Source organism: Phacochoerus africanus, chromosome 1 (assembly GCF_016906955.1).
Source record: "Phacochoerus africanus isolate WHEZ1 chromosome 1, ROS_Pafr_v1, whole genome shotgun sequence".
NCBI lineage: Eukaryota > Metazoa > Chordata > Mammalia > Artiodactyla > Suidae > Phacochoerus > Phacochoerus africanus.
In genome coordinates, this window is record NC_062544.1 from 14347700 (window position 1) to 14483636 (window position 135937).

At 39.1% G+C, this 135937-nt stretch overlaps 1 protein-coding gene and 1 non-coding gene across 4 annotated transcripts; one reads left to right on the top strand and one right to left on the bottom strand.

The window, feature by feature from the left end:
* Nucleotides 1-2139: 2139 nt before the first annotated feature.
* On the bottom strand, nt 2140-59370 carry CLINT1 (clathrin interactor 1). Of its 3 annotated transcripts, none has more exons than XM_047778322.1 (12): nt 59133-59369; nt 29683-29787; nt 29031-29127; nt 27004-27112; nt 25910-26074; nt 22511-22688; nt 18875-19121; nt 16524-16593; nt 10064-10138; nt 6347-6639; nt 5087-5291; nt 2140-3861 (listed from the first exon to the last, which is right to left on the bottom strand). In XM_047778322.1, the coding sequence occupies exons 1-12, from the start codon at nt 59171-59173 to the stop codon at nt 3515-3517; spliced, it is 1932 nt and encodes a 643-aa protein (XP_047634278.1). In that variant the 5' UTR covers nt 59174-59369; the 3' UTR covers nt 2140-3514. The 3 variants fall into 3 exon arrangements, with proteins under 3 accessions (XP_047634278.1, XP_047634357.1, XP_047634434.1); XM_047778401.1 differs by having other exon boundaries at nt 5087-5237; nt 59133-59368; XM_047778478.1 differs by lacking the exon at nt 10064-10138 and having other exon boundaries at nt 59133-59370.
* Nucleotides 21997-22098, top strand: LOC125114157 (U6 spliceosomal RNA). The gene has a single exon (XR_007131714.1). It is a non-coding gene; the product is annotated as a U6 spliceosomal RNA (small nuclear RNA).
* Nucleotides 59371-135937: the final 76567 nt, after the last annotated feature.

The following is a 135937-nucleotide window of genomic DNA, read 5'->3' on the forward strand; positions in this document are numbered from 1 at the left end:
GGAAATTCTGGGCTATTATCTCTTCACGTATTTTCTCAGGCCCTTTCTTCTCCTTCTGGAACTCCAATAATGTAATAATGGCACAGAAGTCCAATTTCTTTCCATTCTTTTTCTTGCTTCTGTTCTGTGGCAGTGGTTGCCACCAGTCTGTCTTCCAGCTCGTTTGTCTATTCTTTTGCCTCATTTATTCTGCTGTTGATTCCTTCCAGTGTATTTTTTCATTTAAGTTATTGTATTCTTCATCTCCTTGTTCTTTAAATCTTCTAGCGCTTTGTTAAACATTTATTCTCTTCTCCATCTCTGCCTCCATTCTTCTTCTGAGACCTTGGATCATCTTTACTATCATTATTGTGAATTCTTTTTCTGGCAGACTGCCTATCTCCACGTCACTTACTTGTTCTTCTGGGGTTTTATCTTGTTCTTTTGTCCGGAACATACTTCTCTGATGTCTCTTTTTGTTTAACTTTGTGTTCTTAGTCTGTTCCACAGGCTGAAGGATTACAGTCCCCCTTGTTCTGGTGTTTGCCCCCTGGTTGGTCCCAGGGGCTTGTGCAGGCTTCCTGGTGGGAGGAACTGATGTCTGCCCACTGGTGGATAGAGCTGGGTCTTGTCCCTCTGGTGGGCAGGACTTGTCAAGTCTAAGTTTAGAGGCTGCTGTGGGCTCAAGACAACTTTAGGCAACTTGTCTGCTGATGGGTGGGACCAGGTCTGAGTGCCAAAATGGCAACCTCCAGGAGTGCTCATGCCAAGTATTCTGAGACCTGCGCCACCAGTGTTGCTGGCCCCACAGTGACCTAAAGCTGACCTCTGCCTCCCAAGGATACCCTCCAAGACCTGCAGGTAGGTCTGGCCCAGGCTCCTGTGAAGTCACTGCTTTGCCCTGGGTCCCAGTACACATAAACCTTGTAAGTCCCCTGCAAGAATGAAGTCTCTGTTTCCCCCAGTCCTGTGGAGCTCCTGCACTAAGCCCCACTGGTCTTCAAAGCCAAATGCTCTGAGGGCTCCTGGTGATGCCAAACTCCCAGTGTGGGGAGCCTGACTTGGGGTCAGAACTTTCACTCCAATGGGAAAACCTCTGTGATGTAATTATTTTCTAGTTTGTGGGTGTCCACTTGGCATGTATGGGATTTGACTATATAGGTGGAGGTGCTCCTTCTATCATCTTGTGTGGCTGCTGCTTTGGGTGTAGAGTATGTTTTTTGGTAGGTTCCAGTCTTTTCTGTCAATGGTTGTTCAGCATATTTGTGATTCAGATGTTTTCATGAGAGGAGGTTGAGGAGGTGAGCTTAAGTCTTTCTACTCCACCATCTGGTCTCCTCTCCCTTCCCACCTACTCCAAATTATTCTGGAGTAGTCAGACCTTTCTTTAAGTATCACTTAGTAACTAACCCCTTCAGGGACAAATCAGTAAACTGAATGGACCCCAGATCAGGCAATCCTTGTCTTCCTCTTTCATAGGCTCTGAAACAAAGAATACTGGAAGATAGCAAATTGTATGTTGAGGTGCAGTCATAACTGAGGCAGGGGCTCCCTTCTGTCCTCAGAGATACAACACTGGAAGAAGGTATAATACAAAACATGCTTTAGCGTTTTATTAGAAACAAAATATTTATTTCCTTTTGAGAACCATGTATGTCTGAGAAGATGCTGCTTTACCTCTCAATGTAAAGAGAAAGTTCATTTAAGACTACTTTTAAGCACCAGTGAAGATATTCTCCACGCTGCCACTAGAGCCTGGCTTGATTGCTCTGAAGTAACAACACTTGAAAGCTCCTATTCTTTGAAACTAATTTAAACACATTGAATTGTTGAAAGATTAAAAACCACAGTCAGCTAATTACACACACTCTCATCTCTTATTCAGCAAATGAATCACTTTTCATTACCGCTTAGCTGAAGTACATGAATTTCTGCCTAATTAGAAATGTTGTAGATGGAACATTAGCAAGAATGGAGTGGGTCAGGGTATCTTTGCTGCTTCATTTTTTAATTCCTAACAGTAGAGTTTGATAGGAAAGAATAGAGAAGTCGTTAACTAATTTTAAATTATTTATAAAACTTACTTTGCCCAAATTATAATTATTTTTTCTCCAAATGGTCTCAAATGTCTAACATAATGAAAGAAAAAGCAGTTCAACATTGATTTTAATGAACATTTTAATGTTATGTATAACAGAACTTTATGAATACAATGGAAACAAAGTTTTATCAATTTAATAAAAAAAATCAACACAAAGTAGGGGAGGTAATAATTTGATACCTATATTATAGTATTTATCTTAAAAAATATTCCCAGCTTGAGGTTGAAACAATTAATTTTGCATTCCAAACTCTAGAATCATGATTTTCATGTGAGCTTAATGCAGAATTACAGCAGGAAAACAAAAATATTTTAATTAATTTCCTTTATTTTCCATTAAATCAATAAAATCTTTGACTGCCACAGGTCTCCTTTAATAATATATATTTAACCCCTCTCTATTGGAACCATATTGCTAATGCCATATTATATACACTCAAAACCAAAACAAAAACTGTATAAAATCTAAAAGCCAACATCGTTGAGTTCTAACATTTATATTTAACTTAAGGTTCTGATGGATGTTTACCTTTTCAATTTTTTTTAAAAGACACCAAACAAAAGAAAAATAAATATTTTTCACTTTTGAATGTTCCTGTTACATGGTGGCTACAGGAATAAACACGGAAGGAAGCCTTGCCAAGTTAATCAGTGCAAAGTGTAAATGATGACTGCTAAAAACAAAAATACTGGAGGTTTTTTCTTTTAAAGGAAACCATACAGCAGTCTTGAAAAAAAAAATCTTTCCTAGTTCTGCAAAGAATAATTATAGCAGAAGATATGGGAAAAGTCCCATAGCTGTCACCAATTGCTTAAAGAGGTTCTGTTACAATAAAAATTTGGATAGTATAATAGCAGTGTTGCTGGAACATTAGCAAAAGTATATACATTCCAGTTACCTTTGATTTAGCCATAATCACATATGTATGCCTTTTTTTGGACAAAAATATATATTTTTATAAAAAACTGATCATCCAACTTTAATGATTTCATATATGGACTCAAAAGTGGTAGTAAAAGGAACAGACCCAATTGTGACAAGGCGATTCAGGGACAGAAAAATCAAGTTCCTCAGGAAAAGAAAAACGTATAAAATTAGAGATTCCAACACATTTATTCAGCCCTCTTCTAGTCTTTCCACAAATTATGATATTAAAATGGGCTCTTCAATTAATAAAGGCTTTCAATGGTCTTACTACCCCATTTGTGATCTAGTCTCACTGGGAAAAATGATTCTGACTGCCTCATCTGAAGTGCCCTTGCCTGGCCATCTGAAATACTAGATACTTTGCTTTTATAAAACCGCCTTTTTGGTTCTTAATACAGGCTTATTTTAATTGACAAAAGAAAGGGGAGTTGATTAGCATTTTCCATCCCAACATCACCTATCCACACCACTAAAATCCTTCATTCAATCTGCTCCTTTACAATCTCTCATTTGCTAAAGTTGGCGAAATTTGCAAAGGCATCTTGTTTGGGTTGTGCAGTTCCAGAAGTCATGGCTAAGTTGGGCATGCCCATTCCCACTGTGCCTGTCAGGCCCATCCCAGCAGCTGACATCCCTATGTTCATGTTCATGCCCATCATGCTCTGGTTCATCATCGGACTATTTCCAAGAGGGGCCATTCCCATGGTGCCAGTCATTACAGTGGGCATGCTCATAGGCATGGGTCCCCCCATCAAAGGGTTAGTTTGGGGCCGGACAGGAAGCATGTTTGATGGAGAATTGAGGTTTACAGCTCCAAAACTTTGGGTCATCACATTCATAGGCTGTTGCATATCTACCAGAAGAAAAGAGGAGACAAAAGAACTTTACCACACTGAATTCTTAGATCCATAGAGCAGGAAATAATATAATCCTCCTAATCATCAATACGTGTAAATGCCAACAGAATTACTTTATAGTGAGTTTATAAAAGAAGGCAATTAACTTGTATTGTTTATGCTTGAGAAATATTCAGTGGCTGTTAGCTCTGGTTTCCTAAAGATGTGGGAACAGTAGACCAGGGGAAAACATCAGGCACTTTAAAAATCATTCTTATAGAATCTATTATTGAATCTGACCTACCAAACTGTCAAGAGCTACTATGTATCAAAAACCTTAAAAAGTTTATATCCTTTGACTTACTCTATTTTTAGAACATTGTATTAAGGAAGAAAATCACATGTATAAAGATTTATACAAAGCCATGAAGTTATTTATAATAGCAAAAGGCTGGAAACAATTGAAATAACCAACAAGAGAGGAACTGTACACTGATATGATGGATAATTATAAAGATCTCAAAATTGCATTTTCTTAAAGAATATTTTACACAGGGAAAACAATGCTGAATGAGAACTGCAAGAAACAATATATACTGAATGAGCTCAGGTATTAAAAATGTGTTTAAGAAGACAAAAAAAATGAATGGAGATTACCCCTGGATTATAGAATTCAGATGAATTTTTTGTTTCTGGGACATATTTACCTGTATTAAAAAATTTTTCTACAACAAAACTTTTTGTCTTTTTAAGGCCACACCTGTGGCATATGAAAGTTCCCAGGCTAGGGGTCAAATTGGAGCTGCAGCTGCTGGCCTACGCCACAGCCACAGCCACAGCGGATCTGGGCCATGTTTGCGATCCACACCACAGTTCACAACGCTGGATCCTTAACCCACTGAGCAGGGCCAGGGATCGAACCCGTGCCCTCATGGTTAATAGTTGGGTTTTTACCATTGAGCCACAGAGAACTCCTACCATAAATTTTTTTATTTGAGTCATCAGGCTCCCCAAACTTAGCACAGTACAATAAATATCATGCCAAGAGTAACATACAAAGCAATTCATTGCAAGCAAGGATATCAGGTATTATGTAAAAAAAAAAAATCTTAAGTGAACACCCCATCACCTTCAATGCAGTTTGTGCTATGTATTTTATTTCATAGCTTGAAGCAGACCTGCATAAGAGTAAAGGATTACAAGTACACACACAAAAAAATGGGGTATCTTATGGTAACTTACTCTGTTGCTGAATCATTGTATTGAGTGATGGCTGCTGGGGTTTGGAAGGCTGCATACCAGGTAGTAAGTTGTCTAGGCTGATGTTTACACTGGGATCAGACCAAGTAGAGGGCAGGGTTTTGCTGACTGATTTCTGGACCATATCTGTATTCTGATTATAGAGAGGATTAGGCTTCTGCAGCACTGTGCTAACATTTTGCAAAGGCTGGAAAATAGAAAAATGCTCTAAAAGTTAAAGCACCTGCTCTATTAAGATTATCAGATGGCACTTTAGTCACACAATAACTCCAAAACATATACCAGACTTGGTAATAAACTCCTGAAACCAAAAAGAACTGTAAATGTTCTATGCTAAGATCTTCATTATCGTTATGGACAGAGCCACCGTGTGTGACAAGGACAAAAAAAGGGAAAGAAACAGAAGAAAGAGGAATAATAAAAAATGTACCAATGTGAAGAATCACAACACAGTTGCATAAAGAATAAACAGGCTTGGGCTTGTTTAGTTCAATTTAATGGTATTTGTGTGGTTTTCATGTCCTTTTTCTTAACGTTAGGTCTAATATCTGTTACACAGATCAGTCACCTTTCTGATTCTTTCTTCCTTTATCCTAATACCCAAAAGAGGAGAATCTATACATTAAAATGAATAATTAGTACCATAAACAAATATCCTGAGTAGCCTGAGTCAAAAACAAAAGTAACTGGCACAACTCAGGCACATATATTCTAACCCTGCACTAATTTGAAATCCTAAACTAGTATTAGGTAATTTTAGATTTAATTATAAAAAGGGTGACACAGAAAGTTCCTATTAAGTTGTTTATGAAAATGTGAGTTGAAAGATAAGCCTATATAAACATTATATAAGGTAGAGCAGACCCAGAATAGTGAAAAACATTTCATTATTTTAAAGAATAATTTTCTGTATTAGCAATGTATCTCTGTTCCTTCTTAAAAACAATTTTAAACTATTAAATACCAATTTACTTATTAATTCAATAAATTTTTAGCATATACCTTGTCTGTGCAAGGCATCACACTTAACTTTTGCAAAGACTGCAAGATGGGTGAGAACGCCTTGCCCTGGAGAACCCAAATGACTAAACCAGGGCAAAGGGCATAAGGTAAATGCAATGTGCAAAAGTAATCTATGCATCACTTGTTCATTTTTCTGTTTTATGCTAATCTGCCACTATATTAGTTAGAGCACTTCAAAGATTATGAATCACAATTTCCAAAGGAGGCAGGCCAACTTACCTGTGATCTTGACATGGGCAAACCCAGCCCTACAGTATTAGTGCTCATCATAGAGAAATTCATACTCTGGGAAGATGTCATGGTTGCCTGGGATGAGCCCATAAGATCAAATAGTTCTGAAGAATTTGAGGAACCTGGAGGTGGGCCTAGAGCTGGTTGTGAGCCACTGACAAGTTCTACAACTGGCTGTGAGGCACTGCCAAAGAGCTCGCCACTGGCAGCAACAGGGCCTGATGGGGCTTGGTTGAAGGCACTCCAGTCACCAAAGTCTCCGTTCCCACTTGTTGGTGTTACTAAGAAAAACAATTTTAAGTGTAAGAAAGTTTCTGAAATGCACAAAACAAATACGACAATCTACCAACTGAAACAAATTAGAGCTGATCTGTGTCCATCCAGATTAACATCTGCAGGTACCGTCTCCATCTGGACGTTATTCTTTTATGAATATTCCACAAATGCTAACAAGGTGGCAAAAGAAAAAAAACTTCCACATGTAAAGTAAAATTCATCTTTTGGCATTGGTTCATCATCGGACTATTGAGCCACAGAGAACTCCTACCATAAATTTTTTTATTTGAGTCATCAGGCTCCCCAAACTTAGCACAGTCTGAGGTAACACATTAAAAATTACAATTAAAACTTCCCTTCAACCTAATTTTGCATATCAAATATGTTTCTACCTAACAAATATGAACTAGCCTGAGACCCCTCCCCCCAAACACAAGAAGAAAACCCTAAACTGGTTAAACTTTTTGCTGGGAGATCCAGAACCCTCATGCAAAAAATAACTCAGTAAAATCAGAGAATTCAATCCTTTCTTTTCATTCGTTATTTGGAAAACTTCAAAGAGGAATCAAACTACGATTTATACTAACGCAAGTAAATAAAACCCCAAATTCATTTAAAAAAAAAAAACTCAATAAAATTAAGAATAATAGGATTAGTAAATTTCTGTAAGAAGTTCTCACCCATTTAGCCACACTTCCATTGACAACACAAGGGCTGCAGACAGCCATGATATGTAACCTTAGTATATTGCTTGCTTCAAATGAGACTGTTCAATCTAAGTAAAAAGTCTTAAGAGGGGAACGCATGCTAATATTTTAAGAAAGAAACAAAATATTTTATAATTACTTCAGTGTAATTATAACAAGTTTGAGATTTAATACATTCAATAATATAAAAATTGATAAAGGTTAATAGACTGAAGTATTTAAGAAAATGGATATTGTATCTTAATGGCTGTGTGTAACCCTTAACCTTTACTGTGACTTACTTTAAAAAGCTAAGTTGTGAAGATTAAATAACTTAATATACTGTAAGTGCCATTTAAGGTTTGTTATTTATTGTTCCTCTGGATTAACTGTGAAAAGACAGGGGAGAGCCAAACCATCACATTTTCTTTCCTTTAAGTATGCATATAAAAGTGTAAGTCAAGCTTCTTAAATTCTGCATAAATAATAACTATTTGGAATAAAATAAATAGGAAGGCTAGTGACATTAAATTTTTTTTAAAACTAGGCTATACTAAGTAAATAAACCTTTTTAAAGGACAAATAGATAAATATGAATTAATAGAAGTTGAGAAAAAGCAAAGAGGAAGAAAGAACTACATATAAAGTGTCATCTGAAAGCGAACAGTATGTATTTCTAAATTAACACCATTTCTTTGCACTCCATGTTCTCTTACAACTTGGAAATGCATTTGGTCTAGCCTAAAAGGTAAACCACTGTAAAATTCATTATGCTAAATATCAAAAGAGAATAATATTAGGTCTTTAAAATTATATTCTTCTATTAACCATATCATAATGTAAGCACCCTCAAAAGAGAAAATAATTCACTTAGAAACCCCAAGCTCTACCAATAACTTAATGTAAGAACTGGGCTAATATTTGTTACCTCAGTATTTTGCTAAAACATATCTTTGATCTTTACAAAAAAGAGTGAATTAACGAGTTCAATTAGTTCTCTATATTAAACAATTTAAACTAATTTAAGGAAGACTGCTGGATAAAGGTAAACTTCATGCTGGTTTTCTATTTGCTTGATCTATAAAAGAGACTAAGAATGAAAACTGGGGCAAAATGTGTTGCCCCATCTGCAAACTTTATCTAAGATGATTAATCACGTGGGGAAGAGATTTCTAGTGAGGCATATATTGTTCAGAAATGATTAATCATTGTTGCAACAGTTTCAGCCCCATGCGTAATGGTGATAGGTTATATTAATCACATGCATATAGATGAAGCGATGTATCACTTAGCAACATTAACATATTTGAATTATTTGCATATAGGCAACTTTATACACATAAAAACTTTGAGAATTACACAGGCTGTAAAATTAGGGCAATGTTTATTTTCTACTTTGATTTGCCTGAAGTAAGGTATTAACCCTTAGAAGGCATAACCATATTGCTAAAATGAAGTAGTTCATCACTACACAATTCTGGTTTCTAGGAGATACTTTGAATTTACACAAGTTGTCCAAGTTACCCAAATTACATTAAAACCTATGCATCTCCCTTCCTAAAAACTCACAAACCTAGATAGTACTAAATGTAAATTTTAATCCAATTAATATAATGGGGATAGATAATTCTACTTGAAATAAGACTAATTCATTTCAATTATATCTTTCCTCCTTCCCTTACCTCATGTTTATGATCTTCATAGTTAAACTTTTTTATATTTTATCTCAAACTTCAGAATGACCACACTTTATATTAAAAGACACTACAACTTAAAAGACACTTAATAATGAATTTAGACCCTACTCTACATACTTCTGTAGGCATTACTTTATCCATATGAAGAACTATGACTACTCTATATGAAGAACAAGTAGCATTATTCCCAATTTTAGAAAGGTGGAGGCTCAGAGGCTTTCAGAAAGTTAAATGGCAACCATAGTATATGGCAATGGGGTTAAGATAAAAATATTAATAAAGAAAGGGAAAGATACAGCCCTTCACACCAGTCCTTTATGTTTAAGCCTATATTCTACTTAGATGGAAGCTTTTCCCCCTTTTTAATTTTTTTAAAAAAAACTAAGGGTATAATTGACATATGACATTATATTAGTTTCAGGCAGACAACATAATGAGTCAATTTTCACAAATTTTACAAATATTGTGATCACAACAAATCTAGGGTATTTTTAAATTTCTAATTTAACATGGAATGAGGAAGTTTGTTTTTTTTTTTTGCCTGAGTTTCAACTGCTCACTATTTAAGCTATGTCAAAATGAAGTTCAGTTTTTCATAGAAATTCTCTTAAGATATCCAAGTTACAAAGACATGGATTTTAGTAAGATAATCTCCCCAGTTCCAATGTCCTTGAATTTCATTCATGAAAATCATATCATAAACTAAACATAACCCATAATATTCTAGATGCCCAAGTGAGATTTATACTTCTTCACAATCCCTACCCATTTACTCACCCCTCCCTCTCAAAAACTAAACAAGAGTTACCTGTGAGTGAGAGCAGTTTTATTTAGGTATACTGAGTAGTTTACAACCAACTAATTCATTTGGAAAATTTAAAGATACTGGCCAAATAAAGTACTTTTGTGAATAAATTCTCTGGGAATTAGGAATTATAAATACTCCAAGTAGAAAAATGACAAAAAGAAGCTGATTGAGCAGGGGGTGGGGGGAAAAGAGTTGTTATTTTCACTGCCCCTAGATTTCTGGCCAAATTGTATCATACCTTGGGAAGGGAAATTGCCTGATGCAGCAGCTGAACCAAAGTCAGCAAATCCTCCAAATAAATCAGCTGATCCTCCTAGAAATTAAGTTTGAGGAAAAAGTTAAACTGTTAGAACCATGCAGAAATTCCTGCCAAAATTTTTAATCTGAATCCAACCACGAGGAATGTAATCGAACAAATACAAATTGAGGGACATTCTCAAGACTCTTCAGAAAAAGTCATCATAAAACACAAAAGACTAGGACTACTTCAGATTAAAGAAGACTAAAGAAAAATGAGAAGTAAATGAAAAGTGTTATCTCTGACTGGACTCTGGATATTTAAAAAAGTGTTATCCTGAAATAACATAATTGAGACACAAGGGAAATGTGAATATGGTCTGTATATTATACAATACTGTCTTTATGTTAAATTTCCTAAGTATGATAATGATATTGTGATTATAAGGGAGAATGTTCTTGTTGTAAGGAGATACACACTGAAGTATTTTAGGGGCAAAATGTCATGAAGTTTGCAATTCTCTCTCAAATGTACAAAATAAATCAATGAAGAACTAGAGAAAAAAGGTGGCAAATTTTCTGGAGTTTGAAATTTATTAAAAAAACAACAAAAAAAAACCTTGAGGTTGTTCTGCATAAAAAGCAGTTTTAATAGCTACAGGAAGAATGCAATGATTCAGTTGGACTTTTCTCCCCTATTGTTTACATGCAAATACTTGCTTTTTTAATACTTAAAAAAAATAGGAGCTTTTTGCTACTTCCAGACTGGTATTTTTAAAGGGGTGAGATTCAAATTATAAGGCTGCAGATTAATCTGTGTGCATTAATATCACATTTCTCATACAAATTTTCATTTGTAAACACTACATGAATATCTGCTTTTATCTACAATTTGAACAGTCACATTATGTTAAATTTTATATTCCACTTCTGCCCAATTCAGTTATCAGTGAAACAGCAATAGCCAAAGGATCTAAAACCTTAAATAGTTGTCTTTATTTTTGTTTGTCCTTAAAGATTTCACCTCTTGAGAGTCACAACCTTAGAAATTTAGAACGGCAGTTCAATTATAGTGCTTTTAGTGTTATGTGAACATTATATAGGTTACATCACAGCTGCTTAGCCTGCAGTGCTTAGAAACTAGCCAGGTGGGACTGGAACATCTGGGCTGCACTCAAACACCACCAGGGACAGCTTCCAACATCTGGTGCCATTTCTGAATTGTCTTATCGCTGCAAGACATTCTGCCCCATCTGCTACACTCAACTGGGTTAATTAAACTAGAACCATCTCCCCTTCTTAATAAATGGCCAGCAGTAATAAAAGGAACAAATCAGTTTCAGATACATGTATACTTGGTATTTCTTTTTAAGGCATATTTACTGTAGACTATCAGGCATAACGAATTCCTCATTCCTTCCCCTTACTACAGATGCACATATTCACATATCGCCTCACTTACCATGAACTAACTTCCACCAAGGCCAAGGTTCTCTACTCCTACCAACAACTACAGCTCATAGGTCTACTCTCGCTTCATCCAAAGGAAAATATCACAGTGATTTGTTTCTCTCTTTTTTAAAGATACATACATCATGATAAATGTGACAAGGCATATAAAACATCAATGAGCTACATTTTTAAACTATATAAAAAAAGCACATGTATTAATAAAACCTAGTGTAGTTCCTGCTTAATATTCCTAAGTTTGTCTTCTGCAATATTCCTTCATGTTAAAAATACTGATTGAAGTATTCTGTTAGGTAAGGGAATGATAGTTAATATTTTATTATAACATTCAGGGATTTGAAAATTGGGGATTATTTTCATTTTATTCATCCAAGGAGTGCATAAATATAATCATGTAGTTTATTATGCCAAACAAGTTACAGATTTTCAAATCTTATATACAGTCTGGGCTACAAAGAAAATACATGCTGTGGAGAAAAGCGCTGAATACTGTGAAACACATCTTCAAAGTGAGTGACGTATTTTTATCATATCCCAAATATGATATTTCAAATAATTATCTATTCTAGTTATCCTATTGCTCTACCTTCTAACACCTAAATTCAAATTATACTATGTCCATAACTTGTCTATAGCAAATACTCTTCTCTCCATCTGTGCTGCAGGGAGTTTAATTTCAAACATAACTAGTTTAGAAGTACTGGAAGTGGAGTTTCCCTGTGGTTCAGTGGGTTGAGGAGCCACCAATGTCACTGTAGCAGCTTGAGTCGCTGCTATGGCGATGGGTTCAATCCTTGACCCAGGAACATGCCACAAATGCAGCCAAGGCAGGCGGGGGCGGGGGGGGGGTGTTAATGCATGTCTAAAAAGATTTGCACACAAATGTTCTTAGCAGCTTTATTCTTAGTGGTCCAACTTGGAAACACCTTAGTTATCCATAAACTATGATACAATGGTTTACTACTCGGCAGTAAAAAGGAACACATTTCTGATATACACAACAACATGAATGAATCTCAAAAAAAAAAAAATACTGGAAGTCAAAGAGTGGAAACATACACATAAGTACTGTACAAAAAGAAGCCACCTTTCATTAAAAAGGATTTATCCATCTTTTGGTGTGCCATAGATTATGCTTCTACTTATGTTTTATATGGTGTGATCTTCAACCTTGGAAGCCAGCTCAGAAATTAAAAATCTCTTTATTTCATTTAGGCAAAGTTTCTTCCTCTTAGGAGGGACTAGCCACACCTATATACATGATGTTATTCATATCAGTGTCTTAAATTTAACAAATTTTCTACACTTAAGCATTTTTCCATATAACTTCTGAGGGAATTTAATTAAAGAGTCTACCAAAAAACTGCTGCATGTGGAAGACTGCTAAATTTCACAACAAGAGTTATCCTTCAAGATTCCCACATGAGAGCTGTCATTATAAATGAACTATTTCCATCTGCCTTTTCAGGGCAGCAAGGAGGTTATTTACAATCACCAGCTGGGAACATGTATTATCCACGGCAATACTGTGAACAGGGAAAATACAGCTGAACTACACAGTACTTTAACAAACGGAAATTCTCTTCAACAAAGAATTTAATCTAGATTACATTATGAAAAACTGTTGCATGAAGAATTCTAAAAAAAAAAAAATTTAAATGACAAAATGCAAAAAAACCTGTAAATAGATGACAAAGAAGTAATATAAATGTTTTTTAAAAATCAGCAAGGCTGAACAGCCCCTCCCTGCACTACCCCCCCAAAAGGACAAAGGACATGAACAGACAAGTTACAACTGGCATATAAAAAAAAAGCATGAAAAGTATTCACACTCAGTCACCAAGCATGTGCAAAATAAAATGAAATACTATTTTCTCTTTACCAAAATGGAAGGTTTTGAAAGTTGCTATTCACTACTATTGTTAGAGAGAAGTTTAGGAACAAAACTTGATGTCCAAAACATAAGAGGCCGACTAGTCAAGTAAATTACAGCATATTTACACAATGGTTAAGATTATAAAGCAATTAAAAGGTGTGAAAAATACCAACTATCATAAGGAAATGGCAATGAAATTTTTAGGTGAAAAAGAGTTTACAAAAAAATATAATAATTATAAAATCCTTATCTAAAAGTCTGAAAAAGATGTGCAACATAATAAATACTTAAGTAAGTATACTGACTGATTATAAAGAACATGTAAAAAAAGATGCTTCACCAACTTTATTAACACTTAACTTTATGCATCTAAGTTACGGTGCATCACTTTTTCCCATAAAATTAGTAAATTTGGCTTAAACTAGAGACAAATCCCATTAAAATTCTGATCTATAAGTTGGTTTGTAATAACCAATAACTCAAGGTGGTTCATAATACACATAAATATCTCAACTACCTTTAGTGGTTACTGGGTACAGGACAACAAGTTCAAATATAAGTGTAATGAACATTCTGGATTTGATATGCTTTAATTAAAAAAAAAATTCTGAAGTTAAAAAAATTCAAAACACACTGCAAGTCTTTATGATTTTGTATTTTCTCCTCAACCTCTTTCTTTGTAGTAGTATCTTAATCAAGATCTAAACTCCTTAATTACAAAAGGGACAAAGGAGACAAGGGGTAAACTTTTAAGATATACTAAAAATGAAATAGAATGGGTTTTGGCATTGAAATTTTAACTGCCTCATTTTCTAAATACTTCAAATTATTATTTATTTTTAAAAATGTTTACTTAGAAACACACTATATGTAAAAGTCACCAAAATATCACCTGTATACAGATTTTAAAAGAATATCACTAGAGTGGGACATTTATCAAGACAGTCTCAAGTAAATCTTGATGACTGTGTTTCACCTGTTTTTTTTTAAACTTAGTTGACACTCTACAATGATTTTACCACATATACTTCTGAATATGCTAATAAGAAGGATGTAACAACATATAAAAAAAGAAAATAAGAGCATTTTCTCCAAGGAGACATTTATCTGCTGAGTGATACAAAAGTCCTATCTGCTTAGGTTTACAGTTCATGCCCACATTACTTGCCTGATGGCGCTATTATAAACATAGGCACATCTGGTAAACGACACCCAGATGGCATACCAAATAGCAAAGTTAATATGGTAGATTCATAGACTATCTCACACGTAGGTGTACTAAAGATTTAATATCGAATTTTTTTCCCACTTCTGAATTCAATTTAAAATATATTGCTAAAATATTTAAATAGAGATTCAGGGTAAAGAAATGTTACTGATTAGAGGGGGGTTCTACACAAACTGGTTAAATGAACTGTTTCAAATAGGAAAGGACTTTAAAAAATAATTATGATGTCAACCCACATTTGGTTGGTTTTTAGAAAATATTAAGATAAAAAAATTAAGGCAAGAAATCTTCCAGATTTCATTCAGACTTTGTCTCAATTACTGTATTAATATTAATTGCTACTTCTATTTAATTAGTCAATCTACTGTTTGTACTAGAGAAGAAAACCACTCAAAGGTTTCTTGCCAAGCAAAGGAAGCAAGTTGGTATTTAATAATTCTCTCTGTTCAAAGCAATCTTAGCAACACCAAGGAAAAAAGTTAGATTCACTCATCTACCCTTCCTAGTTAATTCTTCTCTGATTGCTCCATTAAAACTTTCCACAGATGCATGAAAGGGGCTCTTTAATATTTCATGCCACGAAGTCCAAAATAGTTGATACTCTGTGACACTAAGACTGTATTATATGACTACATGCTAACTACCAGTTAATACTACAGTTAAAATCCTCAACATACAAAAAGACAGCACATAAATTTTTAAACAACTAATGTAGTTGCTTGTAACCTTGGGCATGACAGTTCAATAGTTTAAAGAATAATTTTAGGAACAGTTACAGTTACAGAGAAAAGGGAGTGGGAATTGAAGATCTCAGAAACTGAGTTGAACCATATGCCCTACTAATTTCACACCCAGTGAAATTAATTTTATGATAGGCAGGAAAAAGGAGAAAATAATAGAAGACTTTAATTACATGTATTAAACTATCAATAAGTAATTTCATCATAAACATCAACTTAAACACTAATGTAAATTTTAAAACAATTTAGTTTTGAAAAATCATTATCCACAACTAGAAACAATAGATTTACTCTGACACTATTTAAACGCCAATCTCGCCATTTACATTTTAAGGTGAAATAAACTTTAAACAAAGTTTGGGAAAGACTGTCTTTAGATTCAAGTTGTATTTCTTAAGCTGTTTTGACTCACAGTACAGTTTATTAGGACTCCATAATCACCAAATGCAATCTAAGATTATCAATTTTCTTAAAAACAATTTATAGGGAATTAATAAAATCTAGTACACATTAGAAATCAAGCAAAGAAATCACTAATTCTCTCTGTGAGAAAATCTTGGTGAAATCTTTTGCTGCAGCCGTCTTAAAATACATCAGGTATGCAGTTACACTTTGACAGAATGCCTCTCTCCTCTGAAGCACCCCGCATGTTGTAACTATTTGCCACTCTTTGATTAATGATTACTTCCTCCACTTGACCTTCCCATGAGGGCAAGAACAGTTTTACTAAATAAACCATCATATCTCAAGCACCTAGGCCAGTGTCTGGTTCAACAAATGTTTACTGAATAAATGAATGAAAAGTTTAAGTGAACTCTAGGTTTGGCTAACTTGAGAGCCAGAATTAAGATTTATGGAAAGACAGTGAAATGAGCAGAGCAGTAAGTAACCTAAATACCCAGTGCTAAAGAAATTTAGAGGGTGGGGATTACTGAATTATCAAATCCTAAGCACTCGCCTTACTTACTTTAGGATATTAAATGCTTCTTCCCAAATAATGCTCAAGGCTCATTAATTTCACATTAAAAATAAATTTAACACAAAAAATTTAAAAAAAATTTTTTGCATTCCATCTTTTATTTGCCATTTTAAAAAATTACTCTGAAACTAAGGTTACTAAAACAAAAAAGCCAATGTGGAAGCTTACCTGTTGACTGGCTAGTACCATCAAACAGATCGACAAGGTCACCAGATGACTTGCTGCTAGGCACTGAAGTCTGAAAACACACACAGAACTAACAGGCTTAGAAAACAAATTTCTACTGTTTTTTGTTGTTGTTGTTGTTTAAATTTACTCATCTCTAATTTCTAACTTAGTCACAAATACCTATAATTATCTTAATAAAGGAAGACTGCCTTTTCTGAAAAAAGAGAAGTGACCTTGAATCCTTATAGAAAGACAGTATTTTTAAGTAATTGTATTCCCAGAACTGTAAAAGTCCCTAACATACACACTCCTCTTTTCCCGAAGTCATTTCTTTTCCAAAATCAGATGAAATTAAGCATGTCCATTCTTCCTGGGTTACCCTCTCATCTCTCTTTTCTTACTGAATTTCACTATGAAAAAACATACCTTCCAGATCCCAGTCAAATCTTAACACAGAATCACTTCAGAAGTATTAAAATAAGTATTAAAATACATATATATGCCCATCTCCATCACCCACATACTGAATCATCACTGACCAGGGTGGGATTTTGGCCTGTACCAACTTACAAAGCTCCCTTGATAATTGCAATGTATAAGGCAAAGTCTGAGATCTACTGGATTGGAGGCCAAGATCTTATTCAGCTCTAAAACTCTATGATTCTGTGAACTTTAGCAACACTTACTGTTTGTATACCACATGTGTCAGAATAATTCTACATTGTTTGATATGCCTTGACATCAGCTGCCAAACTAATTTGTGGGGCTGGAGTTATAATATGATTTTCTTCTTCTCCACAGTCCTAAGCACCCTGGTGCACAGGTCCTACATATGTTCAATACATACACACTAAGTTAGAACAGAAGTGCTGGGCAATAGGGAAACCCTGTAAACTCCAAGGCATATTAATTTGAGTTCTGAAGACTAAAAATAGTGTATATTTTGGTTCAAAAAGGCTTGGAGACTGAAAGAGATCTGAAGCAGCTTAGTAACTTTTTAAGAACTTCAGTTTGAGAATTTTTTGGTAACAAAAACAAAATCAAAAAGCTTAAAATACCAATATAAAATATTTATGTCAGTGACATATGTTCAGGCTGTACTACAAACTGATATTTAAAATCCTTTAAGATAAAATCCTTTAAGATGCTCAGTTTAGGAGTTCTCTTGTGGTACATTGGGTTAAGGATCCAGCGTTATCACTGCAGCAGATCCTGTGACACGGGTTTGATCCCTGGCCTGGGAACTTCCACATGCCAACCCATGCCCCCACCCCACCCCAAAGAAACAAGAAACAACTCAGTTTGTTTTAAAAAATTATGCAGTTTGGATGACTTTCCTCATGCAACCTTAAATGAATTCTCCATCTAACAGCCATTATATATGTGGATTTTAATTATGACTACCAGATCATACAGTTATCAGTAAGCTTACTGCATCCATGGCAGGGGAAAGCTAAGACTACAAGGAAATAACAGAGTCATTTCCCCTCCTTAACCTTAACTAAAGTTGAGTTATTTTAAGGTTTTCATCAAAACTAAAAAGAGCACAATATGGGTGAAATTATACCCCAGAAGATATTTGGCAAAAGTTGACACAGTTCTTACCACTAAGTAGGACTAGCTTTATTTTTAGAGTCACCTACAATTTACAGGATACACTAGAAAAATATTTTCCCTAGCTTCCAACTATATTTGATGGGAAAATAAAGTTGGGTGAACACTAGTGAGGGAAAAGCGATAAAGCAACTGTTCAGCCTTTCAGGGCAAATCTCCCTCTTTGGCAGATTTCTGTCCAAAAGACTAGCTTGCAGCTAGGTATTTATTAGATTTCAGTGTTGTGGTGAATAAGAACATGAATGAAGAAGGCACAAAAAGCAGTGCTGCTACGATCAATAGTGACCAAGGGACAAATGAGCCTCCTTTCATAGGCACCATCTCTATATTAAACAAGACCATTTTCCCTAAATATCTGGAGGAAGTATCTCTTTTCTCCTCTTCCATCGCTTCTTGAAACTTCCAAACACTCCCATGTTTTTTCCTTTATGAATCTTGCGCTTGGTACCAGTGGTGATGTCTAGAGAAAACCAGATGCACCACATTCTGACTCACGACCTTTCCCAAATGAACCAAGAGTGTCATTCCTATTTTCAAACAAAGTACACAGACAATCACTTAGCAATTGGACAGGTTTCCTCCTCCAAAGAGAGTTCTTATTATTAATGACTAACACATGCCACATGATCTATAATTAATATGATAACCTAGAAATGCCCAAGCCTACTAATGCAGTAATTCTAAAAGTAATTTATAAAAATACAACTGTATAATGTGTAAACTCATGTCATTCCCACCTTCACTGAAGACTGAGGTGTATGAGTTGGAACATTCTGATCTGGACTTGCTTTGTCCCCCGTGTAATGCGCTGCTGCTCCAAGATCAATGGTTTTGGAAGGATTTGCTGTGCGCTTGTGTCTTGTGGTGGTGGTCTCTGTGGCCTGTGTGATATGGATATGCTTTGTCGTCACAGTCTCCTCTTCATCTTTGAATTCACCTTTGGGAGATCTGCCTCTTCTTGCTTTCTTTTCCTCATCGCTGTCGCTAAAAGACATTAAAAATGAGGCAAAACAATAAGACTAGGGATTATTTTTAAATGGAACCCTCAGTGATTTGAGCTGAAGAATTTCAAATGCAGTAACACCAAAATTTCATAATTTGACTATCTGACAGGGATCAACAGAGTGCTACCTAAGCTATCCGAATAATGATAAGTTTGGATTGGGGAGGGGAAGTGGGCACACACCAAATTCCCCAGTTAAGTCAAAAACACCGCCTCAAAAAAGTGTTTACATAATGTGTACAAATAAAAAAGTTTAAAATTATTCAAGTGCTTATTTATTATAGATTTAAAGTTTAACAAATAAAACAGCAGGATTATCATATCAGAATCAAATGATGAGACCCTAGCAGCTCAAACGTGTGCATTTGATAACCATTTCCTGAAATGGATTGTGCACAACTGATTACAGTTCCATTTATATAACATAATTCTGACACTGACTCTCATATACCAATGCAAATATGTAATAAAAATACTGTAATTTCAATGATTATCTTTTAAGTACTATCCTATCTGAAGTCAAATGATTAAACTTTCATTGTAAACGCAGAAAAATTAATTAATGCACTTTACAACGATGCTCTATTTTACTATGTACAATCAGCAGATCAAACTTTCACATCACTAGGAAAACTGCTTCACAAAAAAATTTAAACATATTTAAAATATTTTGAAATAATTCCTTTCCAGGCACATTCAAAAACCTTTCTTAATGGTGCAAAAGAAAAAAAAATACACGATGAGTAAAAAAACCCCATATTTTTCATATGCCACGAATTAAAAATGACAGCACTAGTGTGTTCTCCAGTAATGAAGCATTGAGTTTTTCCCTGGTGCAAGTAGGACAGAGAGAGAAATTTCCTGAAATATGTTCTATTATCTATATTACTTAATTTTAGACTAGGTGGTTTAATTTATAAATATTCTGAAATAAAACACTTAAAATTCTTAAAACTATGACTATTACCACTGATGCAATTTAACTCAGACTAATCCAAAGCAATTTCTACCTAAATATAAATCAATTTGGAACCTGTATAAATTAAGAATCAAGAAGAATGGCTTCAAACACTGAGAAAAGGGGTTACATGTATTTTTTAATCTATAACCATTTTAGGGAATCTACAAGTTGTGACTAAATGTTCAAAAGACCTTGTCACATATTAATTTCTCAGCAACAAATGACCTAAAGATTCCCATTACCAGTCCTATAAATAAAACTGAAATTTCTTACCTTTCTAATGTCCAATGTGATAATTTCTTTTCGAGGTGAGAATATAAACCTGACTAGCACATAATGAAATGGATGCTTCATATCTGATCAATGTTTAAGAATTCCTGAATCTTATAATGAACTAGCAAGTCTGAAATTCTGGTGAATGTGCCAGAGAGGTCCCATACAACTTTGTCTAAGAAAACTCTTCACTCAGGTATAGTCCAAGATATAAAGTCTCTGATGTGCTCTTTAGTTACTTAAACAAATAATAATACTGTATTTTCACTCTTTTAAATCTGAATACTCTCTCTCTCTCTCTTTCTCTCTCTCTCTCTCTATATATAAAAGATTTAGGAACTTCAGCAGACATGTCTTAGAAGAATTGTAAAAAAAAAAAATTTAAGGGAAAAACAAATTAAGAAGACAAAGAAAGAAGAGAAAAACTAAGGGTAGAATGCAAAGAAGAGAAAGTAGCAAAATAAGAATGAACAGAGTTAATTATATCTCTAACCAGCCTACCTTCTTGATTTCCATACTTCTTCAGGAAATAACAACATAATATATGGTCCCTATGTGTTCTCAATCAACCAAAAATGAAATAGAAAGGCCACGAGAACATTAATGAGGGGAAAATAGCACAGAGTATTTGAGGCAAGGTATCATTTTCCAAAGTTAAGTTATTTATTATTACCATATGCATAAAGTAGAAGATATACTCAAAGCACTAAAAAAAAAATCTTTAAAGATTATATTCCAGAATAGAGAGGAATTCCACAGATATAATAAATACGGAAACATATTGAAAAGACACTAAACAAATATTTCATAACCCAGAGAGTTTCGGAATTATATTTTTATTTCTTTTTAATGACCCTTGAGTCTAAACTGTTAAGGTATTTTTATAGGAGAAAAAGAGATGGTAGTTATATGAACTCACTTAAAGGCTTGGCCGCAACTCTGTTACTTGAGGCAAGTTCCACAGAGCCTGACTGGGCCTCAGGTTTTACTTTCAAAACATAAGGGTAAATTTCTTGCTCTAGTTTTTTTAATAGAGATACAATGAAGCATAAATGACAAAGATCTTATTAAACTTGTTTTTGCATATTAAGTGCTAAATCTATTGCCCTTTTAACTGTCAGAAAAACAAGTTAATAGCCATACTGGTAGGTAAGAACAAAAAGTGAATGCTGAAAAGTTCCAAGTACTATTCTGTGTAAAACTAAATACAACTGCCCCACCATCAGAAAATGTAAACTGTGAAAATACAGGTCTACACCTGAAAACATTTTAGTCCAAAAATCCATCTGGATATTTTTTTCTGGTATGCAATGGCATAGAATCTTAGTGAAATACCCACAGGAGGAACTTTTGTTTAAATTTAATATAATAATAAACTTCACCATCGTTCAGCAGTACCTTAGATCCCTGGATCATCAGATACCCAAGTGCAAAATAAACTATCAAAGTTCTTACTAGGAAAAAAAAAAAAAGTCAATAAATGGACTAAATAAAAACATATAGGAAATTTTAGAAATAAATGCACATAGACAAGGAAAGTGTGTCAGTATTAAAAGCAAACAGCTGTATTATGTATGTGATATGTACATGTATGTATGTACACACACATACCCTATATACGTATACATCAGCAGCAAATACACTAAAGCTGGAATAATACAGAGGAAATCAGCATGGCCTTGTGCAAGGATGACATGCAAATTTATGAACTGTTCCATATTTCTGGACAGGGCAGGGGAGTGAAACTACTCTGCATGGTTCTGTAATGGTGGATATAATACACCTGTCAATTCAACAACACAGTGAGCCCTACTGCAAACAAAAGAGTGTAGTTAATAATACTGGTTATCAATTAATATATGTGCCACAGTAAAGCAAGATGTTGCTAACAGGAGAAACTGTATGTGTGTGCATGCTTGTGCTAGGAAGGGAGGGGTTATGTGGTAACTCCCTGTACTTTATGCACAATTTTTCTGTGAACCTAAAGTTGCTCTAAAAAAGAAAATCTATTAAACAAACAAAACAAGCTGAACTTTGATAATGCCAATATCCAAAATAAACAAACAAAAAAACCTCCAAGACCTAGCAGCATAAATTTAGTATTTTCAAGAGACCCAGGAGACAAAGTGTTAATACCTGCATCTTTCTGGAGAGTCTTCTCTATCTTTCCTCCGAAACTTGCTGATGGTGTCATCAATTGTGCTTCCAATTTTATCACTCAGTTCACCTAATTTATCACTGAATGGAAAAGCACTCTTGTTTTTATCCCACTCCTCATCCCATTTTGATCTGGGCTCAGGATCATATCTTTCACCTATATAAAGCATTAAAAAGAGAAGCAACTCTAAGGATATTAAATTCAAAAGGTGTCTATAGTCCTTATTTTTGAAGCTTTTCCTCATAGTAAAATAGTTTTCAAAGGAAAACAGAAAGCTCCCACAGTGCTGAATCAACACAATTACAGCAAGGCACAGCATGTAGTGTCAGTCATTAAATGGCAGGAATGCAGATTCAAAAGCTTTTGTTTATGAAAACTTACACAACCTTAATGTACAGCACAGCATATCAGGAAGTTCTTAAGGGCTGTTGAAAGGAGTAAAGGAAAGCACAAAAACCAACACAGGCTATATAAGCAAAAGAGAAATGGAAATCTTTTTGTTTTTACAAAAGTCACTTAATGCATTATATTTCATTCCTATCTCTTAATGGTTTTTTGATTATTAGAAAAGCCCTGGACAGCAACAATCTCTTAAAAAAAAACACAAACTAGCAAACACCATTCTAAATGCTACATAGCCCAGTATGCTGTAAAGATTCATAACTATCATTCTTTCCTATCAAACTAGAAAAATAACTCAGTGTATTTCGTGGCATGGGAAAGTACCTTTCAATTACTGTAAAAAGAAAAGAATAATCTAACTACCAAAAACCACACAGACTAGAATCATGCAACATGCTCAAGAAGTTCAGAACAGTGATAATCTAATCAAAGTCCAAACATACACTGGGCCTGGCAAAACCTAGGGAGTCTCTCATGTGAATTTGAGAATGGAGACAGTAGATTATTGGCAATGAAAAAAAGCTCCCAAATGTAAAGATCTGTTTTAGTCCTTGACCCTGAGGGCCTAAAGGAGTTAGGAATTATAATCCCTACGTGGAAACTCTTCCACTTTCATTTCCAGGTCCAAACTCAACTTAAGAGGTAAGAGGAGAAGGTATGGAGAAATCACATGAGGTTAAAAAGAAGAAAAGACTGAAAATAAAGACAGGGTGCAGAGAAAAAGGAAAGGGCAATGAGAAAGAGCAAAATAATCAAAAGGAGGGTAACTAAACTTTTGTTCTCAACTTTGGTTAAGAAGTTCTAATGGCACACCTGTCCTTTGGAGACTGAACAAAACCATCATGCTGAATTGCTCACTAAAACCACAAAGCCAAAAATTTCTAAGACTTTGAGGATTTAAAAATATGTCCACTCAAATACCATATATCACATATATGAAATCTAAAATATGGCACAAATGAACCTATCTATTTACAAAACAGCGATAGACTCACAGACATAAAGAACAGACTTGTAGTTGCCAAAGGGGAGGGAGAAGGAGTAGGACGCACTGGGAATTTGGGGTTAGTAGATGCAAACCATTACATTTAGAATGGATAAGCAATGAGGTCCTATTATACAGCACAAGGAGCTCTATCCAGTCTCTTGGGATAGACCATGATGGAAGATAATATAATAAAGGGAATGTGTGTGTTTAACTGGGTTACTTCACTGTACAGCAGAGTGGCACAACACTTTAAATCAACTATACTTTAATAAAAAATTAGCTCTTAAAAGTATGCCTACTAAATCTGAAAGTGACTACCAACTTAGAAGATGACAAAAATGTTTTCAAGAAAAAATTTAAGCCAGGATGGTTTTATAAAAATGAGTGGCTTTCCAACAAAGTATATGTACACTTCAGTAACACTGTGATGATCTAGACTTTGAAAAGAAACAAATTTATAGGAAAAATAAAAATAGATGAAAAATAAGCCAATTAGCATGGTGGACATCACACAAAATGAGTGCCAAGGATCCTGGATATTGTAAGACATTTCCTGATATCAAAATGAAAAGCATGTAAAATAAGGTTGAATACTTGTCTCTGAATAATATATATAGCATTAAAAATAATTTATAAAAGAACACGATGCAGATATGCAGATACATAGGATGATTAACTGTGTCTCTAATGCAGATGTTGTAATTCACTACAAGTCTGAAAACGTATCCAGTTGTCTAAATTTATCTAATCATATATTGTGCAGAAAAAATAAAAAAGGGTTACTAGTAAATAGAACAAGGAAATGAGTTGCAAATACCAATTTCTACCCTAAAACACATTCAATTGCAAACGCTACTCTGAAAAAAATCAAAGAATAAAATATCTACTTGGGCAAATAATAAAAAACTTACTTCTCTAAACAAATAAAACCTCCAAAACATATTTATGTGATTTATTTAAGAGAAACATTTTCACACCAATTCCAGAATTGACTTTTATGTAATCTTAGACATAGAAGAAAGGAATTTTCCTGCTGTTCAAAACCTTAGCCAATTAAGTGCAGTATTTTTTTAAGAGAAAAAAAATGGAGAAGTAAAGGAGTGAAGCTATTTTATAGATACAAGATAGGAAATAGATTTTTACACAGCTATAATGAAGGAGTTACGAGATCTCAGTATAATTCAAACACAAACTCAGACGTGGTTAGGGAGCAGTCCAACACGCAGCTGCTAAGTACACGCAGCACTGGCTTGTCTGTGTATATGCAAAACGACCAGGGACTGTCAGTGCCCACAGAAGGCAGAACAAGTACAAAGGAATATGTTGTTGAAGAGAGTCCTCATTTTCTGTACCTCTTCGTCTAGTGAGCTATTTTAGAAAAACTGTATTATTACATTAAAAATACACATGAGAGATTAATGTTCTAGCTGTTCTTAAATGTGTTAGGAACAATAAAGCAAAAGGCCTAGATGAAAAGCTGCTGGCACTGTCAGTTACCTTTCTCTACGTCAAATTAACATGGTGCTTAATTAGGGAAAATGACTGAGAATAAACTAACTTCTAAGAAGCTCATCTATTTTTGGCCAAAACAGAACTAAATTGGTTTCAAATTAGGAGGATGAATCTCTTGATCCAATTTTGTATTTTTAACCCTCTAAGTGGTAAGTGGGAGAAATCCTCTTTTCTTTTTAGAATGGGAATCCCAAGAGCAAAGGGCAAATATCTGTCTTCTTCTCTGTATATCAACTTAAAGTTTAGTCATTCAATAATGATTAATGTTTAAAATCACATTCTTGAACCCACTTAAGTAAAAAATAGAAAGATTTCTAAGATCCACAGGAGCCAAAATGAGTATTACATATATCTTAGTATTCTATGTATTCCTAAAAAAAAAAATCCATTTTTGTCCTCTGTTTTTCAATGATTTTTAACATACAGCCAAGAAGCTAAATGAATGCTTAGGTGCCAATGTGTCTCTGATACTCACTGTATCTGAATCCTCCAACACTGTCTGAGGAAACCCCAACATATTTGTCTTTGTTCTTCTTTGCTTTCTTACGCTCTTCACGAAGCCTGTCATCATCTTGGGCAAATTCAACCAATTCTTTCACCTTCTGGCGAATATTTATACCTTGATCCTTGCCATGCTCATCTGTGAGGATGATAAGGGAGAAATAGAACCTTAAGAGTTCAGTTAATATATATCAAATTCTTTAATACACATACACAAAAAGACATGAGAATTTCAACATAGGAAACCAACTTCAATATTTTAAAATTTAAAGAAGGGGCAAATTGTGCTACTGAATTTTGTCATTTCCTCATCAAATCATATTGAGAGTCTTAAGATGTAATTTTGGCTTCTAAGAGTGTATAAAGATGAACTAAAAAGGACCACAGACAACCATGCTAGGCAAAATCAATTTAAAATCCACTAAAAACAGTAAATGTTATTTTCTTCTCCTATAGTATTTTAGCAAAACAAAGCAAAACTTACTTTAACATTTTTAATGATTGAAAAGGACCCAAAGGCTTTAGTCTCCCTAATACAAGTTTGGAAATACTAATTATCAAGAGTTAGTACAGCTCAAAAACTGAATTTTTAAAGTGCTTTTAACTGGGATATGTTACAAAATGAAACGTGTTTCGTTTGGTATCCTCTTTCACATTCAAAACACACTCTGGCCTTGCTGCTTTTGCACAGTAAATATTATTTGGTGGGAGGAAAAAAAAAACCCAGCTTCAAACAGATGTGTGTGTTTTGGAGCTCTAACCTTTTCTTCCCATATGATTAAAGCTATTCCTTTATGGACACCACAGGGGACCAGTCTCCAGTGCATATTTTAATATAAACCCGAACACTCATGTTGCGTTGGTTCTGTTGTTATTAGCCAGTCTTTTCTGCAAGTTCTTGTCTTCACTAATTAATACTCTAGGGCCCCACGTCTTGGATTCTGCACTCGTCACACAACCAGCAACAGTCACATTCTAATTAGAGCAGAGAAGCTTCTAAGCTGGTTCAGGTGACTGACAACTCCAACTACTGTTTTAATTTGCTTATAAGGTTTTTCTATTGCTCACCTACAAAGTGGTAATTTTCCAGGGATCGCAAATCATAAATGTGTTCTCTGGCACTTGTAACAACACGCTCTGATCCATTCCTTATGAGGTAAGCTAGGAGTAGCAATGACTGTAAAAATAAAAAGCATCAAATGATTTACGAAATAAAATCTTGTAGAGTTCTGGTAAAAAATAATTCTAACATTAGCAAATAAATAATCTGTGTGTATGTATGTGTATGTTTCTTTACATTAAACTTTAAATACATTAAAAAAATCCATATTATCAATTTAAAGTTCCTCATACACCAAACATTGTAAATAATTATCAAGTGTCCACTAGATACCATATGTCAAAAGATTTTTTAAAAATTTGGATGTTAAGAAATATCTGAATATATGCTATAAACGAACACTTAGCTGGTTCAGTTTCATTGTTAGAAATACCAGCTTAAAGAAAATAATGGTAATTACATGATCCCACAGCATTTTCCTCAGATAAAATTTAATTTGGGGGGGGTAATGATATGGCTTTTGTTTAAAAAAACTTGTTGCCAATAAACAGAAGAAAAAAACAATTATAGGATTTCTTTTTGAGGTAATAAAAATGTTCTGGTTTAGATAGTAGTAACTACTATACAACTTTGTGAATGCACTAAAAACCAGTGGATTCTATATTTTGAACTCAACATCGATGATCACATCTATGGAAATCTAGCTAGGTTAGAGAAACTGAGGGGCAAAAAACTTTTATCTTACCCAAGATTTATTCTTTAAAAACATAGTTTACCCAAGAAGAATTAAAACAAACAAAAACTTCTAATTTAAAAAAATTTATAGAAATTTCAATTATTTCATCACTAATACTATACAAGCTAAAGGAATGAGTCAATGTTTTCAGAAGCAATCACCAACAAAGACTAAATAAAGCAATGAATTTCAGTACTAAAAGCCAGAAATCTTGCTTCCAAAGTTTCAAATATGAATATTATGTCATTTTGGAAAGCACAGAAAAACATTCCAAGCAGCAAGAAAATACAGTGGGGATAGAAGAACAAATTACTATCTTGTTTTATTTATTTATTTATTTATTTATTTATTGCTTTTTGTCTTTTTAGTGCTGCACCCACAACATATGGAGGTTCCCAGGCTAGGGGTCGAATTAGAGCTATAGCTGCTGGCCTACGCCACAGCCACATCAACACAGGATCTGAGCCGCGTCTGCAACCTACACCACAGTTCATGCAAAGCCGGATCCTTAACCCACTGAGCAAGGCCAGGGATCCAACCCAATGTCCTCATGGATACTAGTCAGGTTGGTTAACCAGTAAGCCACGACGGGAATTCTGACTATCTTATTTTAGAATTCTACATTATATGATGAGATTAGAACTAAAATGAAAGGAATCTGATGACGAGTACGTATTTGTAAATTTTAAAATGTCAGAAGTTTAATATTTCAGAATTTCTTATTACATTTAAAATTTGTGGTGCACAATACTGTAATAATACTGGGAAATTTTTATGTAAGGATAAACCATATTAGAGGGTGGTTTTCATCTTAACTGCTCATACACTAAACATACTTACTATTACAGTTACTTCTGATATACACAAATATATGAAGAATTGTTTATGGTGACTAGAAAACAGAACACGAATAACAAATATACTTCTTTTACATGTTTTAAAATATTCTCTTTTTTTGGTCTTTTTTTTTTAGAGCTGCACCCTCAACATATGGAGGTCCCCAGGCTAGGGGTTGAATCAGAGCTGTAGGGGTTGGCCTGCGCCACAGCCACACCAGATCCAAGTCGCATCTGTGACCTACACCACAGCTCATGGCAACACCGGATCCTTAACCCACTAAGCAAAGCCCCATAAATGCTACTCAGATTCATTTCCACTGAGCCACAACAAGAACTCCTGTTTTAGAATATCCTATTCTAGGATTCAATGACCTCATAATCAGTAAGGTATGTACACCCTTAAAATTTCAAGCATTTTTCTTCAACATGTCAAACAGTAAATAGAGACTAATACCCATACCTTATAAACTCTTCTCCAATTTTTTTTGTTGTCTTTTAACATTCGTGACCAAAGCATGTTCATAAGTTCTGGAAATTGTTCATACATAAATGTAGCCCTGAAAAAAGAATCATTTTCCTCAAGAGTTTGCAATATGTTAATTTTGACAGTAGATGGCAGGCTTGTTCTAAGTTTTCCATGTTTTTCTAAAGAACTTTAAAAAATTAATAACTTTAATTCAAAGTTATTTAAACTATATGTTTCTTTAAAAATGTCTTTCTTGTATTTTATATCTGGTACATTCATAAGTCCCACTAATCAATATCATATTTTACAAGCCCTTTATTCACTGGCATAGCTGTCCAGACGTTCATCGGAAAAAATTTTTCCTAGCTTTATTTCAAGTTACTTTATATGTATTTGTCAAAATTTTATATAGTAAACTTCAGTAAGTCTCTAAGCCTCACTGAAAAAGAAAATTTTTGTTTCATTTTTTTTAGCAAATATTTAAGGAGAATGAATCCTGTGTAAAACTCCTTCCGTTAATATATGAGTGATTATATGCAAAATTTATATCTGGCAGCTAAACAGTTTAAAACTGAAAGAAAATTTCACATTTCTGTGTAAAGATAGTTGGATTCTTTCTGCACTGCTGAGTCAAATTATCACTTACTTGGCAATCTCTCCCATGAGTTGCCCAGAAGGTCCCCAAGGATCGTCATTCGTTGCTTCTCGAACCTTAGACTCGATCTCTGAATAATTCATAACCACATTGGTGCTGCAGAGAAAAAAAATGCACGCACATACGCACAAAGATTAGCATCAAAACTGAGAAACACATGAAAACTTAATAATGACACTACTGGGTGTCCTAATGAGATACCTCTACAGGGTGGGAAAGAAAACATCTTTTGTGCACAAGCTACTCCAAGGACACTATATAACACATTTAAGTTATCTTTAAGAAGATTTTACTATTCCATTAGCCTTTTAAGAATACAGATGAGAGATTACATTAGAGCTGGCATAAATCCAGTAGAAAATGGCTTTAGGTCAAATTAAAAAGGAAATTGAACATGATAGAGTCTATTATAAACCTAAGTTGTCAGTGTGCTGACCAGACTTGGTTTACATGCAGTCTTAGCCTTCTTGCTTATAGAAATTCTGTAAATTAATGTGCAAAATTATATAAAAACTGAACATTATTTATATTATATTTTTAAAAAGCAATAAAAAAATTAAAGATAACATTCTAAAGATGTTTAGAACCACTATGAACATTTTACTGCAATCCTTGTTTTTCACTTATGGTATCATTCAAATTTTCAATGTCACTATAGAGTCACTGTAACCCTCATTTTTAATGGCTACATAACAGCCCAGCAGACCTTCCATTTAAGACTTTAGCAGTGGTCAAGAACATGGCTTCTAGGTATCAGAAAGACGTGACTTCTATTACTTCGTGATCTTTGGCAAAACTGTTTTAATTCTCTCAATCTCAATTTCCTCAAACATAAAATGGGAATAAGGAAGAATACTACTACCTCAAGGGTAACCTTATCAAATAAATGGTACACAAAGGTACAGTGGACATAGGAGGTGCTCAATAAATGTTAACTATTATTACTAGAGATGGTATCACCTATTAGAGTCTAGAAATATTAAATAATATTTTTATAAGAAAGAGCTGACTTTGAAAAGAACACCTTGCATTTAAGATGTGAGATGGCAAAATAGTTATTAAAAATGAAATTCTCATGCTTACATGGATTTAAGAATTCAAAGACGTTCTGAGGAATAAATACTGTGAAAATGTAAAACTGTAGTAGTATTAACTTAACATCTAAAGCTCCGATTACTGAGGAATTGTTATATCAGATGCCTGTGAATATGGTAATTCAAATCACTGACTTTAAGCTTTAGAAAAAGTGAAAAAATAAAAATTTGGTAACTTAAGTTACACGTACCTCACTTTTACTGTACGGTTTTTCAGTCATCACAAAGTTCAATTTTTTAAATGAGGAAAGCTTGGTTATAATTGGCACTCAAATTTCTCAAATATAATTTTCACATTTATTTCAAATACTTCAATTAATAAACAGTATTCAAATTTTAAAGGAACCATTATGCATATAAATGACATGCTAAATCACAGAATAAATGTGGCTTCTAGATTTACATTCAGAACACTGTTCTACTAAAATAGAAAAGCAAAATCCTATTACTTTCTTTCAAATCTCAGAGAAAAGCTGTCTCCTAACTGGTTTGATAACAAAAATACAAATTATTTCTATGGCCTCCTTCAAAATTTAAGACTATTAATGGATTTTTATATAAAACCCAGTTATAATTCTATCACAAAATTTTTTATGTATAAATGTAAAGAAATAATGTTTTTTTTTTCTAATTTTGCCAACAATGGAACCAAAATAAAATAAAGGCAGCCAATGACCTATGTGCAACTTAAGATGCCACAAAATAATGGATTTCAAAATTATCCTACTGGCTGAAGAATGCGTGACTTGGGCAGTTAAAAGTGTCAAAATGCAGCTGTGGGAATGAACAATAGCAATTAGGACTAAAATTCATCCAAGCATTGCATGGCCAAGAATGCACTTGAAATCTGTTTTCATTGTTTAATTTGTTGGAGAACAAGATGAAAAGAGTTAATCTCTAGTCCACGTACATGAAATATTTTTACTAGAGCCTTCATAAATGCTGTAGCGTTTAGAACACTACTTTCCTTGTTCAAGCTACAAAAGCCCATGGGTCAAATGAGAAAGGTCCTGTTTCCCTAACCCTTCACAAGATTCTTAACTGAAGGCCTGTGTGTTTGAGTGCTGTGTGTTTAAGAGGGAGAGGTGGCAGAGAGCCAATAATTTAAGAATTTCCTTATTTCCTTGGTTGAAAAACAATGGGAACGATGTAAAATGACACCTTGCCATTAGCACACCATCATAATATAAAGTATATCCATGGTAAAATATGGCAACAAAATAACAAAAAGTAACAAAGTTAGAACACTTCCATGAAGAGTATCAGGCTCTATTTTACATGAAATGGTTGCTTTCCAGAAACTGCAGTGTTCTTAAGATGAGGTCTGATGGCATAAAGAATTCCAAAACAAAGTATTTTTAAAGCTGCACTTAATTCAGAAGCAAATGTAAACTAAAACAAAACAACACTGTATAGTTTGGCCTTATTCCAGATCATTTAAAAATAACTATTTCTAAAAAGGTAGAAATGGCATTTTTGACCTTTCCTTTCCCATGTTTTCTGTCGCCCTCAATCCACACCCTACCCATAATTCCAGTGACCTTTTTAAAAAAGGAAAATAACTCCCTCCTTCTCCCCAAAAAAAGAAAGTTAAGAAAAAAATTATGTCCAGATGTGAAAGGAAAAAAAAAATCTAGTTTAATTCCTAAAACTTCCTACGATTGTTTTAAGAATGGATAATTCAGACACTAGAGGGGGATCTCTCACCAGTTTTTTTAAAACACACACAAAATTCAGACAAATGTCAAGGATCTATTCTACCAACAAAATTATAGGAAATTACCAGGGAATGACCGGAGTAAAGTATGTAAGAAGCTGCTCACATTCTGAAGGTTTTCACCTTAAAGCAATATTAAACCACTGCCTTTATAAGGATAAAATCCACAACTACAATCAATCCACAGTGCTTTTATATATACACTTTTACACTTGTCCTCAAAACACTCCAGCAATAGTAAGTAGGGCAGGACTAAGAGTCCCCAAAGAGAATACTTAACTCTGAACAAGCCAGCACTACTCACTACTACTACAAGTTACCATCCTCAAGTCCTGTACACATGCTTCTATGGCTATATGAACACAGCCGATATTCAGTTAAGTCAAGGATTGATTATTCAATTTGTAAATAATTACTGTTCATTTTGGTCTTCCACTTTATTCCCCATTTTCTGCTTATTTTGCTGCTCACTGCTGATAAAATATCAAGTTAATTTATTTGATAATGGTTTGGATCCATGTTGTAGAGGCAAACTTGGTTGAAGGTAAAAGCTAAAATAAAGCTTTTACTCACAAGATGGTCAATGCGCTTCTAATCTGCATTAATAATCAGTAAAATGAATAAGAAAAAACTTTACTAGTCCTTATGCTATTTTTTCTTGCTAGAAGTTCAAGAATATGCTTTGCTAAAATAAACACCCCCCAAAAAGACAAAGGATACATATAATCCAGTCCTAACTGTGAATAAAAGAATATGAAAAATGAAACATTTATTAGCAAAAAGTCTTTTTCCTAGCCTTAAAATTTTACTTCTTAAAAAAAAAGTCAAATAGGTCTGTATTTTTAATATGGTTTCTACTTTTTGTTTAAAGTTATTATAAAGACTTCATTTTGAGATCAGGAAAAAATACTTAGCACTATTTTTAGACGGTTAAACTTATGTGTTTAGGTTAAAGTTGTGTTTTGCTGTGTGAATATCCACACTTTAAGACACAAGAGAGTCAGAAAAACAGAGGCAGCAAGAGACAGAGACAAATACAATATTCAGAGTAATGGTTTTAAATAATGGGCTATTTTATTGTCTATTTTCTTTTTCCTGTATTTTGCAAATTCTTCCCCATGAACATTATGTTGTAACCAAGGGAAAAGTAATAAATGCCATTAAGAATTCTAAAGTACTATATCATCATTAGCAACATTTTAACTATTTATAGGCAAATAAGAATCATGGTAGATATAGACCACATATTATTTGTACTTCCAAGGTCTTGTTACCAGGCTAACAAGTAAGTGCAGCAAACCAGTACCTAACATATATGTATACATAATAAAATATATATACCAAAAGCTATGTGTATAAAACCACAGGGAACAATTTAAGTACCTAATACTGAAACATGATTAAAAAAAAAAAAAAACGAAACACAAAGCTGTATTAGGGAAGAATGATTCCCAACATTAAAACCTGTATTTACATGACCTCTTAATCTTAATGCTACTAAGATTTCAGAAGATACTTTTATGATAGAGGTAAAAATATATTATGCTCCCTGTAAAATAGCAGTATTTAAAAAAACCTTTTAAAAACAATAAAACATTCCTAAATGAACAGTGACAAAGACAGTTTTCTCAGGTAACAAGTTACCCAGGCCAGGAAAATTTGCTCCTTTAAAAAATGATTCTGGAGTTCCTGTTGTGGCGCAGTGGTTAACGAATCCGACTAGGAACCATGAGGTTGCGGGTTCGGTCCCTGCCCTTGCTCAGTGGGCTAACGATCCGGCGTTGCCATGAGCTGTGGTGTAGGTTGCAGACGCGGCTCAGATCCCGCGCTGCTGTGGCTCTGGCGTAGGCCGGTGGCTACAGCTCCGATTGGACCCCTAGCCTGGGAACCTCCATATGCCGAGGGTGTGGCCCAAGAAATAGCAACAACAACAACAACAACAACAAAAGACAAAAAAAAAAAAAAAAAGATTCTAACCAACAGAGCAAAGGAAGAATACTTGCTCCAAAAGCTACATAATGGACCACGTGACATTCGTTTTTCATCAGGGGATCATGGTCTTTACCACATTACCCTTATCCACAAGCTAAACATTTAGAGGTTTAATACTCGTGTTTTAAAACCAAGTTACCTGTTACTAGAGTCCTGTGAATACTAAGAAATTTAAGGTCAATAACCTAGTACTCCTAAATTCAACAAATATATAACTTTCATTATTAGCAGAAAATCTGAGTGTATAGAAATGGGGTGTAGAGGTGGAAAGACATTTATCCACTTAGCTGGATATCTGCTATCCATCAAAACAAAACAAAAAAAAAACAAAGCCTATTCTTGATCTGAAAATGAAACACAAAGCAATGAGTAATGTCTTTTTTTTTTTTTCTTTTTGCCATTTCTTGGGCCGCTCCCACGGCATATGGAGGTTCTCAGGCTGGGGTCCAATCGGAGCTGTAGCCACGGGCCTATGCCAGAGCCACAGCAACGTGAGAGCCGAGCAGCATCTGCGACCTACACCACAGCTCACAGCAACGCCAGATCATTAACCCACTGAGCAAGGCCAGGGATTGAACCTATATCCTCATGGTTCTTAGTCTGATTCGTTAATCACTGAGCCACAAGGGGAACTCCTACAATGAGTAATGTCTTAACAATGAAAAGTTAATTGGGGAATTAATGTTGCTAAAGCAGATGTTACCATATTTGATTATATAGTATCTTAGTTACAAAATAGTTACAGTGCTAAACCATGGGGAAAAACTACAGCACTCCCTCTATCTTAAGAAGAAAACTAATGAAATAAATATTGAAAACTGCAGAAGAAACAACAAATTCAATGCTTGCTACCTTCTCCCTAGTGCTATGGCATTAGCAAAAGCTCTCCTACCAAAACATAAATGAATAAACTGAATAAATAGAAAATTTGAGTGAGAAAGGGAAAAATATTTAATAGCATCTACTTAGGAGAGAAATTCAAATAAACTACTCCCAGGATCACATGACTAGTAAAAAGCAATTAAATGTCCAAATTTCATTACGTTTTCTAATTCTAATTAAATGTGGCCCATTTTCTATTATTTACATAATACCCTAAAACCAGAGAATTAGTAATATCATCTGAGCTAAATGAAAAGCCTACTAGTTTATATAAGATAAAACAAACTGAGGTACTAAATGCTGAATTAATGTTAAAAGATACATTGAGTCGTGGAAATTACATTTTCTTTGATTTTATTAAAATTAAATACAAACTACCAGTTGAAAAGAAACCAGTGTACCTTCTATTAAACACACATAATCTTAAAAACAAAATATCAGTTCAAATGGGAAAAAACTAAAATTGAAGACATCTAGAATCTGAGGTTCTCTTGCCCATTCTTCTTCAAAAATAGCTTTCAGAAAAGAGTAACCTGGTTACTTAAAAATACAAATATACCCTACTTCAATTCACTTGTTCATGTGCATATTATTCATGACTTCACCTCTTTACACAGCAGATTATGCTAGATTACGTATCTTGTTTTCCTCTTCACTTTTCAAGAGGGAATATTAAAGTGCTAAATGCTAAAATATTAAACCTGCTGCTTTAAAAAATAACAAGAATTTATACTTAAAAAATGAAGCTAAATAAATATTAGAGAGCAATTTACTGCCAGGTTTTATTGAGAGGGGAAGGGAGTCCCATAGCCCATTTGAAAGCTTCTAACTTTAGAATAATTTGGGATACTTAAAGATCAAGTTATATATTATAACTAGATACCTAGTACATTTTTAGAAACATGGTACAGACAGAAAAACTAAGTCCAAACTCAAGCTGCTTGCCTATATGTCATTAAAATCACAGAAAATATATTAATAAAAACACTACTTTTAATTGTTCCCTCCCCATAGACAACAGAAAGGCACCTCTAACTGATAAATAAGCATTTTTGAAATTCTAATTGTTTTAACTTGTAAGGAAATTAAGGACTATACTCCCCCCCACCCTTTTTTGGTCTTTTTGTTTTCTTAGGGCTGCATCGGTGGCATAGGAGGTTCCCAGGCTAGGATCTAACTGGAGCTATAGCTGCTGGCCTACGCCAGAGCCACAGCAACACCAGATCCACAGCAATGCCAGATCCGAACTGTGTCTGTGACCTACACCACAGCTGACGGCAACACCAGATCCTTAACCCACTGAGTGAGGGCAGGGATCGAACCCACAACCTCAAGGTTCCTAGTGGGATTTGTTTCCGCTGTGCCATGACGGGAACTCCCAAGGACTATACACTCCTTTCTTAAATCAAAAGCTAATTCTCACATCAATTCTACTATCAAATACTTTGATCCATTCTGACTGATGCTGGCCTTCAATTTCAACAATACTTCAGGCAGGTATTATCATGGGTGTGGAGAAGAGAACTACAGAATTTTAATCTTTGATGTTTTCCTATTACTGAACACTGTTGATTGATACAGCACAGTATTCTTATAATCTTAAGAATTTACACTCCATTTGTACTACTTACAGATAAAGTGTAAAGATAAATTCTATAAAACTATTTTTGGTGAAAGTATTTTTTACTTGGGGGGAGGGGTGAACAGGGAGCAAACTAAAACACTGAACACTACTCTGCAGGTAAAACTCTAAGAATAAATCCCTAACATACATTACTGAAAGATGACCTGAAAATCTTTGCTTATCTTCAAAATTATGTTTATAGAGACTCCTGACAAACTCCCAGATTCAATCAATAATTAAAGTATCATGTGCATATTATACTTCGTCAACACAAGGTAACCAATATTTAAATTCACCCAACTTTATTTCTTAGGTAAGAAACTTTTGCATGGTGGAACACTTTCCATAAATTTCTTTTAATGATTCCATATATAGATGTGACTATGTCATCAATGCAAGGCCATCATCAAACCCGACATGTTCCTCTCTAAATGTATGTAAAATTTCTATTTTCTGTCTATGAATCGCCATTTTCTGAAGCACTCTCACACTCACCACCAGTACTGGAGGCTGGCTTTCTTTCAGTCTTTTTTTTTTGGTCTTTTTGTCTTTTCTAGGGCCACACCCACGGCATATGCAGGTTACCAGCATAGGGTCCGAATGAGAGCTGTAGCCGCCGGCCTACGCCACAGGCACAGCAATGCCAGATCTGAGCCGTGTCTATGACCTACACCACAGCTCATGGCAACAACGCCGGATCCTTAATCCACTGAACGAGGTCAGGAATCGAACCAGCAACCTCACGGTTCCTAGTTGGGTTCGTTAACTACTGAGCCACGACGGGAACTCCTCTTTGAGTCATTTTTTACAAAAAAGTTAAGTTGGTTACCACAGCCCCAGAATTGGAGCACAACAAAGCCAAACTGCAAGGTAGATGCCAGGGACTGGCTTAGCAAAGTGGCTAGTTCCCACACATGCAAGTCAGATTTGGATCCTAACAAAATTATACACATTTCCTGTTAACAAATCTAGATCTGTTTTAAAAAGTTAAAACTCTTAACAGAAAAAATCTATCATGAATTTACTGCATTTTAGAAAGGACAATGGTTACACAGTAGGAAATGTAATGCAAAAAAAGAAAAAAGTAATCTAAGAACTTTTATCAGTAACTGACATTAACCAATTCATAATGTACTTTCTCTTTTAATCTCTAAAAATACCCATTACAGATTATCGGTATTCTGAATGATATCTTTATCTAAAGATTTCAAGCTTAAAAACCAGCATTCCAAGTCCATACAACTTCACGACGTTCATCAAAAAAATACTTGGCTCTTGCATATATATGAGTTTAATAATATTCCAGGGAAATTTCCAGTACTGATTCAATACTAGTTTGCATAAGCTCAAAGTAACCACACCCACATCTAAACTTTCTGAGATTCCTAACAACTGATTTATCTTTTAAAGTATATATAAAGTTGTCTTAAGATGTAACTAGCCGAAATAATAAATCTTAAGAATTTTTGCCAAAAAAACAGAAAATCATTATTTTATGGTTTATGTAGAATTCAAGGTCAGGAAAGACTACACAAAATGAATAGTCATTAAAGAAGTCAGCACTCCAAATTTAGTTTCAAATGGCAAACTATGTACCAGACTATTAAAGTATATATAAATTGATCACTAGAAAGAAAAAATTTATAGACACAGCAACTAAAATACCTCATTTTATAAGAAAGATCATTAAATATTTATAGTCCACATAGTCTTTTGGGACACACACTAGAAATCATGTATGATTATTCAATGCTTCAAAAAATATAGGAATTGGTCCAAAAACAAAAAACACTTCGACCAGGATGAATGGCAACTGGATTTCTGCCCCTCAAAGCCTGTCATTTAACTCTTTTTTCCAAAAGGTACCAACCCCTTGATCACTATTAAGTGTGACTTAAACTGGCAACGTTTCAAGGAAATAGTTTAGTAATTTATGTAACAGATGTGCAAAGGAAAACTACATGGATGAGATAAGCCAAGAAAAACATCCTGATGTCCACATCTAAATTATGACCTGTGGGAGGAACAAACTATAAAACTATTTCCCTTTCCTTACAACTTCAGTGGTTAGCAATACCAAATTAAATAATCCACTTGACAGCAGCCCATATTCAGACATTAAAATGGGTCTTAACTCCAGGAATTGTTCCAAAACACAAAGCCGCACTAAAGTAAAATATTGCACATCTATGTACTTTCATAATCTGCCTCATCATTTATGGCTATTTTGTGGAAAAGCAAAATAATACATATATTAATTGTTCAGTAATTTATTAGAAAGGAACAGGGTCAGTATCTTGTCTCTGATCCCTGAACAAATCAAGAATGCATGCGGTTTCCTCATCTGAAAGGTAGTTCCTAAGCATTACAAGAGTAAATGAAATGATGTGTATTTCTGCCAGTATTTACTATTTTTAGTTTGAAGATACTCATTGACATTAATACTTCCTACTTACCATCTCATTCATTGTTGTGGAACATTACTGGCAGCCTACCTGACCCACAGTGTGGACAATGAAATGAAGATTTAGAGGCTATAACTATACAACAAGGTAGAAATGACTATTATTTTTAAAATGGCCAAAGATCTGGAGATGGGACATGACAAGTATCAATATAAACACTAGCAGAGAACTGCCATTGTACACTTCAATAGAGTCTGCATTTTGAAGTTCAACCTTCTTAATTATCTTGGTACACTACCTACCAACCATGAGCTGGGGTTTTATTTTACATTAAGCAGCAATTTCTCCTGTAGTGGTAATCTGACATCATCTGATAAAGTCGCTAACATTTCTTGGACTCACTTAATTCATTCACATCAACTAGTGCAATCACACATCCCAAAGCAAGTTGTGTGAAAATCAAAGACTTTTAAGTTAGTTAAGAAACTTACCTAGCATGAAGTTCATATCTACAATTTAGAGATATGAAAATTCTGAGCTTTCAAAATGCCAAAAGTAAGGTCCACAGAACTCAATCCATGAGCTGTCTAGCTGAACAAAGAATGTTAGAAAAGCCATGACACCCAATTTCTTTTCTTCCTTTTTTTTTTCTTTTTTCTTTTTGCCATTTCTTGGGCTGATCCCGCAGCATATGGGGGTTCCCAGGCTAGGGGTCGAATCAGAGCTGTAGCCACCGGCCCACGCCAGAGCCACAGCAACGCAGGATCCGAGCCACGTCTGCAACCTACACCACAGCTCATGGCAACACTGGATCATTAACCCACTGAGCAAGGCCAGGAATCGAACCCGCAACCTCATGGTTCTTAGTTGGATTCATTAACCACTGCGCCACAACGGGAACTCCAACACCCAATTTCTTGATCATGTTTCTTCTGCAACAGCACAAAACATTACATTAGGAAATGTTTGGATGTCCATGGGTGTTGACGGTTTATATAGAAGCCCTTCTACCATCTCTCTAGCACAGATGCTGCTATCATGACCTGGACAGCTGACATACTGACAAAAAAAGTTATCCCAACATAGGCTAGTCCTACAATGCTAAGGAGTTATTACTTTCCTGAGAGGTACTCTGGCAGCAAGCAATAAGATTTGGGGAGGCAGGCAAAAGGAAAGACTTTTGATTTCATGAAAGCAGGATGAAAAGTTGCTTCTAAAATGTGGCAGCAATGGTGCTTGGAATAAGATAGCAATAGAACAGGCAGAGAGACCCAACTAGAAAACTCTTCCTTTCATGAATTATTAGGGAAATGCAAATCAAAACTACAAAGAGGTACCACCTCACAGAAGTGAGAATGGCCATCATTAATAAGTCTACAAATAATAAACGATGGAGAGGGTGTGGCAAAAAGTATATTCCTATACTGTTGGTAGGAATATAAGTTGGTACAACCACTCTGGAAAACAGTATGGAGGTTCCTCAGAAAACTAAATATAGAATGATCATGTGATCCAGCACTCCAACTCCTGGGCATATATCTGGACAAAACTATAATTCAAAAAGATACATGCACCCCTATGTTCACTGCAGCACTATTCACAATAGTCAAGACATGGAAGCAACCTAAACGTCCATTGACAGAGAAACGGATTAAGAAGATGTGGTAACATATTTGATGGAATACTACTAGGCCATAAAAGAACAAAATAATGCTATTTGCAGCAACGTGGATGCAACTAGAGATTCTCACATCTAGTGAAGTTAGAAAGAGAAAGACAAATACCATATAATAAATATCATTTATGTGTGGAATCTAAAATATGGCACAAATGAACCTATCTATAAAACAAAAACAGACAGACATTAAGAACAGACTTGCAGTTGCCAGTGGGGAAGGAGGAGGGAGTGGGATGGACTAGGAATATGAGGTTTGTAGTAGATGCAAACTATTACATTTAGAATGGATAAGCAATGAGGTCCTACTGGACAGCAAAGAGAACTATATCCAGTCTCCTGGGATAGACCATGATGGGAGATAATATAAGGGAATGTGTAACTATATATGACTGGGTCACTTTGATATATAGCATAAATCTGCACAACACTGTATATCAACTATAATTTTAAAAATGTACAGCACTATACAATTTAAAGAATCATTCAATAAAAAACATGAAAAAGAGGAAAAGTTCTTTCATAGGAAAAACACAACATAAAATTATATGAACACTAACCATTATCAACTATAAAAACACATGTACATGTGGACAAAGTCTAAAGGAAAAAAATGCTGGGATGAGGACACATTTAAAATTTAGACAATGAAAAAAACATTTTTTTTTTAAGAAAAGAAATGTTGCACTTTATGAAACTCCTCTTCACTTGCTAGGTTAGTGTCCACCAATTGGGCTGATTTAATCCTCCCAGGATCAGCTTCCACTGCCCTGGCTCAGGAGCCTATGTGCTACATCCATGCCCCATCCGCACAGATAAAAGCTTTCTGAAAAGACAGCTATGGACAGAAGGCCAGAAGGTAAGAGTGTCAGGTTGCTCTCTGCCCCTCAGCTAGCTGCAGAAGAACACTGCTGTCTCAACAGGAGATCATTCTCAAGGATTAAATGCCAGCCCCAACTCAAAACAATTTCTGTTTTCAGCTGCCTTTTTCATCACGTATCTCTGTAACTATTAAGATTTTCATTTTTTCTTTTGTTCTGAAACAGTACTCCAGTGTTTTGTGAAAAATACTCTGGGACACATTAATAGGTGTTACGTGAGAAATGTGTTCCATGGTGAGGTTTAGGAAATGTTATGTAAAACAAAGGCAACTTTATTACTGCAACACTTCTCCGAGACTTTACTATTCTCATGTGCACCGTGAGTCTCCAAGAATGGGACTATATTAAACGCTTCTAAAGCTTTGGGGACAACACACCTTTTCCCTGGAGCATTTTATAAATGCCCCAAGAAACCCACTTTAGTATATTTTCTTAAAAAGCCCTTTTCCCTAAACTTCCAAAAATACTGTCACCATTGTTTTTATTATCTGCTATTTCTTATTTTTAACCCAATGAATGACTTTTCCTTTAACCTTTTATGCTTTTAAACTCTTATCTGTTAGCTGGCTTTCCGCCTTTTACCTTACTCTACTTCTTATTTTATCATATTTTAAAAAATTCTTGATTGAACTTTACTGTTGATCTTAGTTTTCAATATTATTTTAAGTCTCATTTGTTTTATTCCTTTTGTACCATTTTTTCCCCAATGGATGTTTAAAAACTTTTCAACTTTACACTAATCCCTTCAAAGTTCTCAATATTTTAGCTTTGTTTTAATTTCCTAATCCTCATTTAATTACCTTATGTTAAACACCTTTCTTTTTTCTGTATATTTTACTTACATTTTATAATGCACAGATGAACAAAAATCAGCAGAGAGCTCAGGAAAAAGAGATGGGGTAGCCTTTCTCCACAGCCTCTTACTCTCACACTAGTAGCTGCTATTCTAGGCCCCCTCATACAGAGCTAACATTTTTCACAAGGATCAATTAAATACATATACGAGATACCCCAAAAGAAATTAGCTTTATCAAATCCCAAGAGTGGAAAAAAACAACTTAGACTACTTTTACAAATTAGAGCTGCTTTTTGACAATAAAATGTTAGCTTCTATGGATTTTAGAGGGAGCAACATGAAGGCAACTTCATTACTCTTTACCCTGAAATATGATTTCAGGGCACATCATAAAGCCAGGCAGGCTGGGGGCAGTTGGTGGGATGTTTGGAGTCATCTTTGGGAGTCTTTTCTTTCAGTGCCCCCTTTCCATTAATTTATAAGACCTGGTCACCCTGCATTAAAAATACAGGCAGTCACCTCTACCCTAGATGCCTACAAAAGCACTTAACAATCTCTCCACTTCAGGTGTATTCTCCTTTTATTCATCCTCCACCACCAGATTCATCTTCCTAATATTTAGTGTTGGCCATGTTAGTCTACCACAAATTCATTACTATCTTCCTCCTCCTGTATCAGTGGACAATACTATTTAGGGTTATGGCTTGACCGTCACTATTGATTACTTCTTCCTCCTCTTCCTAGCCAGCATCCAATTCATTCCCAGGCCCTTTCAACTCCTTTTTCTAAGGATCTCTCAAATGTGTCAATCTTCTTTTTCCTTCTCACGATGCCACTACCTTAGTCCAGGGTGACCACCATTTCTTATCCAGATTATTGTCAACAATCTTGTAACTAGTGTCTCCGCTTCTCCTCTATCTCCCAACAGGCTATAGTCAATGTGAACTCTTGCTGAAATACAAATTCTATCTGTCTGAGCCCTTATTTTAAATCCAGCAAAGGCTTCCTTATTACCTTTAAGATGAAGTCCACATTCCTTCATGTGAGATATCCATTCACCTCTTCACTCCCAGCACTGTCATTCTCTCCAGGTCTTTACACATGCTGTTCCCTCAGTTTCTTTCTTTCTTTTTTTTTCAATGGTGGCACCCAGGGCATATGCAAGTTCTCGGGACAGGGAGTGAATCTAAGCCACAGCTGCAGCAAGGCCATATCCTTTAACCCACTGTGCAGGTTTAGGGATCAAACCTGTGCCTTTGCAGCAATCTGAGCCATTGCAGTTGGATTCTTAACCCACTGTGCCATGGCAGAAACTCCATGTTCCCTCTGTTTCTAAATCATCTGCCCACCCATTCCATCCTCTTAAGTCTACCTCATCATCCGATTTTAGCTTAAATGCTACTTTCTCCAAGAAATCATCTTTTAACTCTGGGGTTCTGCCTACATGTTCTACATTGTAAAGCATAAAGTTCCTTTATTTTGAATTAAAACTAAAACCAGTACACTTTATAATGGGTATGTTGTTTACTTGTCTGTCTCCCCTCTGAACTAAAAACATCAGAGGATACACACTGTCTTACTTACTTAAAGATCTCCAGTACCTGCATCTTGGTGACAGGTACATCTTGCATGGTGACAGCAAATATTTGAGAAATATTTATCATGTAATTGAACAAAAGGATTAAAATTCTTAAATAGCTTCTTTCTTCTGACTAATCAAGTCCTAAGTGATCATTCAGGGGATCAGGACCCGCATGATCTAGCCTCAACCTATCTGTCTACCCCTTTCTTCCACTACTACTGCTGCATTTACTTCATGGGATAATTGTACTGTATTATTAGCTGAAATTTAAGCATGCCCTTTATTTTCTTACCTGAGTAACTGTTCACTCCTGGAATCCCCCCAACATCTTCTTTCAGTTAAAATCAAGCGTAGTTTTTAACAAAGATGCAAAACTGAAGCCTACCTGACTCTTTACAACCCATAATCTCCCTTTCCTATGATGGAATAAATATTACATTTATAACTTTTATGAATTATATTCTGCCCTGTACAATGGCCATGCATGAATTTATCTTTATCCCCTTAATAAATTTTAAGTTTTTAAAAAGAAAGCAGAGTTGATTATTTAGGGACTCTGTATTTATTAGTTCATTTTCTCACTGAAATGTATTTTTAACTCCAAATCAATATTCACAGTGGTTTTCATGGTCATTTGTGAACAGGTGCAGCAAAACACTTGAGTCATCTTTTGAGGTAAAAAAAGGTGATGTTCTGTCTTCTTGTTTCAGTTCTTAGACTATAAATAAGTGTCCTTTCAGTAGTTTCAGTGACATGTTTTTTCACATCTTTATTTTTCTGGATTTCATCGTTTAATATGATCCCTAAGATGACTGCTAAAATGCTGCCTAATGTTTCTAAGAGTAAGAAGGTTACTATGTGCCTTACAGAGAAAATACCTATTAGATTAGCTTTGTTAAGGTATGAGGTGTAGTTGGCCTCGAGTTCAATGTTAATGAATCAACAATATATGTATTAAAGAAGCGTCTTTAAAGAAAACATACATAAAATATATGTTACACACTAATTGGTTAATGAAAATATTGTGACCAAAGGCTCACAGGAACCTAACTCTGTATTCCCCCAGGAACAAAGGTTCAGTGTTTGCAGTGACTTCTTAAAACATAACTATCTCAAACAGAACCAAATGCACTATATATTATATATTTGTGTTGCCCTCTCAGTGCCTAACTGAATGCCTCACATAAAATGGGTATTTAATAACTGATTAGTGAATACATAAATGAAATCTATGGTCTCTTGGTAACAGAGATTGGGGATGGAAGAGAAGGAAGCTAAGATTAAGATACAAACAGACTGAACAAAAATAAACAGCCCCTGACCAACGAACACACAAAGAGGAAGACATGAGAAATATCATTCTCACAAAATTTCTCTCTTTAAAAAGCTGTCATGGAATGTTTCAAACCCATGTCCTTTGGACCTGGGCCAGAAAGATTTGTTATAATTTACTACATCCCCTAAAATTATCTTACTGACACCTAGCAAAGTTAAAAAGTTAAGATACCTTTGCATAAGACTTCTGTGTCCCACAGAAACATGTGAAGAACTAAGTATGAACCCAAAAGGACCAACCAACAAACAGAAAACCCCAAAATTTCAAATGCTAAATTTCCTACACATGCTCAGTGGATTTGAGAGCATCATGGATTTCACTTCTCTAGATGCTGTATTCTAATACACAAGCGGCCCTTGCTTTACATGGCACCTTGCTTTACATGGCATACTGGATTAGGCCCTCACTTTGCACAATCTATTACCACAGGAGAGCTGAGCAAAGCAGACTGTGTAACAGTAATTCCTGTGCATTCCTTCTAATAAAGTAACACAAGTGGCAGAGGCAAAGAGCAAATTTTATCATCCACTTCACCTTCTATTCCATAAGATGGTCATATTTATTTGTTTACAGATTTTTAAACATTTATTTAACCCTATGGGCCAATGTATTATTATCCCCATTTTACAGATGAGGAAACTGAGGAACAAGGAGGCTAAGTAGCTCACTTAAGGGTGAACAGCACCAGTGAGCTCAGGATTTGAACCCAGGTGGTCTGACTCCAGAGATAAAGGTCCAGAGCTTATGTTCCTAACTGTTATGCTATAATCATGATTTTAACCAGTGCCTTCTACTCTTGTCCTCATCCCCAACTCCAATCCAATATTCAACTCAGCACCAAGAGTAAGGTACATATGTGGGATCATTTCACTCCTTTGCTTATCAAAATTCCTCACTGGCTTAATTCACTTAAAATTAATCTGAATTCCATGTAACAGCCTACAAATCCTGAGCCTACCCTTCTTTTTCCACATGCTTTTGCCATACTGTTCTCTGACTTTCCTACCAGCTCCTTCCCCACTCTGGGTCTTTGCTCACTCCATAAGGTCCTCTCTATGGAACACTCTTTCCTTTACTCCAAATGCTCTACTTTAAATTCTTCAAGTCTCTCTCTTTTTTTAGGGCCGTACCCATGGCATATGGAGGTTCCCAGGTTAGGGGTCAAATTGGAGCTGCAGCAGCCAGCCTATGCCACAGCTCACAGCAACAGCAGATCCTTAGCCCACTAAGTGAGGCCAGGCATCGGACCTGCGTCCTCATGGATACTAGTCAGATCCGTTTCCACTGAACCATAATTGGCACTCCTAAATTCTTTAAGTCTTAATGTAGACACCATACCCTCAGAAAGGCATCTTCTGACCACCCTAATTAAAACAGCTCCATTCATCATTCTCAACTTCAGCCCCTTTTTTTCATAACACTAAAAAAAAATGTATAATTATTTTGCTTACTTGTTCTTTTCATCTATCCCCACCAAAACTTGCTTATAACTATACTTCAAGTACTTAACAAAGTTCCAGATGATAAGTAAATATTTGTTAAGTGAATAAGCTAGGTTATCTGTAGTTTCCTGCAATCCTTAGTACCAAACCTCATTCTCTGTCGTATGGTTATCTGACATGAGAGGTAAACCTATAATTTGAATTTTCTTTATGAGAGATTACACAAGCATTAAGAATATACTTTAATTCATTCATTAAAAGATGATTATCACCATTTATTCTAAACTCATCTCTTAAAAATGTTAATTATGTATAATTATTAAGTTATTTATTAATCAACATGGGCAATGGAATATTACCTATGTTCAATTCAAACATCAGTTTTATACCTCCAGCAAATTTCTCAAGCTAACTCGTAATGTTCAAGTTACTTGTATTTGTTTTAATTATTTAAATTGGCATAATTTTGCTGTTTTTTGATATTTAAAGATTTTTTAAAAATTGTTTGGAAAATGTGACTCAGCATATGACCAGTTTTTTCCCAATTTAAGTAAAAAGGATATGAATAATCTATTTGGTCTGGGGGGTAAAGTAAGCTTAAATCTACACTAAGATATATATCCTAAGTTTATCTACAGAAAATTAATCAATACTTATTTCTAAGAATGTCACAAATATTAAGTATTTTACATTAGCTTGCTAGGTGAAGTGCCAACATCCAGCATTCTAATTAGAATAATGCTGACATAATTGAGACTTAATCAGTAATCAGTTGTTAGTATAAACAACTTAAAAGCCAAATAGGGGTTATAATAAGAAGTAAGTGAATTACAGGCAGATGGTTTTAACATGGAATACCATTACAGAAAGTACATTCTAGGAGAGCATAGTATTCACATAATCAGATTATCTACAATATATCTACTTGTATTAACAAATGTTTTGATTTTTGTTTCTTCACAGTTACCTGATTTATGGAAAACAAATTACATTGCTGGAGGTGGGAAAAGCAGAATAGAACAGCAATGTGGCATCCTTCACAAATCTTATCCTCTTAAGGTTTAAAAATATATGAAAACAAAACATTAAACTTTAATTATCCAAAAAAAAAAAAAAACCCTAAAAAACCAACAACCACCACCAGGCTTTCAAAGAGATCTTTGTCCCAAATGCCAACTCTGAGTACTGTAGGTGTTCCTACATAATGAAAATATAGAATAAATTTGAAACATCTTGTGCTAGAAAGTGAAAAAGCACTCAAAAAAGGGGAGGGGTTCATGACAGAACACAGGCCAGGCTACCTTCACAGGGCGCTCACTGGCTAAATGAATGACAATTTGAGTACTGAATTAATAAGAACAGTAGTGTATTACAACTCACTGAATAAAGTGAAAATCCAAGAGCAGGAGGAAAGAAAAGAAAGAGCTCTTACCTAAAGGAAACTGCTAACTATGAAGAGACGGGGAGGGGTGAGAATCACCATCTGTAGCCATTATAGTAAAGACTGGCTCAAGCAAGCATCAGTAGATGCTAAATACTTGGGGGGCAGGGGGGACAGGACTCCGATGAGGAGGCGGTCTCAGGGTATCTCTCCATAGACTGCTTATCAGTTGCAATGAGACAAATAGCAACTATATGTTGGAGGACCCAGATAACTTGAGTCAGTTGACTGAATGATCAAAATTAACATCACTAGATCCTATTGTGGCGCAATGGAAACAAATCCAACTAGTTAGTATCCATGAGAATGCAGGTTCAATCCCTGGCCTTGCTCAGTAGGTCGGGGATAGGCCCTGCTGTGAGCTGTGGTGTCAGTTGCAGACAAGGCTCAGATTCCACGTTGCTGTGGCTGTGGTCAGCAGCTGTAGCTCTGATTTGACCCCTAGCCTGGGAACTTCCATATGCTGCAGGTGCAGCCCTAAAAAGCAAAAAAAAAAAAAAAAAAAATCACTAATGGGAACATACAGAAATTGTTTTCCTCCTGAAAAGGACACAACATCGACCTAACCTAATGTTACAGCTCAGAATACATAATCTGAGGAAGTATCAGCTAAACTTGAGGAATATTCTATAAAATAACTGGCCTACAATCTTTAAAACTGTCATTTTTGTTAGCAAAGAAAGGTTAATGAACTCCTCATTAAAGGAGAGTAAAGAGATATGGCAATTAAAGACATGATCTTCAACAGAATCCTATACTGGAGTGGGATAACTAGCAAAAGTGGAATACAGAATACAGAGAGAAAATTGTTTTCAATGTTAAATATTCTGAATCTGATAACTATATCATAGCCATATAAGAGAATAATCCTTGCTCTTAAAAAAGGCACATTTAAATAGAGGCAAAGGGGGCATGTAATCCACTTTCAAATGGATCAAAAGTGTGTGGTGTGTGTGTGTGTGTGTGTGTGTGTAGAAAGAGTGAAGAGGAGGAAAATGACAAGCAATTATGGCAAAATCTTAAAAATTGTGAATATGGATAAAGGGTATACAGGTGTTCTCTTTACTATTCTTAAAATTTCAATTTCAAAATAAAAAGTTATTTAAAAATCTGCCTCTCTGTACAACTCTGTGACTGTGCTAAATGCCATTTGATTCAACACAGGAAAAATGGTTAACTTCATGTTACATGAATCTTACTTCAATAAAAAATTTTTTTTTCTAAAACTACCCCTTTAAGTAACACATATAACTTGGAACAAAGTCAAACTTCATGCAAAGATTAGTTGGTTTACTTCTTTCCCATTTCAAGCTGTCATTTTCTCAACTCAATAATTTGAAAAACATTTTATTTCAGTGTAAAATTAGGCAATGACTAGCCTTCTCAAGTGCAATCATTCCTCCATTAAAACACTGAAGTTTTCATAGAGTGAACATTACAATGATGTTTTTAGATAGAGTGCATAAATTTTATTGTAAAGGAAGTTTATTACAGTTAAAACATTATGAAATTTAGGTTCACCTGGTTTTTATAATGTCATTTTATTTTATAAGTTATAGTAAAAGGAACAATTAGAAATACAAGTTATGCAAATTTTATTCTTTTGGTATACCAACTACCACACCCCTTTCCCTAAACCATGTTAGCATGCCAAGCAATTTAAAGTACTTCTATAAATCTTGCAGGTTAAACATTTTGTTCAACTAATAAAGAGGCCAATTACACCTCAATGATTCTCTTAGGATATTCTAGTGACATAAAGTTTTCATGTAACATGGTACCTATTACCATATTTAATGACAAAGTTAATAAAATCTAGCAAAATGTTTTATTTAGATACAATACTAATAGAATATAACTCTAAATAACTAGGACACCCATTCCCACTTGCTAGAAAAACTTTCAGTCAAATATTTAGCATAAAATAATTGACAACTGTTTTGGAATTACAAATTCAACGATATATCTAATAACACATCACCAATTCAAGCACAAGTCCCTCAAATGAAATCTCTAATAAATTTTGAAAGTCTAAGCACCTAAAGTCCACATTTTTTTTAAGTATGGGAATATTATTCCTATTCAACAAGCTGAAACATTCCTATTCTGTACTTAAAGCAGCCCAGACTTACACCGTTTTGTAAGTTTAATTGTGAAACAATCTTTCCTATTGCTGACAATTACTTAAGGCCGCTTGCACAGGATATTTAGTAAATCAACTTTGCTTTTTTTCCAAAAAAAGAAAGGACAGTGTGATGTTTTTCTTATCAAGAGATATATGTTAAGCTGATTTCAGAAGCAAATCAAATATTCCAAGTATTAAAACATGACTATAGTCTATAAGAATTATTTGCATTATAGATCCTAATCCTCGTTTTTCTAGGTATGATAAAAACTGTAGCCACTGAAATAATTTTACTAGAAAAAAATTTACTGTTAAAAGAGTTTATTTTAAAATTTTGCAACTTTTAAATTTCTACTAATTAGAACTAATCAAAGGAAGGAGTCTTTTTCCACCTATATCTTTTCATTTTAGGTTAGAGCTTTTTAAAGCTATCTCACAATGACAAAACTTAATAAACAAAACAAAAGCAGAAACCATGAATTTACTGAGAACACAAGGGTAAACATTTTCACAACCTGCTGAACACCTACTCTCACACTGAGCTAAGAGCAATACAGCAGTAAACACAGTAATACAGTCTCTGCCCTCAAGGAGCTTACATCCCGGAGGCAGCAGAAGGATCCACAAAGAAAGTAGAGAGGAAAGAGTGACCTGTCTGAATGCAGGTATTTTATATAGAAACAGAACACTGAGAGAATGAGGGAGAGTGGTGGTAGATGAGGTCAGAGGGAGCAACAGAGCCAGACCACGTAGAGCCTGCGAAGCAGCAAAATGAGAAATAGCTGGAGAGTTCTGAGCAGATTTTAAGAATCACACTATTGCTATGCACAGAACAGTTTACAGGGTTAAAATTTTTATTTGGCTTCATGAGAAGTGAACCACACATCAGCAGCTCATTCAGTACAAACTTATAACTATAACCAAACATATCAAATTAAGTATAGTATTTTAACCATGATGATTTAACTACAAATAAAAAGTTGTAATCATACAATCTTATGTCACTTCTAAATATTAAAAGTAATGAATGAATATGCACTGTTCTTTAATGATTTGGTAAAACTCCATGAAAACAAATGGCAAGGAAAACAAGAAATGGTATTTTCAATGCATGTGTTTTTTGCTACAATAAAAATAAAGGCTATCTGCACAAGAATTTCTTTAAAGATTTCAAAAGCACACGTACACTTTTACCACATAATGGTGAGTTTGTGTAGAAGTTACAAAAATCATTTATATTAGAATTAAGTAGAAGTTAACTTTCCTAAGAATTTCTAAACCCAACAAAATTTGTATGTCAAAAGAAGGCACTGTAAAATAATTGGCTAACTAGACTCATTTTTTTTCTTTTCTTTTCTTTTTTTTTTTTTTTAGGGCTGTACCTATGGCATATGGAAGTTCCCAGGCTAGGGGTCAAATGGGAGCTGCACCTGCTGGCCTATTCCACAGCCACAAGTAAAGTGGGATCAAAGCCTCATCTGTATGCCAGATCTTTAATCCACTGAGCAGGGCCAGGAACTGAACCCATGTCCTCCTGGATACTAGTTGAGTTTGTTACCTCTGAGCCACAAGAGGAATGTCAAACTAGACTTTTCTTAAAGACAAACATGTCTGGCTATTGCTTCACATTCACAAAATCACTTATGCTTAATAATTCATTAGCTAAACCGATCCACAGTATAAGGAGCTATCAACTGGTTCCAATGTGGGAATACATTATGTTCTTTTACCTGTATTTAATTTTTACACTAAAGGGCTCTGATAAGCCAAGAGAGAGAATTCCTTGCCAATTTGGGAGAGTATGTTGAAAAACTAGAAAGCCCTTTCTACAATATGCTTTCCTTATATATACTGGTCATCTATTATCAGAGATTATGAATTGGATTTATTTTAGAGGGTTCTTTCTCTTTTATTCAGTCTCCTTAAGGATAAACTGCTAACTTCAATTTGTCTTCATAAAATAAATCTTTTTATATTTTAGCAGAAATATTTCACATTAGTAGTATCTCTAAAATCTTGAGAAAGTACAGGAGTTCCCGTTGTGGCTCAGAGGTTAACGAATCCGACTAGAAACCATGAGGTTGTGGGTTCGATCCCTGGCCTCGCTCAGTGGGTTAAGGATCCGGTGTTGCTGTGAGCTGTGGTGCAGGCTGCAGACACAGCTCAGATCCCACGTTGCTGTGGCTCTGGTATAGGCCGGTGGCTACGGCTCCGATTCGACCCCTAGCCTGGGAACCTCCATATGCTGCGGGAGCAGCCCAAGAAATGGCAAAAAGACAAAAAAAAAAAAAAAATCTTGAGAAAGTACAAAGCAAGTTGAATAAAAATTAGAAGATGGAAATTGCAGTATATCTTTCCAAAGACACTATTCCTCAACACGTCTTTCAAAAGGGTTGTTTCTGTAATATGCTTTACAGTATTAAAGTAAAAGCATTTATAGTTTGGTAAACACAAGGCAGAACAGAGATATTTTTAAGAGTTTTCCTATATGTAGGTCAAGACGTCTACTCAGGGGAACAGTTCTAGGAGTAAATGCTCAATGAAAATAATGATTCATGAATTAAAACAGTTCTTAAGTACTTGTAAATAGTCTAGTCTGACATTTTCTTTATTCTTTCAAACACTATATCCCTTTGATTTTTCTAAATGTTTTTCTAAATTATTTTGTGCATTACACAGTAATAGCGTTTCAAGAGTTTATGTCAAGAGTTATGCTAAGTGTTCCACATAAATTTAATCCTCACAAGAACCCTGTAAAATAAATGTCTATTTTACACATGGGAAAGTTTGGAGATATTGTTCTAATTCCCAAGATCACTATTTCTCAGTGATGGACCTAGGACTGCAATTCAGTTCTGATCTCTGAACCACAAACTTCTTGCCAAATACACTATATTCCACATGGAAGTGCCTATGTATGGGAGCATGTATTCAACTAGCAAATTAATGTAAAAATACATAGACAAATACATATAATTAGACTAACCAATAAATGCTCATATGATGTGAAACCTTAAGAAAAACTAAAATAGTTAGATACATTGTCCCAGAATGTTAATAAATGTTAGCTGAGACTAAAAAGAGTTAAATCTTTATACATAAGACCCATTACAAGTATTAAAAAAGGACTTTAAATCTATGAAGTAGTCTTGCTGCCCCCCCCCCCCCGCCAAATTGGAACTTGAATTTATCAAGTGAGCAGATACAATTACCACATTGCAGGAAATATAGAGGTCAGAGAAACAGTTAACCCTCTGGGATCCAATTAGCAAAATCCAAAACGAAGGAAATGCAAAAAAAAAAAAGCAGTTTCTTCAACATATAAACTAAAAGAGGGGAAAAAAAACACGTATACATTAAGAGAATCAAGAGATGTATCCACCAATCAGAAACATCAAGGAGGAATTATGAAGCAAATGAGAAATAAATGCTGGCTGGACACTTGATATTAAATAATCATCTTTTTTAAAAGATGTGATAATGGTATTGTGGTTATGATGGGGAAAAAGATGACTCTTTACCTTTTGAAGATTGATATACTTATAGATGAAATGATACAGTGTCTGGGATTTGCTTCAAAATAACATGGAGTGGGAGAGGTAGGTAGAGGCACCGATGAAGCAGGACTAGTCAAACTGTTGAAGTTAAGTCGTGTACATAGAGGTTTATTACAACAGTCCCTCTATTTGGATATATTTGAAAATTTCCATAATAAAAGCCAAAAAAATAAATTCCAACTAGACAGATTGAAACATGGAAAATAAAATAATAAAATTTCTTCACAAAAAGTTATTTAAGCTGCCTATACTTCTCCTCTTCTGTTAAAGGAAATATTAAATAAACATTGGAAATAAGTAAGAAAACAATACAAGAGCAGAGAAAGAAGGTTCAACTGTGAAGTCACACTGTAAAACCTGGGAGTACTAGTAAGTGGTACTTAAAAAATGCCAAATACTTTTAGTGCATGTATCAGTCAACAGAGGAAAAACTACTTGTAAACACTAAGGGTACAGGAAAATATAAGAGGCAGCTAAGTGGTTTTTATAAGCGCCTTGCAGCAGCACTAAACAGACTAATTTAAACTACAGAAAATCACCCCTAAGAAATGCTGGCAAAAGGTTATTAAGATTTCACCTTTCTTTGGAATTCAATTCTTAGTATCTGCTTGTGTCCAGTTACTAGAAGAGAGGAAGGATAATGAATTTATTGTTACTGCAATAATGGTTACCTACAATTGGTTCAAAGAAAAGTTGATAGGGGGAGACCAGAAGGCTGACAATCACCTTTGTTTTTAAGAAGCAAACTGAATATAGAGATTTACTGGTAAGATAGGGGGAAAAGGGGGAAAACTATCTCAGGACTGAAATAAAGGGTAAACCAATGATCAGTTCAAGTTGAAGCATATTTGTAAAGGCAGGTTTCTTGAAGGCAGGCATTGTATTTTTCGAGTTCAGAAAATACAGTACTACTCTGATAACTAATAAATACATTATCTGTTGAAGTAACTGGATTAAATATTTTCTATAAAAGCAAAAGTTTCTTCCTCTGGGATTAGCTAGACTAGAAGAGTAGTTTCCATACTAATGCTAACATTTAAACACTAAAAATATGCAAAGAGGAGTTCCCTGCTGGCAGAGCAGGTTAAGGATCCAGCATTGCCACCACTGTGGCTTGGGTCAGTGCTGTAGCACTGGTTCAATCTTTGGCTCCAGAACTTCTGCATGCTGCCGGATGTGGCAAAAACAAACAAACAAACAAACAAAATAAAACAAACCCAACAAACAAAAAACCATGCAAATAATGCTAACAAAAATCAACTTATGGGGGTAAAATACAAAGTATTCTAAGAGAATAACTTAAAATGGTCCATCTATAGCAGCTGCCTTAGGACCTTGGCCAGCACAATTTCAATCACTATCATAAAAATAGTAAGGGCCACTGATGGAATAGATTTGCCATTAATATTATTCCCTGCATGAAAGAGAAGGATTGGCTGGGTTTAAACAGTAAGAAGCAGTTTGATTTACCACTATCAGGTTACCTTCACTAGATTTCCGAAATCTGAAAAAAAAAAAAAAAGAACTATACAGAAACTTGCAATCTATACCATACATGTGAAAACAAAATTTAAAAGTACACAATTATGTCACAGTCTCAAATAAAGGGAGGCAGGTCATAGGATGACAATGGTCAAGCTAGTCCCAGTTGGTGGGAGTAGTGCCACTTATCCTTTCCTGCCACAACTGTGTTTTATGCAACTTGAATACAAGTGGGAGGAAATTGGCACTCCATGCTCTGGCTGGCCTATGGCTTTATCTGCTTTTCCTCAGTTTCATAATGTTCTGCAAAACAGAGCCATTTAATACCACCAGCAGGTGCAATAGTTTTGCAAAATATCTTCCCAACCTCCATAAAAGTCTTCAAAGTCTCAAAAGCCAATATTGGAAATACAGTATTATACTTAAGAACTGCCACCATACTGGATCTAATAGCAGCTCCAGAGGACACATTTTCAAAGAGGCTATTTTTCTTTCTGAAGTAAACATCACTGGATAGAGCTATATGCTAAATAAAAGTCCTTATTTCCCTGAGTCATGGATTGCACTTACTTACTGCATAAAGCATTTAAATATAACATTTATTGATTGCCACATTAAAAAAAAATCTTTTTTTTTCCAGCTGAAACTGTCTCTGGAAGATAATGACTTTCTAAAATTTATCTGTTGTTATGAAATACTTGTTCCATTTTTTTCTTTCCCTCGATAGAAATGCATGTCTCCAAAATGCCAGCGAAGCTGGAAAAACTGTTACTCTAGCCCAATCCCATCATTTTGAAGGGAATCCAAAGTCTGCAGAGTCATGTGTTTCTGCCTCAAAATATACATATGGCTAATTTAAAAGGCAGTATCAGAATCTGAACCTAGGTCTCCCAAACTTTTAACCAGTGTTCTTCATCCAAACCCTCATTTCTATTCAACCAAGCTCTCAGAGCAGTCCTTAATCACTTCTCTGTTTCCTCATTTCCTAGCTTCCTCATCACCTTATTCCTTTGATAATCAGAAGAGCCATTCTATGGATCTGCTTCCACCTCCATTACGGTAATTTAAGGTGAACTGTCTAACTGGACATAGTGCTACAGTTACTGGTTCTGTAAAAGTCTTACATTTGGGAAGAAGAATTTGTTTTCTCTTGCCAGGGAAAGATGAAAATTAAATTTTGAGTATGTCTCAGTAAAATAACCTCATGTTCTAATCCTAATATCATGTGTCAGACACCCACGAAAGCTTTAAAAAGTCCTTGGTGGCAACATTCTTACATGTTCTTGAACAACTTGGTTCAAGTCTCCATTCTAAATTGGGTAGTAAAATGGAAGACAAGTTATTTTTCACAACGGGCTCTCCCCTTAGATGACTTGGTGACTACTTACATGACAAATTTAACTTGAAGATTAGTAACAAAGGTGATACAGACACTATGAAATGAACAAGAGCAAGAATATTGCCTTGACTTGTCTCTTGAAAATGTAGTCTCTTCAAATTTTTAAGTACCAGAAATTTAGTCTCCTAAGATAACAAGGTTTTTTTAAACTGTTTTTCTGCTTCTGTCCTTGGGCTAAGATATAAAGAGGTAGTTCTGCAGAGACTTTTGCACTTCTAAAGATTATTTTAGCCGGTATCCCAGTCTTTCTACCGTATATTAAAAAACAACCAACGAACTTGCATCTGGAAAAGAACTATGATTTTATTTTATCTTTGGAAAGCAAAAGGTATATAAATAACAAAACATCCAAAATAAAGGATTGAGAGCTTAATGATCAAATGAACAGTTTATAAAGGAAAATCAGCAAATCACTTTTCAAACGTGGAGTTTCTTAATGAAGTTTAGTCTTACTCTTGATGCAGAACACTGACTATAATTATCAAAAGCATACAGATCTAAACATATTGTATTAAGGGCTTTATATGCTGTTTAAGCCCTTAGCCCTGAATTCTCATTAACATTCTAAGGTAAGTGTCTATCATTATTTTCATAATGTACCTGAGAAAACTGGGGCACTTCAAGATTAATTAATTTGTCAAGGTTACAGAGCTTGAATCCAGCTCTGCAGGTTCAAAAACCTGTACTCCTTAGGCACTCTACTACCTTCTTGGTAGCATAGAAAATCTGAAAATATAGTCAAATTCTAAATCCTATCTGATGCACTATCCAAACCACTGTGAATTTTTTTTTAAAGTTGCAGTATAGTTGATTTAAAATATTACTTTTAGGTGTACAACACAATCATTTGACATTTTTCTATTATACTCCTTTGAAAGTTATTATAAAATACTGACTACATTCCCTATGCTGTACATTACATTCCTGGATCTAACTTATTTTATACCTAGTTATACCTCTTAATGAATTACTTTCTTCTGGTGTCACGAAAGCCTCAAGAATTTGCCATCTACACTTTCTGATTTTAGGTTGGGTGAGCAGCACAAATGAACTGTTTTTGTCACCACACTTATTGCATCATCACTAAAACCCAAAAGGAAGGGGACTGGTTAAATTCCTAAACTTTATTTCCTGCTGGCCTAGAAGATCTTACTTAACCCCTGTTACATCACTGTGATATACTCAATTTAAGTGTTAAGGTTTCCCTAGTGGTAGTAAGACACTAAAGTTATCACTTAAGTTTTAAAGAAAAAAATCAACTATGTATTAGTCATTTTACCTGTCAGGGGAGTTAAAAGTGGATCAACAGGATATAAACCTGGGTTGCTTTCTTCTTGAGGGGAAATGAAGTGTAGGGGAAAAGGATCAGAAAGAAAGAATCACAGTAAGTTATGTGGTGATCTACTCTCACTCGTATTAGACAAGCAAAGGATGAGTCTCCTCTTGAGTAACTTCAGTCTGACCACAACGGCCACTTGTTACACCTACCACCCACTCCAACACACCAGGTTCAGTAAGGATTAAAAGAAACCCAGCAAGGTAAAGGACACATCGTGACCAAACCTAAGGTCTCCGCACCACAACGAGGGGCGCAGAGAACCCGTGAACCAGGTCCCCTAACCCCAAGCGTTCGCTGCTGCCCAAGAAGCAAAGCCCAAAGCCCGCAGCCAAGAGAGCTCTCCGGCCAGGGCAGCGACCCAGCTCAAGACAACCCTGCTCACCCCCCTGACTAAAGCGTTTATAGCTGGAAGGGTGAGGGTAGGGACAGGGTGAGGAACGCCTGGGCAGGAGAGAATGCGGCTAAGAGGATGTTTCCAAAGAGGAAGGGTCCCTTCCCAGACTCGCGGACTGGGACGCGGCCCGGGGCCGGGGAGACAACCGGTCGCCGCCATGATGGGGCCAACCAGCCGGGGGGCGTGACGCTGGCGGCCCCGCGCGCAGGGCTGGCTCCTTCCCACCCACCCCCCTTCTCCCGCGTGGGCCTGGGCCACAACTGCCCCCCGATACTCACGCTTTGTCCACCAGCTCCCGCACTTTCCACATGTTCAACATCGTGCCCCGAGCGGGCCGGGCCGCTACCCCCTCTCCTGCTCCCCACGGACCCCGGAACACTTCCGCGTCGGGGCTGATCCAGGCCTGGGTCGCTGCTGCCGCCCGCCGCCTCAAACTCCCCCAGTCAGCTCCTTCTCTTGCCACAGCCGCGGCGCCGCCAGTGACACGTCGAGACGCGGGGGCAGAGGCGCTGCGTGGAGAGGAAGTGCCTGCCTTTCCGCCGGCTGCGCGCAGGGCACGCTGGGACTTGTAGTTCTCTCTGCGCGCCAAGCGGGACAGTTAAACAGGGAGAGTTGGAGAGGTAAGGTTAGTGTGCTTCCTCTTAAGCTGTCGGGGTTCTCCGTGCCCCTCCCGAGCCCCCTGAGCCACAGAATCTCAAACTCTGGGGGTGGGGCTTGGCACTCTGTACTCTAACAAATCCTCCATGCTCACGTTTCAGAACCAGGGGTGTAGAATCTTGCCACACTCAAATTGCTTTTCAAATATAAGGTATTATTATGTTAATAATGATTATAAGGAAGTGTGATTGGCCTATGTATTACTCATTTGCAGAAGCTACTCTGTATTTGGTTCCAAATGTCTAAATATACTTCCTTCTCTGGGCTTTAATTTCCATCCTTGTAAATTGAATAGGTTGTGTTTCAAAACTTTTTCCACTCTTTGACACAGTGCTTTGATATTTAGGCAACTACCTGCTATCCTTGTTACTTTATTATAAAGCTCGGAAACTCAGTTCACACTCCATGGGAAATTGTAGAAAAACAGCAGCACAATACTTATGACAGGCCCAAGAACTTGTCAGGTGAATATTCTTACCACATTCAGTGTTTTATTGCAATAGTTGTTGTCACTTCATTTTTCTCTTGACTCATTTTTGAGTTGGTCAACTTTGAAGTTCATGTGGTCCAACTAATTAAACTTTACAGTTCTTTTCATTGTACATCTTTTTCTTTTTACGGCCAAAACTGTGGCATGTGAAAGTTCCCAGGCTAAGGGTCCCATCGTAGCTGCAGCTGCTGGCCTGCGCCACAGGCACGTTATCAGCGGGTCTGAGTCTCATCTGCGACCTAAGCTGCAGCTTGTGGCAACACTGGATTCTTAACCCACTGAGGGAGGCCAGGGGTCTAACTCACATCCTTGTGGGCATTGTGTTGGGTTCTTAACCCGCTGAGCCACAGGGAGAACTCCTCATTGTACAAATTTTTATTGAGCATTTTCTATGTGTGGGGAGTGAGGAATACAGTTGGGAAGAAGACAGGCAAGGCCTCAGCTTTCTTGGATCTTAAAGGTTTTTGGAGGAAACATAGTAATCAAGGAAACATTTAAGATAATTGCTGATAGAAAGTGCTTGAAGAAAACGGGAGATAATGTTGTGGAGAGTGATGTTTGAGGAAAATAACATTGTGGAATATTTAGAGTCTCTTTGAGGACATTTTATTTAAGCTGAAACTTCAGTGATTAAAAAGCTGACCAAAAGAAGAAAATTCTGCAAGAAAAGAATTCCTGGTGTAGGGTGGGGAACCGATGAAAACTCTAATTCACAAAGGAGACGTGAAATTGATAGCTGCTAGTAATGAAGCTAGGTAACAATGATCCCAAATCAAGAATCTAGAACCTCTGACCCCTGGTTAGTCTTCAGGTCAAATCACCTCTTCGTATTGCATCTATTTAATAACTAGAAGCAGCTTCGAAAAGGATTTCAACAAGACTTTGAGATTAAGGCCCAAGACAAGCAAAACTGATTGAAAGAATTGCCAGGCAGAAAAGTACAAAAAAGCAGAAAAGGTGCAAAAGCAAAGCTGAGAGAAGACAGATGTGCTCTGGCAGACAGATAGAAAGTGAGTTGGAGAGGTGACGAGGTGAGTGGGGAGGGTAGGTAAACATGAGCAGAGGTAGGTAGAGAAATCTGGCTCTCAGATGTTTCCTGTTGAAAGGACTGTCCAGCCCAAGCAAGATTCAAAGGGTGGAATGTGGCCAGGGGAGATGAAAAGGAGAAACTGCTTTGCATAAATAAAAGCTGAGCGAGTTAACTTTCAAACAAGTGGGTTCAGGGTACACCCGCAGAATAGGCCTAGCATAAAAATAACCACATTCCCCACCCTAGACCTGTTTGCGCCTTTATGGCAATTCAAGCAGCTTCACCAGAGTTACCCAGAGAGTACAATCTTATCTGCTGCTACAATACCAAGTGTGAAAGTGTCTTGACTTATTCCAGAGTTGCCACCCTGTGGCAGTTTCACAGTTGACTGATGCCATCTAGAATGCGCCAAAAACCTGCCTGTCTACCTTTGATTCAAGAGAATTTTAATGGACTCAGAAGAACTTGACAAGGAGAGGTTGTTAAAAAGTGGTTCTCATCTCCAAAGACTAATCATGTGCATTTTAACAAAGCGTTCCATTTTTACCCTTTATCTTGCAAGTTTGGGAAAGGTTTCCATAGTAACTTCTTTGTGGCAATTTAAATATGTCCACAGGAGAAAAATAAACAAGAAAATGTCCCACCTACCTCTCTTCAGGAAAACATTATTTTTCACTAAATGGGCTTTTAGTAAGGCCAAACCAACAAGGTTTGAAAGCAATTGTACCTAGCTGTGTTATTTGTGTGAGAGGAGCAGTTGTAGACATTGCTTATCTCATATGGCTGGCTCCTTGGTGTTTCCTTTGGAGAAGTTTAATTCATAGAACCAGGGTGTGGCAGCCATGGAAAGGCATCGCCCAGATTTTTCTTCTAGAAAATCAGTTGAGAGGAGTGTGGATGGCCAGTGCTTCCAAAGCCACTTCTTGGGGTTCAGCCACAGCATTTATGCCAAGGCCGTACTATCACTGGGCTCTCCCCAGGCAGTGACTGAGCACGGTGTTGTGGAGCCAGGCCATTTCTGCCCAGTGCAGGACTCCTCTGCTGGGCCAGCATTGCCTTAGTCTCCCCATCCACCTGGTTCAGACATCCTCAGAGCATTGCTGCTGTCGGACGGATCCTCTTCCTACCCAATCTTCCTTCTTTCCCTTTTCTCCCTTGGCAGAACTTCCTTGTGGTCTGAGACTCTTCCCAGCTACTCTTGTCCCTTCTTCCCTTGTTCCTTCAAAGGCATTTCCTCCAGTTAATCTCTTACACATCTCATTCCATTTTGGCTTCTGCTTCTTGCAGTTTCCAAACTGACATAAGAGGCAAACAGCTGTACCTTGGTTTCAATATTTAGTCCAGTGCATGTTGTTTTTGATTCTACCTAAATGCTCCTTTCTAGAAGTAAGGATACCTGGTTTTTAGTGATACTACGAGGGTTGCCACAAGAGATAGGCAGATTATATATTGTGCAACCCCAGGCACCATTTATGTGGACTGCCATGAGCTGTCAGATAACTGACCACAGAGAGGTAGTATAAAGTAGCAATTAAATAGTGCAGATTCTAGACTCAGGCAAACCTAGGCCCAAATTCTGTATCTTTATTCAGTAGCTTGGTCATTCTGGATAATTTAAGGAAACCAGGATAGCATAGCAGTAAACTGGAACTCTGGAGCCAGATTGCCTGGGTTTCAATCTTAGTTTTGGTACTTACCAACCATATGATCTTGGTGAAATGATTTGACATTTATGTGATTCGGTTTTCTTATCTAATAGGGGATGACAGCCACCTAGTTTAAAGGCTTTTCAGAAAAGTAAGATAATTTTTAAAAAGAACTTAGAACAGTAACTAATAGAAAATAAACACTCAGTCAATGTTAATGATATTGCCGCTGCTGCTACTACTACTTCTGTTGGTAATTGTGTTCATCTTTAACATTTGTTCAATATGACAAGTATTTGGTAAGTGCCTACTATGTTCCAGTCTCTGAGCTAGGTGGTAAGGTGGTAGGCCTATAATTGGAGATAAAACGGACTTAGTTAACAAGCAAATAGATATGGTAAGCCTAGTAAACTCAAAGTGATGTGCAGAGGCACAAATGAAGTAATATCTATAACACATTTCATATTGGGTCCTGCATATAGTAAGTGCTCACTAAATTCTACCTCTTTGTTATTGTTAAGTCCCTTCTGTGGGTTTCAGCTTTTTTCCTTATAAACTGAGGGCTTGGTGTCAGAGTATCCTACACCTAGTCCTACATTGGAAATCCCTACACATCTTTCAAATCTGTGGGTTCTCTTTCCCAGCCTTTGAGTTCCTGAGTCAGTAGGTGTATTCTTCCCTATACTTGAGGCCACAAATGACAGAAACTTTCAAAACTAGTTTAAGCAGAACAAGGGAATTTATTGACCCAGGAGACTGAGGTGTTCAGAGATAGAACTCAGACTTGCCTTGGGAACTTAGCAAATATTGTCAGAACTCTCTCTGATTTTCATCTTCCTTTACTGAAGATAAATTTCTTTTAGTTGGCAGGTAATAGGGCTATTACCTTGTGGGGAATGGGTTCCATTTTTTCAATTAGGCAACCAATCAAAGAACCTTTAGTCTTTTATCCACTGAGGTTAATGGAACAGGGAATGACACTGATTGGCCCACTTTGGATCATGTGCCTATCCTAGGGCCATGCACTTTGGAATTGTTAGCTCGAGGAGAACCTCGTAGAGTGGGGAAAGAAAAGTTCTCAGAAGAAACTGTGAAGAAAGCCATGCCTCAACAGACAAAAGCAAGAATTGTTTACTACTGCAGGTCTAAGGCAGGGTTTAGGAATCAGTGTTTTAAAAAAACCTCTTAAGGGATTTTGCCAGGGTTTGGAATGCCCTGGGTTAAATGACACAAGGTCCTTACTAGCAATGAAACCTTTTTTTTTTTTTTTTGGTCCATGTTACACAAAAGTTGGATATGGAGAGAAAAAGAGACAAGAATGCCGCGGGGGATGATAGAAATGAAAAAGAAGCAATGAAGAAGGGCAGAATTAAAGGGTGCTGCAGCATCGTGCACCAGGTAAGCCAATAGCAGGGCATGCCCTCATAACTCTGTTGTGCTGACAGGTGGGATTTTCTTGGCTGAGATGCAATCTCTTTTCAGTGTTGTCCACAGGGCTCAGGTGGGCCTATTCAGAAATCCTGGTAGGTGCACTAAAGGGCTAACACAGGTGAAATCCTTCTGCAAGAATGCTCAGGGCCTTGAGCAGGTGAGATGGAGGCAGAAATGCTCTTGGAATCATTTTCCTGCCTCCCGGGATGCTCTTTCTCCTTCTGTCCCCTGACCACAGGCCGGTCCAGAGTAGATGTGCTGCTCCTAGTGGCTGGGCCTCTGAAAGTCTGTTCACCAGAAGCCACCAGAGTGTCCTCAGTGAAGCACCGAGGCAGCTTGCGATGGTGGGAACTGATCCTGTGTTGTCAAGTCAGACTCAGTAGTGCATGGGTGTGGATGTCAGAAAGGATGGATTTTGAGGCAACATCTTTCCGGATAAGGTCAAGTGTCCTGGGAAAGCCAGATGTCCAGAGTCCACATGGAGGCTCTCTGCTGGTCCTTGGCCTTGATCAATTCATGGAAAGAATTGTGCTGTGGAGGAAGAGCTCACTGCAATGGACATCAAAAGATTCTGATTGACAGACCTGTGCTATTTAATAAACAAAATGAATGTGGCTAATAAATACTTGAGGGGGAGTTCCCGTTGTGGCACAGTGGGTTAAGAACCTTGAGTAGTGTCTGTGAGGACACGGGTTCCATCCCTGGCCTCGCTCAGTGGATTAAAGATCTGGTGTTGCCTCAACCTGTGATGGCAGATGTGGCTCAGATCCTGAGTTGCTGTGGCCATGATGTAGGCTGGCAGCTGCAGCTCCAATTCAGTCCCTAGGCTGGGAACTTCCATAGGTGTGGCCCTAAAAAAAAAAAAAAAAAAGGCTTGGGAGAGTCGGTCAGCACAAGGCATGCTTTTCTGTAGGAAAGATTCAACGTTCCATCTTTATTGGGCATCTGCAATGTGCAATGGTTAAATAGCTGTCTAAAACCTGTTGTTACTCAAGGAGCTTATAGTCTAATATGGAAGATAGGCTTGTAAACAAATAAGCAAAAACCACAGGGAGATATTTAATGAGGTAATGTCATGGTGGTGGCTGGGTGGGGTAGGGGGATTGGGGGTGGGGATGGTCAGGCACCAGCTGTGGTATTAGTAGGATTTGGTTCATGCCACATAGCTGTGTGACCTTGGCTAAATTCCTTGACCTCTCATGCTTGGCGTGCTCATTGGGAGAATGGGACTGAAAAGAGTCCCTGACTCATAAGCTGGTTATGACGGGAGAGTGAGATGACATACATTAAATTCCTAGCACACTGATTGGCATGTAACAAGGACAGATTAAAGAAGATCTCTTGTCATTACTGAACTGTTCATATCCAGAGACCATGGGTGATGTGGAGAGGGTGTTAGAACAGGATCATTAAGGTGTTTAATAAGTATATATTGGGGGCATTTACCCCATTGCCAAGAATTGTGCTGTGAAAACAGACACAGTTCCTGTTCCCATGAAGTTTAGTCTGAGGGAGAAAATGGTTGTTAAACAAATAATGCCTCGATAAATCTATCATTGCACATGATGAAGGATGCTCTAGAAGAAAAAAACAGGGTGCTCTGAGAGGATATAAGAGTGGTGTTTCCTTCAGATGGGACAGGGACAGGACCAGGAAAGGCCTCTCTGGGAAAGTGACATTTAAAGTGAAGGTGGAAAGCTAATTTTGAGTTTAATGAGGTAGAGAGGGGAAACGTGTTCCAGATAGAAAGAACAGCCTGTGCCCAGGCCCAAGGTAGAACACAGTTTGACAAGTTCCCGGATGTGCAAGAAGGCCCAGTGAGGTTGGGGAGTGGTGGGGGAGGCGTGGTCGTAGATGAACTGGGGAGGTGAGGAAGGGTGTGCTGGTGAATTGCCTGCTTAATCCATTTTCCATGGATTTCTCCTGACCCCTGTGGAGGCCATCACCTGCATTCGCATGGCTTCTGGCTTCCAGCTGGGTTCAGCTAAACATTGTGAGAGTGGATGAGAAAATGGGGGAGATGGGAGTTCCCACTGTGGCTCACTGGTAATAAGGATGCGGGTTCCATCCCTGGCCTTACTCAGTGGGTTAAGGATCCGGCGTTGCCATGAGCTGTGGTGCAGGTCGCCAATGCGGCTTGGATCTCACGTTGCTGTGGCTGTGGCTCTGATTTGACCCCTGGCCTGCAAGCTTCCATATGCTTCAGGTGCAGCCCTAAAAAACAGAAAAAGGAAAAGGAAGAGGCATTTCTTTATCCTTCCTACTTGCTTTAGCAACATGGTTCTTGTGGTAGCTAAGTCCCTCTGTGGCCACCCTTCCACGGCTCCAGCTCTAAGTTTCTTTACCCTTTTCTCTTCAGGCTTTGGGTGCACCTGGCTCCTGGGTGCTTCCCCAGTTGTTGTGAGTTTCCTCACCCTACCTGCGCTGCTGTGAATTGTCCCTTTTGTGCTGGCTTCAGCTAAACTGTAAGATTGCCACTGTCTGCTGCTGAGACCCTGGTCGATATAAAGAGTCACAAATGGAGGGACTTGTATGCCTTTTAGATTTCTATCTATAGGGCAACAGGAAGCTACAAACATGCTTTTCACTTCCTTGCCACTTTTCTTCCTGCTACAGCCCTGTTCTCTGCTTCTCTTACACAAAGAGGCTCCTTCTCAAGCTACAGTTAATCACTTATTCCTTCACAAAACTCCCTCTCCCTTAGCTTTCGTGACCCCACAGTCTCCTAGGTCTAGAGGTCTACGTGTCAGATGCCTTCAGAAACCCTTTGTTCCTCTCCCTGGCTTGTAGATGCTGAAGGGCTTTCTAGGGCTTCTCTCCTTCACCGTCCACATCAAACCATGATCATCTCTCGTCTGAACTACTACACACGCTTCCTGATTTATTCTTCCAAGATCTTTTCAAGTCACAAATCAGACTGTGTTCAGCTTGCACAAAATGCTTCACTGGCTTCCCATGGGACTTAGAATCCTAACTTGAACTGGTCCAAATAGCTGTATCTTAGAGGAAATACTGATACTGTGATCTTCCTGTGGGTTAAAACTCAAGGCCAGTTCTGAGAAAGAAGGATGGTGCTGGGTCATGGGCCTAGCACCCCTAAAATCCTTCATTGACAGTGTGACCATGACTTTTTTTTCCGGCCTCACCCACAGCACATGGAGTATGGAAGTTCCCGCGCCAGGGATCGATCTGAGCTGCAACTGTGACATATGCCTCTGCTGAGGCAACACAGGGATCATTAACCTGCTGCACCATAGTGGGAACTCCCTGGGAATACCTTTTTTTTTTTTTTTTTTTTAAACACTTAAAAAATATATGTTTATTCTAGCCAATCCTTCCTAGGATAGGTCTTCATGGTATTGGTTGGATTTTTGTAGCATCTTGGACTTTCAGTTTAGGTTTGGAAAGTTACCAAGGTTTGGTTCACAACTTGTTTATAAACCTTTCCTTGTTGTGGGGTTAACTTCTGCTGCTCTTTTTTTCCTGATGTGTTAATTTGGCTAGTTTTTTCTTCTTTTTAATGCTAGGTATCTATTCTGGTGACACCTTGTTATTATAGAAAAGGAGTGTCATGAGTTTTGTTTTGTTTGCAAGAAGTTTCCGACTGTGGAAGCTGCTTTTCCTGTGTTAGCAGTTTTCTTGAATTATCACTTGAATCTTAAGACTTCTAGTGGGTGGTATCTAAGTCTAGTTCTGGTTGGGCAGGTATAACATTAGAATTTCCCCATCTTTGATGATTCACCCTGAAAAGGGGCAGGTCACTGATGTGGGAAGCCAAAGATGTGATAGACTCAAGCACCTATCAGGAGGGGAGAATGTGGAGAAAGATGAGGCAAGGATTATTATCTTTTTGAAATACAGATTCATTATCTTTCTTTGAAATTTTTCATTCGAAATGTTGTTACTAGTTTTCATATTTCCAAAAGTAAAATATGTTCATATGTCCTCATATATCTACCCTTTGACCCAACAGTTCAACTCCTGGGTTTTTATCCAAGAGAAATGGAGATCCAAGTCCAAATTCTTATGCAAGCCTGCTTTATTCACAGCAGCTTTTTCACAATAGCCAAAATCTAGAAACAACCCAAATGTCCATCAGCAGAATACGGACAAAGTGTGATACACCATTTGAATGGAAGGCAACTTAGCAATGGAAAGGAATGCCCTACTGGGAGTTCCCTTGTGGTCTAATGGTTAGGAGTTGGTGCTTTCACTGCTATAGCCCAGGGTTCAATCCCCGGTCTGGGAAATGATGCCATCATCAGACTGCTGCATACCTTGGCCAAAAAAAAAAAAAAAAAAAAGCACTACCAATGCATGCAGCTTCCTGAATGAATCTCACAGACACGATCATGAAGAAAGGAAGCCAGATGCAAAGAAGGTTGAGGGGCACTACTCTAGAGCTTTTGCTCTTGAACACCAGTTACCAACGCCTCTCAGTTCTCATGTGTGTTTTCTTTTCTCAGAAAACACACTGAAGAGGTAGCAAATTTCATTAATAATGTGGATTCAGGAGTTCCCGTCATGGCGCAGTGGTTAACGAATCCGACTAGGAACCATGAGGTTGCGGGTTCGGTCCCTGCCCTTGCTCAGTGGGTTAACGATCCGGCGTTGCCGTGAGCTGTGGTGTAGGTTGCAGACGCGGCTCGGATCCCGCGTTGCTGTGGCTCTGGCGTAGGCCGGTGGCTACAGCTCCGATTCAACCCCTAGCCTGGGAATCTCCATATGCCGCTCCCCAAGAAATAGCAACAACAACAACAGACAAAAGACAAAAAAAAAAAATGTGGATTCACAATCTTCTAAAATGTACCAGCTCTGAAATAGCTAGCTTAGGTATCCCCAATTAATCAAGTATGCATTTATCAAATAAAGCTTAATTTACTGTTAAAAAATCATAATAAAAGAGGAGTTGCCATTGTGGCTAGCAGGTTAAGAACCCAACATACTAGCCATGAGGATGTGAGTTTGATCCCTTGTCTTGCTCAGTGGGTTAAGGATCCAGTGTTGCCACAAGCTGTGGTGTAGGTCACAGATGTGGCTCGGATACCACATGGCTGTGGCTGGGATACCACATGGCTGTGGCTGTGGCTGTGGCTGGCAGCTACAGCTCCGATGCAACCCCTAGCCTGGGAACTTCCATACGCTGCAGATGCAGCTGTAACAAGAAAAAAAAGGAAATTAGACACAAAAAAATTATGAATTCCATTCGTATAAAATTCTAGAACAGGTAAAATTAATTTTTTAAGTGAAATAAATTACAACTATGGTTGTCTGAGGTGGAAAGAAGTGTGGAAACAGGAAAATTAAAAATGAAAGTGATACATACTCATTTCAACAAATGAAACAATCCAAAAATACATAATGAAAAGTTAATCCTTTTCCATTTATTTTTACCCAACAATGGTAATCAGGTTAAAAGCATATATATTTTTTCCCACACTGTCTCCATGTTCATACAAGTACAAACAAATATATGGGCACATGTATATGTTTTGCTTTATGATCATACTGTACATGATGCTTGCTTTTTACAAAACCTGCTTAAAAATATATTATGGCTATCCCTTCAGTTCAATATATATAGATCTAACTCATTCTTCTTAATACTGATGTGATTCCTTGATGTGAATATACAATAGTTTATTAAACCATTTTCTTATTGATGAATAATCAAATTGTTTCTCCTTTTTATTTCTGCTGCTATAAACAATGTTGCAACAAAATAGATCTTTGTACAACTATCTTCACCACCGTTTAGAATAGACTCTCAAAAGTAGGACCAGGGAAAGATACATTGTATGTTTTTTTATTCAAGAATGTTGCCAAAGAGATTATAGCAGTTCTTATTCTCACCAAGGAACACATTGAAAAGCTCATTTTGTCACATACTCAACAGCAAACATATTCTTTTATATCCTATATAGAAGTCCCTTTTAACACTTCTCCCATTTTTCAGTCTTATTTCTTCTTGGGTAGTATGGTCACACCCCTCAAAATTGTACTTTCAGGTAAATTGGGGGATGGGAGGCAAGCATGGCAGGGAAGGAGCTATTCTCACTCTTTTTGTTTGTTTTTCTTCTACTTGAGATTCTCAGACTATGGGAAGAATGAAATGAGTGACATACCCAGAGATGGGAAAGCAGTTGCAAGCTGTAGCTCTGTAGCCCAGGGTGGAGACACCAGAAAAACAGTGACTTGAACCTAAAGTGGGTTCCTCAGCTCAGTTTGCCACCACTTTGCTTCCATGAGCATTGCATTTCCTTCAGCCTCTTTGCTGCAGATGTTAATTAGAAAGGCTAAGCAGAGTTAGTCAGAAAGGCCTTCTCTAACCATCCTGCCCGATACTGATTCTGTCATTCCCCATCACAGCAGCCCGCTGATTTTCATTCTGGTACCAACAGGAATCTGTGATTTTCTTATTTATCTGTTTACTTGTGTTGGACAGGGTCTCAGAACTCAGAACATAAAACGGAATTTGAGAGAGTTTAACTGAAGAGAATGAAAGAAGTAGACCATTCATGGAGCTAAGATCAGGGTTAAGGGGATTAATAAAGGTGTGGAGGCATTGGGGACTAGCAGCAGTTTCAGTTATCTATTGCTCTGGAACAAACTGTCTACAACTTAGTGACTTTACAACCACCATTTATTTGCTCGCAGTTATTCAGTTAGAGCAGGACTTGGTAGAAACAGCTCATCTCCACTCTGTACTTGGTAGAGTTGGCTGGGGAAATTGAACTGGAGTTGAATGAGGATCCAGGATGGGTTCATTCAGACATCTGGTGCCTCTGTGCTGGGCTGGCTGGGCTGGCAAGTGGTGCTTGTCTCTTTCTCTCCATGTAATCTCTCATTATTTAATAATTTAGCCTGAGCACTTACTAGGTAGCTGAGTCCCTGGAAAATTAAAGTGGAAGGTGCTGGGCCTCTCAAGGACTTGTCCCAGAATCAGCAGAACATCACATTTGCCACATTCACCTGGCCAAAGCAAGTCACAAGGCAGATTCAAGGGGAAGTGGAATAGATACTACCTTTCAAGGGGATGATCAGTGTGAGCATATGGGGTTGAAATGAATCATTGCCGGCTGTCTTTTCAGACAACTGCCACACATGCTTCAGTATGAAAAGACGGAGGGAGAAAATAGAATTTTCAGGGAGTTCTGGTGCTATGGAGGATGTCTATCCTACAGGAGATGCGGTAGTTGAAATCTACTGCCAGAACTGTGGTGCTGAGGCAGGAAGAAGAAATACCCTGATGTCTCTCTTCCTGCTGCCTGATTTCCTGCCAGTAAAATGGAGCCTGGTTTATACAGTGCATAGAAGTGTGTCCCACCTCTCTAGAAGGGCGTCAGAAAAGGCTATTGAATAGATTGAGGATGGGAGGGCCATTGAAGAGAATCAGCATACTATTCATTATGTGTTTTTCATATTAGAATGTTTCATCAAGGAAGGGGAGCATCCATCCTGATCACAGCTAATTCCCTGGGTCTAGCATGTGTCTGGCCATTCTCAGGTACTCAATAAAATGTGTTGCATTGAGCTCAGTTATCTGGGAAAGACTCATAAACTTGACTGTCCTTCTTTCTGATACTACAGAGAAGACACCTGAAAGTTGGCAAGATGGAGGTTAATGAGAAATGGGACCAGCATGGTCCTAAGGCCGTATTTTCACTTTGGGGCGAGTCAAGGTATAAAGCATGAATGCAAATTCCCTAGAGACAGAAATGGAGTGCTACTACAATACTTTCAGAGTCATAAGGACCAACCTGACCTCCCTGGTAATTTTCTGAGCGTCATTCTTTTCTCACTTGGCTCCCTGATGATGGGCTTTGATGCCCTCAATTAAGTGATATATTTGTTTTCCTTAATGTAGCATCTGAAAGAATGTGCCAGTTATTTTTTTTAAATTGAGGTATAATTCACATATCATATTATTCAGTCTTTTAAAGTGTGAATTGAGTGGTTTTTAGCGTATTTACGTCCTACTTCCTAATTCCTGAATGTTATCATTATCCTCCCTGCCTCCCCAAACCCATACTCATTAATGGTCACTTACTTTCTCCCACTCCTCCTAGCCCCTGGCAACCACTGATGTACTGTCTGGCTCTGTGGATTTGCCTCTTGTGGACATTTTATATACATGAAATCATGTACTACATGGCCTTTTGTGTCTGACTTCTTATACTAAGAATGATGTTTTCAAGGTTCATTCATTTGTGGTATATATCAGTGCTTTGTTTCTCTTTTATGGCTGAATATTATTCTGTTGTATGGATGTGCCTTATTTTCTTTATCCATGCATCACTTGATGTACATTCTTTCTACTTTGAAAAATGACTCTGTGAAAATACATGTACAAACGTTTGTGTGGACATATGTTAATTTTCTTGAGTATAAACCTAGGAGCAGAATTGCTGGGTCATATAATAATTGTATGTTTACCTTTTTGAGAAGCTGCCAGAGTGTTTTCCAAAGTGGCTACACCATGTTACATTCCTACTAGCAATGTATGAGGTTCCATTTTCTTTCTTCTTTTTTTCTTTCTTTCTTCCCCCCCCCCCCACTTTTTAGGGCCACACCCATGGCATATGGAGGTTCCCAGGCTAGGGGTCTAATCAGAGCTACAGCTGCCAACCATAGCCACAGCCACAGCAATCTCAAATCCTAGCTGCATTTGCGACCTACACCACAGCTCAAAGCCACAGATTGAATCCGCATCCTCATGGATCCTAGCTGGTTCATTAACTGCTGAGCCACGAAGGGAACTCAAAGGGTTCCATTTTCTTCACATTCAATTTAGCACTTGACTCTAGCCATCCTAATGGGTGTGACATGGTATCTCGTTATTTTGATTTGTGTTTCCTTCATGGCTAATAATATTAAGCATCTTTTTTTTTTGTGCTTATTTACCATTTATGTATCTTCTTTGAAGAATTACATATTCAAGTCCTTTGCTCTTATTTTAATGAATTTTTGTCTCTTTATTAAGTTGTAAGAGTCCTTATATATGTTCTAGATATGTCTCATGTTAGATGTATGATTTGCAAGTGCTTTCTCCCATTCTCTGGGTTGCATTTTCACTTTCTTGGTAATGTCCTTTGAAGCACAATGTTTTACATTTTGATGAAGTCCAATTTATTTATTTTTCTTTGGTTACTTGTCCTTTTGCTGTTGTATCTAAGAAAGTATTGGTTAATTCAGGGTCACACAGATCAATCTCTATATTTTCTTTTTCTTCTTTTTTTTTTTTTTTTTTTTTTTGTCTTTTTAGGGCCACGTCTGCAGCAAATGGAAGTTCCTAGGCTGGGGGTCGAATCAGAGCTATAGCAACTTGGGATCTGAGCCTCCTCTGTGATCTATACCACACTTCACGACAATGCAGGATCCTTAACCCACTGAGTGAGGCCAGGCATGGAACCTGAGTCCTCATGGATACTAGTTGGGTTTGTTACCACTGAGGCATGATGGGAATTCCTATCTCTGTATTTTCTTATAAGAGCTTTGTAGTTTTAGCTCTTACATTCAGGTCCTTGTCCCATAATGGGTTAATTTTGTATATGTTGTGAAGTAGGGCCCAACTTTATTCTTTTTTTGTTTTTTGTTTTTATGGCAATACCTGTGGCATATGGAAGTTCCTGTGCCAGGGATTGAATCCAAGCTGCAGCTGTGACCTTTGCTGCAGTTTCGGCAGCACTGGATCCTATAACTCACTGCACTGCCAGGCTGGGGATCGAACCCTTGCCTCTGCTGTGACCTGAGCCCCTGCAGTTGGATTCTTTTTTTTCTTTGTCTTTTTGCCTTTTCTAGGGCTGCTCCTGCGGTATATGGAGGTTCCCAGGCTAGGGGTCGAATCAGAGCCGTAGCTGCCGGCCTATGCCAGAACCACAGCAACTCGGGATCCGAGCCACGTCTGCAACCTACACCACAGCTCACGGCAATGCTGGATCTTTAACCCACTGAGTGAGGCCGGGGTGGAACCTGCAACCTCATGGTTCCTAGTTGGATTCGTTAACCACTGAGCCATGATGGGAACTCCCTGCAGTTGGATTCTTAACTCCCTAAGCCACAGCAGGAACTCCCCAACTTCATTCTTTGCATGTAAATATCCAGTTGTCCCAGGACCATTTGTTGAAAAGATTATTCTTTCCCTAATGAGTTATTTTATTTGATTGATGATAACTCTTGGAGGTTATGCCTAATGTCAATAATAATGACTAGAATTATTGCTGGCTCCTAGTTTCCAGGAAGAACTTTTGTCTTCTCCTATTTGAACACTTCGTTTCAGAGAACCTTCCAGGATCTCAAAGCTGTATTCTTTTTTCTTCTTTTTAGGGCCACACCCTCAGCATATGGAGGTTCCCAAGCTAGGGGTTGAATTGGCCAGCCTACGCACAGCAATAGCAATACAGGTTCCAAGCAGCATCTGCAACCTACACCACAGCTCACAGCAATGCTAGATCTGTAACCCAGTGAGGGAGGCTTGGGATCAAACCTATGTCCTCATGGATACTAAACTGGTTCTTTTCTTTTCTTTTGAAGTTGAAAAGAATAGCTTTATCACTTCATCAGGCAAAGGGAGCCACAGTGGGCAAATGCCCTCAAAATGATGGGGGCGTGGGGGAGGAGTATGTGAGGAGTCATAGAGTCAAGGGGCAGGGTTGCCCTAAGGACCAGGGTTCCTGCAGCATCCACATTCCTTCAGTCCAGAGATCATTTGGTGTCGATTGGTTTCATGAAGAGCTTCTATTGTTTTCAAGGCGGTTATCGGTTATCAGACTGTGACCTTCTTTCTGGAATGAAGAATGCTTCATCAAGTAGTTAGCATCTTCCATTTGGTGGCAGTTTTAGTTCCTGTGTCTGGACTCACTGAGGCTCAGGTTCTTCATGTCTCCACGCAGAAGGAATCAGAGAGAGACAAGGTGATGGGCAAGAAATAGATTTATTAAGATAGGATGCTTTTGAGAGATGCAAGCTCTGCCCCTAGACTGGTTTGTTTCTGCTGCTCCACAATGGGAACTCCTCAGAGTTGTATTCTTGATTAACACAGTGCTGAATCCCTTAAGGGAGCTGGCTGTGGGAGGGCACTCGTGTAGGTCCCAATCCAAGTTTGAAGACTTAAGAGCCAGGAGTGCCAATGTCCAGGGCAGGAGAAGATGGATGTCCCAGCTCACAGGGAGAGTGAATTCACCCTACTTCCATCTTTTTGTTTTACTTCAGCCCTCAACAGATCGAATGTTGCCCACCCACATTGGGTGGGGCCATCTGCTTTGCTCACAGTTCCAATCTTAATCTCTTCCACAGACACCCTCAGAGACACACCCAGAAACGGTGTTTTACCAGCTCCCTGGTTCTTCCTCAGCCCAGTCAAGTTGGTACATAAAATAAACCGTCACCGGCATTCAATTCGTTTTAAAAGGTGCCTGTAGAACTATGTATCAAAAATATTTTATAGATACAAAGAAGGCAAACATCAGTGCTTTGGCAATAGTTGGACTAGATTGTCTGAAAGCAGGCTTTGCACTTGGATTAATTAGCTGGGTGACCTTGCCCAGTCACTTCTATGAGTCTCAATTTCCTGTTCTATTGAATGCAGGTAATCATGCCAAGCCTAACGACCTTTCTGTGTTATTGTGAGACTGAAACAATGTAGTAGGTGTAAAAGTGCTTCAGAAAACTTGTTATTCGGGGCATTGCTTTCGTTCTAAAAACTGCCCTCATACTGTCCCTATTACCAATTTAACCCTTTGCCTGGGGCCAGCCCCAAGGATTGTTTACCATAATAAAACATTAACACAAGGTTTTTCACCGCTTAGCTGGGTATGGGCTAGGCTCTGGTCCTTGGCTCAAAGAAAGTAGTCATACAGTGTTTATTAACAGCTAGACCCTCAGGAAACCCTCAGTACACACGTTTGGTGCTGGGGTGAAATGTGACCAAATAATATCAACCACAATCTTTTTGACCTAGAATATAGAGGAAGTGTGTGTGTGTGCATGTGTCTAAAGCCTCAGGTGACCTTATTTACACTGTGGTAGAGCTGGCTGACCTGGACCTGAGCCTGAGCCTTTGTACCCTCCCTCAGGCACCTTGCATCCATCCCAGGCAGTTATGGAGCCGAAGATAGTTTGTTTGCCCAAATGAAAGGGGGACAGTGAACCAAACAAAGGATCCATAGGAATTCAAAGCACTAACTCCAATGTTGAGAAAGATCCATTATGAACCATTTAGGTATCATTCTCCATAACGATCCTTCTGGGTTGGTTTAGATTTAGTTGCTTCTGATGCTTGATGTTAAGCCCTGGAAGGTACAAATAGATCCAACAGTTATTGACAGGTCAAGATAGATCTTTAGGTGTCACCTATCATGTCAGAGAGACACCAAAGAGGACTGGACACATGGAGTGCCAGCACCTACCAACTCCCTACCACCTCCCTGACAAATTTCTGAGTGTTTTGCTAGACTGAGTAACTTAGAATTTAAGATATTTTCCTGTGGCAGGGGACACGTGCCTTGGTTGGGGAAGAGGTTTGGCCCTGGAGTAAGAAGAGTCCTTGTGGGGAAGGGTGGACTTTTCCAGAGAATGGTAGAGAGGAGGTGTTGCTCTTATATGAGAATATGAGGACCTAGAAACAAAGTGAAGATCTGGGGTGGCTTCCAGAAAGAAAATTCCCTTTTTGAAGGGTTTACCCTCTTAGGCGCTTTTGCTTTTAACCATGAAAAGTTAAATTAAACTAAATTCTTTAGTTTAATACTATTTCCTGCATACTCTGTAATTCTCTTTGGCTTCTTCCAACCCTTCAGTAAAGTTTGATACAAAACTTCTTATCTGTGCCTCAGTTTCCTTATCGGTAAAATGGAGATTATACCCACCTCTTAGGTGAGAATTGAATTAATTAATACATGTTAATTAATGCACTAATTAACATGAGTTAAATTAGGATAGCCAGCAGCCTAGAAAAAGACTCATGATATGTTCACTCTTGTGCCTGTTACTCACCACACCTTCTCCCTCTCCTCAAGGCCTTTTGGACATCAAGAAAGGCCAGGACTACTTCCATTTTTTTTGCAGCTACCAGTATATTAAAAAAAAATAAGGAAATTACAAAATATGATTACAAAATATTGGTATGCTTTAAACATTTATAAATCATTAATTAGTGCTTTGCAACACACACAAAATACAAGTCATAAAACTGCTCTCCATGGGGTAATTACAGCACAAATTACGTGTCATGGACCCTGTAGCTCAGGTATAGACTATAAGCCTAAAGCCTAAAGATGAACACTAGCATCTTCTAGTTCTGTCAGCTTATCTTTTTATCTTATATATTACACCATCTAGCAATACCTTTAAAGGAGTTCCCTTTGTGGCTCAGCAGAAGCAAACCTGACCAGTATCCATGAGGATGCGGGTTTGATCCCTGGCCTCGCTCAGTGGGTTAAGGATCTGGCATTGCCGTGAGCTGTGGTGTAGGTCCCAGATGAGGCTCCAATCTGGCATTGCTGTGGCCATTGTGTAGACTGGCAGCTTCAGCTCTGATTTGACCCCTAGCCTGGGAATTTCCATATGACACACATACGGCCCTAAAAAGCAAAAACAAAAAAACCCACCAAAAAACCAAAGAGGTGTTCCCATTGTAGTGCAGGGGAAACAAATCCGAATAGAAACCAGATTCAAACCCACTGAGTGAGGCCAGGGATTGCGTGTTCCTTCCCTGGCCTCACTCCAGTGGGTTAAGGATCTGGTGTTGCTGTGAGCCATGGTGTAGGTCTCAGATGTGGCTTGGATCTGGCATTACTGTGGCTGTGGTGTAGGCCAGCAGCTGTAGCTCTGACTAGACCCCTAGCCTGGGAACCGCCGTATGCCGCAGGTGCGGCCCGAAAAAGCTAAAAAAAAAAAAAAAAAAATTAAAAAAGAAATGCTTTTCTTTAAAGAAAAACTTTAATCCTTTATGAATGGGAGGCCAGACATATAAAGGCCGCTCTGTACCCCTGAACTCCTAATCCTTTGGGCTTGAGGCAGATTCATAAAGGGAAGTAAGGGCCCCCACTCCCCAGACTACCCTCTCCTACCACCTTTGCCTCGAGATAAGTGGCCAGAGAACAAGCAGCTTAAAGGAGCAGTCAAGCTGAAGATTCTAGAAGGGAAAATCATGAATGCCCACCTCTACCTCAACTCTTTCCCTGACATTCACGAGAAAGGTAAAATATAGGGGGAGAGGGAGGTTGACATTCTAGTAGCTTGAGAATGCCTGGTTGCATAGAATTACAGATGAGCCAGGCTTTAGCTTCATGGGTTGATCCTTTCATTTTTATCTGTCTTGATGGAAATCTTTCTAAAATGGAGTCTGCTTCCCCATGTTATTAAAAAGAGTGTAGTGAAAATAAAAAACAAAGCCAAAACATACACTACAAATGAAAAAGACGGATGCCATTCTGTTTGAGATGCCGTGTGCCTGTGAATCATGTCTGAAGGGTTTCATTTTGGCAGAGAGGAATACCTAGAAACTCACAGCTGACGATGAAGAATGCACAGATATTTCCCACACTTTCTCTGTTTCCCTTATATTTTTAAGGTGGTATCATAGTTCAATATAGGTCATCAGGGGGACAAAAAAAAGGTTTGATATTCATTACTGTAAAAGCGAACGTGCAAAAGAAACATGACCGCAAGCATTTCTGTTAGAGAAGGACCTTTTTAAAAAAAATTTTAAAAACAAATAAAGCGTACTAATAGAGGACAAAGCAAGGAAAGCTCTTAAAACAAATTTCCTTTAGAACAAAGAAGCAAAACAAAGTTTTATTTCCAGATTGAGGCCCCTCCCTCTTGACTCAAGTTTTTGCCTTTATTTCATTATTTTTGGAACTCCTGAGGCAGAATGGGGTAAGGGGAAGCAGACACACATTGCAGACCAAAGTCCTGGGTGCTGGTTTGTCTCAGATCTTTACTAGCTTCTGGGAGTTCCCTTTGTGGCTCAGCCGTTAACAAACCCAACTAGGATCCATGAGGATGCAGGTTCAAACTCTGGCCTTGCTCGGTGGGTTAAGGATCTGGTGTTGCTGAGAGCTGTGGTGTGGTTCACAGATGTGGCTCAGATCCCACGTTGCTGTGGCTGTAGCATAGGTCAGCAGCTACAGCTCTGATTCGACCCCTAGCCTGGGAATTTCCATATGCCACAGGTGCAGCCCTAAAAAGAAAAAAAAAAAAAAATTCAGATCCTTTCTAACTTATGGTTTCAGGCGTCTCTGAATCATGGATTCCTATTGTAAAATGACCCAGTTTCCCCTCTGCTCCAGGAACCTTGTAAAGAGGAAAAGCTGTAGAGATTTGTGACCGTATGTACAGATGGATTGTGTTGACCTAGTGCTTGTTCTGGAATCTAGCCACTGCTCTACAAAAGGTAGTGCTATTATTTTTAATTGTTTCCCTTGGTATATTAATCTTCCTTGTTTTCATCTCAATTGCTTTGCTCTTGCTCAGTGGGGTGCATGGTGTAACCATCCATTTGTTCGTTCATTTGTTGATTTATAAGCTTTCTATTACGGAAAACTTCAAACCACAAAGTAGAGACCAAGAAGTCAGCAAGCCCAGTGTACCCAGCACCCAGTTAGGAGCATTAACTCACTACCACTGTGTTTTCATCCAAATTTTTTCTGCCTCCTTCCCCACTAGATTATTTTTAAATAGATCTCTGACATTATATCACCCAGGCATAAATATTTCCTTATGTAGCTCTAAAAGACAAGGACGATCTTAAAAACATAACCACAGTACATTATCATACCTAAAAATAACAATTCTTTAATAATGTAAAAAATCTCAGAATCAGTTGATGATGTTCAGATTTCCCAATTGTCTCACAAATATGTCTTTTAAAAATTATGTGGCTTAGGAGTTCCCATCATGGCTCTCAGACTAGCATCCATGAGGACGCAGGTACTATCCTGGGCCTTGTTCAGTGGGTTAGGATCCTGCATTGCCATGAACTGTGGTGTATAGGTTGCAGACTTGGCTGGGATCCCAAGTTGCTGTGGCTGAGGTGTAGGCCAGCAGCTACAGATCCCATTTAACCCCTACCCTGGGACCCTCCATATGCTGCAGGGTGCGGCCCTCAGAAGCCCCCCCCCCAAAAAAAAAATTACTTGGCTTAATTGGGATCTGCATAAGGCATTTGATAGCATTTGATAGCTTTGGCTCATATATTTCTTAGGTCTCTGATAATCCGTGGGTAGCTTTCTCCCTGTTTTCTTTTGTCCTTGCAATTTATTTGCTGCAGAAGCAAGTCACTTGGAAGAACTTGGAGTTTTCCAAATCCTGAATTTTGCTGATTGAATTCTTTTCCAGTATTTCGTATTGTTCCTCTTCCCTGTGTATTCCCTATAAACTGATATTGAGTTCTAGAGGCTAGTTTTTGGCAAGAATATTTCGTGGATGATGTTATGGGCTGGACTGTTTCTCCCCAAAATTCATATATTGACATCGTAATCCTCAGTATCCCGGAATGCGACCTGTTCTTGGAGATCAGATCTTTGAAGAGGTAGTTTAGTTAAAATGAAGTCTTTAGGTGGACCCTATCCAGTTGGCTCATGTCCTTTAGACCCAGACCATTACAGAGGGAAGACCGTGTGAAAACCTAAGAAGATGACTATCTGCAAGCCAAGGTGAGAGGCCTCAGAAGAAACCAACTCTGCTGACATCTTGGTTTCACTTTTCTAGCCTCTAGAACTGTGAGAAAATTATTTCTCTAGTTTCAGCCACCCAGCGGATGGTTCTTTGTTTTGGCAGCCCTAGAAAACAAACACAGGTGGTGTTGGGAATTTCCATCAAGAAGCACGTAGAGTGGGGGTTGTCTTTCTCTATGGTTACATAAGCTGCCATTGATGATCATTGACTAGATCCATTATTCCATTTAGAGTTTGGAAAAATGGTCACGTTCAAATTCTATCATTACTTCCTTCAACTGGGATTTTTGTTTTTTTCTAAAGAGAGATATTCCCTTCATCAATTGTTTGAAAACTCTGAGAAAAAAGATAAATACTTGATCCTCTCTGTATTGACAAGTATTTCAGAATAATGAGTTAGTTATTAGCAGTTTTTTTTTGTTTGTTTAAAGGAACTCATGAAATTTAATACATTTGACCTAGTTGAATCATTTCTTTTCTTTTTTCTTTTTTTTGTCTTTTTGTCTTTTTTAGGACCACATCCATGGCACATGGAGGTTCCCAGGCTAGGGGTCTAATCGGAGCTATAGCCACCAGCCTATGCCACAGCCGTAGCAGCACCAGATCTGAGCCACATCTGCAACCTATACCACAGCTCATGGCAACACCAGATCCTTAACCTGTTGAGCAAGGCCAGGGATGGAATCCACAACCTCACGGTTCCTAGTCGAATTTGTTTCTGCTGTACCACAATGAATTATTCCAGCTTTGGCCAAGGGGAGATTTTTCACTATTTCTCCTGAGTCCCATTGATATAACACCAGACTTCTTGAATTGCTTCCTTGATTTTTATTATGATAAGACATCCAGACTTATCTTTTACATTTCCTGCTCTAACCTCGTCAGCCATTTCTCCAAGGAAACGGTATTTAGAGGCCATGATCTGAAGATTAGCACTGCTCATTTCTATTGGATTTATTATTGTGTTTATGCCTTTTCAGTGGAGAGATCTTGGCAGTATTTTTTTAATTTTAAAAAGACATTATGAGTTCATAATAATTCAAAATTTGTTCTTATAGGGTATTATGTAACATCTTTGATTTTTACAGCATTTGCATTTATTTTCTCCTTTCCTAAAAATCTTCATTCCTACAATGTTAATGATTACTTATTTGCTTTATCCTACCATGAGTATAAGTTTCAGCAAAATAATAGCAATGTTATTACTAACAATATGATTGCTAAAAATAGTTTAAGTTAGTTTTGCAGTTCTTTTTCTCCACTGGGGATACACAGCCAAATTACTATGTTTTAAAATCATGTGCAATAATTCCTTTCGATATACTGTTAGTTTCTGTTTTATTTTGTTTTTGTTTCTTAGGAAGTACTTTTATTTTTATTTTAATCATCTAAACATTTAGGTGGTTAATAGTCAAATCTACAAAACAAATCATATTCAGAGTCTAGTTTCTCATCTTATTCCCTCTATCCTGTTCCCTCTCTCCCCAATAGTTAACCCTCTGTTTTAAATGTATGTAGTATCTTCTAATGTATATACACCATACAAATTATGTATATATAAGCATATATGTATTTGATGGGAGCTTACTGAAATAACTTTTCTCTCCCTTATTTTCTCATTCATTGTTATACCTTGGAAATCACTTCACAGCATTTTTACAGCTTAGAGGACTCCGTGGAAAGCATGTGCTATTATTTATGCAGCCAGCTTCCTAGTGATGAACATTTAAGTTGTATCCAGTCTTTTGCTATTCCAAGTAATGCAGTTTGTACTTGGCACAAGTATACACACAAGTTGTTATAATTCTGTACATGGATTTTTGGGCTCAGTACTTGGAAGTGGAATTTCTTGGTCAAAGAGAAAATGAGAGGGAGTTCCCATTGCTCAGTGGTAACGAATCCAACTGGTATCTATGAGGATTCAGGTTTGATCCCTAGCCCCGCTCAGTGGGTTAAGGATCCAGCTTTATCATGAGCTGTGGTGTAGGTTGCAGATGTGCCTTGGATCCCCCGTTGCTGTGGCTGTGGTGTAGGCAGGAAGCTATAGCTCCACTTCAGCCCCTAGCCTGGGAAGTTTCATATGCCTTGGTGTGGCCCGTAAAAAGAGCCCCCCAGCTCCCCACAAAAAAAGAGAGAGAGAAAATGAAAATGAAAAATTTGTAGATATTGCCAGTTAACCAGAATAGAGATTATTCCATTCTGCCTTCCCACCATAAAGGGGTGAAATGGTCTGTTTCCCCAAAGTAGATCACAGAATATGTTTTTAATCTTTTGGACTTTTTGCCATCTGATAGGTAAGAAGTGCTACCTTAGAATGGTTTTAATTTACATTTCCCTCTGTGAGCAAGATGGAACATCTTTTTATATGTTTGAGTCATTTGCATTTCTTTTCTTTTCTTTCTTTCTTTTTTTTTTAATGAAGAAGTTCTGTCTGACTCCTCTCTTCCTCTGTACATTCCAGGTCCCTGGTGCTCCTCTGTTCAGTCCTCAGGCCTTTAGGTGCAGCACTCAGCCTTGGACTTCTGAATCAGTGGTGGGAGGACCATGAGAGAGAAAAAAGCATTAGCTGTTCTCCCTACCCTCATAGAACCAAAGCCCTATGAGAAGTGAGAGAGAAAGCCTCCCTTCCTCAGAATGTAGGCACCTGCAGGCCCTGGCTGTTGTTCCTATCGCTGTCCTTGCCACCATAGGATTGCCTAGGGGATGGTGCCTGAGATAGCAGAGAAAAGAACAACCCCCAAGACATTTTCCATTTTCCCTTATCATTAAGAGTTCATCTACCTTCTTGAGACCAGAGCTAGAGAGCTTCTCTGGACCCCTCTTTCTGTGCCCACTGCCCAGCTCTGCACATTGTGATGTCTAGAAACCAGGCTTGGAATACCAGGAGAAAAAGGGGAATTCACAGCTGGTTCAGTGGCACTTCAAATTCTGGTTTTCTCCGATTTGCCTTCTCTCATTTAAGTTAAGAAAATGTCAGGCTTTCTAGCCACATCTCCTGGGAGAGAATGTGCTTACATCATTTTACCTGGAACTGCAACTCCTGCCTCAGGGATTTTGCACTTATTTTCTTCCCTGCTTGAAATGCTTTTCACCCAGATTTTTGATCGACCACCTCCTACTCATAGTTCAGGTTTTACCTCAAATGTCACCTGCTCAGGTAACCCTTTCTGACTACTGTCCATAAAGTAGACTCTTCCAATCCCATACCCCCTTTGCCACATTATTGTATTGTCTTCATAGCATTCATCGAGAGTTGAACTTAATGTTCTTTATTTGCTTCTTGTCTGCATCTCCCCAATCTATGAAGACCAGGACTTGTCTTGCTAATTACTTTCTCACCTGCATTTAGAACACTGATATGTAGAGAGTCAGTAAATAGGTGTTAAATAAAAGAATGCAAACACATTAAGCTGCATTTGGGTAAAATAAAGTTTTTGGCTGATGGTCCAGGGCCACAAGCATGGGGCAGTGGCCACGTGGTATGGGAGTAGAAATCAAATTTTGACCCTCATCTTGGCTATGCCACTAATTTGCTCTGTGATTCTGGGAGTTACTTCACCTTTCTCTCCATCTTAAGCTTTTTAACTTTCTCACCTGAGAAAGGCTTGATTGAGATTTGTTGAACACGGAAGTCCTTTCAACTTCAGCCTCTTAGGATTCTCAAACATTTAAGTCAACAGCGTGCTTTTAAAATGGAGTTTCTCAATCTGAAAGGATCAGGTATATACCGGAAGAACCTGTCTCTCCACTGTTGGAAGTTTTCCTTTGTCCAGAAAGTGCATGAGATAATTATGGGGAAGAAGGTCTCTGTAGATTCTGACACTGAAATGACCTGCTTGCTCTTGGCAGTATATGTCTATTTTGATATAATTTTTTTTTCAAAGTTTTATTGAAATATAGTTGATTGACAATGTTGTAATAATTTCTGCTCTACAACAAAGTGATTCAGTTATGCTCATAGCCATTTTTTTCCAGATTTTTTTCCCCATATAGGTTATCACAGAATATTGGGTAGAGTTCCCTGTGCTGTACAGTGGGTCTCCATTGCCCTTCCATTCCACATACAATGGTGTGCATATGCCAGTCCTCAACCCCCCATCCGTCCCTCTCCCCCATCCCAGCCTGTCCCTTTTGGTAACCACAGGTTTGTTTTCCTAGTTGGCGAGTCTGTTTGTAAGTTCATTTGTATCCTTTTTTTTTTCTTTTTTAGATTCCACATATAAGTGGTATCATATAATATTTGTCTTTCTTTGTCTGACTTACTTCACTTAGTATGATAATCTCTAGGTCCATCCATGTGTCTGCAAGTGGTGAACAATTATTTTTTCTTCTCCAATTTCAGATATCGCACCTACTTTAAATATAATGCTCCACTCTAGTACTGTAGTGTCATTTTTTTTTTCTTCTTCTTCTCTTTATGGCTTTACCTGCAGCATATGGAAGTTCCTGGTGTAGGGGTCGAATTGGAGCTGCAGCTCCCGACCTATCCCACAGCCACAGTAATGTGGGATATGAGCCTCATCTGTCATCTATGCTGCAGCTTGCAGCAACGCTGGATCCTTAACCCACTGAGCAAGGCCAGGGATGGAACCTACATCCTCACGAACACTATGTTGGGTTCTTAACCTGCTGGTATCATTTTAACATTGGGTGTTTCATTATCCAGATCTCCCACCACCACCCACACAACATGCAGAGAAAGAGGGAGTTTTCCTCAACACTTGGCACTGTCAACCTGCCTCCTCCCCACCCCTTTCCGCCAGCACTGATCCTCTAGTTAAGTCTGGACTAGTAGAGTCCCACCTCCCCTTCCCACTGAATAAGTTTAGACATAGAGAGCCTGTTATTTTTACCTTTCAGCAGACATTCTGAGCCCCTCCGATTTGGCTTAAATACCATGATTTCCCTCAAGTTCCTTGGGAGTTTGGTTTTGGGACCTCTCAGGCCACATCCAAACACGCCAAGGCCCTAGAAGGCTACACCACAAGTGTGATGGTGTGTAAATGAATTGCTTTGCTGTTTATATATCTCTCTGGTGTTGGTGTAGAAATAATATTCAATTATTTGCCACAATGGAATTTATAGCCTTTTCTGAGAAGTCTGGAAAAAAGGGCCTGTTTTCTCCTTTTCTGTAGTTTCTCTCATGTTTCCATCTATTTACTGGTATTAGATTGATATTCATTCACCAAACATTTGCTATATTCTAGACACTGTCTAGTCTTTGGGATGAATCTACATGCAAGGAGAGCTTTCATTTGCCTTCATAAATATTTTGACCTTTTATTGCCATTCACTTCTTCTTTTACTGCATCTCTCAATCTCTGAAGATAGAGTGCCTGTGGTTTCCTTAATATAAAGCTAATAAAATTGTCACTCAGAGTACTTTTAAATGACCTGTATAATTATTAGAGAGTCTTTCTGCTGGGCAGTGGGGCATAATTAGATTTTGCTGTCATAAAGTATTAAAGTGAAAAAGTTTATGGACTATATATACTCTTTGGAGAGCATTATATTTCTGTATTTATGTGGGCCCATGTTAAAGAGTGATTCAGAGACTCAAAAATGAAGTGCGTGATCATCACACTTTTAAGTTCCAAGGTGTTCATTGGAACACCATGTTACTGTAAATAACATTACCATGTTACTGTAAATAACATTACCATGTTACTGTAAATAACATTAGATATGACCTGATTGTTCAGTACAAGAGAATTGATTGAAAAAATGAGAAAGTAATTCCATGCAGCTATTACAGTTATTTTAGGATTGTCATAATATTGGAATATGTATACAATATATTATTAAGTAAGTTATAGCAGCCTCTGACCCAGTTTTATTTTTTAAATTGTAAATAAGCATTTGCAAAAATAGTAAAATAAGGTAAAAGTGTAAAAACAATTACAGTTATTTATGTGTAAATAAATAAATTGTAAATACATATACTTACCAGTACATGATATACACATATTATGTTAAAGCACAGGTATATGTGTGTGTATTTTTTTACTAATCTGAAGGAAAATTCTGAGTCCTCCATAAGTATTAGCAGTCAGTGATTATCTCCAAATTGTGGGTGATTTATCATGTAACATAATGGTTAATCTCACGGATTTTGTAGCTAGACTGCATGGATACAAATCCTGGTTCTACCAGTCATGTGATGTTTGGCAAGATGCATAACTTCTATATGCCTTAATTTTCTTTCTATAAAATGGGGATGATAAATACTATACCTGCTTCTTAGCATTGTTTTGAGTAATGAATTGTTTAATATAGGAAAAGTTCTTAGAGCAGTGCCTGGTATATAGTAAACACTATGTAAATATTATGGTTTTCAGCATTATCCATATTATTAGCAATGATTGTGTTGTCTTCTATTAGAAAACAATTCAGTAAATGTTATTTTTAACCTAAACCATATTGCATTATTGATGCAATCTTTCCAGCAACATAACCCCCTTGTATCATAAATCTGTCAAGTTAGAAGGAAATGACAATGAAAATAGTATGCGGGAGGAAGCAAATACCACAATATCACTTATATCTGGAATCTAATATACGGCGCAAATGAACCTTTCCACAGAAAAGAAACTCATGGACTTAGTGGACTTGGTGGTTGCCAAAGGGGAGATGGAGGGAGTGGGATGGACTGGGAATCTGGGGTTAATAGATGCAAACTATTGCATTTGGAGTGGATAATCAATGAGATCCTGCTGTATAGCGCAGGGGACTATATCCAGTCACTTATGAAGAAAACATGATGGAGGATAATGTGAGAAAAAGAATATATATATTCTTATATATATATATATATATATATCATATATATTATATGACTGGGTCACTTTGATGTATAGTAAAATTGACAGAACACTGTAAATCCAGTATAATGGAAAAAATTATTTAAAAAGGTAAATCTAAAAACAAAATAATATGCATTAGGTTTCTCTTCTTTTCTTTTTTTGGCTGCCCCACAGGCCAGAGATCAGATCTGAGCTGCAGTTGTGACCTAAGCTGCAGCTGCGGCAACACTGGACCCATAACCCTCTGTGTGGGGTTGGAGATTGAACCTGCATCTCCAAGCTCTCATGCCACCAATCCCATTGTGCCACAGTGGGAACTTCTGTGTTAGTTTTCTTGAATAGTTTATTTTAAAGCTATCCATAAATTCACCTTTTTCTGTCCACTTAGTCTCAAATATAAGGAGATGATGAAGAGTTTCTTCTCCAACAATGGCACACGTCAGAATCTTCTGGGGGTCTTGCTAAAACCCAGATTGCAGGGACTCATCCCCAGCCAGTCTGGTTCAGCAGATCTGGGCTGAAGCCTGTGCATTTCTAATAAGTTTTCAGTAGCTCCTGATGCTTCTGGTTCTCAGGAGCACCCTTTGAGAACCATTGACCTAGAGTACCTAATGTCATGATCAGGTGGAAGGACCTGTGACCAGGAATCAGAACCCTTGAGCTTTCGGGCACTCCCAGTTGTATGATGGTCCTCTTTGTCTCCCTCCCTTTCTTCCTTCCACAAACTCACGGAGCATCAGCCATGGGCCAGGCACCGTGTTAGGTGCTGGGGATAAAAACATCTTTTGTTTTCACTGAGCTTACCGTTTAGGGGTAAATTTAAGCAGGTTACTTAATCTGACCTCTGATCTCTCAACCAGGGAATGAAGAGTTTAATCATTAATTAATATTAATGGCAGTTATTGGACATTTACTATGTCCCTGGCTCTGTGAAAAGCAGAAACAAAACAAAACCATTTAATTATATCATGTTTTCTGTATCTGTAAAAACTTTCTTAATGCTCACACCAACTATTCATGGTAAATAAGATATGATTCACCCTCTCCCACAGCTGGGCCAACAAAAATGCAGGGAGATCATGAGTGCCTGGGATGGACAGTAGCTAAGAGGGACTTGAACTCAATTCCTTGTTTCGCATTCCAGACAGAGTCTTTCTTCTCCACGCTGTCCTGAACTAAACTTTATGCAATGTCTCTTTGTGCTCTTTTAGTGTCTGTGATAAATATGGGTTGAATTTATTGGTGGTCATTTCAAACTTATTGTTTTAAAGCTGTGGGTAATGCTTTTAGATAAGCCTTGGAAACTCACTTAACATTGTTGGGAGTGCAAGTCAATAAATATCTATTAAGTATCTGATATACACTAGGGAATGTATTGAGTTGGAGATTAAAAATATATGTAAAACAAATATACAGTAAAGTATAAATTTAATGTGTATAACAGCACATATGTATATGGGTACATATAATACATATATTACACAAAATATATATTATGTGGCTTCTGTTTCTGAAGGAGCTCAATGTCTCACAGGACAGATACATCAACAGGGAATACAACACTGTAATACAATTTGGTAAGAACAATGACAGAAGAGTGACTAGGGTGCTAGGGGACACCAGAGTGAGGACCCAAACCCAGCCTGGGGAAAGAATTGGGGAAAGTTTCCTGGGACCTTATTTCTCAGCTGGTTTGTATGAGATGAATGAGCCACAGTGGTGGGGAGCAGGTAATCCTAGCAGGGGGACCCCTAGGAACTAAGGCTCCGAGGTGTAAAACAGCAGGTTGTATTCTGGGCATTGTATGTTCTTTGCTGGACCTGAAATGTGATGTGTAGCTGTACATAAGTCTGGAGAGGTGGGCAGGGGCTTAGTAAGCCACCCTTGGGTATATCCCATATGTGGTAGGAAGACTGCATAACAGAGAGGTTCAAAGCTTTCAAGTCAGACAGTGTATCCTTGACCCTAGCTCTTGTTTGTATTAGCTGGTGATCACAGGCAATTTAATCTTTTGGCCCCTTGATCTTCCCAGCTAGAAGATGGGGATAATAATGCCCACTTTTGTGGGTTGTTCTGAGGGTAAAATGAGGTAATGCATGTACGGCTTTTGACAGTGCTTACGACAAAATAATCTTCCAGTAAATGGCAGTATAGGGTAATGATGATGCTAATTATTAGAAGGGGTCATCATAAATAACCACCTAGTTATGCATCATATTGTAATTCTATGGAAAAGTGAGCAATTGGTGATGACTCCTCAGGAAATGACTGTCTTAGAGATCACGCTAGCTTGGACAAAGAAAGTATGGACAAGTTGTGTAAGTGACTTTGCATTTCTATGTCTTTTAAGAGAAGTTTACTGTTATTTACCAAAAGAGGAAAGACAGAGAAATGACTATGGTTCCACATCCAGCAGGCTGGCATCAATCATTCTTCAGCTCATGCTTTTATTTGTTGTGGAGGACTCAGAGCCAAAGAATGAGGAGGTCGGTTTTCCATTCACATCTGAGGAAGGGCAGGCAGCCTCGAGTTTCCAGTTTCAGGTTCCTGCTGCCCAGGTGCATTGTCAATCCTGTTTATTTTCCAGACGGGAGGGCTGTGCTAAATTTCCGTCTTGGAGACAGGGGAGAATGGAGACTTGTATGTAGAGTGTCTGAAATCTGGGCTGCCTCTTGTACAAAGTCCTTCAGAAATCACAGGCCTTTGGCTAGCAGGTGGTTGTGAGGATGCTGTGCTCGTGGGAAGAGTGACTTAGCCTCTTTGGTCCTGGGGGCCTTAGGGAGAGGAAGTCTGAAGGAGTGAGCTCACAGAGCAGCGGGCACCAACAGAGGGAGGGAGCAGCTCACAACCCTATTTGAAGGCACAGTCACGATGATAGTGACCAGCAGGGACTGACTGGTGCTCTCACCCCCATGCTCTGATACCAACCAAGGCAGAGAGGAGACACCACAAAAAGGACAGATTTCGGTCTTCTCACGGACCTCGTCATCTGGGACATGAAGGTGGATTTTGTGTGATTTATAAAAACAAAAATACGTGACCTTGCTCAGATTTGGAATATTCAGTCATGATTCCTACTTGTTAAAATCACTTTCCTAGAGACTTCAATTCATTGCAAGTATTGACAAGCGTCAACTCATATGCCAAAGGAGACTGGCATGGGAATAACCCTCCCCACCCTACCGCCCCAGCTAAGGCACCTGTCTGTGGGAGTTACTGATTTCCTCACTTCTTTCTCTATTCAGAGTGCCTAGCACCCACAGCATCCTCTATGTGGGTCCAGCCTCTACGAATAGAAGAGCGGGCATCAGAATCTCAGAGGGGTGTTCTGATAGACTGCAGACCCTGGTTGATTGTATTTCCTGATGCTGGTCAGGATGTTTTAGTAGGCACTGTGTCTTTTTCTGTTAGTAACTATCCAGATTTTGGACTGTTATCAGCTTTGCTGCTGCTGCTGCTGCTGCTGCTGCTGCTGCTGTGGTCACACATAATAGTCTTGGCAAGAGAATGTCACACTACCCTCCCCACTGCCCCCACCCACCTCCCCCACCCCTTTCTCCTTGTCAACCTCAAAGGACTCTGAGCAGGGTGGAAGTTGCCACCTGCTGCACTGCCCACCACCAGTTTGACTGGTTTTTCCTGCTGCAGCCGCCCAGTCTCTTTGCTTCTGAGGCCTTGGTGACCCACGGAGACCTAGCAGCCATAGGACAAAAATACTCAGGCTTGGCAGGCAAACAGTAAAATTGGTCTTTTCAAGTGATTCTGAGAACCTGAAGAGCGACTTTGTGGTAAAACCTGTGATTTTCCTTTCCCTTTTCCAATGCGTTGGATTTTTGAACTATACTTAGTATTCAGAGCTCAAAGTCCTCTCTGTGTTCATTGCTTGGGAACATATTACAAAGCGGACCCTTTCTCGCAGTAAGGGGCAGAGGGATTTTGTAGAACCCTGCTGCTGTCCTTCAGATGGTCATCATCTTTGACACACTTCAGCTGGTCATCATCACACCAGGTTCTGAGTACATTTCTGAGCAAGGAAGAGGGCAAAATCCTTCTTCTACTCTTAAAAAGAAATGTGCAAAAATGACTAATTGAATTCAGGCTCTACCTAGGTGGTAACTGGTTGCTATAGAAAACGAGGCAAGAAACTCACATCTACCTGACACCTACTATGTGCTAGGAACTCAGGACACCTTCTCCTGTTTAATCCTCCAGCGGACTAGCCTGGTGGACTATTCTGGCCGGCTCTCGTTTATTAACCTGGCGGCCACTGCAGGAGAGCCACACCATAAGCTGCAAGGCCAATTGAGTTGCCCAGTGTCACTTCTGCTATAGTCTGTTGGTTCAAGCAAGTGATGAGGCCAAATCAGATTTAAGAGGTGGGGAAACAGACTCTGCTTTTAGTTGGGAATGGGTATGAAAACGGGTACGGAGTATAAGGGGTGGGCAGAATTACTGAGATCATCTTTGCAGATCACTGGACCTGAAAAAAAAAGGAGTAATGATAGTTGACTCATACCTGTCAAGGTGTGCTATTAAATGAAACCACATTTAAAAACTGTTTTGAGCCCCTGGCCAGGAAAGTGCATTGTATGGTCAATTATCCAATATAAATAAACAGTAGTTTTCTGTTTGTCACCATGATCTACTTATTCAAGTAGATAGATTTCTTCAGAGTTGGAGGGTATCTTTGCAAAGATCAGACAAAATATGGGCAATATGGATTTGGCGTGCATGGGATTTACTTGTGATGAGCTCTGGAGGAGCCATTCGCTAGAGCAGTTGAACTTGAACTGAGGCCTGCAGACTGCTGGCTGGGAAAGACGTGCCAAAACACTGAGATGCTGTGGGAAGAGAAAAACCAACTGGTTTCAAATATGAGTCCTCAACTGAAAGTCAAAAGGGTGAATGCTCCTAATGGCAGGTGCTGATTCGCAACAAAGCTGCTTCTCACATAAGCAACTTTGAGAAGCATAGTCCTGGGTGAACAACAGCCAGGATTTCTTTTTCTGACAATGGTTAATGATTTGCCAAGCCACACCAGGTGGACCTTCTGGTGATTAGGGCCTATTGTTATTTCCCTATCACCAAAGGCTTTCTACTGCTGCTGACAATTAGCTGTGTGATAAGCAGGGCTTTATATCTCAATGCGGTTTACTTCTTAGAATGGCCTTGGTGCCCCTATTTCCTGGTGTTGGATTCAGAAAGCAACCAAGGAAACACTGTAACTGGTCAGGGATGGATGGAAAAATCCATGAACTTCAAATACTGTACCCAGGGTAAGAATGGCAGTAACATGAGATTGAGCTGTAGAAGGCTTAGCTTTAATCTTAGCCCTCCACTCACCAGCCAGGTAACCTTAGGTGCAGCCTTCTTTTTTATCCGCGTAATAGGTAGCCTCTGTATTTCTCTTTCTCTCTCTCTCTCTTTTTCTTTTTAGGACCACACCTGCAGCATGTGGAAGTTCCCAGGCTAGGGGTTGAATCAAAGCTATAGCTGCTGGCCTACACCACAGCCACAGCAATGTGGGATCCAAGCCACATCTGCAACCGACACCGCAGCTTGCAGCAATGCCAGATCCTTAACCCACTGAGTGAGGCCAGGGATCGAACCTGCATCCTCATGGCTACTAGTTGGATTCTTAACCCACTAAGCCACTATGGAAACTCCTATGGTTCTCTTGGATCTAATCACTGCGCCATTCATCTCTCCTGCCATGATTCAAGCCCTCATTTGCTATCTTTTGGGTTAAAGTAACATCTTTCTAGCATTCATATCCCGACATGCCATGCTTTCATGGCTCTCTATTGCCTCTCCAAACACTTAAGTCTGGAAAACAAGACTTTTTCGTGTCTCGAACCTATCTTTCTTTGCAGATTTACTTCTTACTACTGCTCTCCTTCTATGTAGATTAATTTTTTCTTTTAAATAAACTAAATTCTTCCTCCATGTATCCACATACTTTGCAAAAAGATTGTGTAGCTTCTACCATTGAGAGGCGGAGACTTGTTTTCTCACCTCTCGACTCTGAGTTGTCCTTGTCCCTTTGGCTTGCTGAATATCTGGTAGTGGCACTGTGTCATTTCTGAGCCCAGGCCTCAGAGGCTTGGAGTGCTTTTGCTCTCCCTTTTGGACCCCTGCCACTGCCGTGTGGACAAGGCCAAGTTAGCCTGCTGGGGGATGAGAGACTATTTGGAGGAGAGCCCAGCTATCACAGCCAGGTCTAGCCTAAAACTGTCTACAGCTAGCTGATGCCCAGACATGCGAGAGAACTACCTGCCCAGCTCTCAGCTGTCTGCTGCTACATGAATGAGCCAGCCAAGACTAGAACAGCTCAGCCACCCTATAGACCCATGAACCATAATAATGCTGCTATTATTCTGAGCCACTGAGTTTTGAAGTGGTTTGTTATACAGCCATGGCTAATTGATACACCCTTAATTTCATCTCTCTGCATGGTAGGTGCCAATCAGGCTCAAGTTCTTGCAGTTTTTTATAGATTGCCATCCTGATTTTTAACCTTTTAGTCCTTGCACAGGATAGTTCCTCTGCCTTAAATGACCCAGCTTTAGCATTCCCCTTTCCTTGGCTAAAGTCTGTTCACTTTTCAGGACCAGCATTGACGGCTGTTCTTCCAGCAAGATTTCCTATCCCTCATCAAGAGTAGGTAGCTGTCACTGCGATGGTCTCCTGGAGCATCCTGCCCTTACGTCTTTCTTAGCGCTTAACTGTGACTGGAGTTGCAGGGAAGAATGTCATGATTAATTAGCTTTGTCTGGCATGGGTGGGCAATAGGAAGTGACAGTAAACCTGCCAACGACATGGAAATCTGGGGAAAGATGATTTCTCTGACTACATGGCATTTGAATCTTGCTCAACCCATCCGTAATCTGCATTTTATATTTTCCTAATGAAGGAAAAACCAAATGTGAAACTGACTTGTTGCTAAAATTGGTGATGTCACATCCTGTGATAGAGACTAGATGCTTGCCCATCCATTTTCTCTTCTGCCTGGGCTGACATATACTGGACTCACTCTCCAGGCCCTCATATTAAGTTTAGGCCATGTGACCAGTTCCCACCAGCGTGATGTTAGCCGAAGTGATGTTAAGTCAGCTCTGGGCTGAGCACATTATGCGCAAGAAAGCCTTCTTTGGGCTCTCTACTTCCCCTTCTTGACCAGCTCCAAAAGAGATAATTCACTGGAAGGATCTAGGTACCTGAGGGGCTGCATTCCACACAGAACTGTGATGGGAATGGGAAGTAAACTATGGGACTTGTTGTGGGATTTCAAGTCCTCTCCAAGAAGATAAAACTCAAAAAGCCTCCAGGCGAGATAAGAATTATCAGACCCTTATCATCCCACCTGTCTCACTATAATTGTTACAATGTCCCTGAGGACGTCCCTACCCCAGTAACTTGGCCTGCTCCTTCCTGCCCCCTACTAGGAAAGGTATGTGGCCCACTCCTTACCCCACCCCTATGGGGGCAACCAGCACGTGTATCCAAAGATCCCATCCTTCCCCAACCAACCAGCAAGTGTATCGGAAGACCCCATTCTTCACCAACAATGAGCAGGTCAACAGGTGTATGTAAGTAAGTAAGACCACTCCTTGCACTCCTTTGTGTTTGGACTCTAAAAACAGACACAACCATGTGCCCAGGTTAAGCAAACCTGGATTATTAGGAAATTGGCCCACTGTATAAACAGTGTCTCTTGCCTCAATAAACCTGTCTTTTCTACACCTTGTTTTGAATCTGGAAAATTCTTTTACCACCCCTATGTAGAGACCACAACGTAAACCTTAATCTCTCAAATCACTGAGATTTGGGATGAGGGGGAGAGTTGTTACCCTAGTATATCTGCCTACTATTTTCCCCCTCTTTCTTTTCATTTTTAGGTGTACAGGTATTGGGGGCAATAAGTGCCAAATGTTAATAGCATCTATGAAAGTCAAAAAAATTACACTTGATACTTCAAGTGCTTCAGGTCACCTAAAGTAATAACTTTATAAATTGAGATACTTTAGAAGTCTCTGCTGTCCTAGTCGGCATTTATTATTGCTTTTTCTACCCTTGGCTTCTTTTCCCCTAATAACAGGGACGTGATAAAAGCCCCACCTGGAGCATACACCCCTGCTCCTTTCTTTTGATATCAGTTATCCAGCACACCCTGCAGATGAAAAGCCCATTGCTCTTTAAGCCAAAGAAGGTAGTGAGTTCTCTCTGGAACGTCCTGCCTTCCACTGTTTGATTGCAAAAGTTTCCAAGCTCCTGACAAACACAGAAATGTAGATTTAAAATATTCATGCCTTTCTGTCTACAGCCCATGGGTTCATGAATATGCATGTCCAGCCAGCCAGCTGTTGCCATCTGGTTCAGGGAGGCAGGACTCAGGCTACAAGACAGGAAGTGGGAGAAGTTGATCTTTCCCATGTCTTTCTGCCTCACAGTCTTGGGCATCTTACCTGGTTCCTGGACCTCAAGCTGTCATTCTCCTCCCTCTCCCCAACCAATAATTACGGTACCCAGAGCTACCTATTCTACATGCAGTACAATATTTTCTCCTTACGCTCTCAGCAAAACTTTCTCATCTATGGTCCAGTTCACAGGCCCTGGATTTTCTCACAGGCCCTGGATTCATAAAGATGAGTACATAAAAAATAGTGAATGGTTTAAATCCCTGAGGAATCGATGACACAAAAAGAAATAATAATTAGCACTGAGAGAATATTATTTCCTACACTCTATAAGGCTTGACTTAAAATCCCAATTATGTCAGCAAGTGACTCAGTTATCTCAAGCATTATCTGTAAAATGGGACTGAGAGCAGTACATATTTTGGATTGTTGTGAGACATAAATATGACATAGAAAGCCCTTGGCTGCATCAGCACTCACTATTTTTTTTTTTTTTTTTGGTCTTTTTAGGGCCACATCCGTGGCACATGGAGGTTCCCAGGCGAGGGGTCGAATTGGAGCTGTAGCCGCTGGCCTACACCACAGCCAAAGCAATGTGGGATCTGAGCCGTGTCTGCGACCCACACCACAGCTCATGGCAACACCAGGTCATTAACCCACTGAGCAAGGTCAGGGATCAAATCTGCATCTTCATGGTTACTAGTCAGATTTGTTTCTGCTGAGCCCCAACAGGAGCTCCAGTATGCTCTCTTTTCAATGCACTAATCTGATCAACTTTAGTGAACTAAAGACTTACTGGGTACCTAGTAAGAGAGGTGGTTTTCCTTTACCTCTTATGTAATACATGAATATCTCTGTAGTTACTTGATGTCGTCTAAACTGGAATTTTTACGCTGAAACATTTAGGCCCATAAGGATGAAAGGAAGGCTCTGATACTGACCAGAGGGGAGGTCCTTGGATAAGCATGGCCTCCTGGCACTCCTCAAGTCACCCTTTGAAGGTAGCAGTGTGACCTACCAGTGCCCAGGGCTGGTCAAGTTTGCATGCTGTGTCACTGGGGGAGACTAGAGTGATGGAGACAGCAGGAATTTTGATGTAATGGGCAGGAGGATTTTAATGTCACTGAGTGCACATAACAGGGCTGTGTGAAGGTCAAAGGGTAATGTAGATTTCTGGTAAAAACAGGCCAGGAGTAGGACACTGGGACTGGGTGGGGATAGAGAGGGATTTTAGAATGCAACAGGCAAGCAAGAAAATGAGGCAACTTGAAGTTTGGTTTGGTTTGGTTTTTCATGATTGATTGATTTTTGTGGGTGTGATCGAATGGGGCTGAAGGCCTAAATTTGCCTATGACTTCAATTGATGGGGAAGCCCAAACCACCACCTCCCCTGCCACTACCACTGTACAAGGTCACAGTGATTGAGTCCTTACCATGTCCCAGTGGTTCATTTATTGCTCCTTACAACTCTTTGTGTTCTCAGTATCATTATCCCCCCCCCCCCATTTATAGATGAGGAAATTGCAGTTAAAAAGTAACTTGTGTGAGGTTGCAAAGCTAGTAAAGTGGCAGAACTTGAGCCCTATTCTTAATTACTGCATCTTACTGTTACAAGCACTCCTGAGAAGTAAGGGGGGCAGAAACCTCTGTAGGCCCTGGACCTCCTGTTATCAGTCTCACCTTTTCTTGAAAGATAGTGGAAAGCCCAAAAGGGTGAGAACGCCAGTGCTGAGCTGTTCAGCTAGTCATTCCTGCCAGCTAGGATTCCGCCAGCATCTTTGGCTGGCCACATTCTCTCTGGGCAAGTCTTTGTGACCAGTATCTTTTGGCCTGTTTGAGAAAGCAAGCTGCCAGCTTGCATAAGATAAAGCTTTATCTGTGCCAGAGGAAGGGAAGCATCAAGGTGAGAGCCCTAGAGAGCCTGGGATTGTCATAAACCTCGGCAGTCAGACAGGGTCTCCTGTGGAATATTCCCCAGTCATTAAATGGCCCTGGAGGAAGCTGACATGCTGCCCTTCAGAGAGCTGAGGCGATGACAAAAGACATGCAGACATAACTGTACCTTTGTGAGTGGAAAATTCATTGTGACAACAGGCTGCATTTGAGCCACCAAATGGACTGGGCCACCTGGCTGGATCTCGATTGGCAGGGCACATCCAGAGAAGTCACCCGTGGCTCCAGTCCTGGCCGCCAGTGTGAGGGAAGCAGTTCAACGATCAGATCTTTCAAAATCAGTTTAGCTCATGCTCCAAAGTCCTGGCTGTAATTGACAGAAACTTCCTCCCTGGTTTCCTGGAATTAGATCAGAGTACTGAACTGTTTTAAACCTTTATGAGGCCAGCACTCACGTTCAAGTGGACCGTTGAGACACCTGCAAAGAGGTTTAACTTAATTCTAGACCTTTCCTTCCCTCTAGGATGAATATTTAGCAGAGCAGTCTCCACCTTGGTACCTGGAGTTAATGTATAGTGATCCAAAGAGGGCAATGTTAAAGAATCCTGTGCCCAGTGGTGGTGGAATAAAACGACTTCTACCCATCTTCTGTGTTTTATGAAATGGGGATGACAATAATGAACTCTACCTGGTGGGTACAGACCAATTAGTTCAAGTTTGTGAAGCTTGGAGTCTTATTACAGCTTTTGCTCAAGGAGAGTAGGCAGGACCTTCCTGTGACTTTGCATGTGAAACTAATTGCCCTGGAAATGTCGGGAATTTGATCTTCCATCAAATCCTCCATCCCTTCAGATCCCTTGACAATCTTGGGCTATTTGCATCTCAAGGTTAAAGGAGACTGTTGCTTTCTGGATACTAATCAGTTGTGAAAACTTTTGATCTCTTGGAAACTAAAACCCTCTTGCAGTCGCCCTATTCTGAACATGGTGAGAGTTGAACAGGAGAGGTGCAGACAGGCTGGCTTTATTAGAATAGTAATGTGTTTAGCATTTGTGAGCTCTAATTCTATTTTCCTTAGGGCTCTGTGGAATCCTGGAGAATCACTTACTATGTTTGAGTATTTTTCCCCAAATGTGATTTGAATTTTTTCATATCACCCCTGGGAGAAATTGGAGAAATTACCATGATAAAACTTTAGATCATCATAGCTTGTAGATTTAAAGGAAAGAAACTTTGCAAATATGTTCTCTGGGGAAAAATATACGTACTTACGCATGTATATGCATGTCGTTTTCCTGTGGTGCTATTTTAGCCATACTAGGTACTTTTATTTTTGTGGCCATACCATGGCATGTGAAAGTTCCCAGGCCAAGGATCGAACCTGAGCCTAAGCTGTGACCTACACTGCAGCTGCAGCAGTGCAGGATCCTTTAACCTACTGCACTGAGCCAGGGATTGAACCCATGCCTCTGCAGTGACCTGAGCTGCTGCAGTCAGGTTCTTAACCCATCGTGCCACAGCAGAAACTCCACTAGGTACCTTTGAAACTGACAGTGCTAACAGCCTGAACCTAGCCAGAACACAGATTGGGACTTGAACCCAGGTGCTGGGATTCAAACCCGGCCTAAACCCAGACTGGGACTTGAACTCACAGATTTAAATTAGAATCACTCACCCTGTGTCTGGACTCACTGAGGTTCAGGTTCTTCATGTCTCTGCGCAGAAGGAATTCAGCGAGGGACAAAGTGATAGGCAAGAAATAGATTTATTTGGATAGGAATAGGATGGGAAGCTTGTGAGAGGTGTAAGCTGGCAGGCACGGAAGTTCTGCCCAGAGGATCTGGTGGGCTACAGTTTTTTTATCCAAGGGAGTGGGGGTTGGAAAATACCACCTCTTCCTTTCTGGGAGTAGTAGCAGTAGTATTTGGTAAGGTGTGGATTCAAAGCAGCAGAAGGGCGGTCCTCTAAGTCCTGCCCTGGGTCTGAATCTGCACGTAGGCCTCATCCCATCCCCCATTCAATGACCTGAGGCAATTCTCAAACTTCCACTAGTCAAGCAAGCCTGCCTTGTTCTGATGGCTTTTATGAGCAATTTATTAACTTCCAGTGATCTCCCAAAGTCCCCTGGATTTCCCTCTCTATCCATGATCCTTTACTAGGACTTCTACAACTATCTGTGCCTGTTCCATCCCTATCACCTTCTTTAGAGACAAAAAATATACTTTGGCATTTCCCGTTTTGGCTCAGCGGTAACGAACCTGACTGGTATCCATGAGGATGCAGGTTCCTTGGCCTCGTTCAGTGGGTTAGGGATCCAGTGTTGCCATGAGCTGAGGTGTAGGTCGCAGACACTGCTTGGATCCCAAGTTGCTTTGTCTGTGGTAGGCTCCAGCTCCAGCTCCAATTTGACCCCTAGCCTGGGAACTTCCATAGGCCATGGGCATGGCCCTAGAAAGACAAAAAATAAAAATCCTCTACATCAGGGCTTCTCAACAGTGACAATGTTGACATTTTGGACCAGATCATTCTCTGCTTTGAGGAGACTGTCCTGGGCCTTGCTGAATATTTAGCAACATCCCAGGCCTCTACCTACTAGATGCTAGTAGCTGTGAAAGTAATTAAACAAGGAGGCCATTAAACTGAGGTGATACTAATGCCTTAGCTGCCTTTTTAAACCACCACAGCTAAGCCTAGAAATGCCCCAAGGTTAAGGAACCAAAACCTAAGGATAACCACTCTCAAGCAGCTAACTTAGAGTGTCCCAAAGAAGGCACCCACTTAAGGTATATATCAAATACTTTGCTTGCATGGTTTCTGTGTTTCATCTATAAAAGTCTTGCCCCCAGTTCCTGTTGGGAGGAGGTTCCTAACCACTTCCTATTTCTCCCTGCCTGATACGAATTGATTTTCTCTCACATAAACTTAAAAATGTCAATGTGCCTCAGTTTATTTTTTAACAACTCCCAAGTCATGGATAATCAAAAATGCCTTCGGACATTGCCCCATGTCCCCCGGATAGGGGTGCCATATTTAGCAAATGAAAATACAAGTGCCTAGTTAAGTTTGAATTTCAGAGAAATAGTGAGTAACTTTTAGCAAGTGTAAATTGAACTGCATGGAGTATATTTAGTGTGGGAACCTTCGGGGGGAGGGTGCAGAATCTTCCCTAGTTAAAAACCACTCTTCTACCTAAAGATATGCATTTATCAGTGAACACACATTATCAACCGCCACATCCTTCTCTTATTCCTGTTCCGCTTTTCTTTCTCAACTCTTTCCCTAATTCCAACCTGTATAAAGCCCACAATAAAATAAGTTACATTGTGGGGCCTCACCACCAATTGTTGCCAGTCTTAGGCATGAGAGCAAACAAATTGCTACTTTGTGTGTACAACTAGGATAGAAGGGGAGTCAGTTAGAAACCATTTAGGCAATTCAAAGTCTTGCTTATCCAAGCAGAATTCTTCCAGGGATGGCACAGGACCCAATCAGATAGTCTCTTGAGGAAAATGGACTCTTCTGTTTTTCCAAGATCTCTACGGACGCTTTGAAAATCAAGCGCAGAAGTCACTATGAGTTTTCCTTTTCATCGTTTAATCAGCAGATATTGTTGTGCACTGACTGTGTTGGGTGCTGCATGTACCCACATGAGGAAAAGGCACAGTTTGTGCCTGGTGGAGAAGAAGGAGGTTGTCCCTCCATAGAGAGGTTCTTGCTGATAACAGGTGGTATTCTCAGGGCCTAATCAGGATGCAGATGATAAGTAAGCAAAGAAACGGGTAACTATGGGCAGGGTGGGAATCAGGAAAGGGTTTGTAGAGTAGCTAAGATGCAAGGATGGGTACAGTTTGGGGTAAACAAAGCTGACTGGAGACCTGGGACTGCCTCAATGATTTGGTACTCAGAGGAGACTAATAATACGGTGATCCTTTAAATTTGAAAGTCCTTAGATATTTGTTCAGGATCAGCATAGAGGTGAAGTGAAACATGTGTGATGGAAAGACAGGAGAGGAGGCTAGTTTTTGCTTTTTCTGGTTTTTTGCTTTTTAGGGCTGCACAGGGAAGTTCCCAGGCTAGGGGTAGAATTGGAGCTACAGCTACTGGCCTATGCCACAGCCACAGCGGTGTGGGATCCAAGCCACGTCTGAGACCCACACCATAGCTCGCAGCAACGCCAGATCCCCAACCCACTGAGCAAAACCAAGGATTGAATCCACATCATCATAGATACTATTGGGATTTGTTTCCGCTGCACCACGTGACAGGAGTGCCTGAGGAAGCTAGCTTTGTTAGTCTTTAGTCTCTCCCTTATTGTCCCCAACACTTTATTATTGTTCTACTTTGCCAAACAAAAGTTAATCAGACCACTAGCTTAGAGACCATCTCTTGGTACTGAGCCTGATCCTTGATGGCATCTTTGCTCCCCACTCCCTTTGCAAGCAACTTATTCAAGGTTTCATCCAATTTCATGTGGAGCTTTCACTGAGACAAGGTCTCTACTTTCTTATATTTGTTGTTGTCTTTCAGAACCTTTTATGGAGTATTAATTGCCCAACTAGTCCCCTATTGGCCCTGTGCTAAAAGCGCTAAACTCTTTATGTATTATTCATTCTTTTTTTTTTTTTTTTTTTTTTGGCCACACCTGAAGCATATGGAAGTTCCTGGGCCAGGAATTGAATCCGAGCTATAGCTGTGACCTAGATCACAGTTGTGGCAACACCAGATCCTTTAATCCACCACACTTGGCTGGGAATTGAACCCTTACCTCTGCAGCGATACCAGCTGCTGCAGTTGGATTCTTAACCCACTGTACCACAGCGGGAGCTCCTTGTATCACTCATTCTTTAAAGGGTTTTCACAGAATTCTCCATGCAGGGCTTTCTCTAATGGTGGCAGAAGAGGCAAGATACAGTGGTCTCATGGAAAGAGCATTGTGTTGGGAGGCATAAGGCTAGTTTTGAGTTCTGGCTTTGCAACTAACTTGCTGTGTGTTCTCCTATAAGTCATATCTCTTCTCTGGACCTTAATGTCTTCCTCTGAAAATAGAAGGTTGGATTAAAAACAGGTGGCAGAACAGATTTTCTTATATGGCAACTTTGTAGCAGTTCCCTGGAATGCTTCACAGAGAAAGCTTTTTAGCTCCCATCTGGACTTGTGAAGAAAGAATAATCAATTAGCAATGTCTATCATGGGTGGAAAAAGGGGATGTTGGTGGTGGTGATGATAGCAGGGTGCCTAATTTTCACTATCCCTTGAATAGGTTCTAAGAAATTCCAATCAGAATTCTGAGACTTAATACGATTACTGGTTAAACATTCACAAGATTTTCTGTATTCAGAATTAGGATTCTGTGGCCTTTCTCCAAATTATAGTTGGGTTATTTAGAGCAGAGGAATAGCTATAATTCTTTGCTTTGTTTAGGACAGCCTATCCTGCCATCAATAGGATCTACAATCTGTGGGTTTTCTTGAAGTGGGGACTTTTTATGCTGATAGAATCATAGTATCACTAAGATCATCAGTACACATTGAAAAAAAAAATTGTTTTTGGTCTTTTTAGGGCCCTACCTGTGACATATGGAGATTCCCAGGCTAGGGGTTGAATTGGAGCTGTAGCTGCTGGCCTACACCACAGCCACAGCAACACCAGATCCAAGATGCATCTGCAAACTGCACTACAGCTCATGGCAATGCTGGATCCTTAATCCACTGAGTGAGGCCAGGGATTGAACCTGCATCCTTATGGATGCTAGCCAGATTCATTTCCGCTGAGCCACGATGGGAACTCTGAAAAATATTTTTTTTTGAAGTGATAGGACATAATCCAAACAAAATAAAATAGAAAGTCAAATAGTATAAATCAAATTAAAATGTAAACTACAGGCTGAGTGAGAATATTTGTAAATATTTACCTAAAATATACTGAAAACATAAAGAACTCCCAAAGTGAACAAAAAAAAAAAGACAACTCTGTATACAGAAGAGCGAAGAATATCAACATAACTCAAAAGAGAAGTTTAAACCCATTGATATATGAAAGATATAAGAGACTCAATCATTTTAATAAAGAAATGCTAACTGAAGCAAGATGCCATTTCTCTCTGTCGTATTGGCAAATAATATTCAGTGTGGACAAGGAAACAAAACAGGAAAGCGTGTAAATTGACACAGCCACTTTGGAGGACAACTTTGACTCATCCATAAACATTTGAAATGCATATATCCTTTGATACAACAAATGTAATTATAAGAATTTATCTTAAAAAATGCTGATGCAAATGTATATATATATATATATTTGAAGGATACTTATTGCAGCAATTTTAAACATCAGATATAGCAACTTAAATACCTACAATCAATAAAGTAACAAAGAAATAAAGCATGATAGTGATGCACTTACACTATGTGTGCTAGATTATTCTGGGTCAACTTGGTTTAACTTGGAATTATTTCCCAGAGTGGTTCTGAGTTAGAACTGGCCAAAAGAGGAACTTTTTTTGAGATTGGGAAGATGGAAATGAAGAAGTGGGCATTACTCTCAGGATTGATGTGGTCAGTTGTGGTGACAGACAGATGCTGGGAGGATTCCAGTTTGTCCTTCATGCTCACAAGCCTTCCAAACTGTGGGTCCCAGACCCAGAACTATATGCTTGGCTGTGGACCCGCAGAGGCAGTAGTGACAGCTTTCCATAGACCTTCCCCCAGGCTTCTTATTTGTAGTTACACCTCAGAAGCTGATTGTTCTAGGCGTCTCAGATTGATCGGTTAGTGGCTCTTCTGATTTTCTGGCTTTCCCTACTTGACCTTTATTTTCCAGCTCCTTTCACAATTGTGAAAGATCCCATTTCTATATTAAAGTATTTATTTTATATATTCTGGGTGATTCTCTTTCCCTGACTGAACCCTCTCTGATACAGTTACCGGTACTGAAAATAGAACCATAAGGATGGGAATCTGGAATTAGTTCTTTGATCTGATTTGATTCTAAAGCATAAATGAACCCATTACCGGTGGTAAATGGAACACTGATAGTATATGGTAGTAGTGGCAAATCGGTTTCTTAACTGATCACCTGAAGTCCCCTGCAGTCAAGTACCTATAGAAGGCAACATAACCAAGGTGGTGCTACCATAGAACACTGTGGTGGAAATAAAAATGTAAGGACTGTGGAGTTGATTACTTCAAAGTCACCAGAGCATTTGCAGAAAGAAAATACTCAGCTCAGGGATTTTAATTATTAGCTCAAGGGCCAAAGTAAGGAAACTCAAATCTTCTATGACTGCTCTGGGGGAAAAAAAAAAAAAAAAAAGGTACCTTTTGTAGACATGGGGTTAAGTTTTTGAAAAACGAACCCAAAGTCTAATTCTGTGAGTGGCTGAATTACAACACAAATGGAATTCACAAATCTCACAAGGTCTCTTATGTTAAATTTAGGCTTTGTGTGGGCAGGAGTGGGGTCCTGAAAATTAAGGTGGGGATATATGGACAAATTTCAGTGAAGCTCAGCACTTTGAACCTCTAATTTTTTTTTTTAAATATTGGTACAATATTATTTTAAAAAATATAATTTTAAAGGTTATACTCCATTTACAGTTATTACAAAATACTGACTATATTCCCAAGGTTGTATAAAACATCTTTGTAGCCTATGTTATACCCAGTAGTTTGTATCTCCCACTTCTTCACCCCTGTATTACCCCTTCTTTCCTCCCCCTGGTAACCCTCTATATCTATGAGGCTGCTTCTTTTTTATTGTATTCACTAGTTTGTTGTATTTTTTAGATTCTTCATATAAGCAATATAATACAGTATTTGTCTTTCTCTGTCTGCCTTACTTTGCTTAGTGTAACGCCCTCCAAGTCCATCCATGTTGCTGCAAATGGCATTATTTCATTCTTTTTTATGGCCAAGTAGTATTCCATGTATATATGAACCATATCTTCTTTATCCATTCATCTATTGATAGACACATAGGTCACCTCTATACCTTGGCAATTGTAAACAATGCTGCTATGAACATTAGGGTGCATGTATCTTTTTGAATTAATATATATATTATATTAATTCAAAATATATATATTTTTGGTATATACCCAGGAGTGGAATTGCTGGGTCATTTGGTGTTTCTATGCTCAGTTTTTTTGAGAAACCTCCAGACTGCCTTCCATAGTGGCTGTACTAATTTATACTTCCCCTGACAGTGTATGAGGGTTCTGATTTCTCCACACCCTCACCAACATTTGTTATTTGTTGAACCTCCAAATTTTGCTGAACCTTCTTGGCTAGTAGCAGTGACCTTCCATATTTGAGAAGTCTAGTTTCCCTTGAGTGAAGAACCTGTACTAGCCTCTGTAAAGTGGTAGTTTTACAGTGGAGGGTTGATTCTCCTCAATCCTGCCCTCCCGCCACTCTCACAGACCTAACCCAGACTTGGTTTCAACAGGCATCAAGGAGTTAGGTACAAAGCGTAACTCACGAGGATCATCTATTTTTATATATAGAAATCTAGAGAATATGTTAGGGAATGAATCTGGGTGAGTGAGGGTGAAAGGAATATTATGCCAGATCCAGTCAAATGTGTAAGTTTGGGTTCACAGGGCAGAAAGTTTGTGTTTAATGTGGAGTAGAATTAGGGAACCCGTGGGTCCACTGTGAGACAGACCTGAGTCATAAGTCCCTTTTCTAACTAGTAGAATTGTGTATTTTCAAGAATTAGTGTTGGTTCAGTAATCTCTAAAACAACTAATCTAATTTCCCGTAGGAGTGGAAAAAAAACCCCACCTATATATGTGTATGTACACACAAACATACATACACACTTCATGTTAATTTATTCCTTAAAAAAAGTCTGGAAAGGGAAGTTTCCAGGGGGCACAGCGGGCTAAAGATCCCATGGCTCAGATTGCTGCTGTGGTGCAGATTTGATCTGAAAGCCTCACACCAAATTGTTAATGGTAGTTAATTTTGAATTAGGATTTGATGATAATAGTAAAGGTGATTTTGCCTTTTAAGTTCTTTTATTGTTTAACTTTGTCATAATGGGCAAAGATAAAGGTATATTTGAGGGAAAAAAACTTCAAAAATAATAAATATCACAATTTTGGACAATACAAATAGGGCAAAGGAAAGTATATAATATCTGTACTTCTAAAATTGCATATAATTTCTTAAACTGTGTTCATTTAAATTTCTAGTCTTTTCTCATGCTTGTGAAAAAGCTTGTTTAGTGTAATTGCCATAAAATAAATTGCACATTAGTAAAGTGTTCGATTTGATGTATGTCTATACTTGGGAAACTGGCACTGAAATCAATGTAATGAACATATCCACACTTATCCAAAGTTTTTTTTGTCCCCTGCTGTATTCCCCAGCAGCCTTTGATTTGCTTTCTTTCACTATAGATTATTTTGCATCTTCTAGAATTTTATATAAATAGAATCAAACAGAATAGTCTTTTTTGTCTGATTTCTTTCTTTTTTTTGTCTTTTTTTTTTTTTGCCATTTCTTGGGCCGCTCCCGCGGCATATGAGAGGTTCTCAGGCTAGGGGTCGAATCGGAGCTGCAGCTGCCAGCCTGCGCCAGAGCCACAGCAACTCGGGATCCGAGCCGCATCTGTGACCTACACCACAGCTCACGGCAACACCGGATCGTTAACCCACTGAGCAAGGGGAGGGATCGAACCCGCAACCTCATGGTTCCTAGTCGGATTCGTTAACCACTGCGCCACCACGGGAACTCCTTGTCTGATTTCTTTCACTCTGATTATTTTGAAGCCTGTGTTGTCATGTGTATCCACTTGGTTCATTTCTGTTGAGTAGTGTTTTGGATTTCCAATTTGCTTATCCATTCACCTATTGGTAGACCTTTGGGTCATTTCTAGCTATCCATTACAAATAAAGTTGTTGTGAACATATGCATACAAGTGTCTATGGACTTATACTTTCTTTCCACTTGGATGTATTCTTAGGCAAGAGAGAGAGATATATGAATTTTATGGCCAGTATGTATTTGACTTTTTAAGAAACTGTGAAATTATTTTCAAAGTTGTCCTACCATTATGACTTTCTACTGGCTCTGTATACAATTTTCACTTACATCTTCACTAGCATTTGGTATGTCAATCTTTTTAATTTTAGCCGTTTTAAGAATTGTGTAATGACATCTCATTGTGGTTTAATTGCATTTCCCTAATTGCTAATAATGATGAGTAGCTTTTTGTCTGCTTATTTGCTATCTATATATCGTTCGTTTTGCTGAAATGACTGTTTAAATATTTACATGTGTTATAACTTTTAAACTACTACAATGGAGTTTTAAATTTCTTTAATATATTTTAGTTACAATCCTTCAACAGGTGACTGTTCTGCTGACATTTTCTTTCAGTCTGTGACTTGTCTTTTCATTTTCTTAATAATTTTTTTTGTAGAGCAGAAGTTGATTTTGATGAAGTCCAATTTATTGTGTTCATGGGTCTAAATGTTTATCTATTCCAAAGTCTCCTGTGTTTTTTTCTGGAGGTGTTATATTTTTAGTTCTTATATTTAGCTCTCTGTTTCATTCTGAGTTATTGTTTGTGTATAGTATAAAGGAAGGATGTGGTTTATTTTGTTGTAACATTTGTCCAAAAGATTATCCTTTCCTATTTGAATTGCCTTGACATTTTTGTTATCAATTGAGTTTGTACATGTGGATCTGGTTTTGGAGTCTCTGTTTTGATCATTTGATCTGTAAGTATATCTTTTCACTAATATCCCATTTTGTTTTTAAGATAGCTTCATAATTACTCTTTTTTTTTCTTTTTTTTTTTTGCTATTGCTTGGGCCGCTCCCGCGGCATATGGAGGTTCCCAGGCTAGGGGTCCAATCGGAGCCTTAGCCACTGGCCTACACCAGAGCCACAGCAACGCGGGATCCGAGCCGCGTCTGCAATGTACACCACAGCTCATGGCAACGCCGGATCATTAACCCACCGAGCAAGGGCAGGGACTGAACCTGCAACCTCATGGTTCCTAGTCGGATTCGTTAACCACTGCGCCACGACGGGAACTCCCATAATTACTCTTGAAATCAGGTAGTGTGAGTTCCCTTACTTTGCTCTTTTTTTTTTTTTTTCCCAGAATTACTTTGTTTATCCTTTGCATTTCAGTAAAAATTTAAAAATAAATGTTAATTTCTATAAAGAAACTGGCTGGGATTTTGATTGGGATTGCATTGAGTTTACAGGTTAATTTGGGGGAGAATTGACATCTAAATACCAACAGTGCCTTTCATTTTGATTTGGTTTTTACATAACTGACTAGTGTATAGTTATGAGTAAATAGGTGACTTTGACTAGGGATGAAATCAGGAATTGCTCACCAGAGCAAAATTAAGTTTCCCGCAGGGATTGAACCCATGGCTTTGACCTTAGAGGTATGGCATTGTTAGCAGCTGCTCCTTAGATTAATTCTAATAAAAAATGTTTTGTCAAAAATTAAATCCACTTCTTTGCATTGTACAAAAAAGAAAATGTTGATGTTTTTTGACTATGATTAGTAGAATACATCTGAAAACTGCATGACCACCCAAATGGCAAATATGTGAAATAACCCTGTTATTACCTTGTGTCTCTCTCCTCTACATGGTAGAAATCGTTCATCGATCATGGCATTCTTTCTCAAAAAAATGTGCAGCACATGGATGCTATTTTTTAAATTATTGGTTGTCCTCTGAATTTTTCTGCAGTATAGGGAATTCCTGCACTATGGGGGTGGGGGTGGGGGTGTGTGTTGAGTTAACTTACAAGGGTCCTTCTTATGCTAAAGTCTTATGCAATCTCTGCATTCCCTCCACCTGGATCCATTAGGCCAAAGATTTTACATTTGTTTTTTACAACTCAAATGCTTTTTTTTTTTTTTAAGGTAAGAAGTAGATATTTTAATATCCTTTGTAAAGACGTTGTAGGGGCATGAGAGGATGGTCAGGACCCAGGTTTCAGATGACTTTCTGGGATGGGCTGTGAGGTGAGGGTCCTTGGCTCTGCCCAGGAAAGAATTTAAGAGTGAGCTCTAGTAAAGTGGAAGCAGAGCTACACATTCCATAGACAGAACACACCTGGTCTGTCTCAGAAGGCAAGAGGACCCTACTTTGGGATTTTTTGGAAGTTCTATTAAGAAGAAAGTATATCTGGTTAAAGTTTTCCCTGTGGACTCAAGCCCATCCCTGCATGGGGATCAAAGTGGAGTCATTGCAATGGGGGCTTTCAGTAGTGTATTTTGACTTAATTACAAGGTCCTGAACATTCTTGTAGGAGCCCTGAATCCCACCTCCTGTGGTGAAACCTAAAACTTTAGATCCTTTGCTGACCATTAGGTGCGTCTGAAAATGTGTCCATTGTACTTACAGCCCCAATTTCCATGGCACTCTACTTAAGACTCTCCCAAGCTGACTGTCACTCTCTGAAGACTGTTCTCCTACCACTAGTTTGCCCCTTTGGTGTCTTTCCTGTGCCTTCTCTGAGTGAATAGATACCAGGAATGCAAGCTTGTTTGGAAGGGTTAGGTGTATGATGGATTCCATTTTAGAGTTGTTGAGCTGAGATGAGGTGGTAATGGGCCTGTAAAGGTCTGGTGTTAGAGATGATAGATCTAGGAGGCATAAATCTATCATCTCTAACACCGGACCTTTCTCCTAAAATCCAAATCTGCATCTCTTATCTACCTGGACAGCCCATTACCAAATGGAATCCATCATATAAATCCTGTGAAATCAGATTGTTATGATCATTATACAACTACAGATGTGATAAATTCATTTGAGTAATAAAAAAAATGGAAAAAAAAATAGATTTAGGAAGCATATAGGTGACTGTTTAAAAGGCTATGGTAGATTGACATCGCCATTGCAGGTGCACATGTACACAGAGAGAGGCCTCCAGCTGGACCATGTGAGCATTCGCAGTTGAGGGCTTGAGGAAACATAGAGGAGGCTGAGAAGACATGAAGGGAGAAAAGTAGCATTGCCATATTGGGACCCTTCCTGATTCCTGCTTGGCCATCAAAACTTTGCATACATAGCCCTTAGAACTGTGACTGGCACAAACAGTTGTTTAACAAACTTCTGTTGAATGACAATGAGTAGAATCCGAAGGATTTTCTAGAAGAAACCTAGGGTCAACAGTCTCCAATGTTGAAGCAAGGCTGGAAATGAATGAGAAAAGTTTTCACTGAAAAAAGGGTTTTGGATTTGGGGATTAGGCAATTACTAGTGACTTCACAGTATGGAGATTATAGACTCTTATCACTGCACACTTAGATGATGGGAGCTTGTAAAGTGCAGACGATAAGATAATTCCTTGGATTAATGTCAAGATGCGGTGACATAACCTGTGAATGGAGCTTAGCTGAGCCCCTCATTCGTTTTTAAACTATATATAACGAGTGTTTCCTATAGGCCAGGTGTGGTTGTATTATCTGCAGATAGACCAGTGAATAAAACAGGTGAATTTGTGCTTTCCTTGACTTTGTAGTCAGCCTGGAACAGGGACAGGTAATAACAAGCAAAAACACCTGAGAGTGACAGATGCTCTGTAGAAATTAAAGGATCATGCATGATCTTATAGGGAGTGAAGGGATGGCTACTTTAGGTAGGTTGGACAGGTAGATTGGACTCTGAGGAAGTGATACAGGCTAAGAGCTGAAAGACAAGAAGAGCTGATATTGATAATGTCAAAAATGATGATGGTGATAATGATGACCCTCTTCTTCCTCTTTTTATTTCTTGTTCTCTCCCTTTCCACATGCTTCACACACTGTCCTGTCTCATCACATCGCTTTCCTGCTCAAAACCCTCCCATGCCTCCTAAGTGACTTTGCAAGTTGTTTTCTGGACTCAGCCAGCTGGGGAAAGTGCTGCTCCCACTTTACAAGCTGGCTGGCGGCTCCACATGGTGCTGTAGAAAAGGCATCCTTGCCGGAGGCAAAGGCATTTACACCTTCCAGGGACACCTATGATTAGAGGCAGCAGAGGAGATGCAGACGCAGACACAGAGGAGGGGGCAGGGGGTGGTTAGGGGGCTAACAGGAACTTAATCTATCAGAAGAGGAAAGGCCTTTGAAAAGTGAATTAATGACATTCACAGCTGCATCAGGTAAGTGGCTGGCAAGAGCTCGCTGATAATGAGGCCAAAGTTGAATTCCCATATGGACCTGGGAGCTTCATATGGAGAAACTGTGCTATTCACTCTCTGGCTATGAGACTTAGGCAAACACTCAAAACTCAGTTCCCCCTTCTAAAAGGGAACATGTACATCCCTGTCCTGTCCTGTATGTCATGAGGAACAACCGAGCATGAATAAAGTGCTTTTTAAAATCATAAATTTAAGAGAGGGTCTTGGGAGTTCCCTTCGTGGTGCAGTGGAAACGAATCTGACTAGGAACTATGAAGTTGCAGGTTCGATCCTTGGCCTCACTCAGTGGGTTAAGGATCCATCATTGCCATGAGCTGCGTTGTAGATCGAAGATGTGGCTCGGATCTGGAGTTGCAGTGGCTGTGGTGTAGGCTGGCAGCTGTGGCTCCGATTGGACCCGTAGCCTGGGAACCTCTACGTACCCTAAATAGACAAAAAAAAAAAAAAAAAAAAGAGGATCTATTATTATTGCTGATTACATTGTTATTTCCTGGCCCTAGGTGCCCTCATACCCCGCCTCTTCTGCAGTATGTCAGCTGGCTGTCTCTCTTAGCGGTGACTCAAGCACACTGTGAATGCTCTTTATAAATCAGTAACACCCCTTCAACATGCCCCTTATATTGACCCTGACAGTCAGGAAGATTATTTTCATAGAATAAATACAACATAGATTTTTCTAGTGCTGGTGCCTGGGTGGGCCTATCCTACCACTTGTTTTGGCTAAATCATTTTCTTACTTATTTATACTCGATTGCAGTGCTCCTAACCACTAATCACTAGTGCGGATTTCCTGTCTCCTCCCCAGGATTGACCTCGAGGCCGAGTCACCTCTGTCTGATCTCTCTCTCTCTCTTTTTTTTTTTTTTGGTCTGATCTTCAGAGAACTAGTGATTAGGCTGTTTGGTGTCCACTCCTCAGACCACTACATGGCACCATTGCCTCCCCTCCAATTCCCTGTTCATTGTGGGTGCTTCGAATTGATCATTGCTCTATCTCCTATTGATGTGGCTTTGCAGCTCTGTCTAATTTGGTAACCGTTGGTTACATGCAACCATTAAACATTTGAAATGTGGCTAGTCCAAATTGACATATGCTGTATCGGTAAAATCCATACCAGATCATGAAGACCTAGCACAAAGAAAAAATGTAAAACAGCTCAATTTTTATGTTGATTACAAGTTGAAAGGATAATATTTTGCATGGATTAGGTTAAATAAAATATGTTATTAAAATTACCTTTAACAGTTTAAGTGGCTAGTAGAAGCTGTAAAATTGTATGTGTGGCTCACATTTGTGGCTCATGTTTTATTCCTACAGTATGATCCTGCCTTCAAATTGTTCTTAAGGCTGTTCTTTAGGCAGTCAAATACCAATACACCAGAAATAAAGGCAGTCATATTTTACGGAAATGGGAAAGAGATCAATACATTTTGAGTTTTTAGTCTTAGAGTGAAAAAAAAAAAATCCTTTGAGTGTACTTTGTTTAACGGTTCCCAAACAGGTTTGTGCTTTAGAAAATCCTTAAACTGTAAAATGATAGATTTGTAGGTTCCACTCCCAAAGATTCTGGTTTAATAGGTCCGGCTTGGGGCCTCAGATAGTGTATTTTCAACAAGCAGCCCTGGAGATCCTGATGTGCAATTCTGATTGAGAACCTGTGAGGTAGGATTTTTTTACATTTGGACGAGGGGACTGTCCTGGGGTGACAGACTGTCATTGGCAGAGCTAGGACCAGAGCACGTGTTCTTCATGGATGATATTTTGCACTAGAGATCCCTAGGCTATTTTGTACTACTGCAACCTAAGAGTCTTCTCAGAGCTCAGGGCGGAATGAGGAACTCAAGCTGCACCTTGGCAGGCAAGCTTGCTTCTTTCTCTTCCTTATTTGGAGAAAGCTTAGTTTGGCTCAGCAGCCCCCTCTGCTGTCAAAAATCCCTAGCGCAGCTCGGCACTGCTGGCTTTGGGGAAGAGAGCCACAAGGAAAGCTAACAACAAGGATGTAGCAGAAAGGCAGTACAGTGGGGGAACTTAGTTGCAGCCCAGCAGTGATCATTCCTCTGGCAGGAGGAAGCATTGCAGTTTAAGAGCTGAAGAGCCAAAAGGGCCTTTAGAGATTGTTTACCTGCCTGCCTTCTGGTTTGGAGGAAGGAGTTTGGACAAATCATTTCACTTCTCTGGGCCTTGATTTTCTCCCCTGAACAAGGGGTGGAATGATGTGCTCTACCTCCCTGCCCTCATGGGAGACTCTTTTAAGACTCTAACAGAATAATGGGAATGTTGTTACCAATGTTTTTGTCCAAAGACACACCGCTAGTTAGAGATAAAGCCAGACTTTAAACTCTGGTCTCCAGTTAATTGAGAGATACACAATTTCAGCGAAAAGGAGAGATATATTCAGCTGCTTCCAGAGGGAGAGAGGCAGGAAAAACTTATCAGGGAGGTTGAGGGTGGCCTCATACCTAGATGAATTGAAGCATCTAACTAAAGGTAGCTACCCTCTTATTTATACATTCATTCATTACTTATTTATTCAGCTTATAGGTACTGAGTACCTCTTATGGGATTGAAACCATATGAGACATGGTGATACTAAGTCAGATTAGACATGGTCCTTGTTATGTCTATGCTTCTTGCTACGTGTCCCTGAATATTTATTTTGTCGGAAATATTCTCAACTAGCTGTCAAAGTACACAAGTAACGTGGGTGGGAGAAAGAATAGTAGTTACCATTTACTGGAAGTTCTGTGCCGGTTCTGCTAGCTACTTCCTGTGAACTACCTCAGAACAGAGAAGAAATAAATCTAGTGGCGTTTAGTAAATTTCCCAAGGTAACAGTGGAGCAGAGGGTAGACTTGGGCTCATTCACGTGCTTTAAACCACAATGCTGTATTGCCTTAAAAAACACTTTGTTTTGGTAAAGGCATTAGGTAGCTATCAGGCCCCAGGCAATATGTATATATTTACTTGTGCAAGTTCAACCAAGTGTCATTTATAGCAGTGAAAAATAACCTAAAATACTTAAGTATGTTTAAACAATTAGAATATAATATTTTTGAAGAATATTTAATGATCTGGAAAAGGGTCCTTGATAAAATACTACTTCATAATAGAAAGATATAAATCTGATACCAATTTTGTAAAACACCCACCTACACCCATAAACATAGGAAAAAGGGATGGGAAGCAGTTCACTGGTTTTTCAATATTGCTGTTGGATAGTAATGTTTTGAGAGAGTCATTTCCCCCCTTTTTTTTGGGCTGCATTCACAGCGTATGGAAGTTCCCTGGCCAGGGATTGAACCAGTGCCACAGCAATGACCCCAGCCGATGCAGTGAGTGCTGGATCCTTAACCTGCTGTTCCACAAGATGACTCCTTTTTTTTGGTTTGTTTGTTTTTGTTTTGTCTTTTTGGGGCTGCACTCCTGGCATGTGGAAGTTCCCAGGCTACGCCCGTGTGGGATCTGAGCTGCATTTATGACCTTACACCACATCTCATGGCAACACCAGACCCTTAACACCTTGAGCGAGGCCAGAGATCAAACCTGCATCTTCATGGATACTAATCAGGTTCATTACCACTGAGCCACAACAGGAACTCCTGGGAGAGTCATCTTCTTTGAACTTTTTGAGTTTTCCATACTTCCTACAATTTTTTTTTTAACTTTCTCCTTAACATGTTATTATAACAATTTCCAAATCTACAGAAAATTTGGAAGAATTTTACAATGGATATTCATGTACTTACCACTTAGGCTCAACAATTTAACATTTTATTACATGTGTTTTTTATCCATTTCTTTAATCAAATTATTTAAAAAATTTTTAATTATAGTTGATTTACAATCCTGTGTCAGATTCTGCTGTACAGCAAAGTGACCCAGTCATATATATTTATGTGTGTGTGTGTGTCTCTCTCTATCTCTCTCTCTATATATACACATGCTTTTTCTCGTATTATCCTACATCATGTTCTGTCAAAGTGATTGGATGATTGGATATAATTCCCGGTGCTGTACAGTAAGACCTCATTGCTTATCCATTCTAAATATGATAGTTTGCATCCACTAACCCCGAACTCCCTGTTCCTCCCACTTCCTCCCCCCTCCCCCTTAGCAACCCCAAGTCGGTTCTCCGTGTCAATGGGTCTTTTTCTGTTTCACAGATAGGTTCAAAATCCATTTACTTTTCAATGCATTTCAAGGTAAGTTGTTGGCATCGGTGCACTTCTGCCCAAGTACTTCATCATGTGTTTTGTTAAAATTCAGTATTTACTTGCGTATCTTTTTCTTATAAAATTTACTTTCAGTGGAATCCACAAATCTCAGTCTGTTGACAAATCCTTATCAAGATACAGAGTATCGTCATCACCTCAGAAAGTTCCCTGAGTCCCAGTCAGTCCCTGTCCCCAAACAACTTCTGTTCGCATTCTTTCCAGCACAGATTACTTTTGCCTGTTAGAGAATTTCATGTAAATGGAGTCTAATGGTGCATTACCTTATGTACAGCTTCTTTTATTCAGTATAATGTTTTTGAGACTTGCCCATTCTGTTGCATGTTTGTTTCTGTTGCTGGGGATGATTTGACTACACTGCTGTTTGCACTTCCAGTTTCCTCTTGATGGACACCTGGGTTATTTCCAGTTTGGGGCTGTTATAAATAAAACTGTGGTGGATATTCTTAAAAAAGACTTTTTGTGGACATAGGTTTTTCTCTTGGGTAAATACCTGGGTATAGGATTTCTGGGTCATAGGGTAGGTGTGCGTTTAGTTTTGTGAGAAACTGCCACACATATTCCTAAAGCGGTTGTGTTATTTTATACTCTTGTCCACTATGTATGCAAGTTCTGGCAGCTCCATTTACTTGCCAATATTTGATGGTGTCAGTCTTTCAAAAAATTTTAGATACTCTGATGGGAATGTAGTGGTATTGCTTTGTGGACCATGCATTTTTTTTTTTTTATAATCATAATATAATGGGTTTTATTTAAAAATAAATAAAACAATTGATGCCAAGGGGAAAAGGAAAAAGAAAAAAAGTACTGGAAGTCAATTTGATAAAATTAACAGTGCCCTTCTTTGGGTGAATTATGAATAGATTTCTTTCTTGTCCTATTTTGCTCTATTTTCCAAATCATCCCAAACAAATCTGTATTCTTTTTATTAAGGAGAAAGCATATCTTTTTGTTAAAAGAAAGTATCCAAGAGACTTAATACATTAATCCGTGATACTTTAGTGGTCAGTGATTTTTTTATGTGATAGCTTAAGAAGAGTTGGGTTTTAATGGGCCATGTTTGGTCCTTACCTATAAACATTCTGTGAGAAGGAGGAGACTCTGTCTTTTGTTTCTTCCTCTTTTTTGATAAGTGGATTAGAATGGTGCTAAATTCTCTATCAGAATGAAAATGCAACAGTAATAAGCATTGGAGGAAATGGGGACAAATAAAGTTTGATAAGGGAGTTCCCATCATGGCTCAGTGGGTTAAGAACCCAACTAGTATCCAGGAAGATATGGGTTCGATCCCCAGCCCCACTCAGGTGGGTTAAGGATCCAGTGTCACTGTAAGCTGCATTGTAGTTTGCAGATGTGGCTCAGATCTGGCTCTTGCTGTGGTATAAGCCAGCACCTGCAGTTCTGATTCAACCCCTAGCCTGGGAACTTCCATATGCTGCCGGTGAGGCCCTGAAAACAAACAAACAAAACCTTTGATGGGGAACAGAGGCCTCCTGCTTAGGGGTTTTAAGCTGATTACAAGAGCCATTTGCTATGGGATTTGTAGAAGAGGTCCAGGGCCCCAGGGAGACTGCAGGGTGTATGGAGGAGGATGTGCGTCTAAGAGTCAGATGGTTTGGGATTCAAATCCAGATGCAAAGCTCCTCTTGATCTTTGATCTTAAGCAAGTTCTTTACTCTCTCCGAATCTCAGTCTCTACATTTAGTGAATGAAGATACTAATAGCTTTTGCTTTGGAATGTGTGCAAGTGACAAAACAGGGGGAGAGGAATTTGAAATAGAAATAAAAGGGGACCCAAGACACCTTTAGACACCTAGATTGTGAAGGTAATGAAATGCTAGACATGATGTCATCAAACCTCATTTTTCAGAGGAGAAAAATAAGGTCTGAGATTGATTTCCCCATGGCGATTCTGGCGGGGCTGGCATGGAAACCCAGGCGGCTCGTTTTCCAGTCTTATCACAAGGCCTTGGCTAACTTCACACTGACCCCTCTCCTGGTGTCAGTTAGATGAGGTAGAATTTTCCTTGCACACCCCACCAGGATCACTCAGCTTGGGGGATTTCAAATGCTGTAACCAGTAGGGGAACAGAAACAAGCTCTCCAGGAGACTTTCCAGTGGAAACTGAACTCTTTTCTTCAACCCTTTACATTTTACAAGCTCACGAAAGCCATGTTGTTGATCAGCTTAGTTCCATCCTGGAGCTGTTTATTGCCCCCCCCCTTTTTTTTCATTTTCTTAAAGCTTTATTGAAATGTAGTTCATTGACAATGTTGTGATAATTTCTGCTGTACAATAAAGTGATTCAGTTATACATGTGCTCATATCCATTGTCTTTCAGATTCTTTCCCAATATAGACCAACACAGAATATTGGGCAGAGTTCCCTGTGATGCACAGACGATCCCTGTTGACCATCCATTCCTCATACAGCAGTGTGCACATGCCAGTCCCATCCCCCTAATCCATCCCCCTCCTCTCATTTGTTGCTTTTGACTCTGATTTTTTTCTCAGCTCTGGCACCAACTTCCCTGGAAAGTACGTACTGGCCACCAAGAAATTTTCTGTGTATTAATTTCACCCATGAGAAGTTTCCTTCCTTGTCCTGTGCTGTAGGCTAGAGACTTGCTGTCTGACAACTGTATGGTTTTCTGTCACTTCCCAAGGAGAACAGATATTCCTACCACAGTGATTTGCCCAGCAAGTTTCTTTCAAGGTTGCTGACCACTCTTTGTGTGGCATTACCTTGCTTTTCTGCTTAGCTTCAGAGAAGAGATTTCTTTTCACCAAGCTAAAAATTAAGAGCTTAGAATCCCTCCTTTCAAACCTTCAGTGTTTTGCTCCGTAGAAGGGTTTGAGCAAACGCTTGGCAGGTTTTGCTGGCTGAGAAAAAGAAAAGAAGCAAAATCAAGATCCAGCTTGAATTTTCTCTTGCTCCTTGACCTGAGTCTCTATAAAAAGTTTTCCCTCCCTGCACGCCACTTTAACTTTGTGACTTCCGTAAAGGGTGCTATGAGTCAGCAGTCTCTGCTCTGGAGATCTTGACAAGAAGTAACCATGAGCTAGCCAAGGAAGGCTGTTTTCACAAGAGGATTTTTACTCCAGCCTCATTCAAAAAAATAATGAACCTCTTGTGAGCAAATCTCTTAGGAACCATACAGCCTTATTTTCTAAGATGTGGGGTGGTTGCTAGAGGAGCGAGAGGACTTGGGGATGTTATGAAGACTGACTTTGGATTCATCTTCTTTCACATATCTCTTAGGATCAGGGTTAGCTTTACCCTGGAAGGAACAGTTTCTATCAAGCTCCTTCAACCCAAGACATAGAAGGCTCAGAAGAAATGTTGATGCATTCTTATGCTTTCCAACACAAATGTGTTTCATCGAGTCTTGCTGCTATAAAGAAATTCTTTGAAAGCAGAATGTAAGAAAGCATTGTTTATAGAAAAGTCTTTTCTTTCTTTGGCTTAGGGCTCCTTGTTCTTTCGCTGTCTCTACTCCCTCCCTGGCCTGCTTTGTTTATATGACAAAGTCAATATTGTTCTCCACTTACCGACATTCGCTAAGGTAGGGAAGATGGAGTCACAGTCCCAAGGGTAACGTCGTAGGAGAGAAAGGCCTGGAACGCAATCTGGTGTCATAAATTCAGGCTTTGGTTTTGTTACTGATGTCTCAGATTTCAGCCTCATCCCATCATATATGAGAAAAGGATGTTGCAGGTCATAAATCACAGGAAACATTTGACACAGGTCCAGGCAACATGGGAAGCACCTAGTAAATTCTAGCTGTAGTTGGCGTGAAAGTTTGTTTCACATAATGCTTTCTCCCTTCATAAGGGTGAGAGGCAGGGCAACAGGACTCCCCTAAGAGCACCAGAGAGATGGCTGTTGAAAGGGGGCAGGGTTTAGGAAGAACTGCTCGATATTTATTGAAGACAGATATTGGCTGGTTCTTTTCCTGAGGGCTGCCTCTATAGCTGTGGCTCAGTGCGTGATATGGTAGAAATGTGGTCGACTTTGATGAAGACAGATTTGGGCTCCAGGTTCTATCCTATTGATTTTAGTTGTGTAGTATCATGTGAGCTATTTAACAGTATCTTTCTTCCAGGTTTAGTTGAGTGACCCTAGTTTTCTGTGCTCTTCCCCTTCTTCCACATTTGATGCTTAGGGAACTAGACTAGAGCACTGGAAATGACTCCACTCTCTGTGTGAAACCAGCCCTGAAGAAGCAATTAAGGCAGCCTGAAGGTGTTGGCAGAAGCCTAATAAACCTGACTGGGTGTGTTATTTGGGGTTACTAACCTTCCCCACAACTGAACTTTCCTCTTCACAGATTAGCCCTAATAATAAGCCCCATTGAAGAGAATGGCTCTAATTGGCTCCTCGTTGTTGCCTTAGGATCAAAACTGATCACCTGTTCTGAGTCTGTGTCTATGTTTTGCCCAAATGGACTATAAATAAGTGAAAGATTCACTTTGCATCCTGATTGTTGATTCTGTGGAAAGTTCTCCCAGGCAGTCTGGCTGGGATTTCATTTGTGAGTCCACACAGTTTTTAGGTACCATGTAGATGCTGACTCTTTGTGCAGGTGTGTGCATGTGTGTGTGTGCATGTGCGTTAGAGAGTTTAAAACCATGATGCAGACACGTGACGACTATGTCTTTTTTTTAGAAAAATAAACCAACCAAAGGCTCAAGTAGAAACCTGCATGCTTGACTGATTCTGCATTAGAGTAGTTTAAAAAGCAAAATGAAAGCATTTTGGCTTAGTAGACATGACCTGTGATACATTCTAATGCTTCAGGAGGAAAATAAAACAATGAGAAGACGACTAAGCCTTAGGACTGAGGATATTCCACATCTTTCTCTTTGGGAAATTATTTAAGAACCATATTTATTTAAGTCAGGTGTTATTGTTTTGGTCAAGGGACATATGTAATTTTTTTTTTGTCTTTTTGCCTTTTCTAGAGCTGCACCCGTGGCATATGGAGGTTCCCAGGCTAGGGGTTGATTCGGAGCTGTAGCTGCCGGCCTACGCCAGAGCCACAGCAATGCCAGGTCAGAGCCATGTCTGCGACCTACACCACAGCTCACAGCAACGCTGAATCCTTAACCCACTGAGCAAGGCTAGAGATCGAACCCGCAACCTCATGGTTCCTAGTCAGATTCGTTAACCACTGAGCCATGACAGGAACTCTAGCATTGTATAATTTTTTTTGTTTGTTTCTTCTTCAGCCACACCCATGGCATATGGAAGCTCCTGGGCTAGGGATTGAATTTGAGCCATATCTATGACCTAAATCACAGCTGTGGTAATGCCGGATCCTTTAACCCACTGTGCAGGGCCAGGGATCAAACCAGCAATGCCACGGAGACAAGCCTGGATCTTTAACCAACTGCACCATAGTGGGAACTCCTATAGCTTTTTTTCTTGACTTATATTCTCTTTGAATTAGTCCTCTCTATTCTTTCATTGTGATAACATATATATTTTTGTATATATATATATATATATATATATATATATATATATATAGAGAGAGAGAGAGAGAGAGAGACAATTATAATTTTTTTTTGTCTTTTTAATTAAGCCTGCATCCATGGCATATGGAGGTTCCCAGATTAGGGGTCGAACTGGAGCTACAGCTACCCGCCTATGCCACAGCCACAGCAACTCAGGATCTGAGCCACATCTGCAACCACAGCTCATGGCAGCACTGGATCCTTAACCCACTGAGTGAGGCCGGGGATCAGACCTGCATCCTCATGGTTACTAATCAGATTCGTTTCCACTGAGCCACGACAGGAACTCCCTGACATTTATAATTTTGAAATGCACAGTTTGTTGATATAAAGCACATTCGTATATTTTTGCAACCATCCCCACCATCCATCTCCAGAACTCTTTCACCTTCCCAAGCTGAAACTTGGTCCCTATTCAATCCTTCATTTGTAAGAGACAGAAAATTATAGTTTTCGGAACCATCCATACCTTATTCAGAGGAGGAGTTATTGGAGAAAGTAGCATATCATTCATATTTTCTTATTCATTTACTCAGTTATTCAACAGATATTGACTGGGTACTGATGGTGAGCAGGTACTGTGCTGGGCATGGTGAAGTTTTGCCCTCAGACAACCTCTTCTCTTCTCATTGTAGTAGGTAGCATAATAGGCCCCCAGGGATGTCTGTGTTCTAATCCCTGGAACCTGTGACTGTGTTATCCTACGTGGCAGAATGGGACTTTGAGAAGTGATTAAGTTATTGTTTTTTTTTTTTTTTTTTTTTTTTTTTTTTTTTTGCCATTCCCCTGCCATGTGGAAGTTCCTGGGCCAGGGATTTAACCTGAGCCATACCAGTGACCTGAACCTCTGCAGTGATGATACCGAGTCCTTGACTGCTAGGCCACCAGGGAACTCCAAATTAAGGATCGTGAAATGGGGAGATTATCTTGGATTATCTGCGTGGGCCCTACATAATTATGAGGCTTCTTATAAGGCAAGGAGGGAAACAGGGAGTCAGAAAAGGAGATGATACAACAGAGCAGAAAGATGGGAAGTGGGGCATGAGCCAGGGAATGTGGGCAGCCTCTAGAACCTGGAAAAGGCAAGGAATGGATTGGCCCCTGGAGTCTCCAGAAGGCATGTAGCCTTCTTGACCCCTTGGCTTTAGCTCATAAGACTCATTTTGGACTTCTGATCTTATATACATTTGCATGGTTTAAAGCCATTAAAATGTGGTAATTTGTTATAGCAGCAATAGAAAACTAATACATTTGTCTTTTTGCTTAATCAGTTTTAAGTTAAAGGGTTTCTATGTTGTGAATTTTGCCTGTTTTGTTGTGGAAGGTGTGAAGTTTTTCCAAAACACAGAATTGTGTTTGCTCTTAAAGCCCTGCCTGCCCCATGTCGTCAGGCTGGCGCCTGGACTTAAAATGAACTCTACCTTATATTTATTTCATCATAATTAATCCATCCCAATTCATGCATCATTTCTTACCCCCTGACACCATGCTGGGTGTACTAAACGTCTAGTGTTCAATCTAGGAGACCTCCTGTCCTTGACTCAGGTCCTTTCTGAAAAAGGGCAGCTCTCAGGAGCAGTGGTCACTCAATTGCTTAGTAAATTAGTAAATTTGCATTTGTGTAACCACGTCATTTAGAGTAAAAATGGTTACTACCAGATGCTGGTAGTGTATTCACATGGCCTGTGTAGTAAACTCTAAGATATATGATTTTTCTCAGACCCAGATAAACAGCATAAAGGCTCTACATGAGTCTTTCGTGCATTAAAAAAAATCTGTGACAGTTTTAAACTCTCAATATTTACCTCCTCTTGTGCTTGTCAGAAACAGCAGTCCTTATCCTTTGTGCTGGATAATTCTCTTTTGAGATTGAACAATGATATTTTTCATCTGTGGCTTCCCCCTCCAATCTGCTAGGCAGCTAGAGGTCAGGGCTGAGTGGCTAAAGGAGTAAAGAGCTACCGGTCTTTGGGAGAAAAACATTTGAGCATGAGAATGAGAACTCTGTGTTCTCCATCTTGACCTAAGACCCAGGGATGAACTGGTTCTCTCATTTATCTGATTTTTAGGTATCTTCATAAAAGCGAATCTCTTTAAAAAATTCTGACATGCTAGCTGAACATGTCTGTTTTAGGGTAAAAATAAAATCTGTGGGATAGAATGTCGAACTCTTGAAAATGGCTTAGAAAGCCCTGCATGACCTGGCTGACCCTTTCCTCTCCCTGTCCAGCCTCATGTCTCATCATTTTACCTCCTAATCTTCCAACCATTCTGAATGTTTTCTGTTCCTCTATCATTCTGTCTCTCTAGCGTCTTAGCTGTACCTGCTTCAGCCTGAACCGTGCCTTCTGCTCCCCCACAACCCCACCTTGACCTTGCTGACTCCTACACGGTCTTCAGCTTAGAGGCTGCTTGCTCAGGCTAGCTTCCCCCTACCCCCTACCCCACACTACCCTGAGACACAGTCCTTAGGTATTGCGTTATTCATGCCCCTTTACTTACTTGTCTTCCTCCCCTATAAGACTATGTGCTCCAAGAAGGCATGTTACATGGGGGCCTATGTCTTTTTTTTTGTTCATTGTTTTCCCCCCTCTTCCTGGCACCTCCTTCTAACAGACTGGCACTCTGCCTGCAGGCCACATCTACCTCAGTCAGCCTTTTATGTGCCACCATTTGTTTTAATTGCACGGTTGTACATGACCGAGCAAACGACGGATGGGTACCTGTAATCAAACAGTCCAGAGATTTTAAGCACCTTCGTTCATTCCTGGAGCAGTCACTGAGCCTTGGCAATAAGCAATTTAAATTCTGGACAACGAGTTTTCAAGCTGCTTCAATGGCTACATTTTGAGAAGAGCCGGAAAACTCCAACCCTTTGATAATTAGACTGAATCAGTTTTCATAATTCTACTTTATGCACCAGAATAGTTAGCAAGCTTCATTATCAGCAGCCTGATGAGAAAGCTTTTAGCTTCTAATATAGATCTTGTGAGTCATTTCAATTTGCAACCAAACTATGGCCACTCTGGACAGCAGTGTTTCTTAGGCAAGGTGATCTTAGGGTTTCAATACAAATAATGTCAAGGTAGTTGCAGAACAAAGCATACAGTTAGCATCTTGTCTATACATGTTTGATGCAGAGAAAGGACAGGTGACTGTCACAGTTGAAGGGAGCCACCCAAAACCCAGGAAGCCTGTATTTGCTGAACTTGTAAATTGATATCTTTTCTTTTGCTCTGTTTCTGTGGAACAGTGCCAGAATCTAAAAGACTCTTACTAATTAGGGGGGATATATCTTTAAGAAATTTCCGAAGACATGTGACTTATTATCTGACAAAGCATCCTGGGCTTCCGCTTTTCTAACACTCATGAATTGCTCCTTCAGTGTCTCTCTAAGCCACAGTAGTCTGAGTGCTCCATCAGGGCAAAGATCCTTTCTGTCTTTACCACTGAATCCCCAGCACACGTAGGATGCTTCATAACTATTTGTTGGATGGATAGATGAATGACATGGATGAATAAACTTCCAGAGTGATCTCTTGGCATATACGCATTTTTATCTTTGGCAGCTCAACCTAACTGTTCTGAATTACAACTCCATAGCTTATTGGGAAAATGACGTTGCATCCTATTTCAGTTACTATGGCTACATAATAAACTACCCCTAAACTTGGGACTTATCCCTCAACAACATCTCATTTGCTCACAAATCTGCTGTCTGAACAGAGCTTGGTAGAGAAGGAACATATCTGCTCTCCTTGATGTAGTCTGGGGCAGCGTGGAGGCTGGAGAGGAGAATCATCGGAAAGCTGCTCTTGGCCTAAGCAAGGAGTCTTAAACAGCTGGGGGCAGGTTTCTCAGTGCTCCTCAGACATCGTTCTCTACCTCTTTGTGGTCTCTCTATGTAGTATCTCCGGCAGGGCACCTTCAGGGTTAATAGACTTTATATATATATATATGATGGCTCAGAGCTCAGAGATGCATGTTCTAAGGACAGAAAAAAAGCCGAGTAGATGGTGTATTGCTTTTTATGACCTGGCCACATAAGTCTCATGGTGTCCTGTCCACTGCATTTTGTTCCTTTGAAGAAGTCACAGAGGCCAGCCCACAATCAAGGGGAGTTAGATTAGACTCCACATTTTGGTGGAAAAGTGTCAACCAAAGAACTTGCAAATATGTTTTAAAAGCATCCCTCATCCAGTCACTGTTTTGAAAGTTTTGCAAAATCAGTAAAGTTCAGACTTCACTTATTCTGAATGCGACAAGAACCCCCACAGAGAAGTAAAATTAACATCTTATTGTCACTTCTTACATAGAGGGATGAAGATGAGGAGTTTGAATGTGGATTTTTTCTTACTCCAGTGTAAGACAAAGTGTTACGAATTTCGTGGTGCATTTCTGTTCTTTGAAAGGGTGCAAGTGAGACTCTTCCTTGGGGAAGAGAGGGGTGGTGTAGCAGTCAATGTCAGTGTAGGCACTAGTAGACACAAGCTTTTCTGCACCCCCATTGTTTTCCCACTCTGTTCCAGCTTGTCCTCCTAGGCTAGGCTTCAGGAAGTCTGGTTAGTGACTTTACCCTCATTTTCCAGTTGCCTTTTCCAGACTTTTTCTTCCACAGCAGCTCCCACAGTTGTGCAAATTATCATTTCTATAGTAAACAATAAATTGTAGATTCCATAATACTGATTGTGGTTCTGTTTTCTGATTAAATTCTGACTGATTGAGAAAAAAACCAACATCATAGTATTTTGTTAAAAAATTCTAATTTTTGACTAAATATAGCTTGAATGGTTTGTTGTTTGCAATATGAAACCTCAACTTTATATAGACGGCAGCTATAGAGCACGTATAGCAGACCCTTTAAAATCTAATGCTGCTCTCCAGAATATTTTGCATTTACCTCTATTAAAATATCACCCAGAGATGGATAAAGGACAGGTTAATAATATACAGTACAACATTTATTCTTCTTCTCCTAGAGCAAACTTTTTCTTAGAGAGGCCAGGTGGTAAACATTCTAGGCTGTGAAGGTCCCTATTGCACATAAGATGTACTGTTACAGTGCGCAAATACATAGAGAATACATAACTGAATGGGGGAGGCTGTATTCTGATGAAACTTTACTAACAAACACTGTGAGTCTTAGTTCGTCAGTCAGTACTCAGAAGCTGGTTGACATTCTGTAAATGTTGATCTGACAAAGGAAAAATGCTGTATAATGGAAGTGATTTGCTGGAAGACCAGAGAGGAAGAAATAAGCAAATGTCTAAAAGAAACAAGAAGTGACTTACCTAAAGTATCGCCTGTGCAACAGGAACAATGCCAGAGAACCAAGAGGAAGAAAGCGAGGAAAAGGTTAATATCAAAGAAATTGAGATTAAAGTAAAATTGGTTTTATTTTTTTTTTCTGGGTGGTAGTAGGAAGTTATGTTTTGCAGGAAGTATACTTGTTTCATAAGGTGGGGTGCAAGGAATGCCATGTTTTTTTTTACACGCTCTAAAAAATATTAAGCCTTGCTCAGGTCCCCATTCTTCAAGGTGGACAAGGAAGACAGTACCAGTGATTTGTGTGTATATGTGGGAATGGGGGCAGCAGGGGCCCCCTTTCCTAGTCTGGTTGGAGATTCATGGCTTCTGCAGCCCAGGAAAATGGCAAAGGTTTCTGGCACTCAGTTCAAGGTGGTCACCATGGTGCCAAGCTCTAGTGTGGGATTGTGGCTGAGGTTCCCAAGGTCACAGCACTGGTGACTCAGGCCAGCACCTCAGAGACCACGAGTGGGAGGAGGGGTAACTCGTCCTTATCCCGCACCGTCATCATCCTCCAAGCACTAAAATGCCAAGTGACCACTCCTCTGCACTCGAGAACAACCTGATTAGTTGCAAATTAGTTGCCCCTAGAATGTTTTGCCCAGATCCCCTCTTGGCCACTGGTTGCATATTCATAGCCCTACTAGAAAGAGTCTCTCACTCCTGAAGGCCTGATCCTGATCCTGGGCAAGGTTTTCAGAACTGATGAGTCTGATTTGGGTTGCACATAGGGTCCTTCCACTCCCATCCTTTTAGACAGTTTCCCTTTGGGGCCCTCGAAGAAAGGCCCACTGGGAAAGGGTAAATACCATTCATTCCTTCCTGATGGCAAGAAGAAAGAGACACAGAGAAACATCTTGGTAGATTATCTTTGTATGGTAAATCTGCAATAAATCATCATGCTACCTACATAAGTGAAATATCTTTTGCTATTAAACTCATGCAAATCAAATGAAATAGTTTATGGGAATTTTTGCTTTCTTTTATTTTCTCACTATTGGTAGGGGCTGGAGGTGAAAAATTCATTTCCTGCATGAGGTGAGCCTCACAGTTAAAGTAAGGAGAGGGCAAATAGGTTTTATAGGAAGAGAAGCGTTACAGAAGAAGTACCTCTCTCTTGCAGATCTGTGAGTTTGCTGACTCGTTTTTTTCTTCTCTCTGAACTTCTAAATATGGTGAGTGTCTTCTGAGTTCTAAAAATGGGCCAGCTGTTTGTAGAGTATTTAAAGAACTCAAGGGAATATTTCTAAGTTATGACGATCTCCTCCAAAAGGGAGACAGGGAAGATGAAAGAGCTGCTGTGTTTATATCATGGGTGCATGACTCAGTGACCCTCGTTCTTAAAATGCCTTGATAAGGTAGAGCCTAGAAGAGCTCTATGTGACTGGACCAGACCCAGCTACCATCTGTACATTGTCCAAAGGTGGGGGTGCAGAGTAGGATTTTGTTTAAGAAAATACGTCTTCGAGTTCTCCTCTAGCTCTTCCCTTTATTAACTGTGTGAACTTTGGGCTAGGGATTCATGGTCCTTGAGCCTCAGGCTCTTTGTCTTTAAAATGGAGATGAGAGCAGCATGTACCTCATAGGATTGAGGCTAGTGTGGAGCAGTGGTTAAGAGCATGGACACAGAATTGGACTGTCTAGGTCCCCCTGCTGGCTCCACCACCTATTAGCTTTGTGTGAACTTGGGCAGGTTTTTCACCTCTCCAGGCTCGCTTTCCCATAGGGAGAATGGAGCAAATAATGGGATTTTACCTAGCTCTTAGAGTTGCTGTAATAATTTAATAAGTCAAGAGAAGTGAAAATACTTAGGGCAGTGCCTGTCACCTAGTGCAGCTCAGGAAATCTTAGTTCTTCATGTTGTTATTAGAAACAGGAATGAGGAGTTCCCGTTGTGGCGCAGTGGTTAACGAATCCGACTAGGAACCATGAGGTTGCGGGTTCGGTCCCTGCCCTTGCTCAGTGGGTTAAGGATCCGGCGTTGCCGTGAGCTGTGGTGTAGGTTGCAGACGCGGCTCGGATCCCGCGTTGCTGTGGCTCTGGCGTAGGCTGGTGGCTACGGCTCTCATTAGACCCCTAGCCCGGGAACCTCCATATGCCGCGGGAGCAGCCCAAGAAATATTAACAACAACAACAACAACAGACAAAAAGACAAAAAAGACAAAAGACAAAAAAAAAACAAAAAAAAAACAGGAATGAAATTGGTGAAACCAATGTTAAAAAGCCTGTGGGAGCCTCTGGTAGATACTCAGCGTCATGGTGGAGCCAAAGGAGATGCAAGGTGCAGGACTGTCCTACAGGCATAAATTCTTTGCCCAGAAAGGTTCTTTGGACAGACATCTTTTCTTCACTTATAGACTGATGCTCAGAATCCAGTCATCTCATTAGCCTAAGATAGTGTGTTTTGGTTAGCTATTGTTCTATAAAAACTATCTCTGAAATTAATGACTTAAAATGTCAACAACCATTTATTATTTTTCTTGAGTCTGTGGGTTGACTGGACAGTTTTGCTTCACGTGGTATTGGCAGAGCCTGCAGTTTTCTGGAGGACTGTGTTGGGTGGGACAAATTAGTTGCTCCTAGAACTAAGATTGCTCACTCATCTGGCGCACAGTCAGTGTTGGCTCTTGGCTGGGGGCTTAGCTGGGCATGCTAAACAGAGCACCTGAGTTCTCCTCCATATATCCTTTCCATGTGTTCTTGGCTGCTCCTAACATGTGTCCCGGTTCCAAACGGTATGAAGTGGAAGTTGCTGTTTCTCTTAAGAAGTGGGCTCAGAAGTTGCAGAATGTATGTCACTTCTGCAGCCTTCTATTACTCAAGCCGATCCCAGGGCCATCCCAGATACACATGGAGGAGAAATAAACTCCATCTCCTGATGTGAGAATCAGGGGACAGGAAGAGGCAGTCTTTGGAGACTATCTGTAATTTATTGCTATGTAATGAATTATCTGAAAACATAGCAGCTTAAAACAGTGGACTTTTATTTTTTCACATGGTTTCTGAAGGTCAGAGATCTGGGAATGGGTGAGCAGAGTGAGCATCCCACTAAGACACTAAGTTCCTAGTCTTCTAGTTTGACTCTCATTACCAGGAGGAAGCCCCTCCAAATGTGTTTGGATTTCTTCCTCCTCCTTTCCTCCCTTCCTCTCTTCTTCCTTCCCTGCTCCCTCCTAGTCAACATAATGATTCTCCCTTAACTCACAATGAATTTCCCTTCTCTTTTGCTTCCTCTCCAGTGTCCCCACTAATTGCGTTTGAACCTCATAGCCCTGACCATCTACTCTTAGCAAATCAGATCATTGTGGACGCCTGATGCAAGTCAATCCATCTGAGTCCGTCCCTGGAATTTGGAATTAGGACCCCAGGGGAGACAAGGGATTCTTTTGCGTGGCTGGCCTCCTGCCCTGGAGGTACAAAAATTGTGATGGGACTGAGTCCCGTTACCACCACCCTGTCCTTTTGTTGCGTAGACTGGTAACAGAAAAGGCGGTCTTAGGAACTAAAGAGGAAAGCAGATGTAGGGGATGAATGGGCCGTGGAATGTGGGAGAGAATGACCTTTGGGCTCCTAATGGCTTTCCATTGCCTTTATCAGTCTCTTCCTGGGTCTTGGCTTGGACTCTAAGAACTTCGTGTATATGCTTATAATATGAAGCTTACTTCCCTTTTAAATTTAAGCTGGCTCCAATAGATTTCTGTTACTTGGTTTTTAATACTGTCCATCTACATAGGCACTGTGGCTGTACCCATAGCCTGGTGAGTTCAGACACTAAAAGAGAAGGTTCTTGTTGAAGAATCCTGTAGAGCAGAAGTTGCTTGGACATAAGGTGGTGGAAACACCAAGGAGGGATTTCTCACTCCACCTGGGAGTACTGGCAAGGATTTTACAGAGCAGGAGAAATTGGAGCTGGGCTTTGAGGGATGGTACTAGTTTACTAGCGTTGACAAGGATCTAAGTCTGGTGTGGCCAGGCTGGGTGTAAAGGAATAAGGGAGAGCAGCCATAGACACTGGAGCTCTCATTCGATGCCAGAAAAGTCAAGAGTTTCTCATGCCATGCGAAAAATAACAAGGCATATTTTCAAAAGAGAAATGAAGATAATCTAAAGCATAATTTGGAAACAATTGGTCTGGAATATCTCCTCATTATGGATTCATTTGCTATGCAGTGTAATAGAGCTGGTCCTCGTAAGTGCATTTGGAATGCAAATAACTCTCACATATACCTTCCATAAGGTTTGGCTTGTATTTTAGAGGAAGCTATTGGAAAACATCCATAATCTTTCATTCCAGTTGTAATATTTCTGTGGCATGGCAGAGGCATTAAAAAAAGACGACTTTCACACATCATGTTTGACTCAGGCAGATGTTAATTAGAAACAAAAGCAATTTGTGTTTAATGTAATGGTAGTGGGAGATTCATTACACTGTTCTTTGGTCAGACACAGTGCAATGAAGGTAGATTTCTGTGTGATTTTTCTCGCCCTTTCTATTCTCTTTGTGGTTCAAAGCCATGGTTTAATGTATTTCCTGGGAATTCTAACTCCATTCTTTTCGTTTTCTCTCCCATTTGATATTTTTTTCTATATTGTCATAATTACATTTGAAATGTAATTCTTTTCTACTTCTAAGCTTTCATTTGCTTGTTTTTGCATCCTGTCACTACAAATTTCTAACCTTCTTTATGGTGGGCACTGTCAATTGTGGATTATTCAGGGGTTGGTAGTGTGATTACAAGGTCACATGAACTCTTAATTTTTCAGCTTCTTGTTTCTGTAAACTTGCCCTGCTCACTAACACAAGGTTGGTTGGGGAAGGATTTGAAACTCCTGGCTAAAAGTGAGAACTTTGGTTGTCAGTAGAGCTGATTTTCCTGGGAATACTGACTATTCTGGATTAGAACAACAGGTTGTGGAGGGAAAGGCGAACAATACTTTGAGAACTAACCCAGTTTTTGATAATACCTGTTTTTTGGAGGTAACTACAAGACTTCAAGGCCCTCTTTTCTGAAGTTTTAGGAAACTGTCAGAAAAGGGTTTCTTCTGAGAAACTAGGGCCTCTAGACTACTCCTACACTGGATTACCTGCTTCTCATTTGGGAGATCAGAACAGCCAGAAACTCTTTTCTCATTATTGAAAGGTGGAGGTAGGTAGTTCAGCTTTCAGGCCCATGGATATGTGTTTTGGTCCTTGCTTTGCCGTTCACTAGCTATTTGATAACAATAGAAGAGAACAAGTAATAAAACCATCTGATGGTTTATTGTGCTTTTTTTTTTTTTTTTCAGCTTTTTAGGCCCACATCCATAGCATATGGAGGTTCCTAGGCTAGGGGTCGAATCAGAGCTACAGCTGCTGGCCTTACGCCACAGCCACAGCATTGCAGGGTCCAAGCTGCGTCTGCGGCCTACACCATGGCTCAAGACAATGCCAGATCCTTAACCCAGTTAGCAGGGCTAGGGGTCTTGGATTCGTTTCCGCTGCACCACGATGGGAACTCCTATGGTGCTGTTGGTACATATTATCTATCTTAGTAAACCTTGTTCTTGCAAAAGCCTTATGAAATAGGAAAAATTAATATCTTTATTTTATATAATGGGGAAACTGAGCGATAGATTATATAGTTTGCCCAAAGTTTACATGGCTGGTAACTGGTAGCAGGAATCCAACTCCAGAATCTTTATTCCTTTTTTTTTTTTTTCAGTCTTTTTGGGGCCACATCTGAGGCATATGGAGGTTCCCAGGCTAGGGGTCGAATTGGAGCCCTAGCCGCTGACCTACACCACAGCCACAGCAATACCAGATTTGAGCTGTGTCTGTGACCTACACCAAAGCTCCTGGCAAGGCTGGATCCTTAACTCACTGAGCGAGGCCAGGGATCGAACCCGCAACCTCATGGTTCCTAGTCAGATTTGTTTCCCCTGCGCCACCATGGGAACTCCTAACTCCAGAGCCTTTATTCTTATCTGCTCCCAGCAAACAATGATTAAGATGGACAGGCTGAAAGAGAGAAAGAGAGGAGGAAGGCTCCCTGGAGCGAGAATTAGAGTTTGACCTTCAGCAAAAGGGCTGCCGTCACTTCTCTGACAGCCCAGGCTGGGAGCCTGGGTCCCTTCTTCCACAGCTGTCAGAATGGCAGAGGCAGGGGACAGATGCCAGACCTGGGCATCCAGGCGTGAGTGGCAAGGCCCCCTTCACCAGAGGCTCTGGGCGGGTTCACTCAGAGCTTGACCTTTTGAATGTAAAACACTTGTCAGGCTGCCAAGTGCCAACCAGCCAGGGGGTGAATTCAGCCAGGAGAATATTCCTGTGGCTGTTTCAGGGACACCCTTTCTGACTGGATCTCTGTTGAAGAGAAATGGCCTCTGCAGAGCTCGGAGTACACCGGGAAATTGGAATCTCTTTAGTGTCAGGCTGGTGACTCTCAAGGTTTAAAAACCACGCCTCCATTTTATGTGTGATGCATTCTGTAGTTTGTGTTATAAAAAATATATGTATTTTTCATTTTCTAACTCTGGAATTGTGTGTTTTATTTGGGTATGTTCAAATGATCCACAGCCCCTCCAAGTCTGGTCAGTCTCTAGGCAGGATTCTGGGGCAGGAATGCTTGTTCTCTTGGTAATCATTGATATAAATAGTATGTTTATAGGAATGTCTCAGTTGACTCATTGGGACAAGAGAGCTCTGTGGAAAGCAAAATCATGGACTGTTCTGTAAACTTGTTAGTGGTGGAAAAGCTTTCCTTTAGGAATCAAAAACCCCAGAGGTCTAGTAGGAGAAGTTAGTAGTTTTAGTTATAGATGTACAGTTCCTGACTATCTAGAATATGCGTTCACATCACCGTTGTTTGCATGTTTACAGTTAGGCAGATTATAAATTGGCTGTACATTCCTCCTGTTCTAGATGGCACTCCCCTTTCTGAGGGGCTTTGTGCATCCTTCTATCAAGAACTGGGGGAGTCTGTTTCTCTCCCTCTTGAATCTGGGCTTGCCCATATGACCTCTTTTGGTCGGAGGAACATTAACAAGTGTGATGCAAGCAGAGACCTAAAAACTACTGGTGCTTTGGGCTTGCCCTTTTCATGCTGCTAGGAGTTCTTTTTCCACCACTGACAAAGCCCAGATCAGCCTCCCAAAAAGACAAAAAAACATGGGCAAAAAGACATGGGGCCCAGGAGAGGCCCCTACACCAACTGTTCTGCCAACTAGCAGGCCGGTGAGTGAACCACCCTGTCTTACTGTGTTTGGGCTACTGTCTTGAAATAGTGGAGAACAAGTGGCTTAGAAACAATGGACATTTGTTTCTTAGAGTCCTGAAGGCTGAGAAGTCAAAGATCAGGGTGACAGATTCAGTGTCTGGTGAAAGCTTCGTTCATAGACAGCTGTCTTCTGGTTGAGTCCTTATGGTGGAAGGGACAGGGAGCTCTCCCGTGGTCTTGTGATGTTGTGATATAGGATACATATATATTTGGTCTCTATCTTCTTCCTGGCACAGAGCTCCTTAGACCCTTGGAATTTCCTAGGTAAAGCGGGCACACCTCTCAGCCACAACTGAATCTATGTTAAAGAGGGCACTTTTGGGTAGCCCTTAAGATCTTTTCTTTTCTTTTCTTCTTTCCTTTCCTTTCCTTTCCTTTCCTTTCCTTTCCTTTCCTTTCCTTTCCTTTCCTTTCCTTTCCTTTCCTTTCCTTTCCTTTCCTTTCCTTCTTTCTTTCTTTCTTTCTTTCTTTCTTTCTTTCTTTCTTTCTTTCTTCCTTCCTTCCTTTCTTCCTTTCTTCCTTCCTTCCTTCCTTCCTTCCTTCCTTCCTTCCTTCCTTCCTTCCTCTTTCTTTCTTCTTTCTTTTCTTTCTTTCTTTCTTTCTTTCTTTCTTTCTTTCTTTCTTTCTTTCTTTCTTTCTTTCTCTCTTTCTTTCTCTCTCTTTCTTTCTTTCTTTCTTTCTTTCTTTCTTTCTTTCTCTCTTTCTTTCTCTCTTTCTTTCTCTCTTCTTTTCTTTCTTTCTCTCTCTCTTCTTTCTCTCTCTCCTCTTCTTCTTTCTTTCTTTCTTTTCTTTCTTTCTTCTCTTTCCTCCATCACTAGCATCTGGAAGTTCCCAGGCCAGGGATTGAACCTGCAACCTGCTGAGCCACAAGGGACCTTCATGGGAAGCCCTTAAGGATGGGGGCTGGTTGCCAAGGGAACCATTCAAGCCATTACAAGATTGGAACATTCAGCCTCCTCCCTACCCCCAACCCTCTATCTCTGGGGAAGGGAGAGAGGTTGGAGATGGTGTTCAATCACCAATCACAGTGATTTAATTACTCATGTCTATGTAATGAAACCTTCATTAAAACCTTAAAGTTTGAAATTTGGAGATGCTCCAGGTTGGCCAACAAGAATGGGCTCATGTGCCCAGAGGGTGTCTCCCTCCCCACCCCCACCCCCACTGTATGAGCACAGAATTTCCTGTGATGTGATCCTTATGGCCTTCACCCTATGATCCTATGTATCTCTTCACCTGAGTTTTCATTCACCTCCTTTTTTTTGTTGACTGGACTGTGGCATATGGAAGTTCCCAGGCCAGGGGTGGAATCCAAGCTGCAGCTGTGACCTACACCACAGCTACAGCAATCACAAATCCTTAACCCACTGCTCTGGGCCAGGGATTTTTTTTTTCTTTTTTAAGGGCCACTCCCATAGTTTATGGAAGTTTCCAGGCTAGGGGCTGAATGGAGCTGTAATTGCCAGCCTACACCACAGCAACACTGGATCTTAACCTCATCTGTGACCTACACCACAGCTCACAGCAATGCTGGATCCTTAACCCCTGATCAGGGCC

Bases quoted from the DNA above. Each gene is read 5' to 3' on its own strand.
- CLINT1 (XM_047778322.1), bottom strand. From the start codon at position 59,173: ATGTTGAACATGTGGAAAGTGCGGGAGCTGGTGGACAAAGC. The intron at 19,122-22,510 runs GTATTAACACTT...AATGTCTTTTAG, and splicing joins GACTCTCCAGAAAGATGCAG to CGACAGCGATGAGGAAAAGA. The intron at 5,292-6,346 runs GTAAGTTGGCCT...TCTATTTTCCAG, and splicing joins TGCCCATGTCAAGATCACAG to CCTTTGCAAAATGTTAGCAC.